General features: G+C 31.7%; 9 protein-coding genes, 1 long non-coding RNA gene and 11 other non-coding genes across 21 annotated transcripts; 6 read left to right on the top strand and 15 right to left on the bottom strand.

The window, feature by feature from the left end:
• Nucleotides 1-20: 20 nt before the first annotated feature.
• LOC102586299 (uncharacterized) lies at nucleotides 21-5,523 on the bottom strand. Its single transcript, XM_015311252.1, has 16 exons — nucleotides 5,433-5,523; nucleotides 4,354-4,473; nucleotides 3,893-3,928; nucleotides 3,717-3,812; nucleotides 3,497-3,577; nucleotides 3,299-3,417; nucleotides 3,090-3,191; nucleotides 2,532-2,648; nucleotides 2,379-2,447; nucleotides 2,166-2,232; nucleotides 1,856-1,909; nucleotides 1,670-1,756; nucleotides 1,259-1,306; nucleotides 797-835; nucleotides 497-637; nucleotides 21-415 (listed from the first exon to the last, which is right to left on the bottom strand). The coding sequence occupies exons 1-15, from the start codon at nucleotides 5,442-5,444 to the stop codon at nucleotides 530-532; spliced, it is 1,155 nt and encodes a 384-aa protein (XP_015166738.1). The 5' UTR covers nucleotides 5,445-5,523; the 3' UTR covers nucleotides 21-415; nucleotides 497-529.
• Nucleotides 5,524-6,261: 738 nt separating this feature from the next.
• On the top strand, nucleotides 6,262-9,016 carry LOC102596453 (pentatricopeptide repeat-containing protein At3g46790, chloroplastic). Its single transcript, XM_006353170.2, has 2 exons — nucleotides 6,262-8,449; nucleotides 8,721-9,016. Exon 1 carries the CDS (start codon nucleotides 6,281-6,283, stop codon nucleotides 8,240-8,242), a length of 1,962 nt encoding a protein of 653 aa, XP_006353232.1. The 5' UTR covers nucleotides 6,262-6,280; the 3' UTR covers nucleotides 8,243-8,449; nucleotides 8,721-9,016.
• Nucleotides 9,017-41,148: 32,132 nt separating this feature from the next.
• On the bottom strand, nucleotides 41,149-49,330 carry LOC102596011 (probable LRR receptor-like serine/threonine-protein kinase At5g10290). The gene is made up of 12 exons (XM_006353169.2): nucleotides 49,070-49,330; nucleotides 47,414-47,579; nucleotides 47,086-47,218; nucleotides 46,881-46,952; nucleotides 45,515-45,658; nucleotides 45,346-45,417; nucleotides 45,193-45,258; nucleotides 44,658-44,722; nucleotides 44,372-44,515; nucleotides 43,575-43,916; nucleotides 42,521-42,915; nucleotides 41,149-41,730 (listed from the first exon to the last, which is right to left on the bottom strand). Exons 2-12 carry the CDS (start codon nucleotides 47,478-47,480, stop codon nucleotides 41,416-41,418), a joined length of 1,815 nt encoding a protein of 604 aa, XP_006353231.1. The 5' UTR covers nucleotides 47,481-47,579; nucleotides 49,070-49,330; the 3' UTR covers nucleotides 41,149-41,415.
• A 5,964-nt stretch (nucleotides 49,331-55,294) lies between these two features.
• TRNAE-CUC (transfer RNA glutamic acid (anticodon CUC)) lies at nucleotides 55,295-55,367 on the bottom strand. Its single transcript has one exon. It is a non-coding gene; the product is annotated as a tRNA-Glu (tRNA).
• A 10,553-nt stretch (nucleotides 55,368-65,920) lies between these two features.
• LOC102595670 (membrane-associated protein VIPP1, chloroplastic) lies at nucleotides 65,921-73,491 on the top strand. Its single transcript, XM_006353168.2, has 11 exons — nucleotides 65,921-66,210; nucleotides 67,709-67,833; nucleotides 67,940-68,050; nucleotides 68,141-68,205; nucleotides 68,274-68,355; nucleotides 69,937-70,011; nucleotides 70,517-70,587; nucleotides 70,796-70,878; nucleotides 71,621-71,685; nucleotides 72,306-72,380; nucleotides 73,047-73,491. The coding sequence occupies exons 1-11, from the start codon at nucleotides 66,090-66,092 to the stop codon at nucleotides 73,164-73,166; spliced, it is 993 nt and encodes a 330-aa protein (XP_006353230.1). The 5' UTR covers nucleotides 65,921-66,089; the 3' UTR covers nucleotides 73,167-73,491.
• Nucleotides 73,492-74,128: 637 nt separating this feature from the next.
• Nucleotides 74,129-74,934, top strand: LOC102595340 (protein TIC 20-II, chloroplastic). The gene has a single exon (XM_006353167.2). The coding sequence runs from the start codon at nucleotides 74,173-74,175 to the stop codon at nucleotides 74,779-74,781; it is 609 nt and encodes a 202-aa protein (XP_006353229.1). The 5' UTR covers nucleotides 74,129-74,172; the 3' UTR covers nucleotides 74,782-74,934.
• A 522-nt stretch (nucleotides 74,935-75,456) lies between these two features.
• Nucleotides 75,457-78,038, bottom strand: LOC102595011 (pentatricopeptide repeat-containing protein At4g39952, mitochondrial). The gene has a single exon (XM_006353166.2). The coding sequence runs from the start codon at nucleotides 77,950-77,952 to the stop codon at nucleotides 75,667-75,669; it is 2,286 nt and encodes a 761-aa protein (XP_006353228.1). The 5' UTR covers nucleotides 77,953-78,038; the 3' UTR covers nucleotides 75,457-75,666.
• Nucleotides 78,039-82,278: 4,240 nt separating this feature from the next.
• Nucleotides 82,279-82,372, bottom strand: TRNAY-GUA (transfer RNA tyrosine (anticodon GUA)). The gene is made up of 2 exons: nucleotides 82,336-82,372; nucleotides 82,279-82,314 (listed from the first exon to the last, which is right to left on the bottom strand). It is a non-coding gene; the product is annotated as a tRNA-Tyr (tRNA).
• A 1,299-nt stretch (nucleotides 82,373-83,671) lies between these two features.
• On the bottom strand, nucleotides 83,672-83,765 carry TRNAY-GUA (transfer RNA tyrosine (anticodon GUA)). Its single transcript has 2 exons — nucleotides 83,729-83,765; nucleotides 83,672-83,707 (listed from the first exon to the last, which is right to left on the bottom strand). It is a non-coding gene; the product is annotated as a tRNA-Tyr (tRNA).
• A 762-nt stretch (nucleotides 83,766-84,527) lies between these two features.
• Nucleotides 84,528-84,621, bottom strand: TRNAY-GUA (transfer RNA tyrosine (anticodon GUA)). Its single transcript has 2 exons — nucleotides 84,585-84,621; nucleotides 84,528-84,563 (listed from the first exon to the last, which is right to left on the bottom strand). It is a non-coding gene; the product is annotated as a tRNA-Tyr (tRNA).
• Nucleotides 84,622-85,447: 826 nt separating this feature from the next.
• TRNAY-GUA (transfer RNA tyrosine (anticodon GUA)) lies at nucleotides 85,448-85,541 on the bottom strand. The gene is made up of 2 exons: nucleotides 85,505-85,541; nucleotides 85,448-85,483 (listed from the first exon to the last, which is right to left on the bottom strand). It is a non-coding gene; the product is annotated as a tRNA-Tyr (tRNA).
• Nucleotides 85,542-86,010: 469 nt separating this feature from the next.
• On the bottom strand, nucleotides 86,011-89,113 carry LOC107061637 (uncharacterized). Its single transcript, XR_001474130.1, has 2 exons — nucleotides 88,003-89,113; nucleotides 86,011-86,427 (listed from the first exon to the last, which is right to left on the bottom strand). It is a non-coding gene; the product is annotated as an uncharacterized lncRNA (long non-coding RNA).
• On the bottom strand, nucleotides 86,422-86,516 carry TRNAY-GUA (transfer RNA tyrosine (anticodon GUA)). The gene is made up of 2 exons: nucleotides 86,480-86,516; nucleotides 86,422-86,457 (listed from the first exon to the last, which is right to left on the bottom strand). It is a non-coding gene; the product is annotated as a tRNA-Tyr (tRNA).
• Nucleotides 87,306-87,399, bottom strand: TRNAY-GUA (transfer RNA tyrosine (anticodon GUA)). The gene is made up of 2 exons: nucleotides 87,363-87,399; nucleotides 87,306-87,341 (listed from the first exon to the last, which is right to left on the bottom strand). It is a non-coding gene; the product is annotated as a tRNA-Tyr (tRNA).
• TRNAY-GUA (transfer RNA tyrosine (anticodon GUA)) lies at nucleotides 87,997-88,090 on the bottom strand. Its single transcript has 2 exons — nucleotides 88,054-88,090; nucleotides 87,997-88,032 (listed from the first exon to the last, which is right to left on the bottom strand). It is a non-coding gene; the product is annotated as a tRNA-Tyr (tRNA).
• TRNAY-GUA (transfer RNA tyrosine (anticodon GUA)) lies at nucleotides 89,025-89,118 on the bottom strand. The gene is made up of 2 exons: nucleotides 89,082-89,118; nucleotides 89,025-89,060 (listed from the first exon to the last, which is right to left on the bottom strand). It is a non-coding gene; the product is annotated as a tRNA-Tyr (tRNA).
• Nucleotides 89,119-90,447: 1,329 nt separating this feature from the next.
• MIR6022 (microRNA MIR6022) lies at nucleotides 90,448-90,684 on the top strand. The gene has a single exon (NR_127136.1). It is a non-coding gene; the product is annotated as a microRNA MIR6022 (primary transcript).
• A 1,161-nt stretch (nucleotides 90,685-91,845) lies between these two features.
• On the bottom strand, nucleotides 91,846-91,939 carry TRNAY-GUA (transfer RNA tyrosine (anticodon GUA)). Its single transcript has 2 exons — nucleotides 91,903-91,939; nucleotides 91,846-91,881 (listed from the first exon to the last, which is right to left on the bottom strand). It is a non-coding gene; the product is annotated as a tRNA-Tyr (tRNA).
• A 338-nt stretch (nucleotides 91,940-92,277) lies between these two features.
• On the bottom strand, nucleotides 92,278-97,476 carry LOC102594348 (haloacid dehalogenase-like hydrolase domain-containing protein At4g39970). Its single transcript, XM_006353164.2, has 11 exons — nucleotides 97,033-97,476; nucleotides 96,680-96,773; nucleotides 96,037-96,081; nucleotides 95,881-95,931; nucleotides 95,691-95,765; nucleotides 95,567-95,600; nucleotides 95,252-95,307; nucleotides 95,105-95,164; nucleotides 92,787-92,846; nucleotides 92,635-92,681; nucleotides 92,278-92,533 (listed from the first exon to the last, which is right to left on the bottom strand). Exons 1-11 carry the CDS (start codon nucleotides 97,383-97,385, stop codon nucleotides 92,485-92,487), a joined length of 924 nt encoding a protein of 307 aa, XP_006353226.1. The 5' UTR covers nucleotides 97,386-97,476; the 3' UTR covers nucleotides 92,278-92,484.
• Nucleotides 97,477-98,997: 1,521 nt separating this feature from the next.
• LOC102594019 (glycine-rich cell wall structural protein 1) lies at nucleotides 98,998-100,183 on the top strand. The gene has a single exon (XM_006353163.2). It carries the CDS (start codon nucleotides 99,168-99,170, stop codon nucleotides 99,573-99,575), a length of 408 nt encoding a protein of 135 aa, XP_006353225.1. The 5' UTR covers nucleotides 98,998-99,167; the 3' UTR covers nucleotides 99,576-100,183.
• An 11,387-nt stretch (nucleotides 100,184-111,570) lies between these two features.
• Nucleotides 111,571-115,118, top strand: LOC102593696 (F-box protein FBW2-like). Its single transcript, XM_006353162.2, has 4 exons — nucleotides 111,571-111,789; nucleotides 112,808-112,893; nucleotides 113,553-113,879; nucleotides 114,249-115,118. The coding sequence occupies exons 3-4, from the start codon at nucleotides 113,572-113,574 to the stop codon at nucleotides 114,904-114,906; spliced, it is 966 nt and encodes a 321-aa protein (XP_006353224.1). The 5' UTR covers nucleotides 111,571-111,789; nucleotides 112,808-112,893; nucleotides 113,553-113,571; the 3' UTR covers nucleotides 114,907-115,118.
• Nucleotides 115,119-118,328: the final 3,210 nt, after the last annotated feature.

Raw genomic sequence — 118,328 nt, 5'->3', positions numbered from 1 at the left:
TAAATTATAAAAAAAAAAAAAAAAACTTGCTAGATATTGTTAAAAAGGTAAAAACTTACCCAAAATATTACATATATTGCTCAAATAATGTGTAACTTCCATAACTTACCTATATATACACACATATTACACAATTTGTATAACTAAAAACTTCCATGTTTTTGAGTATTAGCATATTTATCTATCAATATTTGTAACTTTATAGAAACTGTACATTTATTCTGCTGTTCTAAAATTATAATTCATCCACTTTACATTTCTTATGCATCATATCTACTTCTTTAAACTGTGAAACTCACAGATTTGATGTCCTTCCTTCTGTTAACGCGAAAATTAGCAGCTAATGTGCAAACTTTGCCTATCTTCATTTCTTGAATCTGCAGCATCTCGCGTTCATTTCATCCTTTTCAAGAACCTGTGGAAAATGAGCCGGTTGGATCAAAACAAGGTTGAAATCGATGGAAAAATGAGTTGATTTTGTCACCTCTACGAGTATCTGATGTACTGAAAGTCCATGTAGAGCAATGCTTTACTTTTCTGACTCTGGATAGAGATCCGTCCAACATGTGTCCTCGTTGACAGCTTGTTTCCATCGTCTTTTGAATATCTTATACTCGTTGTATGATTGTCTTCTCACCTGAAGAAACTCACACACATAGCTAGAGTCAAAAAATGGCTTCGCGTTTTTGAATGAATATAAGAAGTGTGAAGTGTATGCTACTATATATAGTCGACCTCAACTAGCTTGAAATTGAGGCCAACTAAAAGCTGAACACAAAGTCAGGTAGATGTTTACCTCCACTCTGAAATTGGGAGTGTTGGGTTGAGATGGTGCCTGCATTGATGAAAAGACGCGTCAAAACTCATATGTAAACACATCTAACATGGTGGACACGATAAGAGGTTGTGAAGGACACATATAAGGGTAGAAGGTTAGTAGGTAGTAGAGCGTGGTCTCGCTTATTTTACCATATTAGTTGTCATAGTATTATTCATGTAGCTTCCTGTACTTTGATTTTCATATTATTTTGGTGACTTCTTCACTTCCACTATTTCTTTTTTCGACCAGCTTTGAAATGATTTTCCTTGAGCCGAGGGTCAATCAGAAACAACCACTCTTCCTCCCAAGGTAGGAGTAAGGTTTGCGTACACTCTACCCTCCTCCCAGACCCCACTCGTGGGATTGCACTAGGTAAGCTATTGACTCCTTTTCAATATAAACATCATCCATCACTGTATAAAGTTATCGAACACATACTTGTTTTCCAAGGCTTGTGATGTTTTCTCCTCCCACTGTCGAATTCTTCTGCATGATTGACATCAACAAGAAAATTAATTGTTTGACAAATAAGAAACGATGATTTAAAACTCGTAATATAACTCAAAAGAATGTTGTAAGTGTAGAGCAGAAGCATAACAGGTTACACACAGAGAGGAAACTTTACTGCTGCCTATTGCTTAACTTTTCTCTCTATGGGTGAAATGAACTTAAAACAGTCGAGTTATTGGAGCGAATGTGTATGTACCAGACTGTCGATCAGGTATGAACATTAACCAAACGCGACTGATTCATTATATAGCTGTATATACATTTTTCATGTGTCTGTTACAGATTTCAAAGTTCATTTTAAGCATTCTTATGTACTTGTTTTCGTTGTGTAGTAGTTACCTTCTTTTCAGGCTCTCCTAGTGTCGGAAGGCCATAATGAACAATGTATTCAGCATCAACAACTCCAATATTTTGAGTTCTGTCTCCCTATCACAAAAATGAACCAACAACTCATGACTGTAACTCAAACGAGCTATCGATACAACAGACGAAAAATAAATGCTCTGTCTCAAATCTAAGAACTACCTGTGCACAGTAACCAAGCTGAATGTCTAAACCCCAAGCATGGATCAAGTCATTCTGCGAAACAACGATAGAAGGAATAAGAGGTAAATATCAATTACCCCTTCTGTTTCAATTCGGTTGTCTGATTTTGACTTTGCACGGAGTTTAAGAAAGTAAAGAAGACTTTTGAATCTTGTGGTCTTAAACTAAAGAAAGGAAAGAGTAACTTTATTTCAACGACCAAATTTTAACAGTTAAATATATGTAATGCAGATATAGCATGACATATATAGTTGTTACTGACAATATAGTGTTTCTAAAAAGGAAAAACCTGGATCATATACCAGACGCAGCGCCAGGCAGCGTTGGAAAACACAGGAGCCATTACTTCTATCCACCTGCAACATCAGAGACTCCTTATGAGTTACGCGAAATAATTGAGTTTCTATCATTTCCGGGGAGAAAAAGAAGTTACTACTGTAACAATTCGTAGTTATTTCCCATGAAGATATCCGCGACAAGGCATAAAACAAAATTAAGTTACCCTGTACAAGGAGGAGCCATACTGGTATAGTCACATCGAGTGCCAGTATCGCCAGCCTTATAAGTCCTTCTGCAATGTAATGTGTTAATCAAGTTTCAACTTCAAAATCTATGGCCAAACAGGAGCTTAAGACGGAAAATTGTTGATAAGAACCTGTGCACTCGTGATCTCCTCCCGCGAGCAGTAATCTGATGATGCACCTCTGATTTTCCCATATCTAGAGCTGGTTGTGAAATCTCAAGACCTTCATCTCTCACAATAGATATGTATCTACAAGGATGATGTAAGTCGGGTTCAGTAAATGAAGAACATCGATTAAAATGCTTCGTATCTATTTTTAGTTCCGTCTTCTAATCTCTTGTATATGAGCTCCTCTCCTTACAGTCAAGTGGCTTCAACTCTTTAACATAAAAAGCCTGAACTACAGTGTAACTTTCGTCTCTGATAGGTGTCTTTTTCAAGACCAAAAGACGGGATATCCTTGGGAGTGGATCATAGTTCAGATGGAACTCCTCGAGTACTCCCTCCGTTTCAATTTGTTTGTCTGATTATGACTTGACACGGAGTTCAAGAAAATAAATGAGACTTTTGAATCTTGTGATCTTAAACATGTCATGTGGAAAGTTAGAACTAAAGAGTTGTCAAAAAGGGAAAAAAGAGACGTTCTTTTTGAAACAAACTAAAAAGGAAAGTATATCAACTTTCACATACCGTTTTGGGTTGAAATTTTCAACTCCGAGGTCTTCATCCCAGAGGAAGATATAACTGTACTCAGCAACTATATCTGGATGTAAAAATCTCTTTGCAAACCACCTGTTATTTTCATAACATCGCGAAAAATGTCAAGAGAGTTTTGATCCAAGCACAAGACGTTTCTAGACTAAAGCAACTCCGTTTTGAGATGCAAATAGAAACTGTACCATTTTGTTTGATTCAAAGCTGAGATGTGTATTACACTGTTACTCCATTTAAAAGTCCTCCATCCATCGACATTACCATCGTAGTGAAAAAGCATCACCACGAAATCACTTGATAGAAACTACGAACCAATTCAATAAACGAACTTATGGTAACTCTGTATTTCATAAAAATAAGCAAAGGTAACAGAACACACACACCTTTAGTACCATCTTGTTTACTGTTTCCTTTTGCTTTATCCCAACAGCTGCAGCAAATAAGTACTTTGAAGGCACTTTTTTCTGTTAAAAAACCAAAACATGTTAGTAGCATACGCCTTCGATTTCAATTTGCTTGTCTTACTTTTCTTTTTCAACAGGTAAGTTCAAGTCTGCATTTAGAATTTGTGAGGAACGCGGAGAAGATGGATATGAAAATAACCTCTGGATAACCCCATAATGGCCGTCTTTCAAAGTTAGAGGTCTTGGCGATGATACCTTCAGGTAATGTCTCACTTCCATTAGGCCTGCATTGATTCTAAAATGGATGACACAAATTATTTACGCGAAGAATATAATCAAGGTACTCAGAAACCAATGAATAAAAGAAGAACAAACCTCACATGATCTTCCTCCTTTCCACCGAGAACTTCTCTGCATAATAGAGTTCTTATGATTATCATCCATTCACATTGTGCATCACTTGAGCAACAATTTACACAGAACTCAAAAATACACCAACTTTCCTTTTTAGTCTGTTTCAAAAACATGTTTTTTTCCGTTTCTGACAACTCTTCAATTTCAACTTTCCACATGACATGTTTAAAACCACAAGACATATCCAAAACCAGACAAACAAATTGAAATAGAGGGTGAAACTTAGTTTTTACTCGCAAAACTTCAACATTTTTTCAAGTGATTCATGTCCAAACACAAACGAAACAAGTACTCCTTTTCGACTTCAACTTCAAAAACTCATTTTTTTCCAACTTCAACCAAATATATATGTTCAAACGGGGAACGTCAAGCAGGGGATGTTCCATAAACTACAGAAGAGGTCAAGAGAATACGACATGTACCTGATTATCATTTTCTGTAAAGTCGTTCCCTAACAAGAGAATCAAACACAAAAACGAAGCTGTAGGAAAGATCGCGTAGAAACATGACCTTCTGATTTTTGGATCTTTGAGTAGTGACACCTGAAAATACAAAAGAAAGAGTCTCATTTAGCACATTGAACTGAACATTGCAAACAAACAACAAGCTGATTTTTTACTTGTCCATAACCAAAAGTCATGTATTGCTATAAGCTATGTTGCTTGGACTCCTCAGAAATGATGTCTGGTGCGTGTCTGATCCTCTCCAAAAGTAGTGTATTTTTTAAGGATCTGACACGGGTGTAGAAGCATTTTTCGGAGAGTCCGAGCAACATAGGATACAAGATCATATCTGTTTTGCATTACTCTAAGGGAAAACTCTCTAAAAAAAATAACATGAAACATCAAGATAGTGACTTTCTTCTTTGACAACCAAGTAATCCCCGTTAACGAAAAAATATGATAAGAAAATCAGAACATTATATACAACAACTCACTTCCCCGTATCAATGGCTTACACAAAAACTACTCATGGAGTCGAACTCGAATCAAGTATATAACCAACCGTCAAGGGCAGAGCCAAGTGAGAGCAAGGAGGTTCGATGGGAAATTACACTATATATACAATGTTAAGATTGTTTTTATTAATTAACATTAAATTTGAAGTATATATTGAATGACTTCTTCAAATTTTGAAGTCATTAATGAAATTTCTGACTCCGCCACTGTCAATAGAATCTAGCATTCTCGACATAGAAAAATGCTAAATTTTTATACAAACATTAAATTTGGAACCCATAAATTTTAAAAGTACAAATATTTTCAATCAAAAGAACATGAACTCATCATATTCAAATCAAACAACATTGCATGAACTTAACTATTAATCAATGCTAAACAGATGCAAATACTACTACAACAACAAAAACAACAACGTATCCCCGTAAGTGGGGTCTGGAGAGCGTGATGTGTACAACGTACAACACCTACAAGATAGAAAGATTGTTTCTGATAGACTCCTACATACAAATACATTGAAATAAAAAAGAAAAAAGACTTACAAATGGCCTCATGTTCTTTGAAACAAACAAGAATAATCAACTTGCTGCCTTTGCCTTTTTTTTCATGGATTCAACATTTTTTTTATAATAAAGAAAGCATTTTTTTCAGAAAGCAAATAAAAAAAAGGGTATTTTTCAAGATTCAACCTTTTTTCAAAATTTGAGAAGAAAAAGAAGAATTGTTAGAGAAAACAATAAGATGGGGAAATTGTAGGGAAAAGAAACTGAGTCAATTTTTCAATGATGCCTATAGTGGGGGGATGTTGTGGAAGATATTGCGCGGTTTTCAACTACCAATATTTACACACAAAAATAATATGAGAATTAATAAAAAAAATATATTTCATGTATACCTTATTTTATTTTGATATTATAAAAATATTATGTATGTATTTTATGTCAAAGGAAAAAAGTCAATACATTTTTTAAAATTGACTAGTAAATAAATAAAAGGGAAAAATGACAAATATACCCTCAAACTATCGTAAATGGTAAGCAGATACCCTCCGTCATACTTTTGGGACATTGGTGCTTTGCCGTCCAAAAACTAGAGCATATATGCCCTTCATTCTAACGGAAGACTAAATAGCGACACGTGATGCAATTTTATCTGTCGATAAATGTCGGATCGTTGGATAAGATTATGACACGTGTATGTCCGTTAGTATAAAGGGTATATATACTCTAGTTTTTGGACAGCAGAGGCACCAATGTCCCAAAAATATGACGAAGTGTATTTACATACCATTTACGATAGTTCGAAATATATTTTTCCGTAAATAAAAAGAAGGAATGAATGGGATTTAAATTGGTTGGGAAAAAGAAATTTTAGTTGTTGTGATGTGTAAATGTGGACGCTTGTTCAAACGCCTCCTCTTCCATCTCCTCCATGTGGTGTGCAAAATCCTTATTCATCATACCGTCGCCGTCGCATCTCAATCGCGTTTGGCCATTCTACTGGTAATAGTAAGAGTATCAACTCCATTTCGCGTTGTAATTACAACGATTCTATACAATCATTTTGCAAAAAAGGACAGCTCAAAGAAGCCCTTCAACTCCTCTCTCAAGAACCCAATCCCACTCAACATACCTACGAGCTGCTCATCCTCTCCTGCTCTGAAAAACACTCATTCTATGATGCTTTAACTGTTCACCGTAAACTTATTGATGATGGGTTCGAACAAGATTCATTTTTGGCTACTAAACTCATTAATATGTTCTCTAATTTCGACTCTATTGACCATGCCCGCCAAGTGTTTGATAAAATTTACAACCGAACCATATTCCTTTGGAATGCGTTTTTCAGGGCATTGACATTAGCTGGAAATGGTGTCGAGGTTTTGGACTTGTATAGACATATGAATGCAATCGGAATCCAATCTGATAGGTTCACTTATACATATGTCCTCAAGGCTTGTGTTGTTGCCTCTATACCAAACCATAAGGAAATTCACGCCCATATATTCAGACATGGTTATGAGACACATATACATATTATGACTACCTTAATTGATGTATATGCTAGGTTTGGTTCCGTACAGAATGCAACTTGTGTCTTCTCTCAAATGCCACAGAAAAATATGGTTTCTTGGAGCGCAATGATTGCTTGTTATGCAAAGAACGGAAAACCTCTTGAAGCATTCGACGTTTTTCGTGATATGATGACCCATGTTTTGTTACCAAACTCAGTGACAATGGTTAGTGTTGTTCAAGCTTGTGCAGCACTGGGTGCACTAGAGCAAGGGAAGCTTTTACATGGATATGTAGTAAGAAAAGGGCTTGACTCTATTTTGCCTGTTCTCAGTGCCCTTGTGACAATGTATGCAAGATGTGGTGCTTTAGAATTGGGACGAAGAGTGTTTGATCAGATGGGAAAGCGGGATGTTGTTGCATGGAATTCCATGATTTCAAGCTATGGAATACATGGATTTGGGGCCAAAGCAATTGAAACTTTTAGAGAAATGATTCGACATGGAGTGTCACCAAGTCCAATATCATTTGTTAGTGTATTGGGAGCTTGTAGTCATGCAGGGCTTGTTGAGGAGGGGAAACAATTATTTGATTCAATGTGGAAAGAACATAAAATCTACCCTAGTGTGGAACACTACGCTTGTATGGTTGATCTTCTTGGAAGAGCCAATCAGTTGGAAGAAGCAGCTATAATCATTCAAGATATGCGGATTGAACCAGGACCCAAAGTTTGGGGTTCTCTTCTTGGATCATGTAGGATTCATTGTAATGTTGAACTTGCAGAGAGGGCAAGTAGAAGGTTATTCGAGCTTGAACCCACAAATGCTGGGAACTATGTACTTTTGGCTGATATTTATGCAGAAGCTAAGATGTGGGATGAGGTTAAACAAGTAAGGAAGCTTTTGGAGGCCAAGGGATTGCGGAAAGTGTCTGGTTGCAGCATGATTGAAGTAAAGAGGAAAATCTACTCTCTCCAGTCAGTTGATGAAATTAACATCCAAATTGAGCAAATTCATGCCTTGTTGCTAAAACTATCAATGGAGATGAAACAGAATGGGATGTATGTCCCAGATACCAGAATTGTGCTGTATGATCTTGAAGAAGAGGAGAAAGAACGTATTTTGTTGGGTCACAGTGAGAAATTAGCAGTTGCTTTTGGCTTGATTAATAGCAGCAAAGGAGATCCTATAAGGATTAGTAAGAACTTGAGGTTATGTGAGGACTGCCACTCATTCACCAAGCTCGTTTCAAAATATACAAACAGAGAAATTCTAGTCAGAGACATCAATCGATTTCATCATTTCACCAATGGGGTTTGTTCATGTGGAGATTATTGGTAGACTTGTTCTCTTTCCTCTAACAAAGCCACCTTGCATAAACTCTATTCCGTTTTATGTATTATCCGTTAAGTTTTCGTTTTGTGAACACTCTTATCGTTTGGTTTGAATACAAGTTATGCTGGGAAATGTAGCATCCTCGCAAGTTAGTTTTGAAGCTTCACTAGATGTACATCCTCCATGGACCTGATTCTGATGCAACAGTTACAGGTAACTTTAGACATCCTTTCAACTGATGCAGACTCAGACAAACAGAGGCACCAGCAGGATATACTTCTAATTGTGCAAGTTCTCTAAACAACTATGTTTGATCAGTAGAAATACTCTAAAAAACGTTCAATTGACTACCCTTTGGTCTATGTAGCTCCACGACTAGCCTATATGATTGAAGACAGGGGAATGTTGGAACAGAACTTGTCTTTTAATTTTTAGTGTGTGTACTGTCAGTTGATGATTAACTGTGTTTAGATCTTACGAGCAGATAGTCGCGATCAAACAACTTAATCTCGAAGGCCTTCAAGGGAACCAAGAATTTGTTGTGGAGGTACTTATGTTGATTTTAATGCATCATAACAATCTTGTGATACTGCACTCATGGAGAACAGAGGTTGTTGGTTTACGAGTTCATATAGCGCGATAGTTTTCTATCATAGTGATTAGTTTCTCTTAAAGAGCAATTCGTTCAGAACTCAGTTGACTTCTATTGTTCTTTATATTACACATCCTTTTATTTTTGTCCTCTAAGAAGTCTTATATTCAATTGATTTGTTGCAAAAATAGCCAAAAAGGAATGACTATTTCACTAGAAGCATTGGCTATGAGTGGAGGTGATTATATTAACTGCAAACCACCTCTAAATGCAATACAACTGCCACTAAATTTAGCATTTTGATTCAACAAGATTCTTGGCGGAAGGGGAAGAACCTTACTACACTATAAGTCGTTGAATCAGTGAGAAAGGGAAAAAAGAGAAGATCAATTTTCATTCATCCTTGCTAAATTTTTTAACAAAGTTCAAAAAAAGTTACCAAAATAGCAAAAAGAAATTGTAATGGCGCATTGCAATTGAAATCATTTTTCTTTGTTTATATGAAGAAACCTGTAGAAAGGGACAAAAGAGAAGATCATTTTTCAATCAACTTTGCCGTAATTCTTAACAGAGTTCATAAAAAGTCATCAAAATAGCAAAAAGAAATTGCAATAGTTATATGAATCACAGTGACTTACAGTAAAGATTAAGCTTCATGAAACAGGAAGAGTAAAATTTTGAGGAATGAAACACACTTCATAAGAAGTCTAATTAATGTATTTGAGTTCGACTCCCATTAGAGGAAAAAACCTACAAATAATAGTGGTAGAAATAGAAGTTTTGCTTTCGAAAGAACCAAATGTAATGAATTCAACCATTCCAGCAGGTTTTTGAGTTGTGGACTGAGAGGTGCAACAATAGTAATATCGCATTGCAATTGAAATCAATTTTCTTTGTTTATTCTTTCTTCTTTTGGTGCCTTGGAATTAAGCGTTGGATTTTTAAATGTGAGAATAAAAAATGAAGAGTTGTGACTTTTGTGAAAAAATTGTGATTTTGATGAAAAATTGTGACTTTTATGAAGAATTTTGACTTTTCTAAAGGATTATGACTTTTCTGTAAGGTTGTGACTTTTAAGAAGGGTTAAATAAGAATCCTAATCTGTGAGGGCGCCACATAGGTGGGTCGACTGTTGTAAACAGGCGGCAACATTTATGAAGAGCGGGAAGAGTGGTAAAACAATGAACGGGAGAAACAACTGTTGAAGGCTGAAGCAGTGTTCCTATTGCAGAAGAGAAGGGTATTTTTGGAAATAAGTAAATAAAAAGAGAATCCTTGCTTCTGATGGCGCCACATCATAGGATTGAGGGTTCTCTTTATATATATATACTAGTAAAATGACGGGAATTTAAATCACGGAATTTATAAAATAATACTTAAAACCTATCAGTCATTAAAACTAAACACTATATTATCTTACATACAAGATTACGTAGCAACAAACATTAATAATGTAAAGGAAAATGAAAATTATTACATCTTATCATTTATCCTTAATAACATAAACATAAATTAATGACTGTAAAAATACATAAAGGATCTGTAACATAAGCAATGGTGTCAGTGAGCCACTCAACATGAGCAAAGTACATAAATATTTATATTTAATTGTGAATAAGAAGAACAGGTTCAAAATTTTCGTTGTTTTAAAAGGAGGGGAATTCCCTCTATTTATAGACAACAAGGGGCAGTGTGAACAAATGTTAATTGTGCCTTATCGGAAAGGTTACAACTATTTGGAAAAGTTGCAACCCTTCGGAAAAGTCATAACATTTCATAAAAGTCACAATTTTTCATAAAAGTCACAATTTTTCATAAAAGTCGCAATTCTTCATTGAAGTCGCAACTCTTCATTAAAGGGGAAGGCTATTTTTGTAAATAAATAAATGAAAAAGGAATTCTTTATATATATATATATATATATGATATGATATGATATATATATATCCCTGCTCCCTACCCCACAAAGGTATGGACCTAATTTGTATACGTTCTATCATTTTCGAATTCTGATCCACTTATGAGATTAAATTAGATATATTGTCGTCGGTCGTTGTTGTTATATATTCTTTTGTTTGCAATTTTTGAGTCATTGAGTATGTAATATAATGACGTTAAAATTAATTACGTATGCAGTATAACGTGGCTATCTTTTTTAGTATTAATGCATTCATATTTGATTTTACCTCGTGAGTTTAAAAAAAAAATCATAAATAACTGCCTTTGACTAAATATTCGTTGGAATAAGTATCGATAGAAGAAATAAATTCAGTCAACATAAAAGTATAAGATAAAGTATTTCGATAATCAATTAATTGAACTTTAACTAATACTTTAAGATATTTTTAATGTAATATTTAGTCCTATTAAAAATTTGACGATTAATTAATTAGTGAAATGTATGAAACAATATTGGGAAAAAAAATTAAATTTAAAAGATATTTTATATGCCACTTTGCCAACTTGTATATTTGCTATTAGATTGATCATCATCAATTGCAACTAGTATATTTTCATCACATGAATTACTACCTTTTTGGCTTTGAACATTCAAAAAAAAAAATGTCAAAAAGATAATTTCTAAGAGTCAATTCAACATTCTTAGTATATTATTTCAATTACTCGTTCTATCTTAGTTTATGTGACACTTTTTTTTAAGTTAGCCCTCAAAAAATTCTCTATTTTCTTAATGAGATGATAACTATACAAATATATAACGGTTATTTTAGTCACAGTTTAATTTCAAAAATCTTCTTTTCTTAATTTTAATTTTGTTATGACATTATCAAGGACATGACTCTTGATAGGAAAGAGTGGAGGTTCCGTAGTATGGTAGAAGATTAGCAGGGATAGAGTGTTGTCTTGCCTTGCAAAGGTTTAGGCTTGTTAGTGTTTGTCGTAATATCGTATTAGTCGTACCATTATAGTTCTGGTCATATAGATGTTGTTTATTGTACTTCGATTATCACACTAGTTTGTTGTTGTTATTGTTCTTTCTTGTAGACTTCAATGTATACTACTTTCTTATTATATAAGTTATAATTGCGATATCTTCTTCATTGTTTTCCTCTTCTTTTACTTGGGTTTGATGCACTTGAGTCGAGGGCAGTGGCAGAGGAAATTTCACGAAGAGGGTCCAAAAATTAAACAGCAAAAGCTCTTGTTAAAAGGGGGGGGGGGGGGGGGATTGTACGAAGATGGTCCAAAAATTAAACAACAAAAGCTCTTGTCAAAAATGGGAAAACATTGTTCCAAGTGAGATTTGAACATGCGAGCACTGACTTATTAAAGATGTCTAAACACACATTCAAGACATCTAAAATCACTAGGCTATAACAATCTATTATGTCAAGGATGTCCAAAATATGTTATTAAATCACTTCGTGTATCATTATACTTGTATATACCGTATTTTTTTTCCGACGAAGGGTGTCCAATTGGTGTATACATATGCCTACGCCCCTGGTCGAGGGTCTTCCGGATACAGTCTCTCTACCTCCACGAAGTAGTGGTAAGGTTTGTGTGCACTCTACTCCTCAGACCACAGCTAGTGGAGTTTCACTGTATGTTCTTGTTGTTGTTGTACACTTATAGACGATATTTTAGTAACCAAACAACTTATTCTTAAAAATTACGCGATGTATATTATTTTTAATACAATAAACCAAAATATTTACTAAAAATAATACAAAAACGAAGTAACTAATCTTAGTATAACTAATCTCAACATAATTAATTTCATCATAACTTATACTACGAACCAAACTATCCAAACGGAACTGCTCACTCCTCTCTATTTGGCTTCCTCTGATGATCAGCAAATCAATTTTTTTTAAAAATGATTAAAATATTTTAACTGTAAACTGCCGCTAAATGCTATACAACCGTCACTAATTTGTACATTAGTCGAACGATAAAAAATAATTACATTCACTAATTAAATATATATATATAGAGAGAGAGATTGAGCTCTGGATTCGCGTTGCGTAGGACTCGATCTATTTAGAGGAAAATCTTCTTTATCAAGAATTTTTTAATACTCAAAGCTCAATTTTACTCAGTCCTTTAATTAAGAAAGGAGCAACTTTATTCTCTGCGCCAATTTTCACTAGTCATTACACATGCATGTATATAGTTGAATATGCTTGAGAAACTTCCTAATAAGCTAAGAAGTTTCTTAACATGCTGCAATAATAATAATAATAATAATAATAATAATAATGTGTGAAACAGTATTGGAAGGGAAAAAAATATATTGTATATGCCATTGCAACTTGGATATTTCTTATCACATGAATTATATTACTACCTCTTTTGGCTTTGAAACATTCCAAAAAAAAAAAAGTCCAAAAGATAATTTCAAGAGTCAATTCAACATTGTAAGTATACTTTTCAATTATTCACTCTATCTTAGTTTATGTGACACTTTTTTTTAGTTATCAATCCCAAATAAGGATGTACACTTGTCTATATTTAGTATAATTCAAACTTAAACTTCCTATTTTTTTCGTAACAAGATGATTTACAATCACACTAATATATATATAGCTTGTTTTAGATCACAATTAAATTAAATGTCAAAAAATCTTTTTTTCCATTCTTTAACTTCGTGTCCAGTCATCCATCACCAATAATATGTCTATATATATGTCATGTCTAATGAAATTGCATAAAACAACTCAACAAGAGTCTCTCTCCCTCTCCAAACCTAACGTGACAGTTTTTCATCATAGTAATTAGTTTCTCTCAAAGAGCTAATTCGTTTAGAATTCAATCGACGTCAACTGTTTTTTATATTACACATCCTCCTTTTTTTGTCCTCCAAAAAGTCTTATATTCAATTGATTTGTTGCAAAAATAGCAAAAAGGAAAGACTATTTCACTAGAAGCATTGGCTATGAGTGGAGGTGATTATATTAAAGATGGAGTTAATATGGAAGATTTTGAAAAATATGAAGAACAAATCCCTCCTCATTTGTTAATTGATGAAAATGATGAAATTTTCTTCTCAAAAAAGACAAATATGCCCCAAGATTTTGTTATGATTATTCTTTTTGTTATCAAGAGATTCATAGATGTGAGAATGATGAAGAGGGGCAAAAGAGACCTTTAATTGAAAACAATTTATTTTTTTTGTGAATTCTTGAAAAAGATGGATATAGATTATTTTTTTAGACTAGTAGGAATATTCATTGTATAATATCGTTGTAAATATTTAAGTTGTTTTAAGTTGAACCAACCGAATCGAGCCATATAATTTGTATGAGAAAAATTTGTTATTACTATTTTTTCAATGTGTATAAAGTAGATCGCGTTAATGTAATTGTCCACAAATATCCAATAATAGTGAATTGAGCCATATAATTATCATATCGTTTGTTTTGGTTGTTTAATAAAATTGTAGGCATTATATAAATGCATAATTATATTGTACCATATATATATATATATATATATATATATAAATAATTTAATAAAATGACCAAAAGAATAGTGAATCATATCGAATAATTTGTTACGTGCAATATTAACTGCAAACCACCTCTAAATGCAATACAACTGCCACTAAATTTAGCATTTTATATTCAAACAAGGTTCTTATAAGCTGAAGGGGAATAACCTTACTATACTGTAAGTCGATGAATTGGTGAGATAAGAATAATAATTTCGAGATCAAATATAAAATTATTTTTTTCATAATTGATTATGAGTATTAATTAATTAATTCTAAATTATTTTATATATTAACTTGTGAAGTTATACTAAATATATTATTGTTGATTGTTATTTTATTTTTTTAACCTCCGAATAACTCACAACTGTTACAACTTCTGCCCTTCGATCAAGTGAGCACTTTGTATGCTCACTATGTAATAGTCTACAAACCATACGGAAAATATAAATCATACTAGGCAAGTTTTATACTACAGATTCAACTTAGAAGGCATTAAAAGAGATCGACATCATTTGTACTAAACAACGAAAATAGTTATCTCATATATATAAAAGATAGTGTAGTTTTTTCACCTGACCGACTCTATCCCTGCTCCCTACCCCACAAAGGTATGGACATAATTTGTATACGTTCTATCATTTTCAAACTTTGATCCACTTATGAGATTAAATTAGATATATTGTCGTTGTTGTTATATATTCTTTTGTTTGCAATTTTTGAGTCATTGAGTATGTAATATAATGACGTTAAAATTAATTACGTATGCAGTATAACGTGAATATCTTTTTTAGTATTAAAGCATTCATATTTGATTTTACCTCGTGAGTTTTAAAAAAAATCATAAATAACTGCCTTTGACTAAATATTCGTTGGAATAAGTATCGATAGAAGAAAATAAATTCAGTCAACATAAAAGTATAAGACAAGTATTTCGATAATGAATTAATTGAACTTTAACTAATACTTTAAGATATTGTTAGTGTAATATTTAGTCCTATTTAAAATTTGACGATTAATTAATTAGTGAAATGTATGAAACAATATTGGGTAAAAAATTAAATTTAAAAGATATTTTATATGCCACTTTGCCAACTTGTATATTTGCTATTAGATTGATCATCATCAATTGCAACTAATATAATTTCATCACATGAATTAATTACTACCTTTTTGGCTTTGAACATTCAAAAAAAAAATGTCAAAAAGATAATTTCAAAGAGTCAATTCAACATTCTTAGTATAGTATTTCAATTACTCGGTCTATCTCAATTCATGTGACACTTTCTTTTTAGTTAGCTCCCAAAAAATTATATTTTTACTTAATGAGATGATAACTATACAATATATAATGTTTATTTTAGACACAAAGTTTAATTTCAAAAATCTTCTTTTCTTAGTTTTAACTTCTTTATCACATTATCAAGGACATGACTCTTGATAGAAATGAGTGGAGGTTCCGTAGTAGATTAAAAGGTTAGTAGAGGTAGAGTGTTGTCTTGCCTTGCAAATGTTTAGGCTTGTTATTGTCTGTCGTAGTTCTAGTCGTACGATTATAGTTCTTGTGTTTCGATTATCATACTATTTTGATGTTATTGTTCTTTCTCGTAGATTTTATAATATTTTTCTTATTATATAAGTTATATCTGCTATACTTTTTTCATTGTTTTCCCTTTCTTTTACTTGGGTTTGATGCACTTGAGTCGACGGTCTTCCGGATACAGTCTCTCTACCTCCACGGGGTAGTGGTAACGTTTGTGTACACTATACTCCTCAGACCCCCAACTAGTAGGATTTCACTGTATGCTGTTGTTGTACACTTGTAGACGAAATTTTCATAACTAAGTTCAACAACTTATTCTTAAAAATTACGCAATGTATATTATTTTTAATACAACAAACCAAACATTCACTAAAAACATAATACAAAAACTAAGTAAATAATCTCGATATGACTAATCTCAACATAATTAATCTCGATGATAACTTATTCTTTAAACCAAACTATCCAAAAGGAACTGCTCACTCCTCTCTATTTGGCTTCCTCTGATGATCAGCAAATCTATTTTTTTAAATGATTAAAATATTTTAACTGTACTCTATATATATATTCTGGTTCGCCCGACTTAGGACTCGATCTATTTAGAGAAAAATGTTTGTTATCAAGAATTGTTTCATATTCAAAGCTCAGTTCTAATCAGACCTTTGATTAAGAAAGGAACAATTTTATTATATGCGCCAATTTTCACTAGTCATTACACATGCATGTATTAGTTGAATATGCTTGAGAAACTTCCTAATAACCTAAGAAGTTTCTTAACATGCAGTAATGATAATAATAATGTATGAAACAATTGGAAGGGAAAAAAGATATTGTATATGCCATTGCAACTTGGATATTTCTTATCACATGAATTATATTACCACCTTTTGTTGGCATTGAAACATTCAAAAAAAAAAAGTCCAAAGGATAATTTCAAGAGTCAATTCAACTTTGTAAGTATACTTTTCAATTATCCGCTCTACCTCAGTTTATGTGACACTTTTTCTTTTTTAGTTGTCAGTTTCAAATAAGGACTCACACATGTCTATATTTAATATAATTCAAACTTAAACTTCCTATTTTTTTCTTAACAAGATGATTTAAAATCACACGAATAAATATAACTTGTTTTAGATCACAATTAAATTAAATTTAAAAAAAACAAAAATCATTCTCAAACTTCGTGTCCAATCATCCATCACCAATAATATGACTATATATATGTCATGTCTAAATGAAATTACATAAAACAACTCAACAAGAGTCTTAGTTTCTCTAAAAGAGCTAATTCATTCAAAATTCAGTCGACTTCAACTGTTTTTTATATAACACATCCTCCTTTTTTTTCCTCCAAGAAGTTTTATATTCAATTATTTTGTTGCAAAAATAGCCAAAAAAAGGAATGACTATTTCACTAGAAGCATTGGCTATGAGTGGAGGTGATTATATTAAAGAAGGAGTTAATATGGAAGATTTTGAAAAATATGAAGAACAAGTGCCTCCTCATTTGTTAATTGATGAAGATGATGAAATTTTCTTCTCAAAAAAGACAAATATGCCCCAAAATTTTATTATGAATATTTTTTTTTGTTATCAAGAGATTCATAGATGTGAGAATGATGCAGAGGGGCAAAAAAGGCTTTTAATTGAAAACAATTTTATTCTTTTGTGAATTCTTGAAAAAGAAGGATATAGAATTTTTTTTAGACTAATAGGAATATTCATTGTATAATATCTTTGTAAATATTCAAGGGCTAGTTTAAGTTGAACCAACTGAATCGAGCCATATAATTTGTATGAGAAAATTTGTAATTACTATTTTTTGAATGTGTATAAAGTAAATCGCGTTAATGTAATTGTCCACAAATACCCAATAATAGTGAATTGAGCCATATAATTATCATATCGTTTGTTTGGTTGTTAATAAAATTGTAGGCATTATATAAATGCATAACTATATTGTAAAAATGACCAAAAGAATAGTGAATCATATCGAATAACTTGTTACGTGTAATATTAACTGCAAACCACCTCTAAATGCAATACAACTGCCACTAAATTTAGCATTTTTTATTCAAACAAGGTTCTTAATATATTTAATGTCATTCAACAAGTGATATTTAGAAAGAGTATGATCTATACCTTATTATCCCTATCTTTGTGATCGAGGAATTTTCCAAAATAGGGAAAATATTTTTTTTAAATTCTCGTTCAACTTCGTCAACCCAATCACCTAATCCACCCAAACACCCCCCCGACCCGTAGCTTCTCAACCCTACCACCTCATAACGCGACCCACCCCACCCCGATTGACTCGGGAATCGACTTAAGATTGCTCAATTCGAGACCCACCCCAAATCAGGAGCCGACCCAAGACTCGATCCAGCTCAATCCTAACCCGAGATTTGATATACCCAGCCCAAGCCTTGGAAAAGGGCATCTTTGGTATTGTAGTGTCAAGTAAAATTAAACTATTTTTGAAATAATGGACAGGTAAAAGTGAACGAATAAAATATATATTATTGCAATTTTGAAGTCATTGCGTATGTAATGAATTAAAATCCATTGCGTATGCATTAGAATGTGAATGCTCTTTACAATTAATTAATACAATCATATTTTGTTTTAAGCCTCGTGAGTTTCAAAATACTACTTGACTAGAAAATATTCATTGAACTCATGATTCATGAATTTCAATAAAAGAAAAAGAAGCATACGGAAAATAAATTCATTCAACGTAAAAGTACCTCTTGTACTTAAATATATCGAAAAATAATTTCGATCTATGTACGTTATTTTTTCCATACTTAACTTGTGAGATTACATAAAAATATTGCTACATTATACTTAAAATGTACATAGATATTCAATAATTACGCATTTCATTTCATGTTACGTGGCTCTTATTGACTTGATATTTCTCATCGGAATTCGAATACTTAATTCAAATTCAAAATTTTTAAATTTCTTCATACGAATATTTACTAATACCTTTTTGGCCTTGAAACTTCCTCTTAAATGTCAAAAAAAGTTAATTTCAAGAGTCAATTCAATATTCTTTAAGTACATAGTATATATCAATTTAAACTTCAACTTAATTCTTTTATCACCTCTCTATATATGTCATGTCTAAATGAAATTGAATAAAACAACTCAACAAAAGTCTCATCCCTCTCTAAACCTATAGATCAAGTTATTTTTATATCGAGAAGTTATTAATACATAACTCAGTATCGGGCGAGGCGTAAGCCCCGAGATATGGGGCGTAAGTCTTATGGATCTACGGGACGTAGTCTCATGTATATTCAATTTTATAGTTTTATTACTAATAAAATAAGCAAAAGTAAATTTTTTAATGATTTATGATTTTTATTTGAGATAAGTAATAATAATCAATAATGAAGAAAAAAAAGTATTATAATTACTAGTATTTGAGAAATATCATTACACCAATAATAAAAATATGATTTAAAGCAAAAAAATGTTTTAAAAAATAAATTAAAAATGCTCGGGCGTACGGTTTTACTCCCAGGACTTGTGTTTTTATGCTCGGGGATTATGCCTCAAATTTTAGGACTTACACCTTATGAATCTACGTCTTTAATTTACGCCCATGAGCGTCTTTAATCTACGTCTCATACCTAAACTATTAAGAGTGTGAGTTTCATACCTAAACTATCACTTTTTAGTTTGAGAAACACACCTCTCTTTTTTATATCAGTCTCATCATTGTGTGTGTAATATACTCTCTCTTTTATTTTAAAAAACTGTCACATCACACTCCACATGAACAAAACATTCAATCTTGACAAAAATTAAATAAATTATTAGTATTAGTTAAAATTAAAAATTAAAAAATTATTATCCAAAAAAATATAATATTTCTTTTATAAAATAAAATGTAAATATTCTTCTTATCCCACTCCATCACTTCCTCTCACCGCCCCCCACCCCTCGGCCATTTTTTTTATTTTTTTGTTTAAATTTCTTTTATAATATTATTTATTTATTTTATTTCATCTCCTCCCCCCCCCTCCCCCCCCTCCCCCAAAATGCTAATTTAGATATTCTTTTATTTTTAAAAAAAATAATTCTACCCACCCCACCTAACCCTCCGCTTCCAATTTTTTCTCATTTAGGGTTAGATATATACATATCGAAAATATTTTTTACTTGTCGCTGCAAGACTTTTTTTAATTATTTATTTATGTTATATTCTTATACTAGCTTTAATCTTTTATTTTTAATTAATATTAATAGTTTATTATTTAATTTTTTTCAAGGTAAATATTTTATCCATGTAAAATGTCATGTATCAAGATTTTTTCAAATAAAAGAGAGTGCACTATACACCACTAAGGTGTGTTTCTCAAACTAAAAAAATTGATAGTTTATGACATATTTAATATAAAATTTTCCTTTTTTTGGAGGGGGAGAGAGGGTACGTGGAGGAGGTGGTTTATTTTTAATTAATATTAATGGTTTATTATTTAATTTTTTCAGGTAAATATTTTATCCATATAAAATGCCATGTGTCAAGATTTTTTCAAATAAAAGAGAGTGCACTATACACCACTAAGGTGTGTTTCTCAAACTAAAAAAATTGATAGTTTATGACATATTTCGAAAAACTTTCTCTAAATTTTTTCTATAAATACGGAAACATAAAGGAAAAAAAAGAAAAGCAAAAATTCGAACGACTTATTTCGCCGCCGTTAATTTTCCGGAGAAAACAATGAAAAGATCCGTCATCTCCACTTCAGAAATTGAATCTACCAAGAAAAAGGGCAGAATAATCAGTTTTCCTTAGTCTCTCCGGGAAACCATTTCTTCAATTGTTGGTAATTGACACTTACTTCAGGCGAAGTTGGCTAGTAGGGCTTGAACACATGACCTCATGGAGTGTTTGCAAGCCCCTAACCAATAGACTAAACCTTCAACTTGTTTTCAGAGGTGTCAATTTATGTATTTATATTTATTAAACTAAAATTTGACCACTATATACAATGTAATTTTCCGACGAAGGGCCTTGACCAAGTGTAGATCCGCCACTGACCGAAGCAACCAACAGTACGAATCACCTACCAAAAAGTCAAAAATAAATAAGAGACCTACCTTTAATTATTTTTTTATTTTTTTAATATCCGAGATTCAAAGTAATTTTTTTCTTTTTAATAACAAGGACTTTATTTTTTTATGGTCTTAAACTAAAGATATATATATACCGAAATATTTTTTAATCTTGTGATAATAAACATATCATGTGAAAGTTAATTTTAAAAATTGATCCAAAAAAAGAAATATTTTTTTTAATTTGAAAAGGTTATAATAATTTTATTATTATTAAAAACTTAGGCCTTTCAAATTTAAGGCCTAAAGCATATGCCTCTTTTTTAAAGGCATTAAGCCGCCCCGACTGCAAACCACCTCCAAATGCAATACAACTGCCACTAAATTTAGCATTTTGATTCAAACAAGGTTCTTGGCTGAAGGGGAAGAACCTTACTATACTATAAGTCGTTGGATTGGTAGGATAAGAATAATAATTTCGAGATATAAAATTATTTTATTTCACATTTGATTATGAGTGTTAATTAATTTTAAAATTATTTTATATGTACTAACTTGTGAAGTTACACTAAATATATTATTGTTGATTTTTATTTTATTTTGAACCTTAGAATAACCTTTAATCTTTACACTCTATGTCATAGTATCTGCCCTTCGAGTGAACACTTTATGCGCAATGAATAAACCTCTCATACATAAAATGTAAATCACACTAGACAAGATCTATGCGACAGACTCGACTCAAAAAATATTGAAGAAAATCGATGATTATCGTTTGTACTAAAAAATGAATATAATATATATGCTGAGAAACTTCTTAAGATTTACTAAAACTTCTACATTTGAATCTGCAGAACATGTGTACATGTCTATGTTCATCGTACATCTATTATAACCTATGATTCTCGTGATTCCTTATCGTACAATCTCAAGTACAACTCTTCTTTTTTGGTAGGACTTATTCAAATATTATCATAAGTTACGACGACGTAATATATCATTCATTCTTTATTTAAACGTTCTTTTGAAAATCCTCCATATTTCATTTGATTTATTGAACTTTGAAATTACTACAACAACAATAATAAACATCTATAATAATGGACTTTGTGTAATTTTACAAGTAAGATTTAGAAAGAATAGTGTATATCTACGCAGACCTTATTATCCCTATATCTTTGTGAGCGATCGGATCTTTCCAAATTAAAATAGGGAAAATATTTTTCTAAATTTTCATTCAACTTCGCCACCCCAACCACCTAGTCCACCCAAACACCCCCGACCCGTAGCTCCTTAACCTACCACCTCATAACTTGACCAACCTTGCCCCAATTGACTCGGGACTCAGCTGAAGATCGCGGAATTTGAGATTCGATTTGAGACTCGACCCCAACCTAATCCTAACTCGAGATTTGACACTTGATCGACCCAAGCCTTGGAAAAGGGCATTTTTGGCATTGTAGTGTCACGTAAAAATGAACTATTTTTTTAAATTATGGACAAGTAAAAGTGAACGGATGAAATATATATTGTTGCAATTTTGGAGTCATTGCATATGTAATGAATACACCCATTGCGTATGCATTAAAATATGAATGTTCTTTACAAATATTATATTTTTTAGAATTAACTTGTGAGATTACACTAAATAAATTGTTACAGTACATCGAGATTCAATAATTACTTCTTGCGTTTCATTTTACATGGCTCTTATTGTCTTGATATTACTCTTCGGAATTTGAATACTTAATTCAGAATCAAACTTTTTAAATTTCTTTCACAAGTATTTACTATACCTTTTTTGCCTTGAAACTTCCTCTAATTAAATGTCAAAAAAGTAAATTTCAAGAGTCAATTCAACATTTTTAAGTACGTAGTTTATGTCAATTTAAACTTCAATTTAATTCTTCATCACCTCTCTATACACATGTCATGTCTAAATGAAATTGCATAAAACAACTTCAACAAAAGTCTCATCTCTCTCTCTAAAACCTATAGATCAAGTCATTGTTATATCAGAAGTTATTCATTCAGAACTCTTTTATAATATAAAGGAGGTAACGTCCTCAACACAACAATATAATACTTGTCCTCGAGCCTCGTAATCAAAAAAATGTCGATTTCGCTTGAAGCATTAGCCATGATGGGAGTTGATTATGTTAAAGATGGAATTAGCTTAGAAGAATATGAAAAATATGAAGAACAAGTGCCTCCTTATTTGTTAGTTGATGATGAAGAAGATGAAAATATCCATAAAGAAAATATTTACACAAAAAAATTATGTGAATATTCTTTTTGTTATCAAGAGTTTCATAGATGTGAAAAAGATAAAGGGGAGGAAAAGAAGCTATTATTAATTAGAAATAATATTTTTAGTGCTATCTCCATCCAAGAATGGACAAGAAGCCCCGATTTGATTTCTGAAGTGCTATCTTCTGAAGCTGAAGTAGTCCCCATTTCGATTTCTCAAGTGCTATCTTCTGAAGCTCAAGTAGCCCCATTTCAATTTCTCAAGTGCTATCTTCTGAAGATGAAGTGCTATCTCTGTTGTTCTTCAGACATCTAAAGATGCAAACTTTGCTTTTTTTCTTTTTAATAGCAAGAGCTTTATTTTTTCTATGGTTTTAAACTAAAGATATATGTATATTTATATATATATCAAAATATTTTTTAATCTTGTGAACTTAAAGATATCATGTGGAAGTTAATTTTAAAAATTGATCCAAAAAAGAAATATTCTTTAATGTTTCAAAACAAACTAAAAGATGACAAATAAATTACAAAATATAGTATAATTTTTTTTAATTAAAAAAGGTTACAATAATTTTATTATTATTAAAAACTTAGGCCCTTCGAATTTAAGGCCTAAAGCATATGCCTCATTTTTAAAGGCATTAAGTCGCCCCGGCTGCAAACCACCTCTAAATGCAATACAACTGCCACTAAATTTAGCATTTTGATTCAACAAGATTCTTGGCTGAAGGGGAAGAACCTTACTACACTATAAGTCGTTGGACATGTGAGAAAGGGACAAAAGAGAAGATCAATTTTCATTCATCCTTACTAGAATTTTTAACAAAGTTAAAAAAAAGTCACCAAAATAGCAAAAATAAGTTGTAATGGCGTATTGCAATTGAAATCATTTTTCTTTGTTTATATGAAGAAACCTGTAGAAAGGGACAAAAGAGAAGATCAATTTTCAATCATCCTTGCCGTAATTCTTAACAGAGTTCATAAAAAGTCACCAAAATAGCAAAAAGAAATTGCAATAGTTACATGAATCACTATGACTTACAGTAAAGATTAAGCTTCTGAAATAGGAAGAGTAAAATTTTGAGGAATGAAACACACTTCATAAGAAGTCTAATTAATGTATATGAGTTCGACTCCCCTATAGAGGAAAAAAACCTACAAATAATAGTGGTAGAAATAGAAGTTTTGTTTACTAAAGAACAAATGTAATGAATTCAACCATTCCAGCAGCTTTTTGAGTAGTGGACTGAGAGGTGCAAGAGTAGTAATGTCGCATTGCAATTGAAATCAATTTTCTTTGTTTATTCTTTCTTCTTTTGGTGCCTTGGAATTAAGCGTTGGATTTTTAAAGGTGTGAATAAAAAATGAAGAGTTGTGACTTTTGTGAAAAAGTTGTGATTTTTATGAAAAATTGTGACTTTTATGAAGAGTTCTGACTTTTCTAAAGGATTGTGACTTTTAAGAAAAGTTGTGCGACTTTTCTGTAAGATTGTGACCTTTAAGAAGGGTTAAATAAGAATCCTAATCTGTGAGGGCGCCACATAGGTGGGTCGACTGTTGTAAACAGGCGACAACGTTTATGAAGAGCAACAAGAGTGGTAAAACAATGAACGGGAGAAACAACTGTTGAAGGCTGAAGCAGCATTCCTATTGCATAGGAGAAGGGTTTTTTGGAAATAAGTAAATAAATTGAGAATCCTTGCTTCTGGCGACAACACGTCATAAGATTGAAAGTTCTCTTTATATATATATATATGATAGTGTAGTTTTTTCGCCTGACCGACTCTATCCCTGCTCCCTACCCCACAAAGGTATGGACATAATTTGTATACGTTCTATCATTTTCGAACTCTGATCCACTTATGAGATTAAATTGGATATATTGTCGTTGTTGTTATATATTCTTTTGTTTGCAATTTTTGAGTCATTGAGTATGTAATATAATGACGTTAAAATTAATTACGTATGCAGTATAACGTGAATATTTTTTGTTAGTATTAATGCATTCATATTTGATTTTACCTCGTGAGTTTAAAAAAAAATCATAAATAACTGCCTTTGACTAAATAGTCGTTGGAATAAGTATCGATAGAAGAAAATAAATTCAGTCAACATAAAAGTATAAGACAAGTATTTCGAGATATTTTTAATGTAATATTTAGTCCTATTTAAAATTTAACGATTAATTAATTAGTGAATGTATGAAACAATATTGGGGAAAAAAATTAAATTTAAAAGATATTTTATATGCCGCTTTGCCAACTTGTATATTTGCTATTAGATTGATCATCATCAATTGCAACTAATATATTTTCATCACATGAATTACTACCTTTTTGGCTTTGAACATTCAAAAGCAAATTGTCAAAAAGATAATTTCAAAGAGTCAATTCAACATTCTTAGTATAGTATTTCAATTACTCGTTCTATCTCAGTTCATGTGACACTTTTTTTTTTAAGTTAGCCCTCAAAAAATTCTCTATTTTCTTAATGAGATGATAACTATACAAATATATAACGTTTATGTTAGTCACAGTTTAATGTCAAAAATCTTCTTTACTTAGTTTTAATTGTTTTATCACATTATCAAGGACATGACTCTTGATAGGATGGAGTGGAGGTTCCGTAGTATGGTAGAAGATTAGCAGGGATAGAGTGTTGTCTTGCCTTGAAAAGGTTTAGGCTTGTTAGTGTCTGTCGTAGTTCTAGTCGTACCATTATAGTTCTAGTCATATATATGTTGCTTACTGTATTTATATTATCACACTATTTTGTTGTTGCTATCGTTCTTTCTCGTAGACTTTATACTATTTTTCTTATTATATAAGTTTTATAATTTGCTATACTGTTTTTCATTGTTTTCCCCTTCTTTTACTTGGGTTTGATGCACTTGAGTCGAGGGTCTTCCGGATACAGTCTCTCTACCTCCACGAGGTAGTGGTAAGGTCTGTGTACACTATACTCCTCAGACCCCCAACTAGTGGGATTTCATTGTATGTTATTGTTGTTGTACACTTGTAGACGATATTTTAGTAACCAAACAACTTATTTTTAAAGATTACGCAATGTATATTATTTTTAATACAATAAATCAAACATTTACTAAAAATAATACAAAAACTCAGTAAATAATCTCAATATAATTAATTTCATCATAACTTATCCAAAGGAACTGCTCACTCCTCTCTATTTGGCTTCCTCTGATGATCAACAAATCTATTTTTTTTGTAAATGATTAAAATATTTTAACTGTAAACCGCCGCGCTAAATGTGATACAACCATCACTGATTTGCTTAACCATGTACATATTTAGTCGGACGATAAAAAATAATTACATTCACTAATCAAATATATATATATATATAGATTGAGTTCGACTATTCTGAATTCGCGCTGCATAAGACTTGATCTATTTAGAAGAAAGAGTTGTTTATCAAAAAAAAATTCATATTCAAATCTCAATTCTAATCAGATCTCTAATTAAAATCAACTTTATTCTCTGCTCCAATTTTCACTAGTCATTACACATGCATGTATATAGTTGAATATGCTTGAGAAACTTCCTAATATGCTAAGAAGTTTCTTAACATGCAGTAATAATAATATAATAATAATGTATGAAATAATATGCCACTGCAACTTGGCTATTTGCTATGAGATTGATGATCAATTTGCAACTAGGATATTTCTTATCACATAAATTATATTACTACTTTTTTTGGCTTTGAAATATTCAAAAAAAAAAAAAGTCCAAAGAATAATTTCAAGAGTCAATTCAACATATATTGTAAGTATACTTTCCAATTATTCGCTCTATCTTAGTTTATGTGACACTTTTTTTTTAGTTGTCAGTTCCAAATAAGGAAGTACGTCTTTCTATATTTAGTATAATTCAAACTTAAACTTTCTAGTTTTTTTCGTAACAAGATGATTTAAAATCACACGAATAAATATAACTTGTTTTAGATCACAATTAAATTAAATTTCAAAAAATCTTTTTTTTTTTCATTCTCAAACTCTGTGTCCAGTCATCCATCACCAATAATATGTATATATATATGTCATGTCTAAATGATATTGCATAAAACAACTCAACAAGAGTCTCTCTCCCTCTCCAAACCTAACGTGACAGTTTTTCATTATAGTGATTAGTTTCTCTCAAAAAGCTAATTCATTCAGAATTCAGTCGGCTTCAACTATTTTTTATACAACACATCCTCCTTTTTTTTTCCTCCAAGAAGTTTTATATTCAATTATTTTTTTGCAAAAATAGCCAAAAAAAGAATGACTATTTCACAAGAAGCATTGGCTATGAGTGGAGGTGATTATATTAAAGATGGAATTAGCATAGAAGAATTTGAAAAATATGAAGAACAAGTGCCTCCTCATTTGTTAATTGATGAAGATGATGAAATTTTCTTCTCAAAAAAGACAAAGATGCCCCAAAATTTTATTATGAATATTTTTTTTGTTATCAAGAGATTCATAGATGTGAGAATGATGAAGAGGAGCAAAAGGGACCTTTAATTGAAAATAATTATATTTTTTTGTGAATTTTTGAAAAAGAAGGATATAGATTATTTTTTTTTAGACTAATAGGAATATTCATTGTATAATATAGTTGTAAATATTCAAGGGTTGGTTTAAGTTGAACCAACCGAATCGAACCATATAATTTGTACGAGGAAATTTGTAATTTCATTTTTTGAATGCGCATAAAGTAAACCGCGTTAATGTAATTGTCCACAAATATCATATAATAGTGAATTGAGTCATATGTTAATGTTCTTAATAAAATTGTAGGCATTATATAAATGCATAATTATACTGTACCATATATATATATTATTTATTTTTAATTATTTTAATAAAATGACCAAAAGAATAGTGAATCATATCTAATAATTTGTTACGTGTAATATTAACGGCAAACCACCTCTAAATGCAATACAACTGCCACTAAATTTAGCATTTTTTATTCAAAGAAGTTCTTGGTTGAAGGGGAAGAACTATACTATACTATTTAGTATTTTCTTTGTATTAAGTTTATTTCTCTAATATTATTATTTCTGTTGATTATAAATTTAAAAATTTGTATTATTTACTATTTAGTATTTTCTTTGTATTTAAATTTATTTCTCTAATATTATTCTTTCTGCGGATTATAAATTTAAAAAATTGTATAAATAATACTAGAAATAATAATTAACAATATAAATATTTAAAAGCTATGTAAAAGAAAATATGATTGACTATTGACACTCTATTGGTGCTACAAAAAAAATGAGTTAGATGACAAACATATATTATTCGAAATTGACGCAAAAAGTACTGTAAATCACAATAATTAATAATTTTAAAAAAATACATATAAAAAAAATCACTTGACTCCAAAAAATCTATCAATGCTACATAAATTGAGACATGAGAAGTAACATATATTATTTGAAAATTATGTTAAGAAGATACTATAAATTACAAAAAATCAATTTAATATGTTTAAAAAACATAAAAAGGTTAATTTTTGAAATCCTATATATGCCACATAAATTGAAACAAAGAGAGTAATAAAACAAGTATAAATTACAATAATTAACAACTTAAAATATTTTTAAAATCATATAAGAATTTCGATAACTTCTCAAGTTACATGATATAACATAAATTAAGACACAAAAATTAATATATATTGGGCCCCGTGTAACAAAATATTGACTCTTGAAAAATCTACTGCTTGTTCATTACTAATGTTTAAAAATAGTATTAAAAAATTATCGACACTCAAAATTCTATTAATGTCACATAAATTAGGATAGAAGAAATAACATTTATTATTTAAAGTTTATATAAAAAGTACTATAATTATTGTAATTATTGAATTCAAATATTGAAAAATCATATAAAAAAATGATTAACTCTCTAAATTCTATTGTGCCACATAAATTAAGATAAAAGAAGAAACATATGTTATTTATAAAAATGATGTTAAAAGCACAATAGTCCTATAAGTCACAATAATTAACAACTTAATTTTTAAAAAAATAATATATACAACAATTAGATGCCTCTTCAAATTTCATTTGCATCACATTAATTGACCATTAATTCTGCATTTTTTTTCCTTTTAATTTTGTCTTACATTTCTTTGTTAGCCTGTTATATATTTGAAAATTACAGTAATAATACTTTAAATCACAATAATTAATAAGTTAAAATATTTAAAATTAATATAAAAAAATCATTTGACTTCCAAAATTCTATGTGTGACACATAAAATGGGTTAGAGGAAATGACATATATTATTTGACAATTACGTAAAAAGTATATAAATCACAATAATTAATAACTTTGAAATTTAAACGACATAAACAAAATTGGCTAACTTTCGAAATTATATCAATACCACATAAATTGGGACATGAGAAGTAAAAATATTATTTAAAAGTTACGTAAAAGGTACTACAAATTACAATAATTAACAATTTAAAATATTTAAAAGACATAAAAATGATTAATCTTTGAAATTATATCTATGCCGCATAAATTGGGTAGAACGAAATAATATATATTACTTCAAAAATCGACTTAAAAAATTATAAATACACAGTAATTAATAACTTAAAATATTTTTTAAAAATCATATAAAATTTTGAATAACTTCATAAGATTGTTGCCTTATGTTAAAAAGAATGCCTATGCTTTTATGTTTTCTGTGATTTTAGACATTTATTATAGCAAACAAACAAGGAACTAAAAGTCAAGTCCTGATCGAATGACAACACCATTGCTGGTGCAAAACATTAGTATTACTTGGCCTAAAATGTTGGGCCCGTGCTTAGCACGGGCGACACTCATCTAGTTTTCAAATAAAAGAGAGAGTGCACTACACACACCATTTAGGTGTGTTTCTCAAACAAAAAAAATTGATAGTTTGACATATCTTTAAAAAAATTCTCTAATTTTTTTCTATAAGTAAGGAAAAAAGAAAAGAAAAGCAAAAATTCGAATCCTAAGACTCTCTGGAAACCTCTGCGATATGGTGGCGGGTAATATACCATTTCTTCACTTGTTAATTCTGACTTTCTTTCAATTCCAAATTCCTAATCCTCGTTCTTCTTCTTCATGAATCTACACATGTAAAATAACAGGTAATAACAAGGGCTTTATTTTTCTATGGTCTTAAACTAAAGATATATATCAAAATATTTTTAATCTTGTGGTCGAAAACATATCATGTGGAAGTTAATTTTAAAAATTGATCCAAAAAAAGAAATATTATTTAATGTTTCGAAACAAACGAAAAAATAACAAATAAATTACAAAATATAGTATAATTTTTTTTAATTAAAAAAGATTATAATAATTTTATTATTATAAAAAACTTAGGCCCTTCAAATTTAAGGCCTAAAGCATATGCCTCATTTTTAAAGGCATTAAGCCGCCCTGGCTGCAAACCACCTCTAAATGCAATACAACTGCCACTAAATTTAGCATTTTGATTCAAACAAAGTTCTTGGCTGAAGGGGAAGAACCTTACTATACTATAAGTCGTTGGATTGATAAGATATGAATAATAATTTCAAGATATAGAATTATTTTATTTCACATTTGATTATGAGTTTTAAATTAATTTTTAAATTATTTTATATTTACTAGCTTGTGAAGTTACATTAAATATATTACTGTTGATTTTTTTTATTTTTTTTTTGAACCTTAGAATAACCTGCAATCTTTACCCTCTCTGTCATAGTCTTTGTCCTTCGAGTGAACACTTTATGAGCAATGGATAAACCTCTCATACATAAAATGTATATCACACTAAACAAGATCTATGCGACAGACTCGACTCAGAAGACATTGAGGAGAATCGATGATTACCGTTTGTACTAATAAATGAAAATAATATATATATATATATGCTGAGAAACTTCTTAAGATTTACTAAAACTTCCATATTTGAATCTGCAGAACATGTGTACATGTTAGGTTCATCGTACATATATTATAACCTATGATTCTCGTGATTCCTTATCGTACAATCTCAAGTACAACTCTTCTTTTTTGGTAGGACTTATTCAAATATTATCATAAGTTACGACGATGTAATATGATTCATTCGATATTTAAACGTTCTTTTGAAAATTCTCCACAATTCATTTGATTTACTAAACTGGAAGTTACTACAATAATAATAATAAATATCTATAATAATGGACTCAGTGTAATTTCACAAGTAAGGTTTAGAAAGAGTAGTATATATCTACACCGACCTTATTATCCCTATATCTTTGAGATTGATCTAGGAATTTTCCTAATTAAAATAGGGAAAATATTTTTCTAAATTTTTGTTCAACTTCGCCACCCCAATCACCTAATCCACCCAAACACCCCCGACCCGTAGCTCCTAAACCTACCACCTCATAACGCGACCCACCTTGCCCCAATCGACTCAAGACTCGGCTGAAGATCGCACAATCTAAGATCTCACTCGAGACTCGACCCCAACCTAATCCTGACCCGAGATTTGACACTCGATCGACCCAAGCCTTGGAAAAAGGTATATTTGGCATTGTAGTGTCACGTAAAAATGAACTATTTTTAAAATAGTGGATAAGTAAATGTGAACCTATGGAATATATATTGTTGCAATTTTGGAGTCGTTGCATATGTAATGAATTAAAATCCATTGCGTATGCATTAGACTATGAATGTTCTTTACAATTAATACAATCATATTTTGTTTTAACCCTCGTGAGTTTCAAAATACTTGACTATAAAATATTTATTGAACTCATGATTCATGAATATCAATAAACGAAAAAAAAAAACATACGGAAAATAAAGTCAGTCAACGTAAAAGTACATCTTGTACTTAAAAATAACATCGGACAATAGTCTCGATCTACGTATATTATTTTTTTCAGACCTAACTTGTGAGATTATACTAAATATATTGTTACATTATACTTAAAATGTACAACAAGATTCAATAATTACTCCTTGCGTTTCATTTTACATGGCTCTTATTGACTTGATATTCCTCTTCAGAATTCGAATACTTAATTCAAATTCAAATTTTTTTTAAAAAAAATTCTTTCACAAGTATATTTACTATACCTTTTTGGCCTTGAAACTTCCTCTAAATGTCAAAAAAAAAAAAAATTTAATTTCAAGAGTCAATTCAACATTTTTAAGTACATAGTATATCAATTTAAACTTCAATTTAATTCTTCATCTCCTCTCTATATATATGTCATGTCTAAATGAAATTGCATAAAACAACTCAACAAAAGTCTCATCTCTCTCTCTAAAACCTATAGATCAAGTCATTGTTACATCAAGAAGTTATTCGTTCACAACTCTGTTGACTGCTTTTATAATATAAAGGAGGTGGAGCGTCCTCAACGCAACAATATAATACTTGTCCTCGAGCCTCGTAATCAAAAAAATGTCGATTTCGCTTGAAGCATTGGCCATGATGGGAGTTGATTATGTTAAAGATGGAATCAGCTTAGAAGAATATGAAAAATATGAAGAACAAGTGCCTCCTTATTTGTTAGTTGATGATGAAGAAGATGAAAATATCCATAAAGAAAATATTTACACGAAAAGTTTATATGAATATTCTTTTTGTTATCAAGAGTTTCATAGATGTGAAAAAGATGAAGGGGAGAAAAAGAAGCAATTATTAATTAGAAATAATATTTTTTAGGGAATTCTTGAAAAATAAAGATGTAGCTAGTTTTTTTAGACTAGTAGGGATAGTCATTGTATAATAATATCATTGTACCTCATGTTCTTGTTTGGAAAAAATAAATATGGAGTATTATTATTTTAAGGTTATATATTTCAATTAGTTTAGTATTAAGAAAAAATATATATGATCTTTTTAAAAAAAATAAAAATTGTATTACTTATTAATTTAAAACTCAGTTCCAATTTTTTTCTCATTTAGTGTTAGATATATATATTGAAAATATTTTTTACTTGTCGCTGCAAGAGTTTTTTTAATTTTTTATTTATTTATGTTATATTCGTACACTAGTAGAAATATTTTTTTTTCTAAAAATATATGTAGGTACATATCTAACACAAAATGAGAAAAATGTAAAAAAAAAAAAAAAAATTAGAAGCGGAGGGTTAAATTGGATGGGGTAGAGTTTTTATTTTTTTTAAAAATAAAATAATATAAAATATTTTTCTTTTTTTTAGGAGGGGGGAGAGGGTACGTGGAGGAGGTGGTGGAGGGGGTAAAAGAAATAATTTAAATTTTAGCCACCATTGCTCTCTTGAAGTGCTATGTTCTGAAGTTCCAACCAAAATTGTTAGTGCAGCAGCAGCCATGAATCCTAAGGCGTCATCATTCCTGTGAGCTAGTTCTTGATACCTGCAAACCCTTCCTCAATATAAAATATATTAGACTTAAAATTGTCTGATTTTATCCAATCTGTATGGCTTGATATACAACTGCAATTGACACTTTAACGTCGTCACGATAAAACTGGACACTTCAGACAAAGTCTTTTAAATTATATACAGAGCATATCCGTGGAACTCATTCCAACTGAATCACTCACCGAAGCAGCCAACAATACGAATCACCTACCAAAAAGTCAAAAATAAATAAAAGACCTAACTTTAATTATTTTTTTATATCCGATCGAGATTCAAAGTTTTTTTTTTATATTTTAATAACAAGAGCTTTATTATTTTTATGGTCTTAAACTAAAGATATATATATATATATACCAAAATTATTTTTAATCTTATGGTTCTTAAACATATCATGTGGAAGTTAATTTTAAAAATTGATCCAAAAAAAGAAATATTCTATAAAGTTCGAAACAAACTAAAAAATGACAAATAAATTACAAAATATAGTATAATTTTTTTAATTAAAAAAGATTATAATAATTTTATTATTATAAAAAACTTAGGCCCTTCAAATTTAAGGCCTAAAGCATATGCCTCATTTTTAAAGGCATTAAGCCGCCCCGGCTGCAAACCACCTCTAAATGCAATACAACTACCACTAAATTTAGCATTTTGATTCAAACAAAGTTCTTGGCTGAAGGGGAAGAACCTTACTATACTATTAGTCGTTGGATTGATAAGATAAGAATAATAATTTCGAGATATAGAATTATTTTATTTCACATTTGATTATAAGTGTTAAATTAATTTTAAAATTATTTTATATGTACTAACTTGTGAAGTTACACTAAATATATTATTGTTGATTTTTTTAATTTATTTTTTTAACCTTAGAATAACCTACAATCTTTACCCTCTTTGTCATAGTCTTTGTCCTTCGAGTGAACACTTTATGAGCAATGGATAAACCTCTCATACATAAAATGTATATCACACTAAACAAGATCTATCCGACAGACTCGACTCAGAAGACATTAAGGAGAATCGATGATTACCGTTTGTACTAAAAAATGAAAATAATATATATATATATATATATATATGCTGAGAAACTTCTTAAGATTTACTAAAACTTCCATATTTGAATCTGCAGAACATGTGTACATGATAGGTTCATCGTACATATATTATAACCTATGATTCTCGTGATTCCTTATCGTACAATCTCAAGTACAACTCTTCATTTTTGGTAGGACTTATTCAAATATTATCATAAGTTACGACGATGTAATATGATTCATTCGATATTTAAGCGTTCTTTTGAAAATTCTCCACAATTCATTTGATTTACTAAAATGGAAATTACTACAATAATAATAATAAACATCTATAATAATGGACTCAGTGTAATTTCACAAGTAAGGTTTAGAAAGAGTAGTATATATCTACACAGACCTTATTATCCCTATATCTTTGAGATCGATCGAGGAATTTTCCTAATTAAAATAGGGAAAATATTTTTCTAAATTTTCGTTCAACTTCGCCACCCCAATCACCTAATCCACCCAAACACCCCTGACCCGTAGCTCCTTAACCTACCACCTCATAACGCGACCCACCTTGCCCCAATTGACTCAAGACTCGGCTGAAGATCACACAATCTAAGATCTCACTCGAGACTCGACCCCAACCTAATCATGACCCGAGATTTGACACTTGATCGACCCAAGCCTTGGAAAAAGGTATTTTTGGCATTGTAGTATCACGTAAAAATGAACTATTTTTAAAATAGTGGATAAGTAAATGTGAACATATGGAATATATATTGTTGCAATTTTGGAGTCATTGCATATGTAATGAATTAAAATCCATTGCGTATGCATTAGAATATGAATGTTCTTTACAATTAATACAATCATATTTTGTTTTAACCCTCGTGAGTTTCAAAATACTTGCCTATAAAATATTTATTGAACTCATGATTCATGAATATCAATAAAAGAAAAAAAAACATACGGAAAATAAAGTCAGTCAACGTAAAAGTACATCTTGTACTTAAAAATAACATCGGACAATAGTCTCGATCTACGTATATTATTTTTTTCAGACCTAACTTGTGAGATTACACTAAATATATTGTTACATTATACTTAAAATGTACAACGAGATTCAATAATTACTCCTTGTGTTTCATTTTACATGGCTCTTATTGACTTGATATTCCTCTTCAGAATTCGAATACTTAATTCAAATTCAAAATTTTTTAAAAAAAAATTCTTCACAAGTACATTTACTATACCTTTTTTGCCTTGAAACTTCCTCTAAATGTCAAAAAAAAAGAAGTTAATTTCAAGAGTCAATTCAACATTTTCAAGTACATAGTATATCAATTTAAACTTCAATTTAATTCTTCATCACCTCTCTATATATATGTCATGTCTAAATGAAATTGCATAAAACAACTCAACAAAAGTCTCATCTCTCTCTCTCTCTAAAACCTATAGAACAAGCCATTGTTATATCGAGAAGTTATTCGTTCAGAACTCAGTTGACTGCTTTATAATATAAAGGAGGTGGAGTGTCCTCAACGCAACAATATAATACTTGTCCTCGAGCCTCGTAACCAAAAAAATGTCGATTTCACTTGAAGCACTAGCCATGATGGGAATTGATTATGTTAAAGATGGAATTAGCTTAGAAGAATATGAAAAATATGAAGAACAAGTGCCTCCTTATTTGTTAGTTGATGAAGAAGAAGATGAAAATATCCATAACGAAAATATTTACACAAAAAAATTATGTGAATATTCTTTTTGTTATCAAGAGTTTCATAGATGTGAAAAAGATGAAGGGGAGAAAAAGAAGCAATTATTAATTAGAAATAATATTTTTAGGGAATTCTTGAAAAATAAAGATGTAGCTAGTTTTTTGAGACTAGTAGGGATAGTCATTGTATAATAATACCATTGTACCTCATGTTCTTGTTTGGAAAAAATAAATATGGAGTATTATTATTTTAAGGTTATATATTTCAATTAGTTTAGTATTAAGAAAAAATATATATATGATCTTTTTAAAGAAAAAAAAATTGTATTACTTATTAATTTAAAACTCAGTTACTTAACCGGACTAAAATCGTAAATTCATAAGTTTTAAAATTTGACTTCGCCTCTATCCGAAGCACTCTCTTACGTGCAATTTTTCATTCAATATTAGTCCTTCTATACCTACACTTTTAACTTTCCATAATTTGAATATGCAAAACATGTGTATTATATGTATTATAATATTATTTATATATGTGTGTTCATTGTACTTATATGACCTATGATTCTCGTGATTCCTTTGTCGTAAATCTTAAAGTACAATACCTTTCGGCCGAGTTCGTCGTATCGAGCTTGTTTAATATGATTTACAGTTTTTATACATGTGATTTGTGAGCTATAGATTAAGAACATCGATATTCAGTATACATTCAATAGATAGCGATTGAAGGTTTGCCTGAAACATGGTTATTCAGTACACATTTGATAAATAGCAACTGATGATTTTCCTAGAGGTTCCAAAAACAATAAAAACTCGAGGACAATTCTACGATACTTCCTTTTTTGGTAGGACTCATGCAAATATTAACTTTCTCTACCATAAGTAACTACATAGGCTCGACCATCTCAAGATTTGAATTTTATTGAGTTTTCTCGGGATTTAATTACATCTCATTTGATTTATATACATTGTATACATGTGATTCTTAAAAAAAAAAAAAAAAAAAAAGGTATCTACCGTTACGTTGCAACAAGGATAGCTTTTATTATAAGATTTATCATCATCACGAGAAGTTTACTATTTCTTATTAAAAATTCAAACGTTTTTCTTCTCATCACACATGAATTACTACTACTTTTTTTTAGTTTGAAATTTTCAAAAAGAAAATGTCAAAAATGTTCATTTTTTCAAGAGTCAAAATTCAACATTATTCTAAGTACCTATATATATGTCCTATCCTAAATTATGTTATTGCATAAACAACTCTACAAAATTAAAGTCTTATAAGTTATATCTCTCTCTCCAAACTTAACGTGTTAGTTTTCCATCATATATATACACGAAGAAGCTAAGTCAATTCGTTCAATTAAACTCAATTGATTGTGTATACAAAGTCCTCGATTCTTGTATATTTGATTATTTGCAAAAATAACCAAAAAAATGTCGATTTCGCTTGAAGCATTGGCTATGATGGGAGGTGATTATGTTAAAGATGGAATTAGCTTTGAAGAATTTGAAAAATATGAAGAACAAGTGCCTCCTTATTTGTTAGTTGATGATCAAGAAGATGAATATGAAAAATTCTTCTCAAGGAAGAAGAATCTTTTTCAAGAAAATTTTCCTACAAAAAAAATATATGAACATCCTTTTTCTTGTCATCAAGAGTTTCTTCGTAAACGTGAAAATAATAATGAACTGTTGGCACCAGTCCTACATTTTGTCTCTGTGGATCAAGGAGAAAAGAGGCTTGAAAAAGGAGAGCAAAAGAAGCCTTTAATTGAAAAGCATATTAATTTTTGGGAAGTCTTGAAAAAGAAGGATCTATCAAGTTTTCTTGAGACTAGTAGGAATAATCATTGTATAATGTCGTCGTAACTATTTTTATTATGATTCATATCGTCAATCTCAACTTGTTTGAGACTGGGGTGTAGATATGATTGTTGTATAGCAGCTCTAGAATTCCGAACTCGAACCCATAGTATTCAAACTCAGTCTCCTCCTCACAACTAGTGAAGAAGGTACGGGGGCACAAAGGTCCAATCCCAACTTGTTTGAGGCTGTGACGTAGCTATGGTTGTTGTAGTAGTTCTAGAATCCCAAACTCGAACCCATAGTATTCAAACTCAATCTTCTCCACACAACTAGTGAAGAAGGTATGGGGGGGAGAAAGGTGCTCGTCTCGGAATTAATCTTCGTTGAAAAATTAGTATTGTATATAGAATCAAAATCGTTTTTAATGTATATGTAATAGATGTTAAATTTTTTACTTCCTAATCATGTTCCTATTTTTTTAATATTTTGAATCACCTTAGTAAAAAATTTGACTCTGTCATGGTACGCAACAAAATTATTTATGAACATACCTAACCAATGGCACAAAATCGTACATGAAATATAAATTATGTTGTTATGTGCAAAGTATGTTTACACAATAAAAACTTATTATAATGTCTTAAAAACCATGTCATATAGAATATAATATGTTACCTTACTTCTCAAGAATTTACGTGAAATATATTTTTATCGTCCGTGTATATCAAAAAATTTATGTCAAATTAATTCCCATCTTCTTGAGCGACATCTTTAATCCATCGCATTAAAATTAATTATTGGCGACGATATTCAACACGATATATACCAATCCGCGTATACACCATGGCTTTTTAAGGATGAAATGATGATAACGCAAGTGAACTGATAGTGTAAAGATTATTTTACGCTATTAGAGTATAAAAGTTGAAAATTTTAACATAAACCAACTAGCAAATGGACAACAAACTTGGGCCAAATTGCAATGCACTCTTCTCAAAAATCAAAATTATTATACATTTGTAAAAAGGCCCAATTCCAAATTTTACTCCTTCCCTCTACTTCATATTGGTCTATAAGGCCCATTGGGCTAAATATATTCATCAAAAGGCCCATTTGTATTAATGTGTTAATCAAAGGGGAAATTCCATGATTAAACAAACATATATTAGTCAATTAGTCATCATAATTATAGTTTTAGTTAATGACCATTCACGATCAACATTCAGTGATAATTACGTGGATTGGGATTTCAAGTTTTTATAATTCGCATGCTTGTATAATTTGAAATTTGTATAATATAATTTGTATAACTTTTGTATAGTATAATCTATGTAACTATTTAAAGTTCATGTACTTGTATTTGTATAAATTTGTTATTTCAAATTTATACAAAAATAGCTCAATTATACAAATATAGCTACGAATTATATAAACTCACCCGTGAATTATACAATCGGGGCAGCTTAAACTATAGCTACAACCCGTTTCGTACAAATTGCTCCTATTTCTGGTTTGTCTCTACTGCTCATACTAATAAAAATTGTGGACCAAGTAATTCGCTCAGCATAAGTTGAGAGAACTATTACCTCACTCGATATAAGTTATGTAAAAATTTAGTTATGCAACATAAGTTGTGTATTCTATGACCTAGTTCACTCAACATCTTTTGCCTCGTTTGACACAAGTTTTGTAGGAATTAAGTTGTCTTTTACGACATAACTTGTAGATTTTGAAACTGAAATTTTGCCTCGCTCAGCATAAATTCGCCCGTTCCAAAAATAATACATTTCTATATTTTTTTTAAAAAACTTTAATAAATTCCATCTCCAATCGAACACCGCCACATAAACCGAAACATTTCAAAAGGGAAGTCACTTTTGCACTTTTTGGAACTTATCCAAACAAAATCACAATCCAAAAATTACAAAAAGTATATTGTTCATCTCCCTTTTACTATAATCTCTTCATCACCACATATATATTCCCTATATCAACTGGTAATATAAACTCTTCATACATTCAATGGACATAACTGTATCATAAGAACAAATATCTTCTCTAAGACGTAGAAAAAGTGTGTCCACAAAACCATTAAATTCCCAGTGGAAAAAGTGAAAAAAGCAACTCGAGTCACGGATGTATCAACGAATTCATATGTTCTATGTGTATGACAAAGTGTCTAGGCTGCTATAACTTCTTTCACATGTCAGAATTTTATATCGAAAATGGAAAGAACAACAATGCACGAGATATGTTAAGGGCGGAATGAGTATAAATATGCTTCATCAATGTCAAACAACTTACCTTATTTTGAAGACTTTAGACCTTGACGAGAGAAAAAAAGAGAGTTTGAAGCTATGTCAATTGATGCTCTTGCTATGTCGGGTGCAGATTACATGAAGTGCACCGTTCATTTTGAAGATACTAATACGAATCAGAGGAGCTCGGAAAGGATACCACAGTACCTTCTTGCTGATGAAAGTGAGGGAGGGAATCATGATCATGGGCAATGGTTAGGAGGACTAGCAAGGAGACGGGCAAATATCAACGTTCAAGCTGAAGCCACAGCATCTGCAAATGTAAAGTCAGATTCAAGTCTTGTACATGAAAGATGTACATGTCATTAAAGGTAATAGTACCTTCATACTATGTTGCTCGGACTCTCCAAAAATGTTGTTGTACCTGTGTTGGATCCTCCAGAAATGAACTAACTTTGGAGGATCCGACACACACCTGCTAGCATTTTTGAAAAGTCCGAGTAACATGAACCTTCACAATAGGATTAGTTTTCCTTGTGATGTAATCACACTACCAAAGGATGTGAATTGTTCCAGGAAAGCATAATCGTTCAACAATGAATGTATGAAAGCAATACATAAATACTGCGTATTATATAAATCGTCACTTACCATAGCACAAATGAAGCCTTTTCCCTGCAGATACCAACAAAGACGAAAAAACAAATAATTTACTGGTCAATTCTGTGTGTGATGCATTCATAGTGTTAATGTATCGTAGAATACGAAGAATACTAGAGACCTCCAGAATCCAGATAGAGCAAAACTCAAATCACTATAACAAAGATTGATGTTACAATTGAAACAAAAAGAAAGTCGATATATATTATGTCGCTGCACAGGCCAATCATACAGGGAAAAAATCGATTAAATAAGAGAAGCATACGAAAAACAATACAATCAAGATATGACACAAGCAATATGAAAACGTGGAATGATTGCCACTTAGCGACAAGTTATATGTATCAAGGAGAGACTATTACAGGAAATTATGTACTTGTTTGGAGATACAGATTTTGTTATCTTCCACCAGACAGTTCAACTGCATCTTGATTATAGATTGAATCTTCGCCCCAATCAAATCGTCGTTGTAATCTCTCGTATTCTTGCCTACGTGTAACTTCGACATGCTGCCACTCTTCCCACCGCTCAGCAAGTCCTTCTCCTTCAAGCATTCGTACTACCTCTGACATTGCTGGACGATCCTCTGGTGATCCTTGAGTACACAGCAACGCAACTTGAATCATCATCTCTACTTCATCCATGTTATAGTTCTTATGTAGGTTGCGGTCGACAATAGCATCCAACCTTTTCTCCCTTTGCAGTTTTTTGACCTTCAAGATGACACATGCAGCCATTCAGTAACCAACAACATACCCAATGTACTCCCACAAAGTGGAATCTGGGAGGATAGAGTCTACATAGAGACCTTACCCCTACCTCAGAATAGAGAGGTTGTCTCCGATAGACCCTCGGCTCAAGGAAAAACAAACAAAAGCAGTCCAGAAAAAGTAATGGATGTGAAAGCATAGCAAAGCATGCTGAACAATAACTACATCAAAATAATACGACAAGCGAAATACAAGAAACAACAGATGGTAACAAAAAACATAGGACAAGAAACTAAAGGAGCACTACTACAACTACTAGAATGGACGGATAGCGAGAAAATGCACTATCTACTATCCTTCTACCCTAATTAAGAAATTTTGCGTCCTCTCAATGTTATTTCACCTTTTTTCACTAATTTACTTTACACCTAAAAAGGGTATCCGACAAAAGAGGCTGAGTATTAAGACCTATGTTTGACATGCAAAAGAATTTGCGTAAGAGTGCTATATGGAAAATGAAACTTCTTTTTTGTCCCTCCTTCCTGTTGAATATAAAATTACAACATATACCAAGAAAGCAACATAAAAAAGAAGAACTACGTATATAATTCATGAGAATGTCTTGTGATGGACAATGAGCCATCCACCAATATGCAGCTTCGAGAAGAGTGAAAGTATAAGATAAAAAAATAAACTTAGAAGAAACTGAATAATTTTAGAGGACACGTTAAAAGTAATATGCAGACCAATAGAATCACAAGTTAATATCAGTCGTTGAGTTATGTACACTCACATGGTCAAGTAACAAGACATCATCTTCTTCTTCTAGGCGTGAGAAGTCTATAGCGCGTTGACCAGTTACAATCTCCAAAAGCGTGATTCCATATCCAAAAACATCAGTTTTTTCTGATGATTTCCCAGTGGACAAGTATTCAGGAGCTATATGGCCCATAGTACCCCGAACTTGCGTTGTCACGTTGGTTTTCCTAACATCAACTAACTTTGCCAGGCCAAAATCACCAACTACAGCCTCGAAATCTTCATCCAGTAAAACATTGGCTGCTTTAACATCACGGTGAATAATTTTTGGATTACAGTGTTCGTGCAGGTATTCAAGTCCACGTGCAGTGCCCAGTGCCACACGCTTTCTGGTTGGCCAAATTAAAACAGACTCCCCAGGTTTAAGTTCTGCATTTAACAAAATACTACAAATAAGAAGCCACCAAAATCTCATCATCTCTGGGAGATAAATGCTGAATTTTAAAGTTTGACCGACTACTGCATGTGTCATCTTCAATTCATGCAAGGTTTTCAAAAAAGTCACCTCGGGGGGAATGATGAATGCGCAAGAATGAATTCATGAACTCATTTAAGCTCTCATTATGGATATCGGTCAATTCATACGTGATGGAAGTTCCCTCGTGACGAGGTACAATCCAACTATGGCTCTTGAAGACTGAAGAGAACCAAATTTTCAAGAACTCACACACTTCTAAGAATATTAGGAATACGAGTACCTACGCAAATACCCTCCTTTATTATCTGTTCAACTTGTCTACTCTACTAAAGATCACTAGGAAAAAGTAGGTGATTAGACCTTTGATAGGAGTCTAATAGCCTAAAATCAAAATAAGCTGATTTTAGAAGCTTGGCCAAATAGGCTATTAGACAGTTAGACTATTGACATAAGCATTTGACCATCAAATTCCAGACTTCTATAGAAATTCAGCTGAGTTTGGAGCAAAAGAAATAAGTGATCCCAGGAAAATTTGATATTGAGATGAACAAGGAAAGCCTTGGGAAAACTGCAAACCAAGATCTAAGCACTATTGTGGAAAAATAAGTACCTCGTAGACGATAGGCAACACTTAGGTTCTGCATATACGGGTACACTAGCAAGCGTTCAGTCGGTGTGGTGCAAAATCCTATAAGCCGCAAAAGATTTCTATGAACAGCAACACTAATCATCTCAACTTCACGCTGAAATGCAGCATCTCCCCCAGGACTCTCATAGTCAGTTAAGCGTTTCACAGCAACTTTAGTGCTGTCACTGAGCACTCCTTTATAAACCTTGCCAAAACCTCCCTGTCCAAGAACATTCTTTTCACTAAAGTTATCAGTAGCGAGTTGCAATTCCCTCCATGCGAATCTCCTCAATTGACCAAATGGAATTCGTCTGTCAACCTCACCTGGGCACACCGAACAGACACAAGAAAAACGTCACAACATACTCAATGGACCTATACCATCTTACACTGCAAGTGAACTAAAGTAATGCTCATAAAAAATCTAGTCTCCAATGTAAGATGGAACAAAGAAATGTAGCAATAGGTAACTACTTCAGCCTTCTTCTTTCTTTTTTTTTCAGGAGAGCTAACACATACTCCCACCGTTTCAATTTGTTTGTTTTGTTTTGACTTGGCATGGAGTTTAAAAAAGTAAATTAGACTTTTGAATCTTGTGGTCCTAAACATGCCCCGTGAAAAGTTGAAATTGAAGAGTAGCCAAAAAGGGAAAGGGGCATTCTTTTTAAACGAGCTAAAAAAGCAAGCAAGACAAACAAATTGAAATGGAGGGAGTATTTCTTTGATGAGCTAACAAACACATATTGAAGTTAATACTGTGTAAAACAGGTGATAAGGACCTGGAACATCAACATAGATTTCACGTTTGTAGCCTTTGTGCCTCCCCCGCCAGAAAAATAACATTAATCCCCCAAGAAGGATAATTCCAAGAAATCCACCAACGATACCAATTACGAGACCAGTCTTTGATTTACTGGGAGAACCTGCCAGAATATCAACTTTAGAATTTAGAATTGTACCAGGGTGCATAAACCAGCCAACTGCCAAACATATCCGGCAACGTCTAACTTCTAAGGTAAATACTTGTAGTTCAAAAATGTGGTATTTGCTCTTTCAATTAATTACCTTCACTGTCAGATACACAACGACGACTGAAGTTTAAGCCACAATTCAAATGGTTCTCTGAAAAACTAGTAGGCAAACTGAGTTAAACTAATATCAACAGTTCTGACCCATGCAAAAGAGGCAGGGGCTATTATAAAAAGGGCATAATACATACACATACATTCAAACTTGGCTTCAGCTTGAAAGTAAACACTCCAACTGAGTATGCATATCTAGGTACCTCAACTCGTCTTCATTGTGTCAGTTGAACACTCCAACTTACAAAAAGATCATCAAGACACCACCAAAATTTAGATGCCACGTCAGCATCAGGTGTCCACTAGACACAGTGGGGACGAGTTAGAGTGTGTAGTTGTCAGTTGAGACCAAGTTGAGGTGTCTAGATGTCCTCGCTCAAAGTTGGGAGCGCTTACTTGCCAGTTGAGACTAAGTTTGAGTGTCTATTTATGTATTATACCTTTTTAAAATGTTCAAATTATTAAGCAGCTTCAATCTATCATCAAATTAAACAATGCAAGAATTGAGATCTGCATACTTGTATTTCGGGACTTGGAACAAACTGTCAGGAACTTTTCCAGTAAGATCATTTAATGCAAGCTGACTGGAAAAGAGATATCACCGGGTCAGGTCAATATCACTTGGCACACGTTGTAAGCACATTAAAGATCAGGCTAAAGGAATCACTTACAGGTTAATCAAGTTGGGAAGGCCTGAAAGTGACTCAGGGATAGTCCCAGACAGATTGTTTTGACTCAAAAACCTATTCAAAGAAACATTATAATAGACTCCCAAGTCAAACACCAAATGTAAAACTCAGTTTTAAAAAAAACAATAATCAATGAAATAATATTACTTACAGAAATTGAAGCTTTTTTAGATTGCCTAGGGAAGCTGGTATTTCTCCTGACAAACTGTTTTTTTCCAGATCCAACATGGTCAAGCTGGTTAAATTTCCTAATGCTTCAGGAATTTTACCAGTTATTCCATTTCCTTGCAAAGAACTGCCAGGATATTGACCGCCCAGTCAGTTCAATACATAACACAACTAAGGACAAGAAAATTGATGAGTTCACAGATCTCACTAAAGTAGAACTTCCTACAGACAAGGATGAAAACTTATTTTTAGGAGATCTTAGAAAATGTTACCAGTTATGACCTTAGAATGCTTATCAGAGGCACTACGAGAATAATGTGATAACGGACAAGAAATGAAGATGAAATATCCAACACTCTGGCAAAAGCATGACCAAACACTCAAGAATGTCGTTTCCTAATTATTAACTTAAAAGAATACTACTCTTTAGTTGGAATATTGAGAACCAAAATTGCGAGTAGATTTCTACACATGCTTGTGTGGGTAGGAAAGTAGTACAATCGGAAAAGGCTAAGATCCCAAACCATGCACGGGCAAAGATACAAGCAATCACCAGTCCCCAAACAAGAGCAGTTAGTAATGTGCCAATATCATGAGTAGATTAATATCAGCTTGATGAAGGAAATCGATAAATATAGACTTCTAGAGTAGCACATGTTAGCATGATGGATAATTGTATATATTAATGTAATTATATAGTGATATGAATTAGTATTATCATATAGATTTGTTGTAGAATCAGAGGAATAAATATTGTGATAGAATAGTTGAGTTGGAGGGATAGCAAAGCAAATTTAGAGGGATTGAATAGCAGATTTGTAGAGATAGAATAGCTGATCTTTAGGGATAGGAATGACGGATCTATAGGGATGTGTAATATTTATGCTCTCTATATAATGGAAAGACTCTCTCACTTTGAGAGGCATTCAGCAGAAAATTGACAGCACATAACCTAACAAACCATATTTTTATTTCACCATCACATTTTCCACAATGGTTTCAAATTGAAAGTTCAATGTTATTTCCTCCCCTAAGAACAAGAAACTCAAAATTATCATCCAAATCAAAGGTCAGAGATTACAAAATAACGAATGACACACTACTTTACGAACAGTACAGAGACAACCTAAAGTCAGCACAAGCAAAATCTACCCTCCCCAGATCCCACTTGTTGGATTACACTGGTATGTTTTTGTTTGTTTCAGTTGATCACACTTACCTAGTTTTCGTAAATGGAGTGATTTATCTACTGACGTTATGATTAAAGTGCACACCTGATCTCTATAAGTACATCATAGATACACATTAGCATTCAATTGAAAATAATTCCACAAATTCTCTATACGTACAGAGTATTAAGATGCACTAGAACACCTAATCTTGGAGTTAAAGTGCCAGTGAACCCCATATTTGACAACGACCTGCAAATAAAGCACAGACAACATTAAATATAGGATTTCAGAATGGTAGTTAACCAACTTTTCAAGTGTTTGGGACCATAATTTTATCATGTACATGGTGATCAATATGGCTCGCAAAGTAACTTCAACTTACACCATCAAGACATTGCTGTTATCGTCACAAGTTATCTTTGACCAAGTGCATGGATTAACTTGATTCTGATTCCAATCAGAAAGTTGATCATTTGAAGCATTTAGTGAACTCTTCAATGCAAACAGTGCATCTCCTGATCAAGAGATTACAAAATAACGAATGTCACACTACTTTACGAGCAGAATACAGACAACATTAAGTCAGCACAAGCAAAATTATCTAACCCCTCTAAATTTTTATTTATACCTTTGAATAGATAAAAGACTAAAGACAGCTAAGGGCATCTCTTTGTTAGTTTGCTAAAGTAGAAAATGGGAGAAATGTGTACCCTGCTGATCAGGTGAGACAGATGAGTAGAGACATGCTAATATCAGAATTGCAAGGAACAGTTCCATATTGCAGTTGCTGTTCAATTCTATAGATCAAGTAAACCTGTTCCCCTTCATCACTGTAACATAAAGCACTATCTTCCTTGGTAATGACAAATGGCAGTTCTGCATAATATATTAGAAAGGTTACTACGATCAAAATTAGTATAACCTCAAGGAGAACAGCTAAGCCTAATTAAATATGTAAAAGAGATATTTGATGCAAGAACAACAACAACATACCCAGTGTAATACCACAAATGAGGAGAGGGTAGAGTCAAGAGTGTATGCAGACCTTAGCCCTACCTCATAGAGGTAGAGAGGCAGTCTCCAAAAGACCCTCGGCTCAAGGAAAAGTATATCAAAGCAGATCGAAAAAGAAATAACTGAAGTGAAGGGATCATAGCAAAATACTATAGAAAGTATGACAAAGCATTCTAAGAAAAGGACCAGTAACTACACCAAAGAAAGTGCGATAATTGAAGTACAAAGAACAAGAAGAAGATGGTAGTGGTTGATGATATAGATCAATCACATGAAAAGCATAATACAGCATTACATAATGCCCTCTATTAATAATGTAAAGCATGCAACGACGTACTTCGAACTGCAAACCCCATATAAGCAAACTGTAGCAGTATTGCAGAATCGTAAAAGCTATTAGGAGTTGAAAGAACAACTAAACACTCGTCTTCTCCATCCAAACAATATTTCAGCTACTACCAATAATGTCAACCATCCAAAGGAAGAATTGATCCACAACTTTCAAACAACCGACAAACCTATCCTTTTCTTTAACAAAAACCAGATGTTTTCGCCAGCAACTCTTTGAATGTCTATTGGTTATGTCTATCAGATAACCACAAGAAATTCTTTGAAGATATAACAAAACTGATATATAATTCCCCCATTTTCTCAAAATACATCAAGTGAGTAATGAACTATTACAAAAAACTTTCAGTAACTTATTAAGGAGAAAGACACAAGTTCTTCAAAAGAAACTCCAACAAATGAAACAACAAAGGTTGTTGTAGCTAAAACACTGACTGTGTACATATTCAAATCTCCTTCTCAACCATTGTAATTCCTAAAACTTAACCAGACTCACAAAAATCCAAGTTCATTCTTTTTTCCACTGTCCCTTTTGGTTTGATTTCTCACATGGTCACTCAACTAACCGTTGTTATCTCATAAAGTCTTTCCTCTTGACTCCAATTTTCTTCGACAAAGAAAGGAACTTTCTGACATAATAACTATTAGTCGAGAGACCATATCCGAAATCAACTATGCCCCTTGCCTATGGTTAACAATTTAAACTTGACCTCCTTCTATTTCACATATGTATCACAAAAAACAAACAATTAGCAACTCCCCTCTCCACCCAAAAAGAAAAGAACCCCACATCCACAAATTCACAAAATCCATCAAGAACAAATTTTTCCAAGAAAAAAGTTCACTTTTTTGCTTCCATATGTCAAGTCAAATCAGAAAAGACAAACCCACCATATCTAAAGTCAAAACACCATTCTCAATACACCAAACAAATAACAGTAAATGACAGAATCTGAAAACAAAAACAGAACAAAACAAAAACAAGAGCTGAGTAAGTTAAGTACCTTTAAGCAAGCACCAATCTTTTTAGGCTGTGAAAGAAAGAGCAGAGTTTGAACCAAAGATTGAAACTTTACTTTGAATTAAGCAAAAAAATAAGCTTTACAAAGCAAATCTTGAAGAAAAAAACACAAATAAAAGCTGTTCTTTGTTGTGCTGTAAAAAAGTAGTAGTCAATGGAGAAGAAGTTCAAGAAAGGTTCTCTCTTTTGCATACTGCAATTATTACTACGTTTAAGTCTTCTCTTCCTGTCACTCACAGCAGTATTTCTTAGTTACCCCCACCCCTACCCATTGTCGCTAACTGGAAATGGACCCCACTGATTCTTTTTCCTTTCATTTTTGCTGGTAAATGCGAAGATTGAAGAAGGGCCTACGGGGTATCAGTAAATGGAAAGATATTTGGTGTTCCCTAGTGAAACATAATGGTATTAATCGAGTCCAAGTACGGAGAAAATTTTGTTGGGAGTATTTGATTTTAATGTGTACTCTAAACATCGAGTAGAAAATCAAATAAAAAATAATAATAATGGGGTTAATCATGGACTGTCGTGGGATGATTGAGATATTTCCGATTTTAACTGGAAAAAAATGTGAATTTAAGGCTTCAAGCTCAAGGTATGAAATTTGTCTTCTTTTTGTTTTAATTTATATGGTATTTTTTTTTTTAATCTGTACAAAAAAAAAGGTGTCATATTTCTACAAATGAAAATAATTTAACTTTAAAATTTCATTTTTTTTACTCTTAATTTTGATTTTATTTTTGAAAGATATTTTCTTACTCTAGGAACATCCAAGTTAACCAGAATCATTGTAGATTTTATAGTTATTTCGCGATAGATCAATAATATTCAAGAAAAGAAAAATACCATAACAAAATCGAAAAATCTTTAATAGATTATTTTTAGGTTTGAGAAATAAAAAAAATAAAATTAGTAGATTGTTTTTAGGTTCAAGGGATGAATTAGATATCTTCCATAACATAAATGGTCAAGATAAAAATAGTAGGGTTATAGTGAAAACAAAAAAGATCTTTCTGAATGGAGGGTCCCTAATTTTTAGTTATTTTATTTTATTAAAAATTTCTTCCACTTCAAAAAAGGAAAAAAGTTATATGAACTTTAAAAAAAAAGGAGCATCCAAAGTTTTTATTAGTCAATTAATGTCTTATGGAATGAAGAATAAAACTCTTTGTATCAAAAAAATAAAATAAAATGTAGAATGAAATTCTATTTGAGTCACTAAATAGAATTCCAAGTTGAATTAAAGCATAAAAAAGAGTATCAAATTAGTTGTAAAAGTGGCAAAAACTTCACTATTAAAACTACAAATTCCAAAGTTGTAAATAAACTAAAATTTGGATGTCTTTTTCAAGACTTTTTGGAGTTTGCAAAAAGTCAATTAATTGCACAATCCAATTGCATTTTTAACATTTTTGGGTCAAGAAACTTATGTTGATTTAGATGGTAATAGTATTTTATTTTATTTTTTAAAAAGAAAAATTCTTTTGATCAGAAAATTTGGCCAAAATTTAGCCAGAATGGTATTTTACCTATGTTATTTTACCTTTTTAAATATTTTTACCCTTTTAACTTTAATACCTTTTAACTAAAATATGAAAAAAAAGATCAATTTATTTAAAAATTTAAAAAAATATTATAGTTTTTTAAAATTTCAGGCCAAATTTTCTGGCCATTTAGCATTACTCTTCCAAAAAATTATATATATAACATGAACTCACTATAGAGAATATTACAACTATTTTCAAAAAATTTAGAGTAATTAATATTTTTATAATCAACTTTTTTACCCTTTATTAGTTATTTGAATAGTCACAATATCACACAATAAATAAGGTGTTTGTAATATTCAAGAACAATAACTGATAGTAATAAAATGAAAAATATATATATTTTGAACTTTTAAAATTAAAAAATAATTTGAGATAACTATTTTTAAAAACGACTAGTAATGCATGTAGATTGGCACTTTAACTTTTATGTAACTTAAAAATAGGAGTGAGTTTGACTAGAAAATAAATTAAAGAATTCCAAAAATATTGAATAAATTAAATCTTTGACCACTTGGGCCATATCATAGTTTATTGATTCTTCATCTGACATTATATAATTATCTCATTAACTTTCACAAGATGTAACTTAAAAAAAGGAGTGAGTTTGACTAGAAAATAAATTAAATAAAGAATTCATAAAATGTTGAATAAATTAAATCTTTGACCACTTGGACCATATCATAATTTATTGATTCTTCATCTGACATTATATAATTATCTCATTAACTTTCACAAGATAACTTAGAAATCACTCAAGTATAGATCATCCTCTCTTTTAAAAAAAATAATAAGTAATATTTATTTGTACTCGATATTTTCATTAAATCAATAATTTAATTTAAATAGATATTTACCCTGCTTTCAAAAAGCTAAACATATTTATTAAATTTACAAAAAAATATTTATCTGAAAGAGTTAATATGTTTGATCAAACATGTTGTAAGAGCCATAATATAAAGTAATAATGATAAATTTATATTCAAGACATGTATCTTACTTGATTTATTATAAACACTTGATGCGAATAAATATTTTATATAAACTATAAATATTTCTACTTGAGATCAAAATAAAATCTTAGAAATTGTTTTTTTCATCCTGTGTCAGTGATCTATATTGGAGTCCGACTAAATTTAAATTTGTGTCGAAAAGTTTCATATTGAAGGATAAAACACTCTCTAACAAAAATACTCGAATTCCAAACCTTCGATTAAAAATGAAGGAATACTTATCGCTTCCCAAAATCCGAAAAAATGTTAGTGTTAGGCAAATGGGTCCAACATGTCAACAAATAGAAAGAAAACTTGATTATAAAAATATGTTGTTTTTAAATGCTACCTAACAAAAGAATGGATCATTATAACTTTTAACATCTAACATAATAAATAAGTATCCACTACACTCAAGCAATCAACATAATTATGACATAAAATTCTCCATCAATTTTTTAACCAATCAAATTGTCAAAGAGCAAGCCATAATGTGCCAGTCAAAATTGTTAGTTTTTTCTTTTATTTTAATAAGTGATATTGTTTTCTTGCCAAATATGATAATGATGTGCTTTAACATCATCACCAATAATATATCTGATGTAATCTTATGAACGGGGTTTAAGGAGGATACGTCATTTTTATAAATGAGTTCTATAATATGAAAATTTAAATTTAATTATGTTTCATATATATGAGTTTCAAATATCGTTTGAAAAACCATAACAAATTAAAAGAAGTGACAGAATGATTAGGTTTTTATAAATTCATATAAAAAGACAAAAAAAAAAAAAAAAAGGGAAGAAAACTTATGGTTGGGTATTTAAGACTATTACAATTTATATTATCTTCTTTTGCAATGAATTTGGTATTATGTCATTTTCAAAGAATGAGAAGTGTTCATTTCATTATTTTTTTCCAAAAATATAATGGGGCAAGTATATTGAACCTAATTCATTTCAATTTTTTGTTCTTATTCGGAAATTAAAGATTTTATTTTGTCCTTCGGAAAGTTATTGAATTATACGCTATGTCATTATTGCTAGTTAATTTAAATTGCATCAAATCCATCGTTTGAACATCATAAACAAAAATATTGATCAGAAACTCGAGACTTGACATGAATTCAAGTAAAGATTTTTTCTTAAGACGTAGAAAATAGCATGCAAAAGACATATTGAAAAACTAAAGATATAATTCAAACATAAAAAACAGTGAATAACTAGCGATGACTAGTGCTCTTGAAATAATATATATATCAAACATCATAAATAAATGGCCAAATCCATCGGTGGCTTCCTAAAGTTGACACGAAGTTTCACTTAGACACCTTAACTGGATGATGTTCATTTTAGACACATCATGTAGGATCCCTTTGTGTTAGTTTGACACTTTTTTGACAATCCGCTAAAATTACACTGTGCGTGTAACACACTCGCGAATATTGTAATATAATGGCTAATTAAGGAAAGACACGTGATATTTAAGTACAAAATAATACTTTAAAAATACATTATAAGGAAAAATTAATTTTTAGCCAAAAATAATAAATAAAAGCATTTAGTTTCTAAAACCCCACCAAACTATCCCACCCCTTCTTCCTCATTCTTCCAAACTTTTCTGGCGGCTCCTCTTTACCCCTAATTTCTTCTTTTTCTTTTTTTCTTTTTGGGGTTTTTATTAAATTCAGATTTCCATTTTTTTTTGTTGTAGATTTAATTTGTACGTTATCAATTTCATGCTTTTTAATTGTGTATCTAATATTACAATGCCTCCAAAGGAATAAAACTATAAAAGAAGCACATATACGAATGCTATGTATTATTTATACATTATAGTCCCTCTCGTTTAGAATGAATGTATGCATATATGAACTTGATGGGTGTGATAGATGTACAATGGTGTGTACCCCTTCACGCGTTGATTTTGGGTGCATTACACTTATCATGTCATGTCAGCGAAAAGTATCAAAATGACACAGTGGGATCCTACCTGAGATGTCTAAAATGAATATTAACTAGTTAAGGTGTCTAAGTGAAATTTTGTATCAACTTTAGGAGGCTATCGATGAATTTGACCTAAATAAATTAAAACTCACATATACTTTTTTTAAAATCATAAAAACACACAGATTTTTTCTTTGTACTAGATCTGGAATTAATGCACCTCAGTCCTCAGCTAATAATAGTCAAAGTTTTCTCATCTACTTATATTATCATTTTTTTCCTGACAATATTCAGAACAATTAATTATTTAAAAGTCAGGAAAACAGTTCTCAACACGTGCACAATAGTTAGATTTCTTTATTGAAAATAAAAATAAAAATTGCAATTAGATGTCTCAAATTATTTTTTGTTATTTTAAAATTTTTCAATTTACTCGTAATAGTAATTGTTCTTGAAAAATTATGATTTAAAGAAAATATACGATGAAGAGATATTATATCTTAAGATATAAATAAAAATAAAATAATTAATTTTTTTGACTAAAATCATAAATTACCTTTAGTACAACATGATGGAGTATATTTACTATATAAAAATCTTTATATTATTAGGGACATGGCATGCAGACCGACCAATTATAATTCTAGTCTAGTTATAAGTAGATTATTTTTTCTGTGGTTTATTTGTCCTTTTTATGTTCGGTATAATATCAATTGTTGTGAAGTGGTAAGTACTTTCAGTATTAATTACTTTTTAAAAAAAATTATTTTATTCTCGACATTAATTACTTTTTTCTCAAGACATGAGACTGACTATATATCAAGTAATATGAATATCGTGATGATATTAGTTCATAAAAAGTGTACAAAATTTAAAGTGGACAAATAAAAGTTGATGGAACGCGTAATTATTAGCAATGAATCAAACCTTGAAAGAACATTATCCTTAACAATGTTATCACTTTAGCATCTTTAATCACATGGTAACAGCCTGGATGCTCTAATAACATTAGTTGTTTATATGTTATAATCATCTATTAATGACTTAATTACATTTTCATATAATACTCTTGTATTGTCCATTTCGAAATTATATTTGTTTTATTTTTGTTTTTATCAAATTAAAAACAATTCGTTTTTTCCTAACATAATATATATTTCGAAAACAAAGAAGCAAAATTGGTTCACCATTTTATTGTGTTTTAACATAATTCAAGAATATGACTTGTGATAATAATTATAATTAAGTGAATCTCAAATGAATCAAGTAAAATTGCAATGGATTTGTCGATGGGTGCTTCTTCCTTAACTAGAACTTTCGATTTGTCCTGAGTATAGAAAAATCCTTCCTAGGAGTTTTTTCCCAAATGGATCATATTCGGCGCAAATACGGATTAATTGGAATCCAATATGGATATCGAACACTAACTGAAAAGAAGAAGAAGAAGAATCATTTAGATGAATTTTTTCAGTGTTTCATGTAATTAAGTTTTGGTAATCCTTATAGAGTGTTTGTACTAAATTAATTATATGTCATGTGGTTTTACACATAAGGCGGATCAATAATTTTAGCTTTAGGAGTCAATGTTGAAGGTTCATAGAAAAAAGTTTTGGTTATTCGTATAGTGTTTGTACTAAATTATATATATTTCATGTGGTTGTGCGGATCGAAGATTTTAGCTATATCAGTCAGCATTGGAGGTTCGTAAAAAAAACAAAAGAATTTCCGTTGCCGGGACTTGAACCCGGGTCTCTCGGGTGAGAGCCGAGTATCCTAACCAACTAGACTACAACGGATTGTTGTATACTATGTGGTCTTTAAAAATAAGATTATTCTTGTCTTTATTGAAAAGAGAAAAAGAAACGATAGTCCAATTATCATTTCAAGTATAGTAATTCACTGATCAATATTTAATTTTTTCATGTAGATAATCTCTTATAATAATAGTAATAAATAAAAAAATTGTCCACACGTTGTTTCCGATATATCCTCAATTCAAGAAAAGTGTTTTAATTTAACAAATGTTATAGCCCGTAATTGTTTAATGTTAAAACTTGAAACATAAAGCATAATGTCATAACTAGTAATAATTATTGGAAAAATTACTTAAATACACAACACTTCTTTACCTATTCTCAATATTTCCCTACTCTTTTACTAAAATACAAAAATCCCTTATTTTCCCCCAATTCAACTTAACCGGATACTTTATTAGTTTAAGTATCCGCCCCTTATTAATTAAAGTATCCGCGCTGCTATATTATGCATTCGCCCGTTAATTAAGTATCCGTGCTGCTAACAACTTAATAATTTAAGTATCCGCCCGTTATTAATTAAAGTATCCGCGCTGCTATATTATGCATTCGCCCGTTAATTAAGTATCCGTGCTGCTAACAACTTAATAATTTAAGTATCCGCCCGTTATTAATTAAAGTATCCGCGCTGCTATATTATGCATTCGCCCGTTAATTAAGTATCCGTGCTGCTAACAACTTAATAATTTAAGTATCCGCCCGTTATTAATTAAAGTATCCGCGCTGCTATATTATGCATTCGCCCGTTAATTAAGTATCCGTGCTGCTAACAACTTAATAATTTAAGTATCCGCCCGTTATTAATTAAAGTATCCGCGCTGCTATATTATGCATTCGCCCGTTAATTAAGTATCCGTGCTGCTAACAACTTAATAATTTAAGTATCCGCCCGTTATTAATTAAAGTATCCGCGCTGCTATATTAAGTATCCACACTGTTATATTATGTATCCGAAAAACACTAAAAAAAGGGATTTTTGGTAATTAATGAAAGAGTAGGGAAAGGAAGTAATTTCTTTCTTATACTATGTCATTTGCCTAATTTTTACATTATTGTTTTCCCTTAGTCTTATATATGTTAATTATAAAATTTCCACTTGATTAACACATCAATATAAATGGGCCTTTTGATGAATATGTTTAGCCCAACGGGCCTTATAGACCAATCGGGCCTTTCTACAAATGTATAATAATTTTGATTTTTGAGAAGAGTGCATGTAATTTGGCCCAAATTGTTGTCAGTCTGTTTGTTGGTATATGTTAAAATTTTCAACTTTTATACTCTAACAACATAAAAGAATCTTTACACTATCGGTTCACTCCCGTAAAGGGTTATCATTGATGTTGTGATATCATTGTTTTATTATTAAAAAGCCATGGTGCATACGTGGGTTGGTATATATCGCGTTGAATAGTAATTGATTCTCATACGATGGATTAAAGATGTATCAATCATTTTGATGGGAATAAATATGACATAGAAATATTGGTTTATATATACGGACAATATATATATTTATTTAGGTATATTCTTGAGAAGTAAGGTAACATATATTACTATATATAAAAGCATGGCTTTTAAGACACTATAATAAGTTTAAACTTCACTTATGGTGTAAACATACTTTGCACATAACAACATAATGTATATTTCATTAATCTTCCATGTACGATTTTTGTGCCAATTGGTTAGGTATATATATATAATTTTGTTGCATATAATGACAGTAAAATTTTTTATTAAGAGGATTCAAAATATAAAAAAGTAAGTACATGATCAAGAAGTAAAAAAAATTCAACATCTACTACATATACATTAAAAACAATTTTGATCGTATATACAATACTAATTTTTCAATGAAGATCGAGAAATCCGAGATGAGCACCTTTATCCCCCCCCCCCATGCCATCTTCAGTACTAGTTGTGTGGAGGAGATTGAGTTTGAATACTATAGGTTCGAGTTTGGGATTCTAGAACTACAACAACAACCATATCTATGTCTCAGCCTCAAACGAGTTAGGATTGGACCTTTGTGCCCTTGTACCTTCTTCACTAGTTGTGTGGAGGAGATTGAGTTCGAATACTATGGTTCGAGTTTGGGATTCTAGAACTACTATACAACAACCACATCTACACCAAGTCTCAAAAAAGTTGAGATTGACGATATGAATCATAATAAAAAGAATAGTTATGACGACATTATACAATGATTATTCCTACTAGTCTCAAGAAAACTTGATAGATCCTTCTTTTTCAAGACTTCCCAAAAATTAATATGCTTTTCAATTAAAGGCTTCTTTTGCTTCCCTTTTTCGAGCCTCTTTTCTCCTCGCTCTACAGAGATAAAATGTAGGACTAGTGCCAACAGTTCATCATTATTTTCACGTTTAGGTTGGAACTCTTGATGAGAAGAAAAAGAATGTTCATATAATTTTTTTGTAGGAAGATTTTCTTGATAAATATTTTTCTTCTTTGAGAAGAATTTTTCATATTCATCTTCTTGATCATCAACTAACAAATAAGGTGGCACTTGTTCTTCATATTTTTCATATTCTTCAAAGCTAATTCCATCTTTAACATAGTCATCTCCCATCATAGCCAACGCTTCAAGCGAAATCGACATTTTTTTGGTTATTTTTTCAAATAATCAAATAGAATACAAGAATCGAGGACTTTGTAAATACAATCAACTGAGTTATGAACGAATTGACTCCTTCGTGTATATATATGATGGAAAACTAACACGTTAAGTTTGGAGAGAGATATAACTCACAAGACTTTAATTTTGTAGAGTTGTTTATGAAAGAACATAATTTAGGATAGGACATATATATAGGTACTTAGAATAATGCTGAATTTTGACTCTTGAAAAAATCAACCTTTTTGACATTTTCTTTTTGGAAGTTTCAAACTAAAAAAAGGTAGTAGTAATTCATGTGTGATGAGAAGAAAAACGTTTGAATTTTAATAAGAAATAGTAATTAAAATTCTCGTGATGATGATAAATCTTATAACAAAGCTATCCTTGTTGCAACGATACATTTTTTATATATTTTATTTTAAGAATCACATGTACAATGTATAGAGATTAAATGAGTCGTGATCGAATCCCAAAAAAACTCATAAAATTCAAATCATGAGATAGTCAATCAAATTTACGTAGTTACTTATGGTAGAGAAAGTTGATATTTGAATGTGTCCTACCAAAAAAAGGAAGTATCTTAGAGTTGTCCTCAATTTTTTTTCCGATAATCATGTTCTTAAGTAATAGCCTGTAATTTGTAAATCACACGTACAAAAAATGTAAATTGTATTAGACAAACTTATATGACGAACTCGACTGAAAAGGAATTGCCCAAATTGTACGACAAGTAATCACGAGAATCATAGGTCATATTGGGGTCTAGTAAAACGTTGAATTAATAGGAATGATATATATATGTTTTGCATATCCAAAATATGGGAAGTTAAAAGTGTAGGTATAAAAGGACTAGTATTGAATGAAAAATTGCACGTAGGAGAATGGTTCGGATAGTGGGTGAAATCAAAATTTAAAACTTATGAATTTACGATTTTAATCCGTTTAAGTAACCGGGTTTTAAACTAATAATTTACATCGATTTAATGAATTTCTTAAAATAAATCCATTATATTTGGACCAAGTTTTGGCAACTTTAATTTGAAAATATCCATTTTGGTTCAACTATATATGTTGTAAAAAGTCATAATTATGTAGGATAATAATTATTTAAAAGTGTCTACAAAGTGAATTAAGGGTCCTATAATATCAAGGAAATCAAAATTCCCAATGTAATTATTTGAGTATCGGTCACAACTAAATATGAAATTGTATTGTGACAATTTTGATATCAAAGCAAAGATTTAGGGATCAGAATTTTGAAAGTGTATCTATGTATCGAGTTGCCATACTTGTAAACACGAGGTTTCTAAAAAATGTCATATCAGAAAAGTCTAATATATATATATATATATATATATATATACACTAGACACAGGTGTCCGTATTAGCACGGACGGGATATCTTAGTATTTTTTATTTTAATTTATGTGATAGGTTGAATTTAGAAGTTGATTAAATTTTAATATGATTTTTTAGATATTTAAGTTGTTAATTACTTTTTGTTTGCGTAAATTTAATGTGAAAAGGTCCATTAAAATGTCCATAATTAAAGTATTTTTCGTTGTCATTTTTCATTATCAATCGTTGATTTTTTACTCAATGTAGTTACAAAATATAAACAAATATTACCGACATTCAAAATAATGCAACAACTAAAGAATATGAATTTAAAACTAAAAAGTCACAGCTAAAACGAATTTCATAATTTCGAAAAAATTATACAGTAATTAAATTAAAGTAGAACAAAAGAAAGTTTTTTAGATTTTTTTTTAAACACGCAGCAGGCATGTAGACGAAGAAACTTAAAATCATAGCTAAAATAAATTTCTTAATTTTGAAAATATTATACACTAATTAAATTAAAGTAGAACAAATATAAGAGTTATGACACTTTTTTATCATCTAATTAATTAGAGTTTAAAGTCGTTCTTTTATCACATTCAACAAATATAGCTTTTTATAATTATAAGATATACGGATATAGTAACTACTTTTTAAAAATAATATTAAAAAATTAGGTAGTGAATGTTATTTCTACACATAAAATAGTGTAAAACAACTTAAGCTTGATTGGACATAGTATAAAGTGAATTATGGCTCTCTTCTCTTTATCCCACCTCAAAACAATGGCTCCTTGTCCTTGTAAGCAAAGAAAAAAAAAGTTGTACTGAAGACTGCTTCATCCGTAAGCATATCTCAGATATAAAAGATTATGAAGCTGCGCACAAGCTATATGGAGGCCCCCAAATCATCGAGAAAGTTATAAAGTTGTGTACAACTGACACGTTAAAAGCTGCTAATTCACTAGACTGCAAGACCCCTCTGGGATGTTGGAAAATCATTACCGACCTGAATATCAGAGTTGAACAACTTTCTTCAACAGATACCGGGAAAGTGATCAGTGAACCGTAGCAACAACTCGATTCTACAGAAATCATCAATATTCTACAGCAACAAGTCCAAGAACTCTCTATAACGGGGGCTGAAAAAACAATCAATGACTTGTATAAACAAGTGCAACATCTAACTCAGAAAGTTGCGGCTCAAGAAGAAGCCGACAATCATCAACAAACAAGGTACGACATTATGAAAGATTTCTATTATGTTCTTACTTTTTGTTCTGATCACTGCACGCAATATTTCTCTATTTCTCTAAAGACCTGATCTTACTTTAGACACTAACACTTTGACCCAGACACTTGTCCCTTTGCTCCATTCTTTGAGCCTCTCCTGAAAATCCCTTATAATATGGTGGAAGAAGTCTTAGAACAAGCAGTTGTTGTCACAGCCGTTGTCACGGACTTAGAGACTTACTAATGTTTCGTGCAACGCTTGACAACTTACTCACGACTCTTTCACGCTCTTGTAAGCTCAAGTAAGTCTTTTGAAGCTGGATCGCTAAGAGAATGTAAAGAAAGACTTGGAAAGATTTAGAGAGCTTTTGGGAAGATGACTTTGTATTTGCTTGGAGAATGCTTTACAAGTGAGTGATGGTTTGCAAATGAAGGCCCCTCTATTTATACTACTATCTATGGGCTAAAGTGTAAATAATATTTACTTTACATATTCCTCTAATAATTACACTTTGGTCCCTTTTTAGAATTCTCTACATACTCTAGAGATTTCTAAAGCTTTCTTGAAGTTCTTTAGGAAGTTCTAGATTTCTCCATAAACCTCTCCACAACTCTAGATTCTTCCTCCCCTATCCGGATGTAAAATTTGACTAGCAAATTGGCGGGACATGACACTCTCCCACACCTATTGATGTGATGACTGCGATGCATTGTTATGGTTGCAAGAACTCCTGGATTCGGTCCTTGAACTGCCATAAGTCTTCATATTTCTCCCATGTGGCCTCCTTCGGAGTTTGTCCCTTCCAATGAACAAGGAACATAGCGCTGGCTTGTTTACCTCGCTTTCGTTTTGCTTGATAGTCTATGATAGATTTAATCTCCCGATCGTGCGAGACTGATAGTTATGGGTGATCGTCTCGACTGGTTCCGGCTCGGGTCTTCCTTATCCTCATGGTATGGCTTGAGGACGCTTGCATGAAAAAACAGATGGATCTTATAGTGTGGAGGCCATGAAAGAGGATTTGCTTCTGTTTCTTTTAAGGAGATCAATTATTTGAATTTGGGTATTTGGGCATTCTTCATTTTTCGATTTTTGCTTGAAAGCTTAAAACTCTGTGTTGCTACATGGACATGGCAGCTTGGATCCAAGGAGAAAAAGAGGAGCTACCATACTTTGTGTTAAATTTGAAATTTTGCTTTTTGCGATTTAAGTTGGAACCCAAATGGACCATAGTGTCACAGACTTAGAGTGCAAAATTTGACCGTGAAATGGCGGGATGTGACACTAGGCTATCCAACTTGGACAAATAAGAAATGCGATCCACAATATTTTTTTTTAAGATATGATACATAGAATCACAACAAATTAATTTCTTTCTTTTTCCTTATCAACATGTTCCCCTCAATTACAATTAGTTGCCTTCAATAATAAATACATTTGACTATTTAGGGTCTCATGGTCACGTATAAGGAACAATCATATTATATGCTCTCTTTCAAAAATTTATATTATATATATTAAGGTATATATTTATTTATTTATTTTTAATGATCGTGAAGTCCGAGTCAGCCTTCGTGATGAATTCCACGGGATATTTGTACCTCCCATGAACAAGAGATACCATATAACTCTGCCCACCAACACTAGGACTAAGGTCAACTTTTGCGCCCCTCGACTAATTTCACAATTTTCAAATTAATTAGTAGGTTTTAACTTTGTATGGGTTCACAATGTTGATTAATTCCATCTTTTAAAAAATAAATAAAAAATTGAAAAAATTAGAGAAATCCACTTTTTAGTTTACTTATTACCATTATCCCCTATAAGTTTTACAAATCTCCAAAATCCCTCATTTTCGCGCATCAGATTAGTGTATCAGTGCATATATTATTGTATCTCGCTCATCAGATTAATGTATCAGCGCTTATATTATTGTATCTCGCGCATCAGATTAATGTATCAACGCTTATATTATTGTATCTCGTGCATGTATCAGCGCTTATATTATTGTATCTCACGCATCAGATTAATGTATCATCGCTTATATTATTGTATCCGTTTGAGAAATTTTTGTAATTATAAACTTTTAAGGGATAAATTATAATTTTACCTTAAAAGTATATGATTTTTGTAATTTACCCTAAAAAATTTACACGTTAAATAAAACGGGCCCAACATACATATGAATCCTTTTAGAGATTAGAGATCAAAGCTACATAAATATGAATCCTTTTAGAAATCGAAGTTTACTTGTACAAGGACTTTATATTCTTAAAAAAAAAAAATTGACAAAAAGATTATTTTATTATAAATAGAATCACTGCCTTAATTAACCATAAACTTAATTTATTTATTTTCTTCTTCAAAATTTCAATTTTTTTTGTTTCTTCCTTAGAAGCTATGCATATTCACGACGTTCAAGAGGAAATTCTTGGTAGGCTGCCCGTAAAGTCTCTTCTTCGATTCAAGTGTGTTTTGAAATCTTGAAATTCATTAATCTCGAAATTTTACTTCAAGAAGAATCATCTTAATCATGCCAAATATCACGATTCCCGAAAAGTGCTTATTAGCCAAATAGGTTATGATAAGGATGATCCTTTTATCTTCCATTCATCATCTTTGTCCTCAATTCAACTTGTTAACGATATACAACTACTCGATTGGCCTTTAAACTCTTAAACAACTAATGCAAGAGTTTGTTGTTGTTACGATGGCTTATTTCTCATCGGGATTTGGAGTAAACTTCACGAGGTTATTATTTGAGGTATATTTTAGTTTCATTTAATATTTCAAATGAGATGTACGAAGAGATACCCATACGGCCATACCTAATGTAATACACTCATTCCATAGTTATGCGTAGGGGTGTTCACGGTTTGGTTTGAGTCCAACCCAACTTAATCAGTTTTAAAATTATCAAAACCAAACCAAACCAAACCAAACCAAATATAATATATATTTATCGGTTTGGTTGTTTTCGGTTTTGATTTGGTTTGGTTCGGTTATTCGGTTATTCGGTTATTAGCCGTACATACAAATAAAAGAAACAATTCATTCAAAACGTGAAAAAAGTAACAACAATCCATTCAAACAAAAAAATAGTTAGAATGACTGGCATTATAGAACTTTCGATCATTGAATTTACTGAATAAAACTTCAAAATTCACTATTTTGGCATAGAAGGAAGAGGCAATGACATTTTTAGTCCCACAAAGAATTTCCATAGACACTCATATACATGAAACCAATAAAGAAAAATGTTCTCACCTGTAAATTTTGATGAAACATATATAAAATCTTTAAAATTGTTTATGAATATAATATATTATGTATGTATAATAATAAAATTTATGTATATAACTTGTTGGTTCGGTTCGGTTATTTCTTCAATTTTTTCCGAACAAAACCATAACCAAACCAAATACTATCGGTTCTTAACAATCTAAAACCAAACCAAACCAAACCAAAACCCAAATTAAATCGATTCATTTAATCGGTTTGGTTTGATTTTTCGGTTTGGATCGATTTTTATCCAAACCATGAACACCCCTAGTTATGCTATGCTTATGCGGGTGCATCAGTGTTAGGGAAATGCTTTGTTGTCATTGGGATGCCAATATATAGGTATCCAGATGGTGAAGTGTTACTAATTTGTAACATCGTAAATAATGGAAGTATTGGAAGTATATTTAGGACATCTGATGGATCATTTAGATTAAGAAATCGAGTGTGGCCGTTAGATGATATTAATTCATCTATTCTTCAAAATGATTTTGTTTATACAGAAAGTTTGATCTCTCCAAAATTAAATAATTAAATTTGGGTATATATTGCCCCATTTTGAATAATAAGTATGTTTATAGTTACTTACATATTGTCCCATTTTGAATAATAAGTATGCTTATAATTACTTACTATATATTTATCATGTATTTTCCTTTGGCTGCTTCACTTTGTGAAACTTTAACATGTATATGTGTTCCACTAATTGCATGCAATTCTGATATTATAATTATCAATTAAAATATAAACAATTTTGACATTAGCCATGTCTTTGGATTTTAATAAACCTGACTAACAAGCAAAGTATTGAAGCCATGGTAAAGGTCTTTGAAAGGTTTTTAATTTTCGAGTTGAAATCGTTATTTGAAATTAGGTGGATTTGAAAATAAAATTTTAGTTGGAAATATAATTTGAATTTCTTTTTAAAAAAATAATCATAAATATGAAAATTCATAATTTTTGAATTTTATCAAAACTTCCCAACTCTCATATAATCCCTATCAATTGAGCAAAGATATTGATATGTATTTCTACGGACCACATTAATTAATAAAATACACATCTCCATATTTTTTTTTGTATAAATGAATGTTTGCGATTACGTTTTGTTACAAATTTTTAATTATACATTATCCTATAAAGATCTGTTGATTAAAAAAATTAGCAATAGGAATAACTAGCATATTTTTCTATATATATAATATATAAAATCTTTACGTCGAACACGGGTCCTTTTTTTGTTGCAAAAATTAAATTATAAGTGGTGAATCTTTTTTATTTTATTATAAATTTAATATAGGCCAAGTTTTACAATTGAGAAAACTTGAAATCATAATTTGAAATTTGAAATTCATTTTTTTTTTTAAAAAGTGGAGATTTAAAATTTAAGTAAAAATAATTATGCAGAATTTATAATTAAACGTTAATTTTAAATTAAAATTTGAAATTTTATGATCAAACCCCTACTTAGTACTTAGTATTATATATATCTTTAACACATACCATTCAATTAGAAAATGTAATGTCATTTTGGTACTAAAATTCAATTAGAATTCCATGACAAAATAAATCTCTTTCTAACAATCACCTCTTATAATAACATATCTAGTATGATTTATTAAGTTATTTCGAAATAAGTTATTCATCATATATATAAGATAACTTATTTTATCACTATAATATAAATGATGAGATAAATAACCACGTAACTATTTAATACCTTCAATCAAACACATAATTACCTATTTTTGAAATTATCACTATATCTTATACCTCAAAGCAAACGACTCCGAAATAAAATTATCCTACGACATAGCCTTATAGTTCAATTTTTCTCAAACTCCATAAATAACGAGAGTTTAATGCACTAATACCTTACTCTTGCTAACAACATGATAATATGAAATCATAAGTCCAACAAAGAGTAAAGTTCCATAATTTTAGACATAGTTAAGGAATAAATATAATCATTTTTTAAAAATTAAATTAAATAAATAAACCTAAGAAAAAAATGTATTATTTTGAAAAAAAATAAAAATACTATCCAAACAACGAAGAGAAGTGTTTGGGCGTTTTGCGAACTTTCACCTGGAACCACAAACAAGAAGAGAAACCCAAATCAGAAAAAAGAAAACTTAGCAAAGTAATTGATTTTCTTGGTTTTGTATATACAAAAAGTTGAATTTTTGGGTACCCATTTGGCTGAAATGGCAGTAAGAACACCTATAACAGGGATAACTATGGCTTCAGCACCTTCAATTTCATCTTGTAATAGGGTTGTTGTTGTAAAGGTGATGCCTTTTAGAGCTTCTTTCTTTGGTCAAGGAGGTAATGTTTCAGTTTATTTTGAAATTACTGAAATTGGGTTTTCTTGATTTGCTTTGTATGTGATTTAATCTTTGAAAATTTCTGAGCTTTCTGTTTAATTCTTGACTGGGGTTATCTTAATCTTTTGTGTTTATTGTTTCTGTGATGCCCTTTTATGTTTTTAAGCTTTTGGTTACTGTGGATTTTTCTGATTTTTAGTTTCTGATCTCAAACTGTGGGATTTATCAATTCAGTTTGTGTAAAGATGCAGCCTTTATAGTTTGTTTTGTATCTTTACTTTTTTTAATGTTTGTTTGATTAGTATTTGTGAACCAGTTATAAGATGTAGACTGTTTAGGAGCTTCTTGAAACACTTCAATATTGTTCTGTTTTATAATGTGTTACAACAACACACCCATTGTAATGACTTGTGGTAGATAAAGTTTGTCTAACCAGCGCTCTCTAGAACATACCTTTAAGCCTTGGCGACACGTTCTTATAGCACAGTACCGGAGGCGAGCCTCTGTTTTATCTACCCCCGTCCAATACGATGTGCGATATCACCATCAATATTTCCATCTCCTTGAATTATGGATCCAAAATACTTGAAACTTTCTCTCGTAGGTAAGACTTGTGCATTGATCTTCACTCGTGGTTGGTTTTTCACTTCGCCAAAATGGATAGTACAATGAAATTTATCAATGTTAAAGTTTGTGTTTGAATGCGACTGAATGTATTTTTCATCTTTCACTAGGATGGTGTAGATATAGATATAGGTCCTTGGGGGCTTATGAAGTTATTTTTATTTTTATTTTTTTTGATAACCGAGAAATCCGTCTGTGACCCTCCCTTTGGACCAATCACAACCTTCTAAACTCAGTGGATAATGTCCCCACCCCTCTACCCTTCTCCACTTAAATACCAGGCTTCGCTTTGCGTGGTGTGGGGCTTGACCCTGTTACCTAAGCCACAAACGCAAGTTTAGGCATTGATAAATTTGAGACTTAAAAGGAAATCTTTCAACTACTCAATGGCGTTTGGGATGTTTTACACCAAGTGAAAGTTACCCAATATATGTGGTGGTGGGAGGTAGCAGGTACCTTGTGGAATTAGTCGAGGTGCGCGCGAGCTGATCCAAACACCACGGTTATAAAAAAGAAAAAGTCTCAAGATGAATCATCCCGGGTACAATGTTTTCATTAAAGAAAGAACTATGGGATGCACTATCTCAATGCCAACTCATCCTACTGACCCAACCTTCCACTCCCTATATTAACCTTTAGATTAGATGAAATTAGCTTTACATATTAAGTGTGATCAATCAGTACACAAATGAAATATTAAATAGTCAAATATCAAAGTTTGCTAGTAAACTAGCAGGTTCATCCTCAGTTAAATCTTCTTTCATTACTCTGCTGGAAAAAAAATCTCCCCTCCCATCTTTCTCTCCTCGGTCTTCCCATCCTTTTCCCGCCCCTTCCCAAGCATTAATTTGCTGACAAATTCTATTTACTTGCAGTGGGAGTTGTAAAACTTGCTGGGCTACAGCTTACTCATTCTAATAGATCCAGGTGTAACAGTCATGGTGGGGGTGCCCTTGGAGCTCGTATGAATCTATTTGATCGGTTTGCTAGAGTTGTCAAGGTTATCTGGTCTTTGTTGTTTGTCATTCGATCATGTACCCCTACATTCAGTCTCCTATCGCTCGCTCTAAACTCAGATGTTATTTTCTCTTCTATGTGTTATTTAGTCATATGCAAATGCACTTATAAGTACCTTCGAAGACCCAGAGAAGATCTTGGAACAGACTGTCCTGGAAATGAATAATGATTTGATTAAGCTGCGACAAGCTACAGCACAAGTATGCCCTTAGCAAGTTGCGTTTTATGGTGATTGAGATATCATAGTTAAGGAAGTGGAAAAAAGTTTGATGTTTTTCTTTTCTCTGAAGGTCTTGGCTTCACAAAAGCAATTGGAAAATAAGTATAAAGCTGCACAACAAGCTTCTGAAGATTGGTAAGTGCTAAGGAAGCTTAATTGGTTCTGTATGTATTAGTTGTGGTTTAATTTTACTTCAATCCTAGGTATCGTAGAGCCCAGCTTGCTCTTGGAAAGGGGGATGAGGACCTTGCTCGTGAAGCTCTCAAAAGAAGAAAATCTTATGCTGTAAGGCAATTTTCTGTTGGCAAATTTGCTAGAGTTCATTTATTTATGTATAATGTTTAAAATGGAGTTGTCGTGGAATAGGAAGTTATCTCATCATTCAGGTTGCTGGAATTCTATATTGAGCTCTTTCTTTTGATATTTCATTGTTGTATTTAGATGTCCTCGATCTCTTATAAGAAAAGAGCAGATAAAACCAAGGAGTTAGATTCAGTTTGATGAGTTACATTCTTGAGTGACATGACTTGTGCATTTGCTGGTTAGGAAGGACTTGAATTACTTTTCGAACTTTATTATTATCCCTTAAATCTAGTCTAAGAATCTATCACCTGACCTTCTCCCAATCAATCAGAGAGAAAGTTATTGCTGCATGGGTGAAAATCTCAGAAGATAAATCTTATGAAGCTGATTGGATTGAGAAATAGTAAAGTGCATCAAGAAATTGGAAGTTCCTCTACAACAAGAATTAAGATAAGACAACTCAATCTAACTAACCTCTGGTGGAACTAACATTAGCTTATTTGTGATGTAATAGCACATCTATTTGCTGGATATGGTGGAATAGTCTAGGGGATGTAACATCCTCAACATCCCTTTATTTAAAATTTCACATATAATATAAAGTCCGTCAACACCCAAGGGTGTGGAGGTCGATGAAGTGGGTGCAAACTTTGGAAACCAAGGTTCAAACCCCAGTAAAGACAACAGACTAGGTGTTTTTTCTTATTTTCTTAATCGTTAGTGCATAGAGTTAACCGGTAATTGTGCTGGCGGGAGATAGCCGGTACTTGCTAGAATAGTCGAGGTGTGTGCAAGTTGGCTCGAACACTACTATAAATAACAAAAGAAAGTTGTTCAATTTTTCATAACGGGAAAGAAGAGCAACAGTGACATCGTATTTATCTAGTGACCTCCAAACATATGCACATTTGTATGTCTAGTTTTTTGCATTATTATTTCTTGAATTGGCAAAATTTCATGTCTTAATAGAAATAAGGATTCTTGATTGATATTGTTTGGTTCATTACATTGTTCTCAAGTGTATAATTGCAATACCAAGAACAGACATAAAAATTTTCAGAGTGTTGTGTCTAATGTATAATTGCAATATGAACACAACCACAAAACTAGGTATTGCTGATTTCAGTGGAATTTGAGAAGTGATACAATTTAGTTATAATTGGGTTGCACGACTTCTTAATCTAATTATGTAACACGGAAGATGGGTTAACTTACATATTGAAGAGTCTCATGGTGTCCTTCTCTCCTCCATATCTCAGTAGATTACTTCTTTGAGCTTGATATGCCAAAGTGGATGACTTAGTAAAAGACTAGTATGCTTTAGCAGCACCTTTCATGTCTCCCAAGAAAAGAAAGAAATATTTGAATAAGGGAAGAAGGGTGGGGTGGGTTGAAAAAGCTCGTCCAGAATTTGAACTTGAGGATCTTTATACCAAGAATGCCACACACTTATCATTTTCTTGATTGGTTTATAGAGTGTCTGCTTAAGAGGATAATGAAGTGAAATGAACATCATGGCTATTATATGTTGGGTTTGCATCCACTCAAGTTTGAATTGTGCAGGATAATGCAAATGCCTTAAAGACTCAACTTGATCAGCAGAAGTCTGTGGTTGACAATCTAGTCAGCAATACACGGGTGTGTTCCTAACCTTTTCTTTTTTATCTGCTTATTATTCTGGAGCACAGCTTCTTTACCAAAAAACTAAGGAGAATATGATGCTTTGATTGCTCATTTTATGATTTGCGAGTACATAGACATGTTTTTTCCCTTGATAAAAGTTTGTTCTTTAAGTCCCAGGGCTTAGTTCAAGTGGCAAAGGTTGGGGGACTTGTGACTTAGGTCACAGGTTCGAGACTTGGGCCATGCGAACTAAATCTAGTATTTATGTGAGAAGGGAGCGGGAGGAGGCCAATATCCCCGAGATTTGAGGTCTGCAATTGGTTCTAAGGGTTGGCCCCAAATGGATTTCTCGGTCATAAACAAAATTGAGAAGTTTGGTCTTTAATCTGAGTAATTTTTGGGGATATTTATTGTAAGTTCCATCTAGGAACAAATTTTACCAAAATCTGGGTGTTGCACTTTATGTTAAAAATGAATTGGAACCTTTTGTCTTTGACTATTGTCATCTCTCATCTGGCAGCTTTTGGAGAGCAAGATACAGGAAGCAAAATCAAAGAAGGATACTCTGAAAGCACGTGCTCAGTCAGCAAAGTCAGTTACATTCCTTCTCATCATTTCATATTTATCCTGAATTACAAATATCCAGGACTCACACTTTTGGTTATACCTCTTGTAAGGGGCATTTCCCCCAACTTATCAATAAAATTATCGCATCAATATGAAAATATATGTGGCTCATAAAATTGCCACACTTCATTAATCTCGTTTCAAGAAAATGACTATGAGGTTTATCATCTAGGACGGCGACCAAAGTAAGCGAGATGTTGGGAAATGTAAATACAAGCAGCGCTCTCTCAGCCTTTGAAAGAATGGAAGAAAAAGGTTCTGACAGACATTCCACCTTATCTTTCCATGTTTTCTTCTTTTGCTTCCAATTTCAGATGCTTACTTTGCTTCTACTTTAAAATTTTCTTGTCTTGTAGTAATACCTGTAAGAGGTTGAATTTTTGGCCGCATATATGTACAAACAATAAGACTGAATGCTTATCCTGTCACAGCATTTTCCTTCTATCAACTACAAAAATGTTACCTTTATAGAACTGTCAAATTACTGATTCAAATGATTTATTTCTTTTTTAACATCTTCACCTTGGTCTCTCATGTTTGATACTCTAGATGTATATTATATGAAATGATGTCTTCTGAGACAACAAAATCTCACAAGGTTGGCTAGAATCCAGGAGGAGCTCAGCCGTGGGCATGAACTCTGCTATTTATTACAGTTTGTTGAGTCCAGCTGTCATTGCTTATAAAAGAAAGATAAACACATGTTCAATGTCAGCAACTTTTTTTGAAAATAATTAATTGAAGTGTGCAAAAGGACGTTGGTAAGAGTAGTGCTTTTGTTGTAAAGCCAACATATTTTTGTGCAGCTATTTAGACAATGTTCTTGTCATAGAATAATTCTCCTCCCACCCTTGAATGCACCTTTAGTGTTGAAAATAAGAATTGATTATCCTGGATATAGTTCCGCTGAAACTATGGAATCACCTACCCTAGTCACGCGCTAAAATAGTTGTGGTTGATTAAAATGATTGTCTTACTTTTTCTCAATTTTCCATAGTTTTGACGATGGAGTCTCAAGCTGATGCTCTCAACCAGTTAACCAGTGATGAGCTTGAAGGAAAGGTAATTAGTGTTTCTCAATTGCATTGCCTTCTTTTAGGTCATGTGCTCTTGGTAATTCTCTCTTTGTACTAGTCCAAGAGTTGCTTTCTTTGAATAGACCTGAAAAACTTTTTTTCCCTCTCCTCTTTGGTGTCTCTAACTCTCTATCTTACACTGTAATATGCAAGTTTTCAAATTTCCTGGTTTTGTTACTATCCATTACCTCTTATTTTCCTCTTTGCCAATGTTTATTGAAACCTGAAGCAATGGTAATATTTGGTGTCTCCTTTTTTCATCGCTCTCTCCTTTATTTGTATTTTGTTCTTACTTTTGTCTTTCTTGATCATTTTTATTTGGAAATGTGGCTAACTTCTTGTGCTTTTTCTTATTATTGTGAAAATGGAAAGTGATCCAAAATGTAACTAGTCTCACTTTGCGTATTCACAACATACATAATTGGTGAAAATATTTTTTGTTTCGGTACTCATTTCTTGTGAGCACAAAACACCACAAAAGGACAACATGCTTGTGCTGCAAACAAAGTTTTGACTTCCATTATGCAAAGCCTTTGTGGGAGAATTTAGTGCTTCTTAGGGGATTGTATTTTTTTTTATCCTAAATGATCATTCTGCTTTTAACAGTTTGCGTTGCTGGAGACCTCTTCTGTTGATGATGATCTTGCCAGTTTAAAAAAGGAATTGTCTGGAAGCGCAAAGGTATTTTGTACTCGATCTATCCATATATGGTTATGAATGTTTCAGATGTGTCTTCATTGTTAAAAGCACGAATTAATGGAAGTATGGGCACCTAGAGTACAGACTAATCTTTCCCTCTAGATTGAGCTATGCTTGGCCAAGTATGCTAACCATACCAAGCAGCAAAATTTCTAGGATATAAGAAAATAATCATGAATGTTGGCAAGCTATTTTCCTTTTGTCTCCCTGATATTGTTATAAGGTGATGTCAAATTTTAATAAATCAAACTACATATGGTAAATAGATGAGACGAAGTATGAGTTGTTTCTCTCCATTATACACACTTCTGGCTAAGTTAATTGTCTAGCCATGAAATTGTATTATCCGTAAAAGCAGAACTAGTGTGCATATGTGGGCGACTTGGGAAGGTGAGGGAGTTACTTGAGGATGCATAATTTGCTCTATTGTGCCCTCAGACTTTGGTCTAGTTGTAAGAGTGTAGCATGTGTGGGTTATGAGCACGTCACGAGTTTCAAACCGTGCCCCAATTGGCCCTTGGGAGATTTTCTCATCTATCAGGAAAAAAACATAATCTGCTTCATTGTTGATGTAGCATTTCCTTATAAACCTCCAAGACTAGAGCTGAGGTATTTTGGTTTAATGTTTTCCTTTTATTGACTAAGCAGAAAGGAGATCTTCCACCGGGGAGAACACCAGTTGCCAGATCAAGCTCGCCATTACAATTTCAAGATTCAGAGATTGAAAAAGAATTGAACGAGTTAAGGAGGCGGGCAAATGACTTCTAGAGATCACAGTCGATCTTTCACACTACAAATTGTCTTCCTTTAGGCATCTGTTACTCAAAGAATGTGGCTTTTGGCTTTTCCGAGAAGTTGCCTCATCGATGAAGGCCAGCGAAATAGGAAGTGAAACTGGGGAAAATATATTGCGATATGTTGATATATCTTCTTTCAAATTACTGACCTACATTATGGCAATATAGTGCAAGCTAGTCCTGACTTCAGTTTTGTATACTGTCACCCAAATGTTTTCATGTGAGAACAGTCACTTCAAGTTACATTGTAGATTTGGAAATTCCACAATGTTGGTTTTGCTCTCATTTTGTGAAAATTGTTTTTTCACATGTTATTCTCCACAACATGCTTCAAACTCGGTGCTTTTCAGTGAGCGAGAGTCTATTAGAAACAACATCTCTACCTTCACAAGGTAGGGGCAAGATTGTGTATACACCACCCTCCTCAAATCCTATTTTTGTCTCATAAATAGCGACTTGCTCGGAATAATGTAGCGATGGTCCCTCTCTCTCTGACCTGGACTCAGTGAAACTGAATTCTCTGTAAAAATGCGGTGTACCAAACAGATAGACGGTAAGACCCTATGTACCTCAACTATAACTTCACAGAGACAACGTTAATCGAATGTGTACGATAAGTGAGAGGTGGCACAACAACCAATTGATTAATCCTGAACTTCACAACGACAACTTTAATTGAATGTACATGATAGATGAGAGGTGGCAACACATAACGACTAATTGACAAATCTAGAACTTCACAATTTTAATCGAACCTATAGGATAGGTGAGAGGTGGCGACACATAACGACCAATCTTGAAAATTACAGCTTAAGAGACCCGGGTTCAAGTCCCGGCAACGAATTATTTTGTTTCATTTTTTATTTTTTTCCATCAAATAATGCATTATATAAACGTACCTTACGCATTACAACTTGTACCTCAAACAACAAAAATCCATCTTTATAAACACCAAAAACCTCACATTTCCCCTAAAAATGGCTTCCATTCCTCTTCTCCGTTTCACTCCCACTACCCCTCGTCTTCTCCCCCACCCTCTCAACCTCAATTTCCTCCAAACCCGTATTCAAACCCGAACCCGTATCCATACCAAACCCACTTCCATCTCCGCCTCTTACAACCCAATCCCCGCCACCGACCGCCTTATCTCCGCCGTCGCTTACTTTCTCCCCTTCTTCAACGGCCTTCAATACGGCCGTTTCCTTTTCGCTCAATTCCCAGCCCTAGCTCTTCCATTTCAACCAATTCTCCCACTTCTATCACTCTACCGCTCTCTCCCTTACGCTAGCTTCGTCACTTTCTTTGCTCTCTACTTAGGTATTGCTCGGAATGAGAATCTGAACAAGTACCCCCGGTTCAACGCCCTGCAAGCGGTGGTGCTCGACGTTCTACTGGTGCTTCCGATGTTGATTCAGAGGATATTTTCACCGGGTCAATCGGGTATTGGGCTGAAATTTACGGTTTGGATGCATAATGGGCTTTTTGTGTTTGTTGTGGGCTGTTTTGTTTATGGGCTTGTTTCTTCTATACTTGGAAAAACTCCTTATTTACCTTTTGTTACTGAAGCTGCTAATAGGCAAATGTAGTTTTTTTTTTTTTTTTTGATATGTTGTTGTTTTGTGATTTTTATTTTATTTTTGGTAATGAAAGGAAGGTTTTTGTTGCATGGAATTGTAATTTTATGTGTGATGTTTTAAATCGAATCGCGATGAGATGTTTATCGAAGAGAGATTTTATTATGGGATGCAATTGAAGGGCTCGTAAAGTTCTAACACTTGAGAAGTAAGGGGTCGTTTGATAGTTGGTTTGATAGTTGGTTAAGATAATGCATGTATTAGTTACTTATTTCATAAGACATACATCAATTTCCTCATATAACTTCAAAACTCAAAATTAACTTGCCTATGAGAAAGTGAAAAAATAAAGCTTCAAAACTCAAAATTGTCTGGTATAAGTACAGTACTGCTGTCCTGGACTGTGCAATCATATTTACATTTGGTGGTGTCCAATGTATCTAGTGACGGAGAACATAAAGTTTCTCCTTTCTCGTATGCAAGATACACAGGTTTATCGAAAACAATCTTTCTACCTTCCAAGATAGGAGGGTAAGGTCTACTACATACACTCTACCCTCTCCAAACCCCACTTGTGGGATTACACTGGTTATGTTGTTTTTGTTGTTGTAAGATACATTGTTGAAGGGTTGAACTTCAAAGGATGAGAAAACTACAATTTGTTCATCATGCAAAGCCAAAACCAGATTACTATCATCAGCCAGAAAAATGATAGGCTCGCAATGCAATTGCAACCATAGATCAGCCATTGTTTCTCAGCAAGTGAAGCAAATTATGGAGCAGAAAAATGGCACTAATTGAACAACTCTTGCAAGTGTAAAACCTTTAGTCGCACCAAATCTTCATCACATTAATACTACCATAACTTGAGTTGCTAAAGACTCCCAAGAAATAGATTTATACTGTACTCCAGCCAACTTCTTTCCTCACTTTCCTGTCCTTCATTATTTTCCGCACAATTTCTACCTCTTCCCACATTCCTACAGAACTATATAGGTCTGAGATTGCTATATAGTACCCATCATTTTCCGGGTCAGATTCAATAGCATGTTTTGCAATTCTTATACCCTTCTCAACCTGACTGTGAAGTTTACAAGAACTTAGTAAAGAACCCCAAATAGCTGCATCTCGAGCAATTGGCATGGACAAAACCAAAGTTTCAGCGTCATCCAAATTACCAGAACGACCAAGAAGATCAACCATACAAGAATAGTGCTTCAGTGTGGGCAGCAAGGAAGAATCTTTCATTCTTCTAAATATGGTCTTTCCTTCTTCAACCAGCCCTGCATGAGCACACGCAGAGAGCACAGCAAGAAAAGTCAGTTCATTTGGCTTAATTTTCGTCTGTTCCATTTTTTTGAACATTTCTATAGCATAATTTGCTTCTCCATACATAGCATAGCCTGAGATCAGTACGTTCCAAGAAACGATATCTTTCTTTTCCATTGAATCAAATATTTCTCTGGACTTTGTTAGCTGTCCACATTTTGCATACATATCAGTCAATGCAGTATCAAGCAAAGTATTCTTTCCGAACTCAACTTCCTTGATGTATTGATGAACTTTCTCTCCTTTCTCCAGGGAAGATACTTGAGAAGAAGCAGAGAGCAAAATCACCAGCGTTGCAATATTAGGCTTGTAACTTTCTGCTCTCATTTCATCAAAAAGACCAAAGGCCTCCGCAATTTTTCCACAACTAATAGAGGAAGTCATCATTGTGTTCCACGTAACAACATCCTTATCAGTCATCATACAGAAGACTCTCCACGATAAAGTTAGATTCTTGCTTCTTCCATACATATCTATTAGAGAATTGGAGACAGAAACATTTCCAAGCATCAGATTTTTTATAACATGACAATGCAGAGATTGACCTAAACGAAGTTTTTCCAACCGGGAGCAAGAAGAAATCACAGATATCAAGCTGTTGACATCAGATTCAACTCCCAAGTATTGCATATCTCTGAATAAATCAATGCACTTGGCTTCTAATCCGTCCTTCCAATAGCCAATCGCCATCACGTTCCAAGCCTCTGTGTTTTGTCCATTCCCTCTATTAAATATCTTTTCTGCCAAATTCAAGAGTCTAAGCTTACAATACATGGCCAGTAATGTGTTACTAACCATGTGATCCTCATCATAGTTTCTTCTCAAGATGAATCCATGAAAAGTCTTAGCTTCAGAAATCATCGCGGCATTACCTAGACCAGAAAGTACACAACTAATCACCATCCCATCTGGGGATATCCCACTAGCCAGCATTTTCAAGAACATATCAATGCATTCATCTATACACCCATATTTTGCATAAACGCCAATTACTACCGTCCAGGATAACAAATCCTTCTCATCAACCTCACAAAACGAACTATAAGTTTCTTCAACTGAACCACATTTCGAGTACATTAACAAAACAGAAGACTGAACAACTTGATAACAACCAAAACCAGATTTCATTGCCAACCCATGAAAACACTTACCTTCTACCAATGCACCTAAATTCCCACAAGCTTGAAATCCACCCTCCAACGTCCGAAAATTCGGCCTCACCTCACCTTCTCCATTCTTACACATCAAACAAAAATACTCCAACCCTTTACCACTCTGTCCATTCTCTACATACCCTTTTATAATCGCAGTCCAAGACACCACATCTCTCACAGGAATTTCATCAAACACATCAGACGCATACTCCATAACCCCACATTTCGAGTACATAAAAACCAACGAAGCTCCAACAGCACTATTACCATCAAAAAGATTCAATTTTAACACCAACCCATGAACCCCCATCCCAATTTCAACCAACCCAAGTTCCGCACAAGCAGAAACAACCATTGGTATGGTAAACTGATTAGGCAGAGCATTAGAACCCCGCATACTGGAGTAAAGCTCAAGCGATTCTGTGTATTTCCCATTAGAGAAATAAGCTTTGATAATCGAATTCCAAAGAAAAGGGTCTTTAAAATTGATGAAATCAAACACTTTTCTTGAAGAAATGAGGTTATTGTTCGAAGCATAAAGAGAGATAAGCTTTGCTGCTATGTACACGTTGTGGGTATGACCAGTTGTGATTATGAAGGCGTGGGATTGAAGAAGGGATTTGAGGTTTGAAGAAAAGCCATTAATGGAGAGGAATGTGTTGATTTTATGGTGAAGATTTTGAAGTTTAGTTCTGAACATGGAGAGAGTGTACAATGAGCCAATTGAAGCAAAAACAGGAAATGGGGTAATATGAATTTTACTTTTAAAAACGGTTTAAGACTATTATTTAACTTACGGAAAAGGGTCAAAATTTCTCCTAAACTATGCGAAATAGATTACTTATACCTCCATTACATTTTGGGATCAAAAATATCTCGTTGTTATCCCAAGAGACCATAAATATGCTCAAGAGTTAACACCCCAATTTTTTAATGACATGGCCGCCAACTAAGATTCCCACTAACTCATTCTTGCTAACCATCAATCCATCCTCCCAAATCAAACCCTAGTTTTGAGAGAAAAATTAAATCTTTTCTATTAAAATTTCAAGCAATGAGTTTCCATTAAATTTTATTTGTTGATCAGGGTTTGACCCTTTTTTGTTTAACTTAAACAATTCTAAAAAAATATTTACTAGTTCACAACATTTGAGATATTGTAGATCATTATTTTGAAATTGTTTTTCTCTATCATTAATATATTATTATTATTATTATTATTATTATTATTATTATTATTATTATTATTATTATTATTATTATTATTATTATTATTATTATTATTATTATTATTATTATTATTATTATTATTATTATTATTATTATTATTATTATTATTATTATTATTATTATTATTATTATTATTATTATTATTATTATTATTATTATTATTATTATTATTATTATTATTATTATTATTATTATTATTATTATTATTATTATTATTATTATTATTATTATTATTATTATTATTATTATTATTATTATTATTCATCGTATAACAATTTAGGAATAAAGCATAAATATATCCTGAACTATAATTAAATCTTAGTGACACATCTTAACTATACTGGGGTTCCATTATTCCCCTCAAAACCCTACTACTATAGAAAGTTAAAACATACTGATTAATTTGAAAATTGTGAACTTAGTTGCCTTGCAATCTTTGAATTTTTGGTATGATACAATATTGAAATTTTAATTCGTTTATAAAAATATTATATTATTATCATTTTAAATTAATTTGATATTTTAAAAAAAAATTCAATAATTTGTATATGTTGTTTGACTTACATAAACTCATATAGTAGAGAATTATGACTTTGATTTTCAAAAAACGTTTCAATTATATCAAACTAACATTTTACACATATAGAAATATTCAAAAGAAAGTAAAAGTAATTATTTTTAGTTAAGTAATTACATAAATAAAACATTTAAATCAAGATAGAATAGTCAAAGTTTCAATATCGCATAAACAAATTTTTGTGTACCAATACTAATTCGTATATTTATTAGTATCATAATAATAATATATATATATATATATATATATATATAACTCTATACTTCAGACCTTCTATATAATATTTGAGGTTTCTTTTATAAAATTGAATACCGTATCAAATCGGATAAATAAAATACATATTAAATATTGTAATACAGAATCATGGTATTAAAATTTTAGTTATAATATTATAATAGTATCTATCGTACATGTCCACCTTTAATCCTAACCATAAAAATAAGGGAATTTCACATCCATTGATTTATTTTCAGTTTTGACAAAATTGTTGACAAAACATTTTCTCCGAAAATACATTTTGGAAAAGTTGTTGTGGTTCAATTTTTTCAATTATTGTTTAGGTAGAATATCATTTTCAATAAGGACAAGTGAAAAAAATGCAATTATTTTCCACCAAACAAAAAAATGGTTTCCCCACCAATTATTTCAACTTTTAAATTTATCTTTTTGTCCATATTTAAGTGTCTCTCCTTCCGTCCTATTTTAATTGTCTTTTTAACTCTTTCCATGTCCATTAATTTTTTTTACAAGGTATTAGTTATTATTATCCTATTTATTAAATGGTTTTTGATAATGAAGTAGTTTTAAAAAGAATTACGTCTTTAATATTAAGAGTATGATTGAAAATATTTTTAAATTTTAATCTTAAATTCATAAAGCGATAATTATTTTAGAATAATTCTTTTAAGCTAAAGTAACAATCAAAACGGGATGGAGTGAGTATTAAATAAAACTAAGTATTTTTTCATGCCCAATTTACTTATCATAATTTTTTTATGTCCCTTGAGAAAATATTATCGAAAAGAATAATTTAATCAAATTATCTTAATTTATTCTGGTCTAATTTAATAGTTTTTCTTCCTATATCAATCACCCTATATTTATTGAGCTTTCATTTGTTTGCACTTAATAGATTTTTGAATTTGAATGGTTCAAATTTGTAGTCACTATAAATACATTTACTTTTATTAATTTGTATGTATGAATAGATCTTAATCATCATAAAGTTTAAAATAAAAAACCTTGCTTCTTGTGTGCATAATATTTAAAGAGAAGTACTGAAATATCCCTAAACTCAAAATTATTAATTTCATCCTTAAATTATTGACAACCTTAAAAATATCATTTTATTTGAGTAACTGAACTTAAATACACTCCTAATCCTGCAACATGAGTAAAATACATCCCTAAATTATCGTGAAGTTTAGGATTATTTTCAACACTTTGTCGATTTTTTATTAAGAGATTCATGCTACTACAAAAATTTGAGACCACTTTCTATGTTATGTAACAAATAAGAGTGCACAAATCTATATTTAATTAGTCAAATAGAGGTATTTATACGACTATCAATAAATCGAGGATGAAACTAATAGTTACATCAAATTCAGAATATTTTCAATACTTCTCTCTAATATTTATCATCATTTTATCCACGATCACCGGCCTACCACTAAATATAGCAAAAGAAGGCTAATTAGTTTTTATTTTATTTTTTAACCTATTGGGACCCTCAAAACATCAATCATTGAGATTTGAAGCAAGTGTGTGACAAGAATATAATGAGTAAAGGAAATATATAACAAAATACTCTAAAAAGAATCAATAAATTAACTAGTAAAGCATACTCTGACAAGAACAAACATCAAAATCCCACTATACATTCCTTAAAAAACACTTTTTTTCTCCCCTCAATTCTTTCTTTTGTCCATTAAGGTATTGGAATCCAGCAAAATCTCATGATTCTTTGATTCTTTATAGGTTTATGGAGCTCATAAGTCATAGTTTCCCAATAGTACATGGCCAAGTCCAACTGTTTTAGCTTCACTGCATCAAGAAACTGGTTCCTCAAATACTCTTTTTCAAATTCTGGTTTAAAATCTTCCACCACAGATTTAGGCAATGGTACTACAATCCACTGCTGGATACCCAAAACCCATAAAGAAAAAAAGTCCTCTTTAGTCCTCATCCATGGGATTGGAGCTAATGCTATGTGGCAATGGAGTGAATTCATCAAACCCTTATCATCAAGATTCAATCTTTATGTCCCTGACTTGTTGTTTTTTGGTGAATCTTACACTTCTAGGTCAGAAAGAACTGAATCTTTTCAGGCTGAGTGTGTTATGAGGACTATGGAGGGTTATGGGGTTAAGAAAATGGATGTTGTAGGGTTGAGTTATGGTGGTTTTGTGGGGTATAGTATGGCTGTTCAGTTTCCTGAGGTAGTGGAGAAACTGGTTCTTGTGTGTTGTGGTGTTTGTTTTGAGGAAAAAGATATGGAAAATGGGATGTTTCAAGTGAAGAGTGTTGATGAGGCTGTTTCAATTTTGTTGCCACAGAGTCCTGAAAAGTTGAGAGAGTTGGTGAAATTGTCTTTTTACAAGCCTATCAAGAATCTTCCTTCTTGTTTTCTCAATGATTTTATTGATGTAAGTCTTGATTTCCCACTTATATATCCTTATTTTTATGTTGGAATTTGTTTCTGTTTACATGACTATCTAACTAGTGTTTGTGCAGGTTGAGTATTAGGTATAAAGATTGAATCTTTTTTGTTTTAGAGCAAAGGAAGTTTATGTGTTGTGTCTTGAATTTATTGGTGATTATTTTGTTTGCTTGGAGGGGAAAGTAGTATTCTTGAAGAATTGAGGATTATAAATCAGTCTCATGCTTACTATTATAAAAAAAGCTTATGTGTACCTCATGAGGAGGTCGAGGATCAGGGTATAAGGTTAGTTAGAAGTCGTTCCCTTTTCCCAGAGTTTAGTGATATTCGTTTCTTTCGCTTATTTTTAGATTTCTATCACTACTTGTTGTTTTGGCTTGATATTTGATTATCTTGTTGTTTTTGTGTTGCTATTGCCTCTTTTTCATTATTTGTTTGGCCGAGTCTTTCGGTAACAACCTCTCTACCTTCTCAAAGGTAGGGGTAAGGTTTGGGCACACTCTACCCTCCCCCAAAAAGTTGCCAAAAGAAAATTATCGGAAAAAAAAACATTTTTATCCGACCTGCCGGATTCGAACCAGCGACCTAAGGATATCTGATAGGTTTTACCCCCACTACAGTCCTCCGCTCTACCAACTGAGCTAAGGTCGGTTGCATATAAATCCTTCCTAGTTAATAATATGATGAAGTGATCTATCTTATTAAATTCCAAGAATGTATATTCTCCATCCACCATGTCACAAAAAATGAATTTGAGGGATATAAACTTCTGGATTCCAAGAATGTATATTCTAGATTTTGGCATGAAGAATGTTATTAGTTGTTTCAACTGGTTCTGTTAATCATACTTGTTGCCCTCATGGTGTGCTTTTGCACCATGACTTTTTCTGTATGACTCTGCATTTCATTCGCTTAAAGCTTGCAGTTCAAGATTTGATGTCTATCTATCTCTTTGCTACAAACTCTTTTCTTCCTTTTTTTTTTTTTTTCCAAATACTATGCCAATGCAGACTCAAGACTTTGATCAATGTGTATTAGAAGATTTTGTGACTGTTGGATCATGGTTTTCTTCCTTATATTGCTATATGAAAATCTGAATATCTGTATTTGAAGATATTTGTGGCAATTGGATAGTTGTTTTCTTCCTTATATTGATGTACGAAAATCAGGATTTGTTTGTTTGTTGTTTGGTCTTGCCTGTGTATTGGAATCTGGATGATATTGTAAGGTGGTCTTACTTAGAGAGTTCCAAGAATGAATTTTGTCTTCCATCTACAACTTCAAATATATCAAGTTGAGGAAGGAACTTCTTAAAGTTGTTTCTAAGATGTTTGTTGACTTATCTACCTTTTGTCCTGAAGTGTATATTGTTTCTTCGACCAGTTCTGGCTTCAAAGAAGTACAAGTTGTCATGATCTATGTGCATTGCATCCTTCTCATTATTTGCTTTCATGTAAATGTTTCTTTTGCAGCAAACCTGTGCCCCCTTTCTCTTTCTCAAAATTATTATGTAGTATATAATCTTGAAATCTATGTTGTTGGACTCTTCAAAAACGAGAGTAAGAGCAATATAGCTTGAAATTTGATATATAATTGGTATATGAAGACATTAAAGACAATTGGTTGTTTGTTGGTTCTTACATTGGTATATATAAGCTAGTTGGTGTGTCTGTGGGTTTCTTACTGAAATTTTAAGCCTCTGCGTGGATTAAGAAATTGCAGATTGTAGGGAATCTCACACTACTGAGACAAGAATATTTTTATAAGGTGATGTTTCCAAGAAAAATGATAATAAATTCTTTTCATGCATTACTTGTCAGATGAGAGAATATTATATGAATATCCTCTTCTCTAGAATAGAAATTATAAAAAATATTTATACCCTCTTTTCTAGAATAAAAATTATAAAAAGAAAAAGGAGAAAAAGATGGCACAAAAAAATAATCAAAATCCGACCTGCCGGATTCGAACCAGCGACCTAAGGATATCTGATAGGTTTTACCCCCACTACAGTCCTCCGCTCTACCAACTGAGCTAAGGTCGGTTGTTATTGATTCTTTCCAATGTTGTTGTTTTTAAAACATTGAACATGTTTATCTTGACTTGTTCCAAGAAAATGACTTGTGTAGTTTTGCTTCAATGAGGCCCATTTGTCTACCAAGGCTAGGACAAATGAGTAGAATCACCTAGTGTTTTTTTTGTCTCCGATGGGAAATGAACCTAAGACTTCATGGCTCTCAACCACTTCATTGACCACTAGGCCACATCCTTTTAATTACATGCTCTCATGTTGTTCCTTTTGCACCATCAATTGTTCTCTAGGCATTCCTTCTGCATTTTTTTAACAAGTAGGCATTCTTTCTGCATTTTCACGCCTAATATCATTTTAAAGTTCTTGCTGTCTGTTTGTCTATATCATCTCTTTCCTTCGCCTCCACCACCCTATTGCCCCGTTTCTCTTTCTCAAATACTATATGTAGTATGTACTCTTGAAATTCGATAGATGGTTGGTATCTCAAGACATGTATGACAGTTGGATGCTTGTTTTTCTCTTACATTTGTGTGAGAAACTAGTTGTTATGGGTCTATGTTCTGCCTGGATTAAAAAATTGGAAATTGCAGGGAATCTCACACTACTCACACATGAACATTATTTCCATAAGTTGCTATTGCCTATGATAGTGGTAATAAATTCTTTTCATGCACCTCTTGTCAGAATGGGAGTATATTAAAAGGCAAACCCCTCCTCCAGATTAAAATAGTTATTAAAAAAAAAGAAGAGAAAGAACATGGCAAAAAGAATCAATCCGACCTGCCGGATTCGAACCAGCGACCTAAGGATATCTGATAGGTTTTAGACCCACTACAGTCCTCCGCTCTACCAACTGAGCTAAGGTCGGTTTCTATTGATTCTTCCCAATGCTGTAGTTTTGAAAACATGAAATGCGTATCTTGCCTGTTCCTTGGATTCTTGAAAACATTGTAAGGTAATCTTAGTGAGTTCCAAGAATGAATATTGTCTTTCATCTCCAATTTCATATATATGCAGTTGAGGAAGAAAATTCTAAAATTGTTTATAAAATGATTGGTTCCGAGGGTCTTCTGGAAACAACCTATTATTCTCCACAAGGTAGGGGTAAGGTTTGCATACATTCTACTCTCCCCTAAACCCCACTTGTGGGAATACAATGGGTATGTTGTTGTTGTTGGTTACCTTTTAGCCTGAAATTTACAATATTTCTTCCACCAGTTCTCCTCCAAAGAAGTGCAAATTAACATGAACTATGTGCATTGCATCCTTCTAATTATTTGTTCTCGTGTTGTTCCTTTTGCACTACCAATTATCCCTAGGTATTCCTTGTGCATTTTCATGCATAGTATTGGTTTCAAGTTATTGTCTGTTTGTGTATTTAATTCTTTCCTTCCCCTCCACCACCCTGGTTCCCCCTTCTTTATCAAATGTGATGTCTGTATATATTCTTGAAATTCGATAAATGATTGGTATTTCAAGACATTTGTTTGAGTTGAGTGCTTGTTTTCTGCTTGGATTATAAAATTGGAGATTGCAGGGAATCTCACACTACTGACACAACACCAAAACTATATAGGTTGTTATTGCTGAAGAAATGATATTAAATGTTGTTGTCAGAGTGGGACTATATTATATGGCAAGCCCCTCTTCTCCAGAATAAAATAATTATTTTTAAAAAAGAGAAAAAGAATCAATCCGACCTGCCGGATTCGAACCAGCGACCTAAGGATATCTGAAAGGTTTACACCCCACTACAGTCCTCCGCTCTACCAACTGAGCTAAGGTCGGTTGTTGTTGGTTCTTTCCAATGCTATAGTTTTGAAAACATTAAAGAATGTCTATCTTGTTTTGTTCCAAGAATGAATTTTCTGCTGAATATTGTCCATCAGTTGCTTGAGCATGATCACTTTTTTTTTTCTTATCAAGAAAAGGTAAAAGAAGAGGAACTCATTCTAATGCTTACCTTGACTTGGAGTCTTGATAACATTATAAGTAAGGTGATCTTACTTTGTGAATCCCAAGAATGAATTTCGTCTTCCGTCTACATTTTTAATGAATATGAAGTTGTGGAAGAAACTTTGAAGTTGTTTATTAGATATTTGGTGACTTATCTACCTTTTGGACTAAAGTGTACATTATTTCTTCAACTAGTTCTGCTGCATAGAAGACCAGTTCTCCTCCACAGAAGCGCAAATTACCATGAACTATGTGCATTGCATCCATTCAATTATTTGTTCTTGTGTTGTTCCTTTTGCACCACTACTTTATCTCTATGTATTCCTTGTGCATTTTCATGCATAGTATTGGTTTCAAGCTGTTGTCTGTTTGTCTATGTTAACTCTTTCCTTCCCCTCCACCACCCTGGTTCCCCTATCTTTATCAAATCTAATATGTCTGTATATATTCTTGAAATTTGATAAATGATTGGTATTTCAAGACATTTGTGAGAGTTGAGTGCTTGTTTTCTGCCTGGATTATAAAATTGGAGATTGCAGGGAATCTCACACTACTGTCACAACAATAAAATTATATAGGTTGCTATTGCTGAAGAAATGATATTAAATACTGTTGTCAGAGTGGGAGTACATTATATGGCAAGCTTCTTTTCTCCAGAATAAAACAATGATTTAAAAAAATAAATAGAAAAAGAACATGGCAAAAGAATCAATCCGACCTGCCGGATTCGAACCAGCGACCTAAGGATATCTGAAAGGTTTTACACCCCACTACAGTCCTCCGCTCTACCAACTGAGCTAAGGTCGGTTGTTGTTGGTTCTTTCCAATGCTATGGTTTTGTAAACATTAAAGAATGTCTATCTTGTTTTGTTCCAAGAATGAATTCCCTCTCAAAGCACTGCTGAATATTGTCCATCAGTGTTCTCAAGAATGCCTATTGCATGAGCATTTTTTACTTGTCAAAAAAGGTAAAAGAAGGGGAAACTCATGCTAATGCTTATATGAAGTTGAGGAAGAAACATTTAAAGCTGGTTATAAGATGTTTGGTGACTTTATCTACCAAGGCTAAATTATCATGATCTATGTGCATTGTGTCCTTCTTGTTATTTGCGCTTGTATTTTTCCATTTGCACCACTACTTGTTCTCTAGGCATTCTTTCTGCATTTTCATGCCTAAGTATTGGTTTAAAGTTCTTGCTGTCTGTTTGTCTATATAAACTCTCACTCCCCTCCACCGCCCTGGTGCCCCTTTTCTCTTCCTCAAATATCATGTGTAGTATATATTCTCGAAATTTGTTATACGGTTGGTATATCAAGACATTTGTGACTGTTGAGTGCTTGTTTTGTTATATTGGTTTTTAGAGAAGTCAGTTATTGTGAGTCTTGTTTTTTTTACTGAAATCTTAAGCCTCTGTCTGGATTAAGAAATTGGAGATTACAGGGAATCTCACAGTACTGACACAAAAATATATTTTATAAGCTGCTATTACCAAAGAAAATGGTAGTAAACTCTTTTCATGTACCACTTGCTAGAGTAGGAGTATATTATATGGTAAGTCCTTTACATATATAAAAAAAAGATGGCAAAAGAATAAATCCGACCTGCCGGATTCGAACCAGCGACCTAAGGATATCTGAAAGGTTTACACCCCACTACAGTCCTCCGCTCTACCAACTGAGCTAAGGTCGGTTGCTGTTGGTTCTTTCTAATGATATGGTTTTGAAAACGTTAATAAAATGTCTTTATCTTGTTTTGTTCCAAGAATGAGTTTCCACTCAAAGCTACTGCTTAATGTTTTTCACCAGTGATATGGAGTTATGCAATGACCTTTTTAAGTATTTTCATGTTGTTCCTTTTACACCATACTCGTGTTGTTCCTTTTACACCACTACTTCATCTCTAGGTATTCCTTGTGCATTTTCATGCATAGTATTGGTTTCAAGTTGTTGTCTGTTTGTGTATGTTAACTCTTTCCTTCCCCTCCACCACCCTTTATCAAATCTTATATGTCTGTATATATTCTTGAAATTCGATAAATGATTGGTATTTCAAGACATTTGTGAGAGTTGAGTGCTTGTTTTCTGCCTGGATTGTAAAATTGGAGATGGCAGGGAATCTTACACTACTGACACAACAATAAAATTATATAGGTTGCTATTGCTGAAGAAATGATAATAAATAATGTTCATGCACTCTTGTCAGAGTGGGATTATATTATATGACAAAGCCCTCTTCTCCAGAATAAAATAATTCTTTTTTAAAAAAATAGAAAGAAAAAAGAATCAATCCGACCTGCCGGATTCGAACCAGCGACCTAAGGATATCTGAAAGGTTTACACCCCACTACAGTCCTCCGCTCTACCAACTGAGCTAAGGTCGGTTGTTGTTGGTTCTTTCCAATGCTATAGTTTTGAAAACATTAAAGAATGTCTATCTTGTTTTGTTCCAAGAATGAATTCCCTCTCAAAGCACTGCTGAATATTGTCCATCAGTGTTATCATTTATCAAGAATGCCTATTGCATGAGCATGAGCATTTTTTTATTTACTCATCAATAAAAGGTAAAAGAAGGGGAACTTATTCTAATGCTTGGAGTCTTGATAACATTATAAGGTGATCTTAGTTTGTGAGTTCCAAGAATGAATTTCGTCTTCCATCTACAATTTTTAAAAATATGAAGTTCAGGGATAAACATTTAAAGTTGTTTATAAGATGTTTGGTGACTTTATCTACATTTTGGACTTAAGTGTACATTATTTCTTCAACTACTTCTGCTTCATAGAAGCCCATATTATCATGATCTTTGTGCATTGCATCCTTCTAGTTATTTGCTCTCGTGTTTTTCCTTTTGCACCACTACTTGTTCTCTAGGCATTCTTTCTGCACTTTCATGCCTACGTATCCGTTTTAAAGTTCTTGCTGCCTGTTTGTCTTTATAAACTCTCACTCCCCTCCACCACCCTGGTGCCCCTTTTTCTCTTCCTCAAATATCATGTGTAGTATATATTCTCGAAACTTGTTATACGGTTGGTATATCAAGACATTTGTGACTGTTGAGTGCTTGTTCTCTTATATTGGTTTTTAGAGAAGTCAGTTATTGTGAGTCTTGATTTTTTACTGAAATCTTAAGCCTCTGTCTGGATTAAGAAATTGGAGATTACAGGGAATCTCACTGTACTGACACAAAAATATATATTATAAGCTGCTATTACCAAAGAAAATGGTAGTAAACTCTTTTCATGTACCACTTGCAAGAGTAGGAGTATATTATATGGTAAGTTCCTTACAAGTAAAAAAAAATGGCAAAAGAAAAAATCCGACCTGCCGGATTCGAACCAGCGACCTAAGGATATCTGAAAGGTTTACACCATACTACAGTCCTCCGCTCTACCAACTGAGCTAAGGTCGGCTACTGTTGGTTCTTTCCAATGATATAGTTTTGAAAACGTTAATAAAATGTCTTATCTTGTTTTGTCCCAAGAATGAATTTCCACTCAAAGCTACTGCTTAGTGTGTTGTTCACCAGTGATATGGAGTTATGTAATGACCTTTTTAAGGATTTTAGTTTTGGCTCTCGGAAACAACCTCTCCAACTCCAAGGTAGGGGTAAGGCTTGTGTACGCTCTACCCTCCTCCGACCCCACTTTGTGGAATTACAATATGTTAGTTGTTTGGAGATGGAGTTTTCTCATGTATGTTAGTAGTGAGAAAAAAGTTTTCTCGTAGTATCGACTTGTGGAGGTGATAAATGGAAGCATGTACTATGGAGTTCTATACAATTACTATAGCATGCACTTTCTCCACTAGTTTAATTAAGTGATCACCTCTAGCTTTTGCACGAGAGGAGTTTCAGTGAGATGAACACTGAGGCTTTCAGTTAGTAGAATTTTCACAGAAGCTAGATGAGAATGCTGTCGACATTTAGCAAATTGATCAATTAAACTTTGATCCAACTTCGAATTTACATCTATGTTTGGCTTCTCATTAGTACAAGAAGTTTGTATATATGTCACGATTGTTCAACCTAAAGTTGGTATTTACGTGTTTTCCCACCTTGTTGTGTGGCAGGTGATGTGCACAGTCAATCATCAAGAAAGAAAGGAGTTGATCGAAACATTACACTATAACAGAAAGCTCTCTGATCTTCCTAAGATTACTCAGGTTCGTATAATCTATGGTCTCGTCTCTGCACTACTTAAGGTTCAACAATTATCGATTGTTATTACTTCTCTTACTGATATGATATTCACCTCCCTTATGTAGCCCACATTGATAATATGGGGAGAATATGATCAGATATTCCCACTAGAATTGGCTCACAGATTAAAAAGGTCAAACCTTACAAAACTAGACTAGCTCAAGCATTAAACGACTAGCTTTGCGTTTTTGTCTGAACTTGCTTTGATGGTGCAGGCATTTAAGTGAGAACGCGGAACTTGTTATAATAAAGGATGCAGGACATGCAATTAACATAGAGAAACCGAAGGAGCTTTTCAAACAGTTGAAGTCATTCCTTCTTGATTCGCGCCCTCATACTAAACACGACAGTAATGGCAACAGCCACAAGCTGGATTAAAACGCGTGAAGACGACATTACATTGGAGGACTTTCCTGGTAATTTGGCTGAATCTCTTGGTTATCTACCTTCATTGCATTTATTTGTCACTTGGTTCTTGCAATCTCTCTGTGCCTATTCATGAGCACCTGCACAGAGTATTTGTTCTTTGAAGGTAGTTCCCTGAACTGAACAATACGATCCTGGATATTCTCCTTTCCATCACTAACTTATTTAGGCTCAGAGTTTCAAGTTGTAAGGTCCTCTTCCTGAGTCGATTCAAAACCTTATGAACCTAACGCGACTTGATCTTAAGTTACATTTACGAAACCCCAATCATGGGTAGAGGACTCTGTAGTCGGTCTAAATAACTTAGTGATGGAAGGGAGAATATCCAGGATGGTATTGTTCCGTTCAGGGAGTAACCTTTAATGAACGAATACTCTGTGTGGGTGAGATTCGAGAGAGATTCAAGAATAGATCCTGAGAGATTGCAAGAATCAAGCGACAAATAATGCAATGAAGTTAGATAGCCAAGAGATCCAGGCAAATGACTAGAAAAAATCATTCTAGTGACCATAATTATTTCCTTCTAGACCTATTTAGTAGGCGTTTGGCTACAGAAATCAAATATTTTTCACTTTTTTTTGGAATTTTTAAATTGGAGTTACGTTTGATTATATTTTTTGCAAAGAATATTTGGTTGATTAAATGTACTTTTTCTAATAAGATATAATTTTAACATACAATCAAATCTGCTTTTTAAATGCCCAAATTTGTTGTTTCACCAATTCAAATGCCATAATTAGCTAACAAGCTTATTCCAGGTTATAACACATTTTGTTAATTACTTAATGTTGCTAGGATTCTGCAAAATCTTTTAAGTATTACGTATTTTTTTTCCCTAAAAATGGGGGAGTTTTAATAAAATACAAAAAAAATGGTCTAAATTTGAAAAAAGAAAATAAATGCAGTGGTCAAAAAGTGAGATGGAAATTAAATAAGTTTTCCATCAGATTCATTTTTTTCTAACTTTTATGAAAACACAATTTGAGTTTGGGTGTATCGAAAATAACATTTCTGCTCAATGAAGATAGTAATGTAAGATTTACATATATTTCACCTCCCTCAAACCGTAATTATGAAACTATACTAAATATATTTTTGTTGTTGGATGTTTCACCAAATAAATATGTATCTTCTCCGTAAGTTTAAACGTTTCTCATATATTATTTCATTTGTCTGTAAGAACATTAATTAATGTCAAATTGAGAAAATTATTAGTTGAGACTTGCAAAGCATAACAATGACAGATTGACAATGGTGCAAAACTTGGTGGTAGTGCAAGACACCCCACAATCACACATATCGAAGATCTAGCGTTGGTGAATTCAGAATATATTCGTGCTAAATGGCTTATTATTTAGGTTCAAATATTAGGCTATGGAGGAATAGTTGGAAAGTATCAAAATGGATTACGTTTTGTGTTCGAACTCTGAAAATGAAATCGTTTTACCTCACAAGGTGAAATATTCCTACGCAAATCCGAATAAGTCGAAACATGGGAAAAAATTAAAAAAATCCGACCTGCCGGATTCGAACCAGCGACCTAAAGATTATCTGACAGGCTTGCACCCACTACAGTCTTCCGCTCTACCAACTGAGCTAAGGTCGGTTGTGTTTTAATCCTTCAATAAACATATTATATACTATTCTATCCTAATTATTGTGAAGTATGCGTAGTCAAAAATGGATCGGCCATCAAATCGGGTCAAGTTATACTTGTTCGAGTTGACTCGATAGTGGTACGATCAACTAAGCTTTATTTGAGCAACTGTTCCTGGCCTTACATTGGTTATAATTATATATGGTCTTCCAAAAGTAGACCACCAAGTGTTAAGAGTTGTCAGATTGTCATTTTAATTTTTTTACTTTTTTTCGATTTTCAATCAGTATGCACATTAAGACTCAACTAAATCAAGGACATGAGTAATGAGAGACAAGCAACAGTGCTTGGAACTGAAAAATAAGATTACATTATATAGACATATTACTATGAATGTGATGTGATTAACTGTTATTTTACACAAAATGAATAATTATGAACAATTTATTTTAGAACAAAAAATGATACAAGCTTGCCAAAACTTCTTTTCAGATACCAAGGACTCTGCTGTTTCAGCTTCGAAACTCTATGTATAATGGACCCGTCCCTCTATCCTACTTCGCGACCACAACATCTTGAAGAAGTGACTCTAAATCATTAAACCTGCACGAACGCAACAAGTAAACGTAACTAGTCATAAATCATCATTCCTATAAGTTTGTTAAAGTATTATACTACAATGATATATACGTGTGTTTTCATACCTAACATCACTCAAGTCAGGATAGATAGCTATGGCTTCTTTGAAATCCTGTGAAGCATTATAACATGTCCGATAATGATGGCAAATTTACGTTAAGGATGAGAGTCGATGGTATTGAAATCGTGGAAGGAAGACTAGAATGATATGTGTTACCTGATCCGCGGTAGATGAAGTGTAGGTTATCACACACGACATTCCAGCTCCGGTTGCAGCCTGAGAAATTGGTCAAGTACAGAACAGTTACATAATGAACATTGATGTTCACATAACCGGACCCTAACAATGTCATTTTGATCAGCTATATAAGACTATTAAGAAGATGAAATTAGTTTCGCGAGAAGACAAAGATCATATATTATTATAAGTGGGAAGCTCCTAACTTAAAAGTTGAATTACCATTCTACCCTTATTTTATCCCTAAACTAAATTAAATATTAATATATATAATTAATTAAATATTAGATAATAATTTTAATTAAATTCATGCATCTAGACACACTGGTTCAAATTCCTTGGGATATTAAATTTTCTATTCCATTTTTTTCTACTCATATATATATATCATTAAGTATCAAATTATTTAAATACTAAGTAATAATTATATTATATTATACTAAATACTAAACATAAGAAGGTGTAAAGTCAAACTTTGATAGACAAAAATATTTCATAGAAAATTGTTAGAAATTATTTCATAGAAAGTTGTTAGGAATTACTTTTTTTAATATAAAAACGCTTTATCTAATTCTTTTAAGAACGGTTATGTTTAAATGGATTAAATTTGTTAATTAGATAAAGCGTTTTTATATTAAAAAAATAGATAATTAAAGCGTTTATCCTTTATTCTTTATTCTTTCTCAATAATTAGTGTGGTTAAATGGATTAACTTTGTTATCCTTTCTCTGTAATTAGTGTAATTAAATGTATTGAATTATTAGTAAAAACAATCAACCTTTCCTCTCCCCCATGTCTAAGATCACTAACTTCTGAAAATTAACTTAAACAACTCTTCACCTTTTCATCTTATCCTATAAATCTTTAGCTATATATATGTATCATGGAAAAGTAATTTTTCTTTACCAATTGCCTCCTGTTGATGTGAATTATTAGGCAATTTTCAAGTACTTTTTTTTTTTTGTTTTGAAATATTAATATTTGCTTTGATCCTAATTAGAATGATATTCTGTATCATAATTTTATCTTTACCATTTTAGATTGCTTTTTTTTTTCCAATTGTTTATAAATATCTGAATTTTTGTGGAACAATTATTATACTCTTATTTTGTCATATTTTCCTCATTCTTGTGTTTACTTCTCTTTTTCTATGTCATTTTAATTTTTAATTTTTAATTGATAAGCTAAATTTCTTTTCAGATTATTGTCACATTAACCGTATGGAAATATCTATTTATATATATATATATATATATACACTAAAATTGGGAACAAAAAAGTTAAAAGTTGAATTACAAATTATCCTTTATAGGTTGAATAATCATTTGAGTATTTAATTAAACACTAATCCTTTAATTATTGGTATTAAAAGTAAATTTACCTATCTATTAATAATATTTCATTAAAATGAAACAATAGAAAACAAATACGTTCTCACTCATTAATTCATTCAATTCAATGTGGTGAAACTGCTTTCATATTCCACAATTATTTACCTTTAGAATTTCTTTTTGGTATTTTAGATTTGTAAAATTTTCGGTAATAAATATAAACTTTATACTAATAGTATTTAGGAAGTCCAAGTGACGGGCATAACTATGTGGTCAAGAAAATCATTTAACTTTTTCTTGCTCTTTTTGGATTTTCAATTATTTTAAAATTTATATGCTATGTACCATTCATAAGGAGTGAAGCACTTGGATCATTATTAAGGCTTTTGAATTTTGAATGGTTACGGGAGAAGGTATCATCAAGAAATTATGAATGTTATAAGTCTACTTTTATTAGTGCTGAAATTACTAATTTATGACTTTTATATTCGTTTTTAAAATATTTTCTTTCTTTTATCATTTCCTTACTGATATGGTTTCTTTAAGTAGCTACATATATTTGTGTACTTACTGATATGGGAGCGTAATGAGAGATTATTAAGGATAAGTCATATAGAAAGATTCATATTATTAGAGGCTATAGTAATATAATTAGTTTTTCATATTTCTTGCTTGATGGTCAATGTACTATTCGATTATTATGAATTTTATTTAATGAATAAAATATAAATTGGTAAAACTAATATTTTTAATTTCAATATTTTCTATATAATAATTCGACTTTATAATAATTGTATGGGACAAACGTGCAACGCACGTTCCCATGAACTAGTATACTAATAAGGGTGAGTTACAAATAGGCGTTAAATTTCCATATGATGAAGATCAAAGTGCTACTACTTCGAACTACACACAGCCTCTCGAAAGAACTTTAAAATATAAGTTACAGAGAATTGGGAGATGAACCTGTAGCCCGATGACACTATCCTCTACCACCAAACAATTGCTTTCTGAGACGCCAAGTTTCTGGCAATAACCAAACCAGATGTCAAGAAATACAATAAATGTTATAATACGCGGTATGAAAGTGCAAGTACATATAATACTAATCACCTTGGCAGCTGTAATGTATATTGAAGGATCAGGCTTTTTTTCTTTCACATCATCACCTGGATATTACAAAAGCGAAAAGAGAATATATATTACCATATTCAAAGAGTCTTGTGCTGATACACATCTACTAACTAAAATCATGTAACTTTTAAGATAGTAGAAGTAGTAGTTTCAAGACGAAATGGACCGTGTTCTATCAGAACTGATTTATATGCAGCATTTCAATTTACGACAGCATAAATACGTGAAGTAGCATCATGTGCTTTTACAGAATATGGTAGTATAAACCATCAAAAGAAGTCCAGATAAAGATACCTGCAAGGAAGCAATCAAGACCATGGAACCGATCCTAAAAGAAGAAATTTGGACAAACAGTCAACCATGTTCGACAAGAAATAGGACGAAAAGGAAACATGCTTCCAAAAAGCAGAAGACTTACAAGTCCTATAAGATTCTCAAGACACAGTACAACTGAACTTTTGGTTGCAGCAGAGCAGACAGCGAGCATCTTACCCTGGAATACAATGGAAAAGGCGTTAATGCTAGGAATGGAGCCAGGTAGGCCCAAGGGGTTCAACGGAAAATTACACAGCAGAGTAATAACTGCAGTTATAAGGTAAATATCTTACAGCAGCCTTGGCCTCATCCATCAATCTTAAAACTCCTGGTCTCGGCTCAACCTGTCAAAAGCAACACCAAATTGGTTCGTAAATGAAAATTGGATATGCTACGAAATTCAAGCGACTTAAGAAGGAACAATGATGAATATAGATAATCTATCTTACAGTTCCAGATTTGATTATCTCTTTGTACCTCTCAGTCTTCCAATCCTACAAAAAAAATGGAAAGAATGCAAAGGGCATCGTCACCGACAAGAAATCATTTGTAATAATAGTAAGAACAACAAAGCAAATAAAACAATCACATAGTTAAGCCTTGAACTAGTGACCCCTATCCATACCTTGTCGTTCGAAAACCTACTTCTAAGACTGCTTGTTGATTAGACTATAGTGTAAAACCAAAATCAATATTGTCTCATGGAAAACACATTTATTATCTCCATTTGCAAGTTTAGAGCTTAAAACAATCCGCCAATCTTCCTAGCTGCTGCATCCCCATCCCCTAGCTTCATATATTACTCAGTCAAACTTTGTTTAAGTTATGATCAAACAGTTCCGCGTCTCATTTCCCAGCCTCCCGAGCCTCCAAGTCAGCCCTCAGAGTTCCATCTACCCCATTTACCATCCTACTTGTGTTCAACTCCCGTCACTTGCCCTGCACACTATATTTCTCTGGTCATTCCTAGTTTTTTCCTTTTTGATGAGATATAATCTTTTATAAGATTATTTTTTTTATGTATATTAGTAAGCATATGAGTCAAACATCAATTCACATAGCGGAAAGAATAAAGAAAATCTGATATAGTACTTGAAGAGTATCAATCAGCCTGGCTCTATCGTTGTCATCCTCCGGAGAATGCTGAAAGATTGTTGAAGTAGGCCAACCATGCTCCTTAAAATACCTATCAAAACACTCGAAAAAACTCCATCAGTATATGATAAATGTTAGAAAAATGTGAACAAAATCTCATCTTAAAAGTCCGTGTAATGATTTGATCTATCTATATTGCCATTAAAGCCTATTCCGCCTCATTTAACAACTTGTTTGGATGGTTGCTACGTATCATTTCATAATATATCTTCTCAAATTTTCAAGTTTCAACTTCATAATCTACAACAACTTCAACAGTCAAAAATATTGAGAAGAAAAATAGATAATACCATCGCATTTTGGGTTTTCCACCTCCAATTTGATTCTGTAGCACATCATAGAACTCAAGGCTCCAATTCAGCGGCTCATCATCATTATCAGGGCATCGCACATTGAAATGGGAGAAAGCATCGTTATACGCTTGGCGATGAAGATGCTCGGATTCCAAAATTACGCCATCGCAATCGAATATCAAAGCTTCTAATTCTCTCGTCGAAGAAGAAGAAGCTGAAATTGATAACGATTTCGAAGGAAGAGTTCGTCGAAATGTTGTAATTGAAGGAGAGAAGAAAAGTGAATTGCGAGAACAGAATGAGTATTGTGAATTTGGTGGAGAGATGAGTAGGTTAATGGAAGACGCCATTGTTGTAGCTGTAAACTGGAGCTTTGTGTGAAGCTTTTTTGGTTATGGCGATTGGCGGGGGATTTGATTTGTGTGGTAGTTAAGCAAATGGGGATTTTTACATAAGTAGCCTATCTTTGCATAAGTAGCCAATTTATGTGCCTTTTTACTTAATAGCCTAATCCATAAAAATTAGCCGAGGCGGATTTAAGCCTTGGAGTGTATGAGTTGCTACAATGATTTTAAGTTAAAGTAAAATAATACAATTGGGTTTATGATTTGATAATTTGTAAATATATTGTAGATTTCTTAAAATAAATACAAGATATGAAGAGTTTTGTACATCTTTAAACATAATTACATGAACACTAATCTGTTTTAAGTGAAAATCAATTTCAGAGATTGAACGATAGTAAAATAAGTCGATGTTCAATGTAAGACAATGTTAATACTTGTAGTGAATAGCTCCATTGTGAAATCATTCAAAAGTAGTGTTTAATCTCTAGGTTCTCGTGAACACATACCTCAAGGGTTATATACATCTGAAAATTAGGTAGGATGGTAATTTTCTGAAAATTAGGTAGGATGGTAATTTTCAAGCCTGATATAAGTTTTAGTTGCACTAAAATGAGTGAAAAAATATCATCACTGAAAACACAGAGAAGCTTATAAAAATTTGAACTCTATAAATAGTTTTTTGAGTTTGAATTGCCTGAATCAACGAATATGAAGTAGGGTTGTTCAAAACTGATAATCTGAATCGAAAAAAAGTTATTGATTTATCAATATTGGGTTATTGATTTAGCGGTTTTGATAACGATTTTGATTTTTTCTCTTATCGGGTTATCGATTCTTAACGGGTTAATCGATAACCCGATAGCAAATTAAATAATTATATTTATACCATTTTGTATATAAAGTCCTTGACTTATTATAGTTTGGTTTCCTACTTTTATTTCTGGGTGTCTCAAACACTTGGTTATTCTACAAGGTAAAAATATTTGCTTTTGAGCAAGATGTAACTTGTGAATTCATGTTCATGGTTCATTTGGTTTGTCACCATGTTTCTAAGTGATTTTCAATGTGTTTTTTTTGCGTGTCAAATCTTAATGGTTAAACCGATAACCGAACCAATAACGATAACAAACCAATAAACCAATATCCGATATGTCAATATCTTAATGGTTCAATAACGGTTTAGCATCTCTACAAATCGAAAACCAATAAGCCAAATCGATGAACTTCAAAATCGAACCGAACCGACCGATATGCAGCGAAGTTTGAAACTCTACCAAAAATTTAAAACACATCGAATCATCACTTAAATTTCACTTATCAATTTTTTGAATTCCAATATCGTTTCGTATTTTGATAGACATTTTTTATCTAATTATTTTTATGTATCAAAAGAATAATTAAACGATGATCCTTTAAATTAATAATTAATATTTGATAATAGGAGCTAAAACATAACAATATCTAATGATAATCTTAGTAATTTAATTGACTGGTCACCTAATCTTTCATCATTGAGCAACTTTCACATATACCTTAACGGAGATTTTGATTATCCACTTCGTAATTCCCTTCTATTTTTTACAAAAAAAAAGAATATGTTCCTATGTTGAATTAAACAAAGCCCATTGGACTCGGATTCCATTTGCCCCGAATTTGCTATTGAACTTTTTCTCTTTTATTTTGAGCCACAAAACAAAACCAATTCATTTTCCCCCAATTCTTCTCCATCTAGGTATACAGATTCTGTGCTCAAATTACTCAAATTCAAAACCTTCAAGAGCGAAAATGAATGGCGGAGATGAAGAAAAGGGTTTAATATGGAAGCTACCGATAGTTAAATCAAAGCATTTAGGGAAAATCGGACCTGGTTTTGGAATCGGCGTTGGCTGTGGTTTTGGTATCGGAATTGGCCTTATCGGAGGCACTGGTTTTGGTCCGGGACTTCCTGGATTGCAGCTGGGTTTTGGATTAGGTGCTGGTTGTGGAATTGGTATTGGTTTTGGTTATGCAGTTGGAAGAGGTTATGCTTATGATGATAATCGGAGATACTCTAACACCGGTAACGCTTTCAATCGGCCGGCGAGTTTTCCGAATCATGATGAAGTAGGTCAATTGCTTGATGAGATTGTTACGAATACTAAGAAATTGATCAAAACAACTACACAAGAGTTAGATAAGTGGAGAAGATCTTAATTGTGTGCTGTTATGGGCTAAGTTGCGCGGACACTTCACTTTCAATGCCGCACCGTGTCGGATACTCCTAGAATACACTATTTCTGGCGAATCCGACACACACCCTGACATTTTTGAAGAGTCCGAGCAACATAGGTTATGGGTAAGTTTCAGCTCCTTTGAAAATGGATGTGTCATTTGCTCTACTCATAAAATTAGCTTAGCTCCTTCTTGTATGGATACAAGAAATATCTCGTGTTTGGTACGGAAGTAAAAAACATTATATTATGTTAAAGTTGTTTGTGTATAATTTAGACGAATATTATGTGTGATGGACGGTGGGAGTAGGGTAGGGGTGTTCGAGGGTATTCGAACTAAAGACTCAGCAACACTAAAAGAGTCTTAAGCATTCATCAAGAGCCATTAGATCAGTCAGAACATTTGTTCACGGAATGCTCTATGTTAATTTTATACATATACTTCTTAATTTCTATATAGATATATATATATATTTCAATACGAGGTTAATGGGTGTTCGAGCACTTTAGGTGGGTCCGCCCCTGGTTATTTTGTGGAATAAGGGTGAAGATGAGTTTGTTTGATAGTGGAAGGACGTAATCAATGCAGAATATTACTTTGTGATTTGTAAAGTTTATTTTTCATACCTTTTAGTTAGCGAATAATGCTATACTTTTACAATTGAGGTTTAAAGAGGAAGGTTTAGAAAGGGAGAACGTGAGTAAATCTTATCTTTATCGAATAAAGAAATTGTTTTTGATAGATATGGAGAGAAAACAAATAATGTCAAGAGGGAATTGTTCGGACGATAAATATTCTTTATCTCTAATTACTTTCTTTGTTTCAAAAAGAATGACTTCCTTTCTTTTTTTAGTTTGTTTAAAAAAGAATGACTTCTTTCTTTTTTTGGTAACATTTTAATTTCAACTTTTCACGTGGCATGTTTAAGGTCACAAGATTAAAGGACAATTTTGTACATTTGACATAATTTTAATTTAGGACCACAAGATTCAAAAGTCTTCTTTATTTACTTAAACTCCATGTTAAGTCAAATCAGGTCATTCTTTGTGGAACGGAGGGAGTATAAAGTTATGATTTCGAGTCACCAAGAAAATAAAAATGATGAAAGTTGTGCATAGGATGGTTGTTCAAAATTGAATCGAAAAAAAGTTATTGATTTATCAATAATGTATTATTTGGTTTGGCAATTTTGATTTTTTTTATATCGGGTTATTAGATCTTAATGGTTATTAAGATTTTTTTTAATTGGTTAACTAATAATTCGATAGTAAATTAAATAATTATATTTGTGTCATTTTGTATATAAAGTTTTTGACTTAGAGTTTGGTTTCCTACTTTTATTTCGAATTGTCTCAAACTCTTGATTATTCTATAATGTAAAAGTGTTTGTTTTTTAGCAAGATGTAACTTGTGAACTCACGTGTACAGTTTATTTGGTTTGTCACCTTGTTTTTAAGTGATTTCTAATGATTTTTTGTATGTTAAATCTTAACCGATTAAAAACCAATAACTGAATGATAACGATCAATAACCAATTAGCTAATATCTTAATAATTTTATAACAATTTAACATTTCTAAAAATCAATACCTAATAAGTTAAATTGATAAACTTTGCAACCAAATCGATTGATACACAGTCTTACGGGTTAAGAAAAAGAGAGAAAAGTATTGTAGTAGCATGATGGAAAGTTCAACTTTTTTGCTATGGAAAAGTTTAATGAAGATTCTCTCCTTCAATCTTTAAAAAAAAATAAAAAAAATCCGAAAGCCTAACCATGACGTATTTCTTCTATTTCAATTTATTTGATCTATTTCAACTCAACACAGAATTTTAAAACATATATGAAATTTATAATTTTGTGAACTTAAATTAAAAATGCGACCATCATATCAGAAGCTATTGCTACATTAAATCATCACTGTGAAAAAGGCTATGTACAACATCAATGTATTAATGTCAAAATTTGTACACCATACTAAATGCTTCTAACAGCCTCATTAAATATATCTTGTCTCTTAAAAATAATTAAAAAATCCCACAAGGGACCAAATTTATTGATACCAAAATTCCTTTAAATTTAAAAAATACATACATACATACCATCCACGTGTTAAATATAAATCACACTACTAATAGAAAAAAAAAAAAAATCAAAATTCAAAAGTTGATCTGAACGATACGATTATTACCTAAGGATTGTAAAAGTGATCTTCACATCTACATTTCCATTCAAGTGGCTTATAATTCGAGTACCTATTAGCTCCAATCGATGGTGATGATGAGTCAAAATATTCCATAGCCATATTTTTACCTCGACTCGGACTCGATTCAACTTGATGATGACTCGGTGTCGTTGGTACTTGTGCCGCCATGCATGGGTGGCATTGGTTACACTTGTTGTAACAACTTGGTGGCATCGACCCTAACCTTGTTTTCTCTTCCATTAACAAATCCTAAAAAACAAAAAAATAATAATTAAAAATTCAACTCCATAACATAATAGTGTATATTTACATGCAAAGTCAACTTTTATTATTATTACTAATAAACTATACGTATGCTAATTTTTTAAAACTAATATTGGGACACTACTATAAAACATGAATTTCTAATGGACGTTCTAACAAAAATTGACTCATCGTTAAGGAAATTTGTAGGGAACATTTTCGATAAGTCAATTTTCGACGAATTTCATAGGAAAGAAGAGAATTTACCTTAGTAGAATCTTGGAGTTTATGTTTATGATGATATAAACAATAAGAAGGAGAGAAAAGGATAAGAAGGAAGAAAAAAAAGACAGTAATTGTGGATTTGATTGAAAAATATAATGAGAAAATTGAAGTGTTACTCAAAATCATGGTAGCATTTTTTTTCACTTTATATATAAAAATAAATTCACATAAAAAAAGAAATAAAACAAAGTTTTGTATTTTTAGAATTAGAAGAAAGAGTAGGAAGAGAGAAAAATGGGAAGAAATGAATTGAAATGAAAGATGGAAGAAAGGAAGAAGAAACTAGTGATATAATATATGAATTTTATTATATTTTTTTCTTTATTATTATTATTTTTATATTATTATTTTTTGAGTGATGTGGGGAAAAAACAGAAAGAGTGAAAACAACAAGTCAAGGAAAAAGGAGAGACAGAAATAGAGGGAGAATTGGTGCAGAAAAAAGGTGGAAAAAGCTTTTTTACATTATTGAGGGCTTCACTTGATATAAATCAACACAACGTTAGATACATATATTAAATATATTAGGTATATGTATTTTCATACCAAATATATTATGTAATACAAATACGTAGGAAGAGAGAGGTGAGTAAGAGAGGAGAGGGGCGAGTGACATAGCAGAGAGGTGAGCGAAAAGCTAGTATATCCTAGATATATGTGAATCATACTTGGATACAGTGTATCTGAAATAAATTACACTTAATTTAACCTGTATGTATCCAAGATACATGCATCTGAATGTGTCAGATACTGAAATAAATGTTATACATAAGGTAATATTTGAAAACTACAGTGAAGATACGTAATTAGACTCCAAACTAATGAAATTTATGTTTGTTTAAATAGATTGATACAACAATATACTTGATAAAAGTTTTATAAGTGAGGCCTGAAATGATTGAAGTATGCACAAATTCTATCGCTATTTGCGAGAGGGTACACAAACTATTTTCCATAGACCTTCGACTCAAAAATAGGTTTATAAGTGATAGACAAATTAGTAAATGGAAAAAATAGAAATAAATCTAAAACTAAACACAATTTTTTTTTTAATTTTCTTTTATTTCTGGTAGAATATATAGCTAGTCAGTAAACTGTAATATATGACGTGAGAACAAAGACTTGTGTAATCAATACATTTTTCTATATTTGCTTTTCTGAAGCTAATTCTCTCCCTATCTTAATTTGTCAAAAAAAGATTTAAAAAAATCTCATAGATTCTAATTTTTTGAAATTGAAAAATTATATAATTTGAAAGTTTAAAAAATCGTGTCTAAACATGCATTTTACGTGAAAAACTCAAGCAAATTCATTTAACAAAAAATTAATCAAAAAAATCAATCTACTAATATATTACTATAACCAAATAATATTTCGTGTTGCAAAAGATCTCCTAGTTACAATTAAAGTGCACAACAACAACATAACATACTGAATATGATTTCACAAGTAAGATCTGGACATGATGAAATATATATATATACAAACTTTACCCTTATCTAAGACGGTTTCGATAAATTCTCAACTAAGAGAACTTAACAATATATTAAAATGCAAATGTCTATAATTTCATCAAAAAAAGAAGTACAAAAACATAGAATATAGGGTTTCAAACAAATGTTTTAAAAAAATAGCACTTAATTAAAAGACACATAACATGTAATAAAAAAAAATATTGATAGTTCCAATATTTGCAAAGAGTGACCATAAAATAGTGACAGTTCAAAGAGAAGTGTCAACATCCCCTTCCCTAAAAAGGGATTTTAATCAGTCAATAAAGGAGCTAGCTACTACTATTATTATTATTTTTTAAATGTGGTCACTTTCTGCAAAAATACAGAGAATAGTACTTTTAAAAATGGTCCATATAATTAATTAAAGATAATTAATTGACATATATTTAAGTTGATTGAATGATTTGTGACATGCTATAGTAACCTAATTCTGAAAAACCTAAACCCTAATTTAATAGGAGTCTATGAAAATGGTGTAGCTTTTTAGAGTAGTGTCTAATTTGACTTGTAACTTCATGTGTTGGAAGGGACAATTTGCTATAGTAGTGGTTATCCTTTCAAGTTTCATCTTGTTTGCTTATTGGACTTTTTTTAGAAAAATATTAGTAGTGGTAAGTTATTACCTAAAGTTTATTGACTCGATTAATTTAGATAGGTGTTGTATATGACTTATTAAAGAGGAAGTGTGTTCTTTGCTTGGAGTTTGTCTATTCTCGGACTTCATAACACGATCCGACTCGAGACTCGACCTATGACCTAACCATGTGATCTAACGCTCATCAGGTCTTCCTAAACCTAGGACCTGACCCTGGATTTTTCAATCCGAACCCGACCTGAGACTCGAAATGGGACTCGACCCTGAATTGAAACAGGGCCAACCTCGACCCGAGACTCGATCTTGAATCAAGATAGGGTTGGTGTTAGGTTTAGGTCTTGGAGCTGGGTCTCTGGATTAAGTTCATGTCTTGGGGTAGGGCCTAGTGTTGGGGTTGGCTCTCGGGTGGAGGTCAAGTCAAGGTTGGGTCTCGAGGTCGGGGTTAGGATCTCAAGCTCGATCTTGGTATCGAGTTTGGTCTTAAGTCTCAAGTCGGATCTTAGGTTAGGGTTAGGATTGTGTCCAAGGTCGGTCTTGGGTTGGCATCAAACTATAAGGGTGAGGTCCTGCGTTGGGTCGTTACATGGATTATGGTCTAGAGTTATAGTGTTTGTTTAGATTATATACCTAAATGCCCTTGGGACTATATATTTTTCCTTTATTACTGAACACAAGAGAATAACTTGAAAAAATACTTATTTTCTAGAAAAACACTTTTTGTGGAATTTTTTTTATCTTCCTTCGTACCGACCATTGTCTAATATAATTTAAAAGAAAAACTAACTATTATAGTATATATTTTTTAATACAAAACTCGAACTGGTATAGTTTCTAACATCAATGTGCTTTAGGGAAAAGTGTCTGGAAAATACTTCAATTTTGGACGAAATTGTTGTTACGATATCAAACTTTATGGAAGACCTTTTCCCCCATGTACTATTTAATAGTGTATTTTAAAGGTATATATGTGCCCACGTGAACACATTATTATTTATAATGATGCAATATTTATGATGTCCATGTGGGCACATATATACCTTTAAAATACAGTATTAAATAGTGCAGGGGAGTAAAAGGTTCTTTCCAAAGTTCGGTATTGTTACAACAATTTCAATCAAAGTTCGGATATATTTCAGACTTTTTATTTTATTTTATTTATAAAGATTATAACTTAATTAAATAATATTTCAATTTTCAAGTATCTTGATTTATTTTTTATTGTTGGATTCACCCAAGTAAAGTTTCACAAAGATACAACCAAAGATATGCCAAATATCAATGACAAGACATGACATTGGCCTAAATGTTTTTTGAGAATGATGTTACGTTGTATGTATTTCACGTACATGTCATAATGCATATATTCCTACTCATTATTTCTAGGTCAACAGTGTTGTATAAATTATTCATTTCACTGTGATGTTTTTTATTAAAGGGTGAACGATAAATGCGAGTTAAAAGAGAAAAAAAAAACTTCTAGGTTGATCAGGTTCGTAAGAAGGGGTGTAGTCGTACACACATGAACACTTTATAAAGTGTAGCACAAATTCATATGATACTCCCATTTTTCAACTCGATCGAAGAGACAAATCTGTGAGGTATGTTACTATTAGCATGTTATAATTGAACCAACTAAAGCAACACGAGATCGATTTCACTTACTTAAATATTTTCATAGTTTCTTTTTGTTTTCAAATTTAACTCGTAATAAAATTACAATATTTTTCAAACAACAAGGATTATAACATGTTGGTTAATATTAATTATTTCTTTTTGTGAATACTCAATACAAATTCCCTATTAAGAACATCATAGGCCCATTCATAATCTGTGAAATGGGTTGGGCTCTAAATTTTGTTAGGCCCATATAGAAGTGGACCCATTTGGTGGCCCAAAAGAAAAGTACCAAAAAATCAGCCCATAACTTAAGGAAGCCCAAAATATTATCTGGCCCAGCATAAACAGTATGCTTGTCTCATACCTAAATATTAGAAGTTTAATTTTAGACTCGCAAATCTAAAGTTAAATTGCTAAACATACAAATATTGTAACCTTTGTTAGAGATATTCTCGTTGATATCGTCTTCTCTCATCGTTAAAATTGGTGCAAGGCATTCAACTAGAAGGAGTGGACGTTAGGCACGAATAAAAGACGTGTGCCTAATAGGCTAGTGGATCGTCTAAAAGAACAACTAGATGCTCATTCTTGCATATAAATATATTTTCATTTGCTTCACAAACATTTTATTTTATTTAATAAATAAATTAAGAATTTTTAATAATCATATATTCTTTTAGCAGAAAATGCAGCATCTACTTTTAAAAGTCTTTTGGAATAATATGAAATAACAACTTGTCATTATTTGACAAATAACTCAACTTCTCAGATACTAGAAAAAACTAGTATGTTGACCAAATCTCATTATTTGGGAGCTTTTAAAAATTCAAATTTTACATCAAATTTTTGCATGTGTAGTGGCGGAACCAGAATTTTCAATAAGGGAGTTCAAAATTTGAAAAAATAGACACACGAAGTAGCCGAAGAAGGTTCGACATCTACTATATATACCTAAAAAGTTATTTTAACCATGTATAAATTAATATAATTTTTCGCAGAGAGGGTTTCGGATAAACCCTTTAACTATAAGGTGGCTCCGCCACTGGTCATGTGCTTCGTCTACTTCACGATATATGAAATGATGCTTGTTGCACTCACTCCAAACTACCACATTGCTCTAGTGTCATGGGCACTACTTGATATTTGTTGCAAAACAAAGATCCAATAGTTTTGTTGTGGAAGTACTGATAGTTTTTAAAACTTATGGATATAAATCATATTTCTTATAAAAGTGAAATATGTTTCCCAAATACTATGATCAATCACATGGTGAAATTTCATCCAAATTTTCACTTAAATAATACTTGCCAAAAATATTTGGAAATCTATGGTCGAACGCTAGCCAAGGATGGAAAAAATGGAAAATCCAAATAAACTAACATTTAAATAAAGTTTTAAATTTTAATATATTTTAAACAGTATGCCAATTTTATTTGAGAATAATAATATAAAACTTTAATTCAGCCAAAATTAAATAGGTATGAATTAATTGAAATAGGGTTGTACCATGAAATGACAGCCTACTAAAAGATCATTACAAGGAGTACAAAAATTTCTGATGTATCATGTGTAGTGTTTTAGTAACACTATACTGTTCTGTTTTTTTTTAAATTATTCGTTCTATGTTCGATATTGTTATTGATAATTTGATTTCAGATTCTGAACTTATATATAACATCATTTATTAGTTAAAATAGAAGAATTATATTCATCTCATTACACTCCTAATTTTAACACGTACGCTCTTAATTACAAAAAAAAAATTGTTAGGATTAAATGATTTTAAGAAGGTGGAATAATATGTATTAACTATATGATTAAATGAATATAAATTTATGTGCAAACATATATCATGTGTATTATCGATATAAATATTGTACGTGGTAAGTATTTATCATAAGAATTAAGAATGTGTTTAGATATTTTGTTACACCTCATATTGATATCAAACTCTTTAAATTCACTATGATGATTACTTAATTATAATTAAGAAAGTAATATTTTATAGGATCATGTACTATATATTTGATATGAAAATTGAATGCGACATATTTGCAATATCGAGCTTATCGATGACATGATTTTAAATAAAAGGTTATGAAATCGAAGATTATAATGAAAGATTAGGTAGATAATCAAGTACTTTTTTCCTTTCTTGTGGAAGAGACGTGATAATAGTTTAAGGGAAAAAGGATAAATATACCCTCGAACTATCGTAAAATGGTTTGCAGATACCCTCCGTCATACTTTTGAGACATTGGTTCTCCTGCAGTCCAAAAACTAGAGCATATATACCCTTTATACTAACGGACAAACACGTGTCATAATCTTATCCATCGACCCGACATTTATTAAATATTGGATCGACGAATAAGATTGTGACACGTATCCCTATTTAGTCTTCTGTTAGAGTGAAGGGTATATATGCTCTAGCTTTTGGAAGACAATGACACTAATGTCCCAAAAGTATGACGAAGGATATCTGCATACTATTTACGATAGTTCGGGGTATAATTGTGATTTTTCCCATAGTTTAATTTGAAATATACCTTACATGTCCCTTCTTTTTCATATTAGTATTATTATTACTTTTTTACTATCTAATTTTTTATTTTTGTTATTAAATGTTATTTTTATTTTGATTATTATATTATTTTATTATTTTTGTGTGCATTTCTTAATTATTTTCAACTTAAATTTTTAACTACTATATTTCCTTTTCAAATATGCTTTTTGTGTGTGTCTCTTAATTATTTTCAACATAACTTTTTAACTATTATATTTTCTTTTTAAATCTGCTTTAAAAGTCGTTTACTTGAACTAAGAATTTTATCAAATCGACTTCTCTGCCTATTTTTACCCGATAAAAATAAGATCTATATACATACGATGTTCGGGGAACGTTTCCACATCCCACAACAAAAAAGACTAACTTTTTAGAGTCACAATCAATGTTTCAGCTTTATTATCAGTATACATAACTACTCTTTTTCCCATACAGTTTCTTAACTCACTTCCACACTCAATGCACAAACCAAACATAGAATTGATAAAGAAAGAAAAAAGAAGATACAACCATCTAGTAATTAAGGAAGTGAGAAGGGGAGGTTCGATATTCGATTTGATATTTATTAAGTTTGATTTTATTAATTTAATAATGAAATAGTTAAAAATAAATATTAGATATTAAATTTTGAAACTTTTTTTTAAAAAATTAATACGATAATTGTGTATTGAAGGGAAAAAAAAATGCTGACAAAATATATTTATAATTTGTATAGCATTTGTCATGTTAGCTTTTGAAAACGTCACACATGCTCATTATGAATTTGATGTCGCAGATCAATCAAAAAAATTAAATCCCTCGTTAATGTTACTTGATCATATGTTATTATTATTATTATTATTATTATTATATGACAAGTAAATATATGACATGGTAATTGTTATTATTATATCATAAATAAAAGACAACTTATTTGAAGGTAGCGTTTGATATTTGATTTAATATTTTTAAAGTGTGATAGTCGCTATTAAAGATAAATCACTCATTAATATTATCCGGTCATATGTTATTGTTGTTATTATTATTATTATTATTAGTATATATGAAAAAGAAAATATATGACATGACAATTGCTATGATAAATAAAAGTTGATTTTTTTAAAGGTAATCTTTGATATTCGATTCAATATTTTTAAAGTATGATAGTCATTATTAAAGGTAGATATTTAAGCATTTTTTAGTTTTGAGTAAAATTTTAAAACTTAATTCTAAGTCAAAATAATAAATAAGCTAATACCTAAAAATCAAAAGCTAATTCAAATAGACTATAAATATTGTACTTGAATATTTGACCGGTTAATAAATCAAACTTAGTATGATAAATTCTAATTAATTTGATTCGATAATTAATAATAAAATTAAAATACAAAAAATTAGTAACTCATTTAATTTTTAACTAACTAATACAAGTTGCCGTAAAATAATTGAAGTACTTATAAAATCTGTCCAAATACAAGAAAAGACAAAAATAAAGGAGGGAAAAAAGTAATATCTTTACTAGTACTATACTCTTTTTACATTCAAGCTGCTGTAATAATTTGATCTTAAAATATTTTTTTCGTTTTAAATTTATTTGATATAATTTATCTAAGTATGAAATTAAAATATATATATATTTTTAATAATATTTCAAAATAAATAATTTCTTTAATAGAAAAATATATCTTTGTGGATATTTTTTGCCAAATAGATCTAATATGAGTAAAATATTAATAATGTCATTTAAGATTCATCAAATTAGATAATGTCTCTTTTTTTTAAGACAGACCAAAAAAATGATATCAATAAATTGGAAAAAAAGAAATAATAATCTCTCTTTACTCTTTTTATGTAAGTTAAGAATTTATTGTATTTTTTAAATTATTTTACACGAGCAAGATTGTCGTTTATATACATAAAAAGTACTATGCAAATATTAACTTGTAAATTACATTAAGTATGTTATTTTATTATAATATTTTGTATAATTGTTTATATTTAGACTTAAATTTGATTTCAGACTTTCTACTCAACTGACTTTTTAAATTATTACATTTATTATTGATGTTGCACCTAGTCCATAGTATTTAATTTGGCATCTTATCAAAGTGAAAATGACTGACTTTCAAGGAGGTACGCAACCAAATTCCAAAATATACCAAAAAGAAATGGTATACAATTAAGAGTCGTTTATTAGCGGGTTAGAGTTATGTAATTATTAGTATTAAAAATTATTTATAAAAAATAAAAAATTATGTATTGTTTTATATAAATTTTCGTTATTCATTTATTAATGGTTAATGTTTTATTCTATATAAAATAATATATAAATTTCTTTATAACTTGTACATATATTGTTATTTCATTTTTTATTTCGTAAACAATAATTATTTCTTATAACTTATACATATATAATAGTTACAAGACAACAACAACATATTCAGTGAAATTTCATAAATGAGATCTGAAAATGATAGAATGTATGCAGACCTTACCACTACTTCTCGGAGATAGAGAGATTGTTTCGAAAGACCCTCAGTCCAGATACAATGAATTCAGGTACAAAGAAGAAGGACATATAATAGTTGTACGAGTTTCTAAATTACCAATATTAATTTCATATATAAATAACTTATCTCCTAACCAAAACAATAAACATGATATTATTAGTTAAGTAAAATTCAACACTTACCTAACTCACCTTCAAATCAATTACCAAACGGATACTTCTATTTCCTCAAACTTATTTTTTTTGTTTTTCCATATGATGTTTTGTATCTATATTGAAGTCTGATTAAATTTGAATATTATATCAATTTTTTTTACATCAGGGATACAATATTTTCTAACAAAAATAATTTTATATTCAGGAAAATGCGAACTCGAACATCTGATTAAGGATTAACAAATCCATTTGCTCAATCTTTTTTCAAACTTCACATGTTTATTTATTTATAAATTTATTATTTCTGTCTGAGTAATCAAAATCTTGTTTCCTTTTTGTTTCTCTTCTTGTTTCTTTCTTACATACTTTAGCTTCTCTCTTTTCTTTCTCTCAAAAACTTGCAACCCCACAAAAGCTAAAAAGGGTACTGAGGTACTGAACTGAAGCTCCTCATATTACCCTTCATTTCAGGCGGATAAACCGGTGGTTTTTTCACAGATCCAAACTTTAGCTAATCTTTTTTGAGGTCTTATCTCTTTTACTGACATGGGGTTTCTAATTTGTACATTTTCTTGAATGTTTATGTTCTGAATGTTACATTTCAGCTGAGTTGCAGCAAGATTATTGGTTTTTTCAACAAGGGTGTTTGGGAAATTTCTTGAAATGACTTATCTTGAAAGATTTTACCTTTTGGGAAACTAGTAATTGTTGTGCTGGTGTAAAGAACTCAACTTTCTTGATTTGTGTATTGAGATTTATGTACTGCTGCAAAAAGGGTGGTTTTGAAATGAGTTTTTCTGAAAGATTTTAACTTTTGGGAAACTTATAGTAATTGTTGTGCTGGTGTAAAGGACTTAGCTTTCTTGATTTGTGTATTGAGATTTATGTACTGCTACAAAGAATTTTCCATAAGGGTGTTTGGGAAGATTAGAAATGACTTTTCTTGAAAGGTTTTACCTTTTGGGAAACTAGTTGTGTTGGTGTAAAAAACTTACCTTTCTTGATTAATGTATTGAGATTTATGTAGTGCTGGAAGAATTTTCATAATGGTGTTTGGGAAGCTTAGAAATGACTTTTCTTGAAAGGTTTTACCTTTTGAGAAACTAATTGTTGTGCTGGTGCAAAAAAAAATAAAAAAAATCCTTTCTTGATTTGTGTATTGGGATTTTTCAAAATGTAAGGGTGTTTGGGAGTTTTGAAATGACTTTTCTTGAAAGATTTCACCTTTTGGTATAGTAATTAAAACTGTTGTAGATTTTTTTTTTCCTTTCTTGATTTGTGTATATTGAGATTTCCAAAGTCTATTTGGTTTCATAAGGGTGTTTGGGAAGTCTTGAAATGACTTTTCTTGAAAGATTTTTTAACTTTTGGGAAAGTAATTATTGCTAGTGTAATTTTTCTTTGAGATTTCCAAGATTTACTTGTTTATGGGGTTATTTAGAATTTTCATATAAGGATGTTTTGAGAAGTTTTGAAATGACTTTTCTTGGTTTTCTGGTTTTATTTAGATGTTTGTAACCTGATTTGAGCATTTCCATCAACAGGGTGTTGGTTAGTTTTGAGTGATGCTGATCTGTGTAGCCATTTGAATCTGTAGATTGTTTGCTGGTGGCAATATGGTTGTGTAAAGGTATGTTCTTTATCTTTGCCATTTTCTCTTTTCTATGTTCTTGATACTTGATATTTTTCCATAATTACTGTTTCTTGTAAAGATTGTGACTTTCTGTTGTTTATGTTACCAATTTCATTTATATGGATAAATCTCTTCTTTTGTGAGTATGGGGGTGTTTTTATCTTTTCAAGATTCGATTTTTATGGTTATTGTTAGCTCGTTCAGTTGATTTTACTCTGGCTTTGTACGATTGCTATGTTTTCACTACTTTTTCATCCTTTTTACTATGTTGGGAAGATTTTGTGTGGATATAACTACTCCAGTCTTTTGGCTCCCGTTCGGCCATATATTTCGAAGTTGAAACTAGAAATTTGAGTTTTTGAAGTTGAATTGAAGTTTTGTGAGTGGAAGTCTGCCAGTTTTTGGGAACTTGAAAATATTTGAAGATTCAGATTTTCAAAATCTGATCAAACTTCACTGCCAAACAAATATTTGAAGAAGAAATTTCAAAATCTATGGTCAAACGCTAGCTTAGTAGCAAAATTCTTAAACTTGCTTGAATTCTGTTAGTTTTTGGTCATGTGTTTCAAATATGGAAATTTGGAATAGCATAGGTGAATTGTATCATACTTTGTGAGCTGTGGAACGTCTGTTCTCAACGTTATTCATTATTATAGGAGAGAATCAAGAATTGAAATGGAGGAAGGATTCGAGTTTAGGCCGTGGGATGAATTGTTACCCGATGCACTTGGGCTAATATTTAGAAACCTTTCTCTTCAAGAGGTGCTAACTGTAGTTCCAAGGGTTTGCAAGTCATGGGGAAAAGCAGTAAAGGGACCTTATTGTTGGCAAGAGATTGACATTGAGGAATGGAGCAAAAATCGCTGCCCTGAAAACCTTGATCGGATGCTTCGCTTGCTTATTCCAAGAAGCTGTGGTTCCCTTCGTAAACTCTGTGTCTCTGGTCTCTCGGACAAATCGAGCTTTGAATTCATTGCAAACAAGTTAGTATATCGTCTTATTGCAGTTATATATTCATTATTAATTATAGACATCAGTTAAAGATACTTTGCCTCACGTAGATCATAATAATGCATTATGTAGAAGTTCAATTTCTTTCAACTCATTTTGTATAAATTTACCGAGTCAATGTACTGGATATGAGTCTCTATAACAAAGAGTACATTCTGAATTTTTTTAAAAAAAAGAGGAAATATGGAAGTTCTATTGCATTCGAGTTTGGTGCTGATCTAATTGGAATTCAGTAGACTTGTCGTATAGCAATAAAGAACATGTCATTACTTTCTTATCCCCTCCCGTGTTGGTAAATATTTACTTGAAGTGAACGTAAACTTCTCTGTTTTGGTTGCTAGTGCCAAATCTCTGCAGACATTGCGGTTGCCAAAGTGTGAATTAAGCGACTCCGTAGTGGAACAGGTTGCAGGAACATTTTCCAACATTACGTTTTTGGATGTAAGCTACTGCATAAAAATAGGTGCAAGAGCCCTGGAAGCCATTGGGAAGCACTGTAAATGTCTGACTGGTTTGCGCCGAACTATGCACCCACTCGAGGTTATCGACAAGCTCTCACAAGATGATGAAGCCCTTGCAATTGCTACATCGATGCCTAAGCTCAAACAACTGGAAATTGCTTACATGCTGGTTGGCACATTGAGCATATCAGAGGTTCTTCAAAACTGCAGGCAGCTCGAGCTGTTAGACGTAAGGGGTTGTTGGAATGTGAACCTTGATGAGAACTTTGTCAAGAAATTCAATAAGCTAAAGGTTGTCGGACCCCTTGTCGTGGATTACTATGATAAGAATGGCTGGGACAACTGCTCGGACTATTCAGGTTCTTCTGGTTATATACCATGGGACTTCGTGGCTGGTGACATTGATGATGACTTTGACGATGATGAGATGTCTGATGGCTACTGGGAAGACGAGGAACATGTGGAGGATGTGGAAATGTGGTTTTACGATGACTTAAATGCAGTGGATGCTGGATATGATTGGCCCCAATCTCCTTGAGGTTTGATGAACTAAGTTCTGATTCAATTTCCAGAAGCTTTTCATATACTATATCTTGTATCTGCTAATGACTCTGCCTATACTACTATCTAAATGAAAGTTTGCTTGCTTTCGAAGATGTAAATGTGATTTCTGTGTTCATCAGATTATATGTACTCCGCGGAATCATATAATAAAAAGTTGTCATTGTATCAATTGATTGAGTTCAACTATATACTTTTCAGCTTTCTCTTTGTTGTGTTCCTTGATGAATCCATAAACTTAACGCCTTATCAGGGCGATCTTAGTTGAAACACTCATCAGGATTGTCTCGAGTTGTTCCATACATTTTTCGTATGGGAAGCTATCGTTGAACTCATGTTACTTTGATACGTTGCAAGGTGTTCTGCTATTGATCTTACTTGTTCTATTATGTGTACTTTGAATATCACAATTTCAATGTCTTAAGACCATTTTTTTACCTATGTTTGAAGTTCATCCATTCCTCATCAATGGCTACAACTAATAGTAGAAGATGAAAAAAGAGCTTGAATTTTGGTCTCTTGTGTGGGATTCTCAACTTTCATTAGCTTAGGCCAAAAGATATATTTCTCAGACTCTTCAAAAATGTTGACAGACATGTCAGATCCTTCAAAAATAGTGCATTTTTTGAGTATGCGTCATGGGTGCAACTAGTGGCGAAGTCGGAAATTTGGCAAGGGTATGCAAAACTAAATATACAATCATAATAGCTAACAATTTAAACCACATAATTTCCTGACGAAGGATCTGCACTGGACCACCTAGGGGCTTTGCCGATGTGTGCAACAACATTTTTGGAGTGTTCGAGCAATATCGACCAAAAGTACCTTGCTTTGGGAACCAAAAATCTCAGTGACACTTGATGAGGAAATAAAGCACTTAAAAGAAGACTATTTTGAGTTGGTAAAAAGAAAACAAAGGAAAAAAGTGGTTTCTCAACTAATCCCAACACCAAAAGGAAAACATAGAGAAAGTTAAAATCTAACTTTGGTATAGTGAAAGAAAGATTATAATTGAGATGGAAATTTTTCCTCCCAATTCCACCAAGAAAAAAGCAAAAAATTGACCAAAGTGAAAGAGTGAACTTAAAGCCAAAAATACCAACAAAATATTTGATATCTCAAGTTATTTTCATGGGCCCTCAACTAAGACATCTAAGGACAAACATGAAAAATAATACAATTGACTTTGTGTTAAAAAAAGCATGTCTACTTTTTTTTTTTTTAATGTTTACTTAATGGACCACACATCTTACATCTTATTGAAGTGTTAGCTTGACTTTTTGTTTTCAACATTTTATTATGTTAATGACATTTTTTTTTGATGATCGAGAAATTCGTCTGGAGCTGAACGTAGTCTTTGAAACCTGAAAATGATAAATCTTGACCCTCTATCTCTACTTTGACGTAATGCTGAAACTTGTGACTTAACTCTGTATATAAGTTGACGATCAACGTAAATATTATCTAGCTATGATTAGAGAAAAAAATGAATACAAAGAAGTGATATAACATATCCTGATTAATTTAGGATTAAGACATGGTTAATTATTGATTGATTGATCAAATGATATTTTTTTGTCAATCTTATAATAATTAGTGATTGATGGGAAGGGAATAAAAGAACAAATTGGATTTTCTTTTTGGATGGAAAAAGGAATTTCTACATTTGGGAATCGAATGTAACTATCATATTATCTCAATTGATTCTTGGACTCACTTTATTCTCTTATTTGTGCCACTTATCTCCTCCTTTAGTGTCATTTTTTATTCCGGTCGCGTTCGAATCAATTTACGCACATTTTATTTATTTCATTGATTATATGCTTTCTTTCGCTAGCACAAGTACCAGATGTCTATTAAGGCTTAAGCATCTTAGAAAAGAATCATCTAATACTTTTTTTTTATCTCATATTATATGAATCTTGAAATACTCCCTTTGTACTACAGTAATAATTTAATTTAAAATTAATGTGATAGATGTGTAGGACAGATTAAAACAGAAACTATTGGTCAATAATAATTTATATAAATTTTAGGAATCACATAGTTTTAATATAAAATTACAATCTATCCCTATTTAATTTGTAATTACATTAATCCCTGAAAAAGGAAAACAAATCAGATACATAATATGTAGCTCGGATACATTAAAAACTAGCTTGGATACATTATAAAATAAACCGGATACATAATATGTAGCTCGGATACATTAAAAACTAGCTTGGATACATTATAAAATAAACCGGATACATAATATGTAGCTCGGATACATTAAAAACTAGCTTGGATACATTATAAAATAAACCGGATACATAATATGTAGCTCGGATACATTAAAAACTAGCTTGGATACATTATAAAATAAACCGGATACATAATATGTAGCTCGGATACATTAAAAACTAGCTTGGATACATTATAAAATAAACCGGATACATAATATGTAGCTCGGATACATTAAAAACTAGCTCAAATACATTATAAAATAATTTAGAATTAGGAGACAAATAAGGGATTTTAGAGGTTTTTAGAAATAGAAGGGAATATTAGAAATAAGGGAAACATAAGACGTGTATTTCAGTAATTTTTCCTAATTTGTATTTTGGGAGAAATTTTGTTTTGCTAAATAAAGATTAAGGCCAAAAATGAAACAAATACTACATATGAAATTGACCATATTTCTAAATTATTAATAATTTTTGGCAAATATAGAATGTAAAATGCCCTTTATGATTAATTGACATGAATGGCCAACAATGACTTTATTTTTTTCATATTTTAATTTGAAAATCTCTTAAACAAACCATCGATTCAGGTAAATCATTACAAAATATGTTAGATCTTTAAAATAAAAAACCTCTTTTTTAATCATCATACACAAAAAAGTTTTATAATAAATTATTAGATATTAAGGAATTGTCCTACCCTAAAATCAAGAATTATTGATAGCATGTCTTTTCTATTGAAAAAGGGAATCTCTGTGGTCCAATAAAAGTGATGTGAATTATTCAATAATTGAGTTCGATTTGCTTCGTAAAAAAGAAATATCAAAAGAAAAGTTATTAATTTCAACACTAATGTTGAATATAAATTAACCAACCAACCAATCCCTCAGGTTAAATACTCTATCTTTAATCAGAGATCTTGAGTTTGAGACTTTGAGTCTTGAATATGAAATTGCCTTTGTTAAAAAACGCTTTACATCCATTGTGAAACCTCCCATCACGAATCCTAATCCAAATTTAACCGACCTCAATGTGAATACCAGATGTAAAAAAATAAAATTAACCAGTCTAGAAGAAGTGAATAAAGCAATGTAAATATGAAACCATAGTCAATATTGGTGTGAATTATTGTCATTACACCCCCCCCCCCCCCACCACCCACGAAACCGATTAT

Source organism: Solanum tuberosum, unplaced genomic scaffold, assembly GCF_000226075.1.
Source record: "Solanum tuberosum cultivar DM 1-3 516 R44 unplaced genomic scaffold, SolTub_3.0 scf00152, whole genome shotgun sequence".
Lineage (NCBI taxonomy): Eukaryota > Viridiplantae > Streptophyta > Magnoliopsida > Solanales > Solanaceae > Solanum > Solanum tuberosum.
Note: the sequence above shows the minus strand (reverse complement) of the source record. Positions and strands in the feature narration are given on the sequence as shown.

Coding starts and splice junctions, on each gene's coding strand:
- LOC102586299 (XM_015311252.1), bottom strand. Junction 3,192..3,298: donor GCTTTGAATCAAACAAAATG/GTACAGTTTCTA, acceptor TGAAAATAACAG/GTGGTTTGCAAAGAGATTTT. Junction 2,448..2,531: donor AGGAGATCACGAGTGCACAG/GTTCTTATCAAC, acceptor ATTACATTGCAG/AAGGACTTATAAGGCTGGCG.
- LOC102594348 (XM_006353164.2), bottom strand. CDS start 97,385: ATGGCGTCTTCCATTAACCTACTCATCTCTCCACCAAATTCACAATAC. Junction 96,774..97,032: donor GGAAAACCCAAAATGCGATG/GTATTATCTATT, acceptor GTGTTTTGATAG/GTATTTTAAGGAGCATGGTT. Junction 92,682..92,786: donor CTTCATCTACCGCGGATCAG/GTAACACATATC, acceptor AATGCTTCACAG/GATTTCAAAGAAGCCATAGC.
- LOC102595670 (XM_006353168.2), top strand. CDS start 66,090: ATGGCAGTAAGAACACCTATAACAGGGATAACTATGGCTTCAGCACCT. Junction 66,211..67,708: donor TTCTTTCTTTGGTCAAGGAG/GTAATGTTTCAG, acceptor ATTTACTTGCAG/TGGGAGTTGTAAAACTTGCT. Junction 70,879..71,620: donor TGAAAGAATGGAAGAAAAAG/GTTCTGACAGAC, acceptor AATTTTCCATAG/TTTTGACGATGGAGTCTCAA.
- LOC102596453 (XM_006353170.2), top strand. CDS start 6,281: ATGTGGACGCTTGTTCAAACGCCTCCTCTTCCATCTCCTCCATGTGGT.
- LOC102595011 (XM_006353166.2), bottom strand. CDS start 77,952: ATGTTCAGAACTAAACTTCAAAATCTTCACCATAAAATCAACACATTC.
- LOC102596011 (XM_006353169.2), bottom strand. CDS start 47,480: ATGGAACTGTTCCTTGCAATTCTGATATTAGCATGTCTCTACTCATCT. Junction 44,516..44,657: donor TTGTGTATCTGACAGTGAAG/GTAATTAATTGA, acceptor ATATTCTGGCAG/GTTCTCCCAGTAAATCAAAG. Junction 42,916..43,574: donor TGTTGCCTATCGTCTACGAG/GTACTTATTTTT, acceptor TGTTAAATGCAG/AACTTAAACCTGGGGAGTCT.
- LOC102594019 (XM_006353163.2), top strand. CDS start 99,168: ATGAATGGCGGAGATGAAGAAAAGGGTTTAATATGGAAGCTACCGATA.
- LOC102593696 (XM_006353162.2), top strand. CDS start 113,572: ATGGAGGAAGGATTCGAGTTTAGGCCGTGGGATGAATTGTTACCCGAT. Junction 113,880..114,248: donor TTTGAATTCATTGCAAACAA/GTTAGTATATCG, acceptor TTTGGTTGCTAG/TGCCAAATCTCTGCAGACAT.
- LOC102595340 (XM_006353167.2), top strand. CDS start 74,173: ATGGCTTCCATTCCTCTTCTCCGTTTCACTCCCACTACCCCTCGTCTT.